Source organism: Macaca mulatta, chromosome 6, assembly GCF_049350105.2.
Source record: "Macaca mulatta isolate MMU2019108-1 chromosome 6, T2T-MMU8v2.0, whole genome shotgun sequence".
Lineage (NCBI taxonomy): Eukaryota > Metazoa > Chordata > Mammalia > Primates > Cercopithecidae > Macaca > Macaca mulatta.
This window is the reverse complement of record NC_133411.1, coordinates 102,855,558-102,982,415: the sequence shown is the minus strand read 5'-3', so window position 1 is coordinate 102,982,415 and position 126,858 is coordinate 102,855,558. Positions and strand designations below refer to the sequence as shown.

Below are 126,858 nucleotides of genomic sequence, written 5' to 3'. Positions count from 1 at the left end.
TGCACTCCAGCCTGGGAGACAGAGCAAGACTCCTTGTTAAAAACAACAACAGCAACAACAACAACAACAACAAAAAGCAAAAACAAAACAAGCATTCACAGAAAAACTTTCACACAAATGTTCACAGCAGCATTATTCACAATAGCCAAAAGTGAAAGTAACCTAAATGTCCATCAGCTAATGAAATCCATGCAATGGGATGTTATTTAATTATAAAAGGAGTGAAGTACTGATACATGCTACGACCTGAATAAAACTCGAAAACATTACACTAAATTAAAGAAGTCAGACAAAAAAGGACACATATTTTATGATTACATTTATATTAAATGTCCAAAATAGCCAAATTTATAGAGATAGAAAGTAGATTAGAGGTTGCCAGGGCATGGGAATAGTAGAGACGAAGTTTCACCATATTGGCTTGGCTGGTCTCGAACTCCTGACCTCAGGTGATCCACCCGCCTCAGACTGGGATTACAGGTATGAGCCACTGCACCCGGCCTCAAGGGAGTATGATACTTTATTCTCTTGTTTAGAAGTTAGTTTTCTTCCCTCCTGTGTTTTAATGCTTAGCTTAGAAGTGACTTATTTGTTCAATAAACAAAGGATGATTTTATGTAGTCTCTCTGCCTCGAATGCTCTTTCCTGACTCTCCCATGGCTTATGTCTTCTTATCTTTCAGGCCTAACAGTCTTTTTCTAGAGAAGCCTTCTCTGATAGCTAAGTATTAATAGATTTCCACTTATCACCTTTATTTTTCCGTCACTGCATTCTGTTAGTGTCCTGCATAGGCAATTATGGTTAATTGCTTCTTTGTTGGATTTGTGTCTCTAATCATAGACTGTAAGCTCGGAGGACAAAGAACATGATTGTTTTGTTCAATGATACATCCCTAGTGCTTAGGACAGTGCTCCATAAATATTATTTGAATGAATGACTAATTGAGAAGGCAGGAAGCTGTGACAGATATCTCAAGCCTTCTCAGGTTACAGGCAGGTTCAGAAGTGGCCTGAAATTGTCTTGTTCTGTAATCCTGTTGAGTCTAGTCCACGGTACTCCAGGCTTAGCTGGTTTAGGGCTTGGCTGTGGTTTAAATCTGTGTTTGCAAATTCATAGTACTTCATAGAAGAAGAAATTTGTCTCTGCCAAAACCAACACTAAATAAGTGCTGTGGTATGATGCTTAGCCTGATTAATCAAGTTTAGGCAGAGAGTGATGAAGAGAACATTTTTCCCAGACAGCAGAGCAGTGGTATTAAAGGTGGTTGATAGGGAGGGTTAAAGAATGAGAATGGAAGGAAAGATTGAGATATAAGTTACAGTTTGAATTCAGGTTGGTTGGCCTAAGACCCTCCTGTTTAGCACTATGTTCACTGTCTGAGAGAAACTGAGGCAAAGTGCCAACCCACACTTTTTAGCAAGAAGATGCTGAGACAGAGTTTGTGGTACAAGATATTTATAAGGAATTAATACCTGTGAATGGAAGCAGGATTCAGCTGTGGGAGAAACTGAACTGAAATGGAGGCTTGGCAAAGTCTTGGCCCACCCAGAGGGGAGCGCTGGGAAGAATACTGTCTTAGCCTATTTTCTGTGGCTGTAACAGAAGAACACCGGCTGGGAAATTTATATAGAAGAGAAGTTTACTCAGCGCATGGTTCTGGAGAATAGGAAGCCCAAGAGCAAGGCACTAGCGCCTGGTGAGCCATCTCATGGCTAAAAGGTGGAAGCTAGAAGCGAACACTCACAATAGAGAGAGGTACCAGAGGCTGGACTCGCTTTATATCAACCCAGTCCCAGGATAGCAACATTGATCCATTCATGCAAGCTCTGCCCTCGTGACCCGATTATCTTGTATTAGGCTCCACCTCCAAACACTGTTGTATTGGGTTTAAGGCATTTACAAGGAATTAATCCTTGTGAATGGAAGCAGGATTCAGCTGTGGGAGAAACTGAACCAAAATGGAGGCTTGGCAAAGCCTTGGCCTACCCAGAGGGGAGCTGTTTCCATCACATGAACTTTTGGGGGATACCTTCAAATCATAGCAAGTATGTGCATCAGAGTTGCCACACATCCTGCAAAATGGCTGGGCCTTTATGACCTCCCAACCCTCATGCCCTCTATTCGGTAGCCATATGCACAAGATATTTGCTCATTGATTATGTGCTAATCGTGCAGGGAAACAACATCCATACTTGCTTCCTAATTTGGGCTCTGAAGGTTAAACTACTTGGGTAACTTTGCAAAAGCCACATGTCGGTGACTTAGATGGTCTCAGACTATTATTATCCTCGCTTCACTGATGAGGAGGTAGGGGTGGGTGGGTAAGTGATGAATGTCACTTAAGGACCTTATAGCTGGCAAATGGCAGAGGCAAGCTTGGGGCAGATCTGTCTGGCTGGCTCTAAGCCCAGATATTTTAACTACATCACTCAGTCTCTCAGATTCTTAAAACAAGGAGTTTGGTTAGATATTTTTTACATTTTCTCCGATTTTTAATGTTGCGTGTGTTATTAGGGCATGTTTCAAGGACCTTAGGTTTATTTTCATGTATTCATTATAAAAGTAAACTTTGCTCAGTTCATCTACATAATGTGAATGCTGTGTATTTATAGAAGAGTTGAACTCATTATTGCCATTCTTGCTCAGAAGTCTGAGTAGCAAGATGCTGGCATTTTCTTTTGAATACCAAACATCTTAGCCATAGGGCAGTGTCTGACCTGCTAAAGTTATATACTTATTAATCTTTTTTCCTCCATAGGACATTTTTAATAAGTTATCAAACTTTTTCATGCATACCATTACAAAAGAGGCCTTTGTGTGGTGAATGATAAGCAGATGATTAAGTAAAGTTTTCCTTCACTGAAACAGCACTTTAAAAGGATGCTTAAAAAACAATATTTAAAAGGATTTACTGTATTTCCTTTCTAAATGTTTGTATAAGAAAGGGTGGCATTTATTTCCACATTCAACAAACATTCTATTTCCACAACAGAATCATAAATGTCAATCAATGGAGCAACAAATATTCTCTCTTCAGTTTCTAGGGTAAGGCACATGACTAGTGAAATGAAAATGAAAGCATGGCAAATAAAGGCAGGTTTCACCTGGAGGATTTACTTCGTGACTATGAAACTCCGGGCTTCTAAGGGATGGGACTTGAAAATTTTCTAATGCCTTCCAGTGGTTTCCAAGGGACATGAAGAATAAATTACCTACCTAGATCCCTCTCCTTCTCTCATCTTCCTCCTCATAAATCACACAAGTCCAGGAGAGTGTAAAGACATTTATATTTCTGTGCACTGAGCAAACCTTTCTTCCCGTAAACAGGAGTTTGTTAAGGAAGTATTCTCCTCTTAAGAAAATTGGAACAACGCAATTTTTTACATTTTTGTAGCTTTCTAAGATTTTTCACAAGGTGGATCGCAAATTTTTAGGTTTCACAGACTGGTAAAATTATCAAAAAATGTCTGACTTTGTATTCTGCCAAATAATGGTATTTGAGAGAGAAAAAGTTATATGTAACATCACTATTATTTATGAAAAAAAAAAAAAAGGTCATGATCATGGTCAAGGGGGTCATTTTACCTAAAAGGTCTTTTAAATAGCCCAAAATTGACTCGGAAAACTCTACTGTCCTAAATTTTCGCCTTCTGCAGAGTTGTAAAAACTTCCTCAAAAACTTTCATAATCACCCTCTAGAGTAGGCAAGGCATATATTGTTCTCATCTTGCCTGTTAAGAAATGTGTGCTAAGAGGTACAAAGTAACTAGTTTAAAATCACAACTATGTTGCGGTGAACCTCAAATTTGAATGGGGCCCTTGGACTCCTATCTTCCTCATTCTGCAGTACTGCCTCCTGGAATGCTATTTCAATTGTTTCCCCGTTTCTCATGCATGTTTAACCTTGATTTGTAGCTGTTCCCACATATTCTTTATTTCCCTGTGAGCTGACTTTAGAATGACGTCTGTATACTTATTTGTATTCTCCCAAACAAAATATTCATGGTAAAAGTATTAGAAAGCAATGTAGAATTTACCGAAAATTATGTAGCAAAGATAAAGGATAGAGCTTATATCATAAACCTGTTGTCAAACCCTGCCAGACACTCATTTATTTAACAAATGTTGATGGAGTTCTCATTGTGCACGGGTGCGGTCCCAGGCCTCAGTGATGGAAGGACAGGGCTCCTGATAACATACAGCTTCTGTTTTGTTTAATTTTAGTGGAGAACAGCAATCTAGATAGCATTGGAGAAAAACTGTCATGAAGAAAATTAAATGGTAACATGGTAAGAGTGGCTGGAAGCAAAGGGTTTTGTAGAAAATGGTTAGGGAGACCCTCCCTGGCAGGGATGTTGGATCTGGGCTCTGAGTCCTGAGAAGATGGGAGGAGGTGGGGCTTCATCAGAGAAATCAGAAAACAGGATGCTGACACTGCCAGGAGGGAGTGCATCCATGCATTTGAAGGCAAAGCAGGCCCAAGTGAGGAAGAGTGAGGGCAGGAGGAATGAGGATGGAGGGTGGAGCAGCATCCAGACCAAGAGGCCTTGTCAGTTATGGTGTCAGTTATGGTGCATTCATATTATGTTTCAAGAGTAAAGGGAAACTGTAGATGAGAGAGGACCTTACCTAATTTAATGCTTTGTTTTAATCACCCTAGGGAGTAAGATAGGCAGCAGAGGAATCAGGTCATCATGGTGGACAATGATGGTGCCATGGCCATTGGTGGTAGCACAGGAAGGAGGACAGCTTGATCTCTGATCTGGCCTCCGGAGGCTACAGGCCCCTCGCACTAGTGTGAGCTCAGGTTCTCATGTAGGTTCTCTTCCTCAGTCCATCAATCCTTATTGGAGAAGCAGATGCCAGGATGGGATTAGATATGCCAGAGATTTATTAGGGGAAAGTGTCTGTGGAGGATAAAGGGGAAGGGGGAGGAGGAAGTGGACAGGGCCTTCAGACTACAATGCAGGCGTGAGTCCTGAGGGGAATGGGAGGGAGACTGGGCAGGGGTCTCAGACTACAGGCAGTTCTGGACGTCTCAGCTGGGTTGATGGGGAGTTCAGGAGGAATGAGTTCCATTGAAAGTGTCTTGCAAGTGGCAGGAATAGGCCTACACTGCTACCTTCACCATACTCAGCCGGTGACAGGCAGCAGACAGCAAAAGTATGACAAGTATGACCTCAGCACGAAAACTGCAGTGCATCCAAAGAAGCTGCAGCTGAGACTGTCAGCCATCTGCCCTTCCCAAGACAGATTCTCAATTATGCACCCAAAAGGGACTAAAAAGAAATAAAAACAAAATGCAATTTTGGATTATGTCACTTTTATTTCTAGTACATTTTGCAAACAATAGCGACCTTTGCTGAGGAATGTTACAGTTTTTCACTCTTCTTTAAAATTGGTTTCCCTTTTATTACCTTAGGTCATTTCACTGATGAGAAATTGGAAGCACAGAGAGGATAGGGGAAATGCCCAAGACTCAAGATATGGTGACAAAATTGGGAACAGAATTCTGCCTCCTAGCTTTCTATACAATTTCACTGCTAGTTTCAAGTATTCATCTGGAAAACATTATAAGAAAACATTTTGGACACAATTTTGGTGTATCCCAGTTCAGTAAAGATAAAGAGGAAATTCATATTCTACTTTCTAAGTGTGCGTATGAGAGAGAGAGAGAGACAGACAGACAGAGGGAGAAAGAGAATAACATTTAACAAAAAACATCATTATTGTCACACTCTATACTAACTAGTAGTCCTAAAAAGATGTTTGTTTTGTGACCCTTTGAGAGAAAATTGTCATGAAGAAAGATGATATTTGCAGTGTACTGTCACTCTTTATTGCTGCCCACAGAATTATGGATATTAATGTGAGTTCAAAGAGCCGAAAATGCACCTCACTTCTGCCTCAAATGTTTACACCAAAGTAAGGCATCATCACAGGGAATTAACCTTTCTTACTTAGAAGAGTCATATGTCTGTAAAAATTGCACACAACAAGTAGCAACAATGCCAAGGACTCTTGCTCGAATCCATGTGTTGCCATGGAAATAGATAACCAAAATGATGCCATGATTTCTTATCTCTAGTAACAATCTTTGCACAAAGGAAACATAAACACAAAGCTACACAAAGAGAATGAGAATATTTGCTTATTAAACGGTGCTGGTTCATAGTAATACCCTATGGGAAACCTGTTGGCCTTATTATTTTATTGAGACCAGTTTATCTTTCCAGCTAATGAAAAATTGGCAAAGAGATACCTCTTTATTATTGATGACCACATTCATAAACAAGGGATGGGTGCAATGCTAAGAAGCCTCATGACACATAACATTACCTCCAGCCACCCATTCTTTGTTTTGAGAATTTTCATGCCCATTAAAAATATTATTTTTGTGGGGCATTATATTAGCAGTACTCATTTATTTTAGCACATTTAGAAGGAAGTCAAAAGGAGAAAGAAAAATATTCCTATCATTCAGTGGTAACCATTGTTATAATTCTGCTATAATTCCTTCTCAGCTACTTGGGAGGCTGAGGCAGAAGAACAGCTTGAACCCGGGAAGCGGAAGTTGCAGTGAGCCGAGATTGTGCCATTGTACTCCAGCCTGGGTGACAGAGCAAGACTCTGTCTCAAAAAAAAAAAAAAAAAAGTTATTGAGGTACATTGAGTCTAATGTAATTTATGAAATGCAAGACATACAATCGATTTGAGGAGGGAAAATTATTTCTGTTCCTTGTATCATGAGGCATTCCGCTAAAAGACACAAGTGGACAAGACTGCTTTGAGCCAGAAGGCAGCCAGCACTAAGCACTCCTTCTCCATCAACATAATGTATTGTAACCACTATTGTTGCTGCTGCCCACATACTGTCTCCTTCTAGAGGACTTCACAAAGGATGGGCCAAGAAATGGCAACTGCTTGTATATTTCAAAATTCTCTTTTCTCCCTTGAGAAAAAGGCCTGTCCATTCCTGTTTTTCAATCTAAAATGAACATACCCAATGGTTTGGTTTGTTTTCAGTGTTTTCCTTTAATAAGTCGATGCTCTTGAGGGCACTTAAGGTTTCCTACTCTCTTTCCGGTCAATCAGACTGAAATATCTAGCGGTGCTTTAATCATGGGTCAGAGTTGTTGTACTTGTGGAGCCAACTCTGGCACTTACTTCTCATTGCTATTTTTAGCTGCAAGGATGTTTTAGTTTGCTGCCTGTACTTCTAGATGAAACCTCGATGTTAGAGAGAATCATGTATCCATGGAAAAAGAATCAGAAGATCATATTTGGGACCAGGTTCAGTATTGTATGGACTGTACCCACACCATGCAAAGTTAGCTGAGAAATTCTAGCTCCTGTTTGTACTTTGCAACTAAGCTGAAATGATTTACTCTTTGTTGGACATGCTAGAAATTGTCCCATAAGGTTTATTTTTCACTCAGCATTCAGCCACCACTGTATTACTAATTCTAAATCATGAGCTGAAGGTTTATTGGTCATTTCATATTTCTCATGTGAGTCATGATCAATAAATGTTGGAACGGAAATAACATCTGTTCTTAAGAGTCCCATAAGTCCTTAACTTCTTAAGAAGTTAATTTCATTATGTAGTTGAATAGCACGTAAGAAACTGTAAATAGAATCTTAAGAAAATATACAAATTCTTAAACCCTCTGATATGTAAAAAGACTACATAAAGTTTTTAAATCTTGAGACAGAACATCCTTTGGACATCAGACCCATTGGCTAATAATTGAACCCAAACTTCTCCAATATTAGCATAACTCTCTTCATTATTTATTAGTCCCTGAGGAGTGCTTCAATTTGGGGCTGCTCACCAGCATTGAGGGACAGAAAGATCTTCAGCTATAGTGATCCTGGCCTCATGTCACTTATCAACCAAAATCCAGGGAAACAGAAGCTTTCACCAGTGACAGCTAACCATTTGGTGTATTTTCTACATGCATTCTGTCTTTCTTCCTTAGTGTCTGGAGCCAGATTTTATGTAAGACTGAAATTCTCCCAGAGGAGAGCATATTTCTCAAAAGCATTGGCAGCTAGTGGTGACCATGTCATTAAGCTCTGGTCAACGCCACACAAACCTAAGTGTTTCATGGGCTTTGGGAAAGGCTGCTTAAAGAATGCTAACTCAGGCCAGGCACAGTGGCTCACACCTGTAATCCCAGCACTTTGGGAGGCCGAGGTGGGTAGATCACAAGGTCAGGAGTTCGAGACCATCCTGGCCAACATGGTGAAATCCTGTCTCTACTAAAAATACAAAAATTAGCCAGGTGTGGTGGTAGACACCTATAATCCCAGCTACTTAGGAGGCTGAGGCAGAAGAATTGCTAGAACCCGGGAGGCAGAGGTTACAGTGAGCTGAGATTGTACCACTGCACTCCAGCCTGGGCAAAAGAGCGAGACTCCATCTCAAAAAAAAAAAAAAAAAAAAAAAAAAAAAAAAAGAATGCTAACTCTAACTCAGTCAGCCAGTCAGCAGGTATTCCTCTGACCCCTTTCAGTTTCCCTTTCTTATGGTCTTAAATGATCTATCATGATTGCAGCTTTAGCAGTCTTCTCGGAACAGGAAGTGACCTTCCAGAAGGATGCCAACAGTAAGATAGAAGGAGAGAGAGACCAAAGATGCAATGGTCCATATCAGCGGTGATGGCTGTGAAACTGCCACACCTGCTGATATGGTTTGGCTCTGTGTCCCCACCCAAATCTCATCTTGAATTGTAATCCTCATAATCCCCATGTGTGAAGGGAGAGATCAGGTGGGAGGTGGTTAGCTCATGGGAGCAGTTTCTTTCATACTCTTCTCATGATACTGAGTGAGTTCTTATAAAATCTGATGGTTTTGTAAGTATTTGACAGTTTTGCCTTCACACACACTCTCTCTCCTGCCGCCATATAAGATGTGCCTGCTTCCCCTTCCACCATGATTGTAAGTTTCCTGAGGCCTCCTCAGCCATGCAGAACTGTGAGTCAATTAAACCTCTCTCCTTTATAAATTATCCAGTCTCGAGTATTTCTTTATAGCAGTGTGAGAATGGACTAATATACCTGCCCTTATATGAGACAGAAAGAAACCTCCAACTTGATTAAATTGCTAGGATTTTATGTTTTCTCACATGGGCAGCTGAACCTAGCTGAAGTGAAACAGCCATCAAAGGGTCAACCTCTGTGGTGTGTGAATTTCCTTTAATGAAAGACAAAACCTTTCTTCTACAAGACAAGAGACTTAAAACGCAGACACATATAGGAGTCTCTTTTAAATCACTTCAAGTACAAAGGACGCTTAACCCCTTTCCTCAGGGCAAATTTTGAGGTGGAAGACTGGGAGCTTGAGGCATCTGTGGGGAGGTTGAAGGAGGGGTAGGAGAAAGAAGAAAGATTCAAAAGAGGAGAGTTAAGAACCGGCTTTGCCTTGCACTTTTTACAAAACAAGGGTACTAATTTACTAGAAATGTTAAGTTTATACTTAGATGGACTCAAACCACATATGGTGACTGAAATCACCTAATTTCTTTGAGGAAGGAGCTTTATTGAATGGCAACATGCTTTATAAACACTGTTTTTTCTTTTTCTTTGAAGAAAGAAGAGCATTTAAAATAATTGCAACGCAATCCCCCCAAAAGTTATGCCAATACATTAAAGCATTTGGGCTTAAAATTTTTCCTAAGTAGTAGCTCTCTTGTTCACTGTCCAAGATAGTAAAATGGTGAATTTTTTTTTTCTTTTTTTTAATGCTGCTCAACTTACAATGGGGTTATGTCTTGATAAATATCATAAGTCAAAAATGTATTTACCTAAAGTACCGAACATCCTAGCTTAACCTAGCATAACTTAATGGTGTTCAGAACTTACATTAGCCTACAGTTGGACAAAATCATCTGGCACAGAGTACACTGTAGAGTACTGGTTATTTACCCTTGCGATATCATGGCTGACTCGGAGCTGCAACTCACTGCTGCTGCCCAGCATCACAAGAAAGAAGATCTTGAAGCATACTGCTAGCCCCAGAAAAGATCAAAATTCAAAATTTTAACTACAGTTTCGACTGAATGTGTATCACTTTTATACCATCACAAAGCCAATAAATTGTAAGTCAATTGAGACACACACACACACACACACACACACACACACACACACACACACACACAAACCGGCTTTGCCTGCATCACCATGAGACTTTTTACCATGAGACTGTCCTCCTATTCCTGATGACTAATTTTGGATTTGGGCATATGATTGTTGCCCTAGAGGCTCTAGAGGACAAGGGAGGAGAGAATTGCAGGAATTTCAGTAGCACTGAACAACTGCCAGAGCCGGCCATCCAGTCATAAGAACAGCAGTAACAGATTGCAGTTCTTCTTACTGCCTGCCTGTCAAATTAACATGCATTGTCATTTAACATGCATTGTCTCTAATGTAATCTTCCTGGAAGCCCTGAAACATATGGGTATTGTCTTTATTTTACAGAAGTGGAAACCGAAGCTCTGAGAGATTTAACATCTTGCCTAATGTCACATGGTTAGTGAGGTACAGAACCCAGTTCAAGTCAGGTAACCCGCTCTACTGGTTTGCCCAGGACTGAGGGATTTCTTCAGATGCAGGACTTCTAGTGCTAAGACCAGGAGAATACCAGGCAAATCAGGATGACTATTCACCCTAGCCTGACTGCAAAGCTCTGTTATATTATCTTTAAGCCAAGAAGCACAGAACTCAGATAGATCTCCCAGGAGGGCAAAGGACTCTTAAGAATATCCTAAGATGCTCAACATTTACCTTTTGCCTGAAAATCTGTTCTCCTCTCTACAGGTGGGCCCTGGAGTTAGCCCTGTAGTACTGCATGTGTGGAGCTAAAGTCTCTGCTCTGTCTTCCCATTCTAAGCCAAGCTCCTGCTGCTGGACCCCCTCAGTTAACACACCTAGAAGATCCTTGTCCTGTGTGGGGAGCAGAGCCTTGTCCTGTGTGGGGAGGAGAGCCTTGTCCTATGTGGGGCAGACCTCTGGTTCCTGTCCAGCTATGCAAACGCTATTCCTTCCAGCTGAAGTAATCTCCAAATCCTCCTCCCTCCTTAAGACACCAGATAGAACTGCTTAAACAATTAGAATAACCTCTACATGCTCCTAGTAAAATCCTTTTTCCTAAGAGTGTTTTTTTTTTTTTTTTTTTGAGACGGAGTCTCGCTCTGTCGCCTAGGCTGGTGTGCAGTGGCGCAATCTCTGCTCACTGTAAGCTCCGCCTCCCGGGTTCACGTCATTCTCCTGCCTCAGCCTCCCGAGTGGCGCCCGCCACCAGGCCTGGCTAATTTTTTTGTATTTTTAGTAGAGACGGGGTTTCACCGTGTTAGCCAGGATGGTCTCTATCTCCTGACCTTGTGATCCGCCCTCCTCGGCCTCCCAAAGTGCTAGGATTACAGGGGTGAGTCATCGCGCCCGGCCTCCTAAGAGTTTTAAAAGCAGTATTATTGATGCCTGCATAAAGATTAAAAGGTACAAACTTCAGATGAATAATGTCCAAGCTCTGTCCCTTTCTTTTTTTAGCTTGTCCTTTAGTAAATGATGACAATGGCATTTTGTAGGTGTTTTGCAATTTGAATATACCCAAATAATCGCCATTTCTGTTGGGAGTTCCCAGACTGAGGTTTCTAGATAGCACTCTGGGGGATAAATGAACCCTACCTAAAGTTGTGTGCCCTGTTGTGTATGTGTGTGCTCTTTTATAGGGCAAGAGTCTGTAGCTTTTACTACATTCTCAGAGCAGTCAGTGATTTAGAGATACTTGAAAATCACTGGTGTAGAATTAACAAAAAATCAACTTGGGAATTTTTTTTTAATAAAAGGTGTCTTTGTCTTATAAAGTGATTCACAGTAGCAACCTGTCCCAGTGTGTTAGCCTGTGATTCAAGCCATGGCCTTGATGTGTCAACGGATTCAGACAGAGCCATAAGAAAGGTGTGGTCAAGGCAGCAATAGGGAAGTGCGGCTCAAAGCTCCAGGGCACTATGCCCTGCCCTGCCATGAGAGAACCAGAGGCTTCAGACTCAGAGAACTAAGAGTTCTGGGGTCCAAAACCCACTGCCAAAAACTTTTCTGATAATTTTGGCCAGTGGCAAAGGTGCTTGGTTTCTTATTTCTGGTGTATATGTATATGTATATGTATGTGCATGTGTGTGTGTGTGTATGTGTGTGTGTGTGTGTGTGTGTGTATGTATGTATGTATGTATATATATAGCTTGGTGTCTAAGAGCCCACACATTGGACCCTGGACCTCAGTTTTAAGTTCATGCCCCAACTCCACATCCTGTAGCCACATGATTTTGGAGAAGTAGCTTGACCTGCTAAGCTGCTGTTCTCTTCCCTGTAACGTGAAGGTGGTACCAGTGCCTACCTCAGAGAATCTTGGTGAGGATGGAATGTGATGATACATGCAAGTTAATTAGCAACACAGTCTGTGCTGCATCAATGTCCCAGGCACTAAAGTGGATGGTGGCCATACATGAGGCTGGAATTTCTGACTTCTAGAAACTTCCTGTCAGGAGGAACCTACTTGGTTGCTTTCCGTCTCTGACTCTTCAGTAGGACCTCACAGGCTGGAGAAGGGTTGAGGGAGGGGCTCCCTTAGGACACTGCCCTACAGAGCATCACTTCCATGCTTAGATGAACATCTTCTAGAGCTGTGGTTGAGGATTTAACATTTGGAGCCTGAGATGTAAACTGTGATGGTTAATACTGAGTGTCAACTTGATTGGATTGAAGGATGCAAAGCATTGATCCTGGGTGTATCTGTGAGGGTGTTGCCAAAGAAGATTAACATTTGAGTCAGTGGGCTGGGAAAAACAGACCCACCCTTAATCTGGGTGAACACCATCTAATCAGCTGCCAGCATGACCAGAATATAAAACAGGTAGAAAAACGTTAAAAGACTAGACTGGCCTGGCCTCCTAGCCTACATCTTTCTCCTGTGCTGGATGCTTCTTGCCCTCGAACATCAGACTCCCAGTTCTTCAGTTTGGGGACTCAGACTGGTTCCTTGCTCCTCAGCTTGCAGGCGGCCTATTGTAGGACCTTGTGATCATATGAGTTAATACTCCTTAATAAACTCTAATATATATTTATCCTATTAGTTCTGGCTCTCAAGAGAACCCTAATACAAGAGCATTTACACTTGCCCTAGTAGAAGTCACTGAGTCTCAGTGGCATGGACCTGTTCTCAGGCCCCCTCTTTCCCAGCAAATGCTTGAAACAAGAACCATTAAATAATAGAACCGCTGATAATCTCCTGATTCCCTACTTACTACCACACTCCTCCACCTGACCCTTCTTAGTCTCCTTGGCCTGCTTGCCTGGGGCCTGGAGTGGTGGAGCAGGTTAAATTCTCCATCACTGTGAGTCTCAGCCATGAACAGCCCACACGATCCTTGTGTGTGTCATTCTCCCTGTTGCCATTGGTACATTAGCAAAGCAATCTGATAGACTGGACTATGTTAGCACACTCTGGGAGACAGCCCTGTGCAGCAGCACAGACAGTGCTGACTGAGTCAATGGGAGAGATGGTTATGGCACAGTAAGGGGAGAGGAGGAAGAGAGCCCTGCCCAGGGACTGCCAAATGCCATCCTGTACAGCTGCTCTTTGACTTACAATAGGATTATATTCTGATAAACTTACTGGATATAGAAAATATTGTAAATCATAAATGCACTTAATACACCAAAGCTGCTGAACATCATAGTTTAGCCTAGTCTACCTTAAATATGCTCAAACAGTTACATTACCCTATGGCTGGGCAAATCATCTAACACAAAGCCTGTTTTATAATAAAGGGCTGAATATCTCATGTAATTTACTGAATATTGTAGTGAAATTGAAAAACAGAATTGAATTGCTGTATGGGTACTCCAACTACAGCTTCTACTGAATGCATATCAGTTCTACACCATCGTAAAGTTCAAAAATCTTAAGTCAAACTATTGACAGTTGGGGGCTGCTTATACTTTAGCCTACTCAGAGCTCACTGAAGGCAATGCTGAGGCCTCCCCAATGCCCAAGTTATTGCTTTTAAGTAATTAAAAGGCAAGAGAATATAACGAACTCATTAGCCTTCTTAGTGACGGGTCCCTCACTTTACCAAGCTTAGGGTGGGAGCAGTAAGAGATGATGGATTCCTTTTCATAATTCAAAAAGAAATATGTATATATATTCAGTTTTTAAAAAGAAACACAAAAGCACTGAGGAAGAGGGGTAATCTGGCACCCCTGGGGACAGGGTGGGCCTAGGCTTTGGATGAGGTGGATCCCCGGCATTATTGTTGGATTTCCCCAGATCTGTGGACTCTGTTTCAGGTTTATCTGCCTGAATAGCTTCCCGTTCCCCACAGTGAATGATTCACTTCCTCTTCTAATCCCCTGCCAAACATTTCAAATCATATCTCCTTTTCTTGGTTAAGTGCCTAAATTGAACTCACTATGATGAAAAAGCAACCCATGAAAAACAGTTTTCATTCTCGTTTATAAGTCACCTGCCATAAGGTTTTTGGGAGAAGCTCGTGGGCATGTCCCAGCTGGACGCTTCTGCTGAAAATCCCTTCTCAACACTGAGGCGCTGTAGTGGGTAAGATTGCACACAGCAGCAGGAGTGAAAGGCCCTGATTCTGATTCACTTTCCCTCAATAACTTAACAAGTCAGGCATTTACCAACAGCTAACACTCCAGAGGGAAACGGACGCATTTGAGACAAAATGATGAGCTTCTGCTGCCATCTGGTGGAGTTCTCACCTTTAATCATGTGAATTAAAGGGTTGCTCGCCAGGAAATACTGTAGAGCAGTGGTGGTTCTGAAAGGGAGGTCCTTGGACTGGCAGAATTGGTATTATCTGGTCACTTACTGCTGATGATATGTTGTTAGTTACTTTATACCTTAGATTCCTTCATTACAAAATAGACATAAGATATCTAACTCATAGGGCTGTGAGGATACCCAACGTCACAATGTAGATAAATGAACAACAATTTAAAAAACAGTTATAGGCATCCAGTATTAAATCTAACAAAAGACGTGCAATTATTTTAAAAAGTATAAAATTTCATTGCAACACATTTGGGAATACCTAAATATTTGCAGGCTCCACCCCAGACCTACAGGATTAAGATATACAGTGTAATGGAAGTCCCAGGTTATTTGTATAGAGAATAAAGTTTGAAGTACTTAACATTTTCTCCAGGGAGATAGGTAGTTACTATATTTTTTTTTTTTTTGTGCCTTTGAATACCCTTAAGTTTTTTCATTTAAAAATGGTGTTATTAAAGACAATCATCACAAGACAGGGTATGGATTGGAGGTTAAGAACACAGAATTTGGGGTCAGATAGAACTTGTTTTGCATCCTGTCCCCATCACTTACTATTGATAATGTGGTGTTACTTAATCTTTCTGGTCCTTAGTTTCCTTAGCTAGAAAATGAACACAAAAATATCTAACTCATAGGGTTGTGAAGACTTAAACAGAAAATATAGGTAGAATAAATAGTAGTATTACAAAATCTAAAGTACCTAGTATTAAATCTAACAAAGGATGTGCAAATACGAAAAAAGTATGAAATTTCATTGAAAGACATTTGAGAATACCTAAATGAAAGGAGAGATGAAACCATGTTCAAGGATAGGAAGAAAACTGTCAATCATCTTCAAATCCATCTATTCTAATGCAATTCAAATTATAACCTCAACCAGGTTTTTACTGCTGAACTTAACAAGCTTATTTCAAAATTTGAATGGAAGAAAAGAGCTAAGAATAGACAATTCTGAAAGAGAAGAAGATAGGGAGGGTCACTCTACCAGATATCAAGACTTACTATAAAACTATAGTAGTTCAGGCAGTGTGCTATTGGCACAGTGATGGATGACTTACCAGTGGAACAGAATGGAGAGTTCAGAAAGAGACCCATACATATCTGGAAATTTGATACATGAAGCAGTGGCATTACAAATCAATAGAAAATGCATGGGCTAACTGATAAGCATTAATTGGTTACCCATAGAGAAAAATTACATGTATTGTGTATTTACATACGTATATATGTGTGCATGTATGTATATATGTGCACATATATATTTAGATCTCTTGTTTATATCATACACAAAGATAAATTGTTACCAGGTTGATAACAGATCTAAACGTCTAAAGCAAAACTAAAAGAATTTTGAGGAAAATGCAGAAGAATTTTTGCATAATCTCAGAGTAAGGAAGAGCTTATTAACAAAATCCAGTAAACCAAAATTATAAAGTAAAATATTTTGATATATTTGATTAGATTAAAACTTATTTATTTCTTTAAACCTGTATTTTTAATATTTGAGGAGTACAAGTGCAGATTTCTCTGTTTTTTTTTTTTTTTTTTTTTTTTTTTTTTTTTTTTTTTTTTTTCAAATTTTAGATTCAGGGGGTATGTGTGCAGGTTTGCTATGTGGATATATTGCGAAATGCTGAGGTTTGGGCTTCTTTGAACCCATCACCCAAATGGTGAACATAGTACCCAGTAAGTAGTTTTTCAACTCTTGCTCTCTTCCCTCCCTCCCCATTTTGGGGTCCCAAGTGTTATTGTTCCCATCTTATGCCCACATGCATGCAATGTTTAGCTGTCACTTATAATTGAGAATATATGATATCTTACTTTCTGTTTCTGTGTTAATTCACTTGGGATAATGTCCTCCTGCTGCTTCCATGTTGCTGCAAATGACATGATTTCACTCCTTTTTAAGGCTGAATGGTATTCCATGGTGTCTAAGTATCTCATATTCTTTATCTAAGCCACCTTTAGTGGGCACCATGACTTTGCTATTGTGAATACTGCTGCCATGAACATACAAGTATAGTTTTAGTAGAACTATTTCTTATAGATACATGGCAATGGAATTCCTGGGTCAAACTGTAGTGCTATTTTTAGTTCTTTGAGGAAACTCAACTGCTCTTCACAGTGGGTGCACAAATTTACATTTCCATCCACAGTGTATAGGTGTTCCCTTTTCTCCGCATCCTCACCAACATGTTATTTTTTGACTTTTTAACAATAGCTATGTGATTGGTGTGAGATGGTATCTCATGTGGTGTTGATTTGCATTTCCCTGATTATTAGTGTTGTCAAGTATTTTTCCATATGCTTGTTGGCTGCTTGCATATCTTTTCTTGAGAAGTACCTGTTCATATCCTACGCCCAATTTTTAATGGATTTGTTCTTGTTGATTTAAGTTAATTATAGATCCTGAATATTAGTCCTTTGTCAGATGTATAGTTTGTAAATATCTTCTCCCATTTCATAGGCTGTCTTGTTACTCTGTTGATAGTTTCTTTTGCTGTGCAGAAAGTATTTGGTTTAATTAGATTTCAATTTTTAATTTTATTACATTTGCTTTTGAGGTCTTAAGCATAAATTCTTTCCCTAGGCCAATGTCCAGAAGAGTTTTTTCCTAGGGGTTCTTGTACTATTTTAACAGTTTGAGGTCTTACATTTAAGCCTTTAATCCATTTTGAGTTAATTTTTGTATATGGTGAGAGGTAGGGGTTCAGTTTTATTCTTCTGCACATGGCTAACCATTTTTCCCAGCAACATTTGTTGAACAGGGTGTCCTTTCTCCATTGTTTATTTTTGTCACCTTTGTTAAAGATCAGTTTTTGTAGATGAGTGGCTCTGTTTCTGGGTTCTCCATTCTGTTATGTGGGTCTATGTGTCTAGTTTTGCAGCAGTACCATGCTGTTTTGGTTACTGTAGTCTTGCAGTACTGTTTGAAGTTGGGTAATGTGATGGCTCCATCTTTGTTCTATTTATTTAGGATTACCTTGGTTATTATGGCTCTTTTTTGGTTCTATATGAATTTTAAGATTGTTTTTCCTAATTCCATAAAAAATAATGTTGGTAATTTGATAAGAATTGTGTTAAATCTGTTAATTGCTTTGGGCAGTATGGACATTTACAGCATGGAATGTTTTCCTATGTTTGTGTCATCTATGATTTCTTTCGTCACTGTTTTGTAGTGCTCTTTGTAGACATCTTTCCTCTCCATGGTTAGATACATTCCTAACCGTGTGTGTGTGTGTGTGTGTGTGTGTGTGTATGTGTGTGTGTGTGTGGCTGTTGTAAATGGGATTATGTTCTTAATTTGGTTCTCAGCTTGAATATTCTGGAATATATAAATGCTACTGATTTTTGTACATTGATTTGGTTCCCTGAAACTTTACTGAAGTTTTCTGCCAGATCTAGGATTCTTTTGTAGGAATTTTTAGGGTTTTCTAGGTGTAGAATCATATTGTCAATTAACATAAATAATTTGACTTTCTCTTTTACTGTTTGGGTGCCTTTTCTTTCTTTCTTTTGCCTGATTGCTCTGGCTAGGACTTCCAGTACTGTATTGAATAGGAGTGGTAAGAGTGGATATCCTTATCTTGTTCTAGCTCTTGAGGGAAATGTTTTCAACTTTGGTTCATTCAGTATGATGTTCATTGTGGGTTTGTTGAAAATGACTGTTGTTATTTTGAGGTATGTTCCTTTGATGCCTACTTTCTTGAGGATTTTTGTCATGAAAGCGTGTTGGATTTTATTGAATGCCTTTTCGTATCAATTAAGTTAATCATAGGGTTATTGTTTTTAATTCTGTTTGTGTGGTGAACCACATTTATTGATTTGCATATTGTATTAGTCTGTTCTTGCACTGCTATGAAGACATACCTGAGATTGGATACTTTATAAAGAAAAGAGGTTTAATTGGCTTACGATTCCACTGGCTGTACAGGAAGCATGATGGCTTCTGGGGAGGCCTCAGGAAACTTACAGTCATGGCAGAAGGTGAAAAAGAAGCAGGCACATCCTACATGGCCGGATCAGGAGGAAGAGAGGGAGGGAGAAGGTGCCACACACTTTTTAACAACCAGATCTTGTCAGAACTCACTCACTATCATGGGAACAGCACCAAACGGATGGTACTAAACTGTTCATGAGAAACATGCCCCCATAATCCAATCACCTCCCACCAGGCCCCACCTCCAATACTGGGGATTACAATTCCACATGAAATTTGGGTGGGGACACAGATCCAAATTATATTACATATGTTGAACCATCCCTGAATCCCAGGAATCAAGCCCACTTGATTGATTGTGGTGAATTATCTTTTTGATGTATTGCTGTATTTAATTTGCTAGTATTTTGTTGAGGATTTTTTGCATCTGTGTTCATCAAGGATACTGGCATCCGTGTGTGTGTGTGTGTGTGTGTGTGTGTGTGTGTGTGTGTGTGTATCCTTGCCAGATTTTCATACCAGGATGATACTTTTTTCATAGAATGAGTTAGGATTTTTTTATTTTTTGGGATAGTTTCAGTAGGATTGGTATTCCTTGATTTTTTGGGGATAGTTTCAGTAGGATTGGTACCAGCTCTTCTTTGTATGTCTGGTAGAATTTGGCTGTGAATTGTCTGATCCAGGGCTATTTTTGGTTGGCAAGTTTCAAAATACTGATTCAATAATATTTCCTTTCCTTTTATTTTATTTTAAAACAGAATCTCACTCTCACTAAGCTAAAGGGAAAAATAAGCTAGAAACTGCTTAGGGCAAACCTGCCTCCCATTCTATTCAAAGTTATCCTTCTGCTCACTGAGATAAATACATATCTGATTTTCTCCTTTGAGAAGGCTAATACTCAAAAGAATGCAATCATTTCTCTCTCACCCAGGCTGGAGTGCAGTGGTATGATCACAGCTCACTGTAGCCTTGAACCTCCTGGCCCAAGCAATTCTCCCACCTCAGCCTCCCAAGTAGCTGGGACTACAGATGTGTGCCACCACACCTGGCTAATTTATAAAAATTTTTAGAGATCTTTCCTGCTTTCTCCTGTGGGCATTTAGTGCTATAAATTTCCCTCTAAAAACTGCTTTGGCTGTGTCCCAGAGATTCTGGTACATTGTGTCTTTGTTCTTATTGGTTTCAAAGAACTTATTTATTTCTGTCTTAATTTTGTTATTTACCGAGTAGTCATTCAGGAGCAGGTTGTTCAGTTTCCATGTGGCTGTGCGGTTTTGAGTGAGTTTCTTAATCCTGAGTTCTAATTTGATTGCACTGTGGTCTGAGAGACTGTTTGTTATGATTTCAGTTCTTTTGCATTTGCTGAGGAGTGTTTTAGAAGAAGTGTGATATGGTGCTGAGAATAATACATATTCTGTTGATTTAGGGTGGAGAGTTCTGTAGATGTCTATTAGGTCCACTTGGTCCAGAGCTGAGTTCAAGTCCTGAATACCCTTGTTCATTTTCTGTCTCATTGATCTGTCTAATATTGACAGTGGGGTGTTAAAGTCTCCCACTATTATTGTGTGGGAGTCTAAGTCTCTTTCTAGGTCTCTAAGAACTTGCTTTATGAATCTGGGTGCTCCTGTATCAGGTGCATATACATTTAGGATAGTTAGCTCTTCATGTTGCATTGATCCCTTTACCATTATGTAATATTCTTTTTTGTCTTTTTCAATCTTTGTTGGTTTAAAATATGTTGTATCAGAGACTAGGATTGCAACCCCTGCTTTTTTGTTGCTTTCCATTTGCTTGGTAAATGTTCCTCCATCCCTTTATTTTAAGCCCATGCGTGTCTTTGCACATGAGATGGGTTTCCTGAATACAGCACACCGATGGGTCTTGACTCTTTATCCAATTTGCCAGTCTGTGTCTTTTAATTGAGGCATTTAGCCCGTTTACATTTAAGGTTAATATTGTTATGTGTGAATTTGATTCTATCATTATGATGGTAGCTGGTTATTTTGCCCATTAGTTGATGCAGCTCTTATCCAAAGACAGGCAATAGTAATGCTGGAAAGAAAGTGGAGAAAAGGAAACCTATGCACACTGTTGGTAGGAGTGTAAATTAGTACAACCACTATGGAGAGCAGTATGGAGGTTTCTAAAAACCTAAAAATAGAACTAGCATATGATTCTGCAGTCCCATTGCCAGGCATATACCTAAAAGAAAAATGAGTGTCAAAGAAATATCTGCATCCATGTTTATTGCAGCACTATTTACAGTAGTCAAGATTTGGAAGTCACCTATGTTTCCACCAACAGACAAATGGATAAAGAAAATATGGTACATAAATACAATGGAGTACTACTCAGCCATGGAAAAGAATGAGATCCTGTCATTTGCAACAACATATATGGAATGGGAAGACTTTATGTTAAGTGAAATAAGCCAGCCAGGCACAGAAAGACGAACTTTGCATGTTCCTACTCATTTATGGGTGCTAAAAATTAAAACAGTTGAAGTCATGAAGATAGAGAGTAGAATGATGGTTACCAGAGGCTGGGAAGTGTAGTATGGAGGTGAGGGAAAGGTAGGTATGCTTACTGGTTAAAAAAATATAGTTAGATAGAATAAGAGTATTGGATAGCACAATAGCATGACCACAGTCAGCAATAATTTAGTGTACACTTAAAAATAACTAAAAGGGAATCTTTCTAACACAAAGAAATGATAAATGCTTGAGGTGATGAATACCCTACTAACCCTGATGTGATGATTATGCACTGTATGCCTGTATCAAAATATCTCCTATACTCCATAAATAAATACACCTACTGTACACTCATAAAAATTAAAAAAATATAAACAGTACTAAAGATAATATGGTGTGGATCTGTGTTCCCACCAAAATCTCATGTCAAAATTGTAATTCCCAATATTAGAGGTGGTGCCAGGTGAGACATGATTGGATCATGGAGGTGGTCCTTCGTAAATGGTATAGCACCATCTCCTGGTGCTGTTCTTGTAATACTGAGTGAGTGAGTTTCCATGAGATCTGGTCATTTAGAAGTGTATAGCACCTCCCCACCTCTCTTCTCCTCCTACTCTGGCCATGTAAGACATGCCTGCTTCCCCTTTGACTTCTGCCATGACTGTAAGTTTCCTGAGGCACCCCCACAGAAGCTGAGCAAAAATCATTATGCTTCCTGTATAGCCTGCAGAATCATGAGTCAATTAAACCTCTTTTCTTTAAAATTACCCAGTCTCAGGTAGTTCTTTATAGCAGTCTGATATAATGGACTAATACTCAAAATTAGTACTGACGAGTAGGGCATTGCTATAAAGATACCTGAAAATGCAGAAGCAATGTTGGAACTGGGTAATGGGTAGAGGTTGGAAGAGTGTGGAGGGCTCAGAAGAAGAAAGGAAGATGAGGGAAAGTTTGGAATGTCTATGAACTCCAAATATCTGAGATAGGTCTCACTTAACTTAGAAAGTTTATTTTTCCAAGGTTAGGATGTGCGCCCATGACACAGCCTCAGAGGGTCCTGACAGCATGTTCCCAAGGTGGTTGGGGCACAGCTTGGTTTTATATATTTTAGGGAGACATGAGACATCAATCAATATATGTAAGATGTACATTGGTTCCATCCAAAAAGGTGGGACAACTTGAGCAGGGAGGGGGCTTCCAGGTCACAGGTAGGTGAGAGAGAAATGATTGCATTCTTTTGAGTATTAGCCTTTCCAAAGGAGAAAATCAGATATGTATTTATCTCAGTGAGCAGAAGGATAACTTTGAATAGAATGGGAGGCAGGTTTGCCCTAAGCGGTTCCCAGCTTGATTCTTCCCTTTAGCTTAGTGATTTTGGGGCACCAATATTTATTTTCCTTTCACATTTCCCACCTTTTCTTTTTTAAAGTCTTTTGGAGAAAGCATTTTAGAAGAAAATGAATCTCTGGTCTCAGGTTTCATCTGATCTCTCATGGTTAGGATGGTTTATTCCTAGACAGGTAGATCCTGAGTTATTAGGAAAGCTCATTTTAGCAGGTTGTGAAGTCTCATATCCTATGAAGAGAAAATAGCGGGATGAAGGGAGAAAAACAATAACAAACGAAAGAACAATCTTGGAAAATCGATATAGACCACATTACTCTGAAGTCTATACATATGTTAAGCACGTATGAAAGTGGATTATGTATATAAATAGGTTGCTATTATTTTCTTCTGAAGTTTAAATTGTCTAGCTTCAGTTTGCAGGGTTTTAAGAAAGCATAGGTTAGTTTTCAGTGATTTCAAATTAGGAAAAGTGAGGGAGAAAAAGGAAAAGAAAGAAGAAAAATTTGAAAACTTTATTTTGGAGACATGTAGCCAGGAAAAATTAAAATTCAGTCCAAACTGTAGAAAATAATAAAAATTGAAAAATATTAGGCAAGACTAGAATCTAACAACAGGTGTTCTGGTGTTTTTGAAACATAATTTTACTCTCTCCAGTTTCCCATTTTTACTAAAGACAAATCATGGTAGGACCAATTTGCTTTATCATACTTGCCCAGGTTATTTGTATAAAGTACAGCAAGAATAATTATTTTTCACATAGGTTTTAAAATTGGCTTTGATGGAACTTTGTTCCAGAGACAGAATTTCAGATAAGACTTTTTAAAAGCCCAGCCCAACCATGGATTTGTACCATCAAATACCTATGAGTTGGGTGAATTACTCTCCTCTTGAGGTCCCAAGATTACTTAGGGTTCCTGGGCCTCTCAGAAAGTGACATTCTTTACCTACCACAGGTCAGAAACCCTGTACAGGGACTGTGTAGACAAAGTATGAGGCCAGTTTTCCCAAGGGGCTTTTATTGGCTCTAAAATTCAAGTTTGATTCTTAAAAGAAAGCACACCATTCCAAAGCTTTGGTAAAATAACCAGTTTCTCCAATTGTGTCCTGTTACAAATAAAAACAGACTCTAATTGCACTTATGGAAATAACTATATAGCCATAAGTTAAGAATATTCACAAATAGTTTTCATATTCTGGAGAAATCAGGTAGAGAGAAGCAAATATATTCTAGATTTTGTTCCCAGAAACAATACTTATTGTTAGAAGCTGTCAATAGCCCAAAAGAAAAGTTTCCTTGACTCTGAAAAACAAAACAAAGGATCAGCACTGTTTTAAGCAAAGCGTCAAAAAGATTACTTCTGTCTTCTTCCAGTTCAACCTATGCAGTTAATTCCTGTTCTGCTTGATATTCATGAACATTTCGGCTCTCCATGAGTCCTAAAAGTTTTTCCTCAATTCTGATGTGACAATCTCCAGAGTTATCAGAAACCTGCCCTCAAGAGCACTTGTTAGAGTTTTATAGCTGATTATAAAACCACCTTCTATAGAGGACCAAAACAAGACAACAGTTGTCCATGGATGCCAAAAAGTTTTAGAGCAGCCATAGTCAAAGACACTATGGACAAGAAAATTTGTTACCTATGTGACACACAATAATTTAACATAATAATTATACACTATTATACACTTAGTGTAGGATAACATACACTAAGTCATATCAGAATTATAGGAGTTTCCTATAATTTTGGAACACATACCAGTAACGTATTTATACAAATACAGCCCAAAGAAAGCCAGACACCATTTCATATTTGACAATGCTTCCTGTATAATTTTTATACCAAATAAGCCAAATATGTCATTTTTGGACTTTAGGGAATTTAATATCTTACCAATTAATTAGGTTAGAAAAAGACATAATTTATTATTTGATTTTTGAATGTTTGTCAAATATCAAAGGTTTAAAACACTTGATATCACAAAATAAAATCACAGATCATTGTCAAATATGTAATTCATTTAACCAAAATGATAACTCAAGGATTTCAATAAAAGGCAAAACCTTTCATTCTTTGAGAGAGGTGACTTATTTTTCTGAACAATAAGCCCTAATGAAACAGCATGAAGCCAATTAAATTTGTTTTACAAAATTTTATAAATAATCTATAGAATTTTAATCTTGATTATAGGATGTAACTTCCATAAGCCTTTTATAACCTTTATTTATTTAATATAACCTTTATTAAATAAAACTTTATTAAGGAGCTGGTTAATGTTTCAAGAAAACCTTGTTAATCTGACATAGGAGCCCATATACTAATCTTTCATCAGTGTGCCTTTGACATTAATGGTTAATTTATAGAGAAACTGAACTTATTTTATCTTTCAAAATTGGCCATTACAATCTCACAATCCCATCTCTTTCATCATTGTCCCTAGGACTTAAGGAGTTGAATAGCTTTAATTTCAGCCCTGTGTCTCAGGAACGCTGTTTATTTTGATTGGCATATTCTACTAGACCTGAAGATGACGCTTTAATTGCTGTCAGCGTTTAAGATTTAGCAGGACTTGGTCTCCTTTTTAGACCCAGGATTTAAAGCCCTGTAACTCAATGTCACAAGGACTTTAAAAGCACATACAGAAAGATACACAGATGTAATAACTTTAATTAAAAAATATTTTCATCTCAATTTTTTTCTAAGCAAACCAAAACTTAATAATAATGGCATAGGACTTATTTTGATAAAATGTAAAATCTGTTAGGCCAGTTGCCAAAAGGCAAAAGAAAAGGCCTTCTGCAGTGCACAGAATATTATGTTGAAAGAAAACATTTCCTTTAGACCTTTAAGAAAACATTGTTAGCATCAGACCACAACAAACAGAACCTGAGGAAAAAAACTTACATGAGCTGAAAATGAGTTGAAGAAGAGTGTTACATATTTCACATCCTTTAAAAGGGGGAGAGAAAACCAAAAAAAGGTGAGATGCAATAAAAGTTGAACTTTGGATTTAAAAAATTAGAATCTCTTATAATTTATTAAGAGTAAATCAACCCCTTAAGAAAACTTCATTGTTCTAACCAATTCTTTAGTGTATAAGTGGTTTTTTTCCCACCAAACCCAATCTCTGGAAATACCATTATAATTACCCTTTAATTATAGGCAACTTGATCATATAAAAGTTTTTGGTTTTTTAAATACTATTATTGGGACTTACACAGACCATTCATCACATGCTTGGACTTTCTGGTTTGCCCTGAACATCCCTCTTTCTTAAACAACCAGTCATTTTATTCTAGGACTAAATTTACCATACAAGATTCTTTCTCATATAAAATTATTTCTGTTTAAGCTTTCTTACCAAAAAATACTCCTTTATTTCTATAACTTCCTTTATGTCTCTCTTATTTCCTGGTTCCTTTTACCTTGTATATTAGTCTGTTTTCACACTGCTGATAAAGACATAGCAGAGACTGGGCAATTTACAAAAGAAAGAGGTTTAATTGGACTTACAGCTCCACCTGTCTGGGGAAGCTTCACAATCATGGCAGAAAGCAAGGAGGAGCAAGTCACATCTTACACGGATGGCAGCAGGCAAAGAGAGAGCTTGTGCAGGAAAGCTCCCCCTTATAATAACCTTCAGATCTTATGAGACTTTCTTACTATCACAAGAACAGCACAGGAAAGACCTGCCCCCACAATTCAATTACCTCCCACCAGGTCCCTCCCACAACACCTGGGAATTCAAGATGAGATTTGGGTGGGGACACAGACAAACCATATTACCTCATTATATACCTAACCTTTAAATAAGCTCTGAATTAGGGCCAGGCATGGTGGCTCACGCCTGTAATCCCAGCACTTTGGGAGGCTGAGGCAGGTGGATCACCTGAGGTCAGGAGTTTGAGACCAGCCTGGCCAACATGGTGAAACTTGTCTTTACTGAAAATACAAAAATTAGCCAGGCATGGCAGTGGGTGCCTGTAATCCCAGCTACTCAGAAGGCTGAGGCAGGAGAATTGCTTGAACCCAGGAGGCGGAGATTGTAGTGAGCTGTGATCATGCCACTGCACTCCAGCCTGGGTGACAGAGCAAGACTCCATCTCAAAAAAAAAAAAAAAAAAAAAAAGCTTTGAATTAGACAAAACTTGTTCACCTTTCTTTTAAAAAGGACATACTTTTTTTTTTTTTTTTTTTTTTTGAAGAATGTTTTCCTACAATATAGTTTTATTGGAAGATACTCAAGAAATGTAATATTTATTATTTAATTTAATATAACTTTAGATTCTAAATTATGCCAAGTTTGTCTACAAGTATTTATCTCATTACATTTACCTAAATGTTTTATTTTAATCACTTACCTAGATTAGTTATGAAAACTATGATAATCATTATTTAAAGTTATAAAACTGCCATTGCCAAATTATAACTGAGACAGTGAAAAAGATCTGACCTAACTGACTCCATCTTGCTTCTAAGCTCCAAGTTGTCCTTGTTCATTCCTGGGTGTAGGCTTAACTAACTTTTGGAACTTAGTTTATGATTTAGCTTTGAAACAGATGATAACAGCCCTTTCCCAAAACAAACCTCTTTCCTGTCTGTGGACTAGACTGCTTACTGCCACAGGTTAGAAGTTATGGTAATTTTACTAAATAATTCAAGATGTAGCTATTTTCATTAAACCAATATCAATGACTTATTTATTAAAAATTACAGAAATAAGACCATTTTGTTTGGGGTTGGGTTTAGAGTTTTGTGACCCCTATGCCAAATTTTGACACCTTATAGGGCTTGGCAGTATTTGTATGAAATTGCTTGATTAATAAATGCAAACAAAAATGTATGCTGGCAATTCTTAAGACATTTCTAGTATTACTTTACCAATAATTTTAAAGCTAGCTTATTTATTAAAGATTTTACTTAAGTCACATAAAGGTGAAAAAACATTTGACTAGTCTTTTTTTTCTGATAAAGGATTTAAATGCTTTTATTTTTCTTTAAGCCAGTTAATTAGAGCTCTTTTATATATTTTTCAGTATTGAACACATAAATACATAGATGTATTAGGCATCCTGATAGAAGTACATCTTATAGACTCATAAGACCTCCTTTTTTTTCCCCTGTCTTAGACTTGCAAACTTTTGATAACCTGTTTCATTGCCCTGGCAGTTGTCAGACAATCTGCATATTGAAGGAAACAACTCTTAGGTGAAAACTCAGAGAGCAAAATTTACCTTTCAAGGTACAGAGAGAAAAAGTCTGGTGGTGCTAGAGGAAGACTAAAGATGGATGCCAAATCAAACATAAAATTATAGCAATCTAGCATAGGATTGTATAAGGAGACCAGTTTTATTTAGGTAGGGACTACCTATTTTTTAACTGGGTCTCTGAGCTCTTGGCAGAGCCCACACTGAATGAATCCTGGGTCTCCGAAAAAGGAGAGTTATTATGAGGCTCATCACGATGCTTTTGCAGTGCACTTAATTTTTTTTCTTTAAACAAAGACATTTCTAAGTGTCTAAACCACACTCTTCCTAAAAACCTAGAGTATCCTCCGTTGTGATAACTATTTTAGTTAAAAATCGGGTAACACAATACAAAAGCAAGCAGTTTAAGAGCTGAGATGAAGTTGTCTGCTTACACTCTTAGGGTTCTATAACAAAAAACAGAGGTTTCTCCCCAAAAGGGAGTCTGATGCCTTCTCCATTTTCTTTAAGGAACCCCAGGCTATTATAAACTATTTTAGCTCCCCCATGCAGCAGAGGGTGCAAGAGAAAGGAGAGACAGCAGAAGTAAATGAAGAAAACAGAATTCAGTCAACTGACAAGAAAAAAACCTTTCACTCAAAAAAAAAAAAAAAAAAAAAAAGAAGCACACACACACACACACACACAAAGTCCTAGGAGAGAAAAAAAACCCCAAAAACATAGCCTCTTAAATACAAACACACATATACATTCACACACACATCTTGGATGTTAGCTTTTAATTAAGAAGACTTTTAACTATTGAGCTCCTTTAAAAAATCGTTTTAAATCTCATTATCATATTTCAGCTAGGGAAAATTGCAGCTATTTCAGAAGTACTGCATATCAAAGTAGAAAGGGCTTGATTTAGGAACCAAACCCAGGCTGTCACGGTGAAAAACAGAAGGCAGAACCTTAGCTATGGAATGGCAGTGTGGAGCAACAGCCATTGCTTTCAGTTTGGCCTGGTTAGCAAAAAGGTGGAATTGTTATGTAAATAAAGCCCCTTAAGTAGTGAAAATAAAAAAACTTTCCTTTTTTCCCTTTTGCTGGCCACTTTTCCCCCGCAACACACCGTGTGTGTGTGTGTGTGTGTGTGTGTGTGTGTGTGTGTGTGTGTATGTGTGTGTGTGAATTTAGTTACTTCAAAGACGTTGTTCCCCACAGTTTGGAACTTTCCTTTGGATATGATCAAGTCAGATAGAGTTGGTCAAACCCAATGGGAAAAAGACAGAAACAATAACAAAAACACTAACAAACAACAACAAAAAAACAATTAAGTGAAACAAACAAATGATTGAACAACTTATACAATTACTTAGCACTCTAATGGTAAGGAGAAATTAAGACCAGCTGGTTGTTAATTTTAATCTAGCCAATACAAACCCCAATTCAGTTACTTACTTAGGGATAGGTCTCAGGCTGAAGACTGCTCTCTACTATTTTCGAAGCAGGAAAAAACTCAAACTCATCTTCTTTGTTGGGAAAAAGCTGAAACTCCATAAAGGAGTTACCTGCCTTCTGTCATCATGGAAGCAGGAAAAGTTGCCTTCCTTGTGTTGGAAGCAAGTAAAACTCCAAAAACAGGAGGTGTACAACAAAATAAACTTTAGATTTAGACTGTATTAGTTCATTCTTACGCTGCTAATAAAGACATACCTGAGACTGGGTAATTTATAAAGGAAAGAGGTTTAATTGACTCACAGTTCAGCAGTCTGTGGAGGACTCACAATCATGGTAGAAGGTAAAGGAAGAGCAAAGGCACATCTTACATGGTGGCAGGCAAGAGCATGTGCATGGGAATGGCCCTTTTTCAAACCATCGGACTTATTCACTGTCATGATAAAAACATGGGAAAAATCTGCCCCCAATGATTAAATTACCTCCCACTGTGTCCCTCCCAGGACACGTGGGGAGTATAGGAGCCAGAATTCAAGAAGAGATTTGGGTGGAGACACAGCTAAACCATATCATTTCACCTCTGGCCCCTCCCAAATCTCATGTCCTCACATTTCAAAACCAATTGTGCCTTCCCCACAGTCCCCCAAAGTCTTAGCTCATTCCAGCATTGACTTGGACTTTTGAATTAAGGCATGTAAAAAATACCCCCCTGAGTAAGAGAGGAAAAAGCAGCTTATTAAAAGGATAGAAATAAAAGACACTCCTTCCTCCTTTTTATACCAAAACAAAATAATTAAGAATAGTTACATCTTATAATCATCCTCTGGTTTTGAAAGATCCACTTAATGTTACCTACTTCAAGAACCTAAAAATATTTAAAATTTTACTTAAAATCAAAGAGGTTTCTGGAAGTCACAGTACCAATAGCTAATGTTTACTGGGTAATTCACATATTCCAGGACATGAGCTCAGTGATTTCAACCCAGGACAAGCAGCATTGGCACTGACGGAGCCTGTTGGAACTGCAGAATCTCGGACCCCACCTCAGACATACTGGATCAATATTTGGATTTTAACAAGATTATTAGTGATTTGTGTACATGTTAAGGTTTGGAAAGCACTGCTTTAAATGGTTTATCTCAAAGTCCACAAAAATTCTATGTTTCTACTTCATATCTTCTTCAAAAATTTGCAAGCATTTTATATCTTCATTAAAAGCAAAGATGCTTCTGGAAGTTGTCAACCTATATAACAGAGAGAGGCTCTCTAAAAGAAAATGATATTTATTCAGAATAGGGTATTGCAATGGGAATACATGTACCATAGTAAACTACGTGACTACTCAAGGAGGTAAAGGCTTTTAAAGGAAAAATGATGAAGATTACATAATTATTTTGAGATAATTATTTTTGTTTACAAGGATCAGTAAAAAGGGTGATGTCTGTCTGAGGTTGGACAGGCTGTTTCTGGGTAGATGTCCTTGCAGAAGTATTTTTGTGTAAGGTGTGTAATATGGTTTGGATTTGTGTCCCTGCTCAAATCTCATGTTGAATTGTAATCTCCAGTGTTGGAGGAGAGGCTTGGTGGGAGGTGATTAGATCATGGGGGTGGATTTTCCCTTTCCTGTTCTCGTGATAGTAAGTTCTCATGAGATCTGGTTGTTTAAAATGTGTAGCACCTCCTCCCGCTCTTTCTTCTGCCTGCTCTGACCTTGGAAGACTTGCCTCCTTTCTCTTCACATTCCACCATAATTGTAAGTTTCCTGAGGCCTCCCCAGTCATGCTTCCTGTACAGCCTAGAGAATCCTGAGCCAATTAAACCTCTTTTCTTTATTAATTACCCAGTCTCAGGTAGTTCTTTATAACAGTGCAAGAATGGACTAATATCCTTTAATGGTCTTTATATAAGATTGCCGTTTTTGCAATCTTTTGTGACAGCTTTTGTTATCATATATCCATGCATGATAACTTTCTCTTCATAGGCTTCCCTGGCTGGATTTGTCAAGGTTTTTTTTTTTTTTTTTTTTTTTTTAATGTAAGCAATTCAATTTTAATTTTGACAACTTTCACAAAGTCATAATATCAACAGGTAGTATTTACTGAATACTAAACGTAGTCCACAAAAACCTTGTGAGTACCACCCCTTGTGGGGTGGTACTACTGTTAACCTCATTTCCATAGATAAGGAAACAAGCTTTCAGAGATTAAGCCATTTGCCATTTGCCTAAGGACACAGCTAGTTAGTAGTAGGGATGAGATTAAGCCTAGGACATTCTATCATTTGGTACAACATTGATGAACCTGGAGGACATTATGTTAAGTGAAATAAACCAGGCACAGAGCGACAAATATTGTATGATCTCACTCATATGTGGAATCTAAAAAATTGAACTTGTAGATTTAGAGACTAAACTAGACTGGGGAAGTGTGTGGATACGGAAAGGGGAGATGTTGATCAAAGGGTACACAATTTCAGACAGACAGGAGCAATAAGTTCTGGTGTCCTATTACACAGTAGAGGGACTACAGTTAATAGCAATGTACTATATATTTCAAAATAGCTGGAAGAGAGGATTTTGTATGTTCTCACCACAAAGAAATGATAAATGTTTGAGGTGATGAATATGATAATTACTCTGGTTTGATCATTACAGAATGTATACTGAGCCATCACATTGCACCCCACATGTTCAATCATTATTTGTCAATTACAAACAAATAAAACTTATTAAAAAAGAAATAAGACCCACCTATGCTGGGCTGGTACCAGACCCTTACCTTCTGTACTGGCAGTCTCTCCTTGTGCTGTGAAGAGCATCGTGGCCAGACCAACTGACTTAAACAACAAACTTAATTGTAAAGAGCAGCTGAGTAAACTGAGACATCTGGAAAAGTGATGATGAAAGGACACCCTCGAAAAGCACAAATACACGTTTAAACATATGAAAGAACATACATTCATGTACAGGTAGATACATTAATCTGTAAAAAGGTAATTTTAAATGTCTTGGAGCTTTATCAAGTGAAGTCTAAGGGATGATATTTGATTTCCTTCTGAAGAATAATTCAATTATTTTGATATTCCCTCCTTTATTAAATATATTGAGGCAAGAATACAAGAATTAGGAATTTGACATGACACAGCAGTGAATGAAGTGAAAAGTGCTGTGGCTTTTACTTATTGCTAACCATTTTTATTGCTGAGAGAACTTACTATAACACCTTAATACAGTGGTTCTTTTTTTTTTTTTTTTGAGACGGAGTCTCGCTCTGTCCCCCAGACTGCAGTGCAGTGGTGTAATATCGGCTCACTGCAAGCTCCGCCTCCCGGGTTCAAGCCATTGTCCTGCCTCAGCCTCCCGAGTAGCTGGGACTACAGGTGCCCGCCACCACGCCCGGCTAGTTTTTTTGTATTATTTTTAGTAGAGATGGAATTTCACCGTGTTAGCCAGGATGGTCTCAGTCTCCTGACCTCGTGATCCACCCGCCTCGGCCTCCCAAAGTGCTGGGATTACAGGCGTGCACCACCGTGCCCAGCCTCATTATACTCTTCTCTTATTTTGTGTACTAATGCTTAATATGTATTAAGGATTAACTGCATAGCTGTAATTCTGAAATCCAAACCTCTTTCCCATTACTCTGTTCTGCCCACCTTGGGGCAGTGGTTGATGCCTGGGCCCCACCCTGCCCTGATGCCTGGCATTAGCTGATGCCTGGACCCCACCCTGCCTTGGGCAGTGTTTTTGTTGCTGCTGTTGTTCTTCAGGTGATTTAAATGTGCTGTCAGGGTTGAGAGCCACGACTTTGTGGGTAACCTGTGTGACTCCATCACAGATTTAAGAAAATTTGTAGCAATGGTAATCCATCAAAGGATGTGTGATGTGTAAAATTCCTTTGTCAGCAGCTCAGAAGAATGGGCTCAGTAGGCAAAAGGCAGAGAAGACTAGAGGAAGGATTATCCCTTTCTCTCTGAGATTGACCCAAAGGAATGGGAGAGTGAACTCCATGTTTGATATTTGAGGGAAAATTTTAAATCTTACCACCAGCAGTAGCTTTGTCTGAGACTTCTAAAAGCTTCTTGAAAATACAGTTGTCACAGCTATGTTAACAGGTGGGGAAATCTTGAAATACTGAATTTTCACAACACAGTAACTAGATTTACTTTAGCAAAAGTAGAGCCCAAACTCTCTCTCTATAGTCCACTGTTTAACAAAGAATTGGTGATGGTAACTTATTAATGTTTTATAAATAATGATTTCTTATTAATGAAATATACATTTTACCTTATGAAATAAGATAGTTATGTTTCTAGGGCTCAACTCACAAAACTCTCATTTGTTTGTTTGGACTTACCACACTCCAGAAGAATTCAGCTATATGCCTCAGAGCAAGTATTTTTATTATTTCTTCTTCTACCCTGGCTAAGAATGAAGTGACTAATCCATTTTTTTTTTTCAGGCTAAGAATGATTTTATACATCTAATTAAAACAGGTAGGCTGAATTGTCTCGTAGGGTAAAAGGGGAAAATGTTACAAGATCAGGAGAAGGCAAAATATGTTGGAAGACATAAAGGCTTTAGAATTAGGCAAAACTGGATTCAAATCTGGCTTTGCACATTATCAGCTGTGTGATCTTGCACAAGTTTAACATCTCTGAGTGCTCATTTTTCTTCTTTGCAATGTGTGGCTGTTGACATCTGCCTAGATCACTTGTCATGAAGCTTAGCAGGCAGTATACAGTATGCAGTCTGTGAAAAGCAGCTATAAGTATATGAAATAAAGTGATGGGGTTGGAGAAGGGGCTTAGACTTTCAATTAAAGGTGGGACAGCTCTACATGAATGTTCCCCTAGAGTTTCATACTCAATGTGTTGGAAACCTAAATGTGTCCTTCTCCTCAGTTTGCTATCTCAGTATGTGGCATCATCACCATTTGACCCCCTAGGTAGTGAGAGACCTTGGAGTCAACCTCAATGTCCCATCTCCTTCCCTCTCCCTATCACAGGGTGTTGTTGGTTCTCTATGTCCCGGGTCTCTTAAAACCACCTCTTCCCCTCTGCCTCTACAGACCAACATAAATCAAGTTTTCATCTCTTTTGCCTGGACAAGTGGCAAGGCAGCACTGAAGGGATACTCCTACCTCTATTCTTTTCTGCCTTTTGCCTACTGAGCCCATTCTTCTGAGCTGCTGACAAAGGAATTTTACACATCACACATCCTTTGATGAACTGCCATTGCTACAAAGCAAAACCTAAATCTCATGCCTGGACATTAAGCAGTCTACGTTTTGGCTTCTATGACTTTTGGCCTAATTTTTGCATCAGCCCCAAATTTCTGTTGTACCATCATCCCAGTGGATTCTAGAATTTAGTCTTACAAAATCATTCCACATTCCTTTAATGAATCCTTTAGCATTTTGTTCACTCCTTTCATGTGCCCTATCCCCGTACCTGCAATTACTTTTCCTCCTTTATTTACTCAAGTCCTGCAAAAGTCAGTTCCATTATGATATTCTCACTGACCTCTTCCTATATATTTCTAGTAAGAATGAATTCCTTTCTCCTGACATACCTCTGCCATATTGTTTAAAAATTGCCATACAGTGCTGGACATGATTATGTGTTCACATGTTTATTATCTACTCTAATCTCAAATTTCTAAGGTCTTGAATATAGGAACCAATTTATTCATCACCCTTATTCCAGACATGATGGAACCCAGATATTATTGAGAATCAAGTGATTATGGTAGATAGTGACCATCCTGAGTATGTTCATGTGTTACATAACGATGTTTTGGTCAACCAAGGACTGCATATAGGAAGGTGGGCTCATAAGATTATAATGGAGCTGAAAAATTCCTAATGCTTAGCCATATTGTAGCCATGATAACAATGTAGCACAGTGCACTACTCATGTGGTGATGCTACTGTACATGCTGCCTTACCAGTAGTATAAATGTATAGCACAAGGGGCTGGGTGGGGTGGCTCACGCCTGTAATCCCAGCACTTTGGGAAGCTGAGCAGGGAAGACTGCTTGAGCACAGGAGTTCGAGTCCAGACTGGGTAATGTAGGGAGAACACGTTTCTACAAAAACTAAATAAAATTAGCCTGGCATGGTGGCACACACCTGTAGTCCTAGCTACTCTGGACGCCAAGGCAGAAGGATTGTTTGAGCCCTGGAAGTTGAGCTGCAGTGAGCCATGATCATGCCACTGCACTCCAGTCTGGGTGACAGAGCAATCCCCCATCTCAAAAAAAAAAAAAAAAAAAGGTACAGCACATACAGTACGTACAGTACAGCACATTATGTACAGTACATAATACTTGATAATGAACTGTGTAACAGGTTTATGTATTTGCTATATTATAGTTTTAATTGTTATTTTAGAGTGTACCCTTTCTAGTTATTAAAAAAAAGTTAACTGTAAAACAGCCCCAGTCAGGTCCTTCAAGAGGTATTCCTGAAGAAGGCATTGCTATCACAGGAGATGACAACTCCATGGGTGTTATTGCCCCTGAAGAGCTTCCAGTGGGACAAGATGTGGTGGTAGAAGACAGTGATATTGATGATCCTGGCCCTGTGTAGGCCTAGGCTAATGTGTGTGTTGGTGTCCTAGTTTTTAACAAAAAAGGTTTTAAAAGGTTAAAAAAAATTAAAATTTAAAAATAGAAAAAAACTTATGATACTATTATAAAGAAAGAAAACATTTTTGTACAGCTGAACAATCCTTTTGCTTTTTAAGCTAAGTGTTATTACAAAAGAACCTTTAGAAACCTTAGTCCTCTTTTACCTCCCTGAATACACACGTAGTTTACTATGGCATGGATATTCCCATATTCCCATTCCAATACCCTATTCTTAAATAAATATCATTTTCTTTTTTTTTTTTTTTTTTTTTTTGAGACGGAGTCTCGCTGTGTCTCCCAGGCTGGAGTGCAGTGGCATGATCTCGGCTCACTGCAAGCTCCGCCTCCCGGGTTCACTCCATTCTCCCGCCTCAGCCTCCCAAGTAGCTGAGACTACAGGCGCCCGCCACCACGCCCGGCTAGTTTTTTGTATTTTTAGTAGAGACGGGGTTTCACCATGTTAGCCAGGATAGTCTCGATCTCCTGACCTCGTGATCCACCCGCCTCGGCCTCCCAAAGTGCTGGGATTACAGGCTTGAGCCACCACGCCCGGCCTCATTTTCTTTTAGAGATCCTCTGTTCCTTACTTAGGTTGACAAACCAAAAGGCGTTTCAATAAATATATGATCCATTATGCATTGATTTCAAAATTTAAACCTTGGAAGGCAATTCTTTTTTTCACATCCTATATCAGCAATGCTTAGAAAACAAACACCATTCTATCTGCCACTTATCATACTTCAGCTGTATTTTCCTTCTTCCTGGTCCTTGAACACAGAGGCCCCTTTCTCCTTCCAGGCCTTTGCATTTGCTGATCCCTCCTCCTGGAATGACTTGTTCTAGCTATGTTTATATTTGGAATATTCTCCATATTTGAGTCTCACCCAAATGCCTCTTTCTCAGAAAGGCTTTCCTTTACCACCTTAAACAAAATCGTCTTCTCCCATAAGTTTATCATGACCCTGTTATTTATTTATTTTTGAGACACTGTTTCACTCTTGTTGCCCAGGCTAGAGTGCAATGGCGTGATCTTGGCTCACTACAACCTCCACCTCCCAGGTTCAAGCGAGTCTCCTGCCTTAGCCTCCCGAGTAGCTGGGATTACAGGCATGTGCCACCACACCTAGATAATTTTGTACTTTTAGTAGAGATCGGGTTTCACCATGTGACCAGGTTGGTCTCAAACTCCTGACCTCAGGTGATCTGCCTGCCTCAGCATCCCAAAATACTGGGATTACAGGTGTGAACCACCGTGCCTGGCCTCATGACCCTGTTTAGTTCCTTTATAATATTTATCCTAATACAGATTCATGTTTATTTGCTGTGTTCCTCCATAGAATGTAAGCTTTACGAGGGCAGGACTCTTATCTGACGCTGCTTCATTCCAGGGCCTGGGACAGTCACCAGCACATAGTAGAAACAGAAAAGTTAGTGAAATGTTAAATTGAAATGTCATTGCAATCACTGCATGGAATTATTGTTGAGATAGCAGTATAAGATTAGCTATGTACACTTGTCATGTCATACCACTGTTTCAGCCATCCTCGACCATCCTTTGCTCTCCCATGGCGTCAGAGTACTCCTTTGAGTATTCTCATATATAGACCAGAGGGACCCTACTCTACTGTGACAGGCAGGATTCTGCTGTTTAGAGTGGGTGAGTCAGGTCTAGTCACCTCTCACAGAGAGAGTTGCCTGCCACTCAAGAGAGTCTGAAGATAAACCCCAAGAGTCCAAAGAGGAGGGCCAGAGGGAGCCGGAAGACCTTAGCTGAGTGGATCCTTTGCTGCAGTTTTTGGTTAAGACACTAGGTGGCAGGTGACTATGCTCTTGGATACACCAGGAGTAATTAGCATGACAGTGCTTGTCAAATGCCGGATAACTTTCCCTGCTGACATTAAATGTACAAAAAATTTAATCATTTGACAGGATGAAAAGAATTATGATAAAGGTGGTAGCTTTAGTTTTGGTCTATGGAGGGTAAGATGTATTCTGAAACTTTATTTTCAGATTCACAAAGGAAATGTACAAAGTGGGAACATTAAAAAACCAATCTAGTAGAAAGATTAATGTCAGCTCCAGGGTATCACCAGGAGAGATATCTTTATATAATAAAACTGAAATCGGTACTTTCACTGCAATAACGGCTTTGTGCCTTTTGGATTAATAATCTAATTTAGTAAATAATTTATTGCATCTTTCTCTTTTCAGCTTGAATCTCCAGAAGGATTTTAAAAATCCTTTCAAATATAAGCAGATCAAAGAATCCATTGTTTCCCTAGTAACCCTCTATGTAGAGTCCTGGGTGAGCCTTTATTTTCTGCCAAGGTCACAGATTCTGGGTAAAATAGTCAATCAGGCAGCACATGCAAAAGCAGATTGTTTAGGTATTTCCTTCTGTTAGGCGAAAAATTAAATGCTCAAGTCACCTGCTATTCAATAAAGAAAATAGGACACAAAATGTGATAGACACAATAAATTCTAATAAAGAAATTTCCTTTCCATTTTGTGGTCTTTAAAGGGTGGCAATAAGGAAAGTAATAGGAGGTAAATTGTCGTAGAGGCACCTAGCAAAGGAAGAGAGTGTGAAAAGAAGAGTAAGGGAAGGAGATGTTGAAGGAGACAGGGAGAGAGACAGTCACACAACAAGGAGACCAAAGGGAAACAAAAGGAGTCACATCAGAGAAAGATAGATCGTAGAGGGGTAGTTGGGAGGTAGGTTCGTAAACCAGAAGAAAAGCAGAAGGAGAACAGAGGGAGACCAAAATCCAGAGAAGGATCAGGGGCAGAGGTTAGTATGTTTTGAGACATTTTCATTGGTGGCTATTTCTCTAGGACTTCTTAATCTTCAAACTTTAGAATAAAATAATCTGTAATTTGAATCTTAAATAATCAGTAAATTATTTGTTGCTCTTTACTCTAACACTTAAGCCTTATAAGCTTTTCTTGAAATAAATGTGAGCGAGCTTCCTTCAGGTTGCAAGAAACACAGAGAGGCTCAGGTTCGTGGAGAGGATTAGGATACGCAGAAAGAATATGCAGGTAAGGAAGGACAACAGGGACACACAGAGCTGGGCTTTTCAGAAAAAGAGGAGTTGGAGGACCTCTTAGGTGATAACATAGTTCTAATCACTAGGTGTCTTGTCACTAGGTTAGCACCAGGGGACTGTTTTTCTTTCTTTGGTTCTTCATTCCCATCACTTCTCTTTCTCTGTGTCTGTGACTTCTACTGTTATCAATGATTTTTTGTCTCTGAATTCAAACTTCCTAATATGAAGGGTCCATACTTGGTCCATCATCATCCATATAATGTGCACTTACTGGGCAGAGCACTTACTTGAGGCTGTGTCAGAGACTGGCTACTCTTGGGTTAGGTGCCCACCATAGTTCAAACAAATCTGATTAAACAAGGAGGACCATGTGGTGCAATGCATATATGAAACCTTTCTATATTAGACTGTGTGTTTGCCAGGAATCTAGAAAGGGAGAGAATAAAACTAAAAGGCATCTTGGTTGGTCTTGGTTGGCAAGAACAATATACTCTACCTCATGCCCATTAAAGGCAAACTGTACCTTTTCTTCTTAGACACAAGGGTTTAATAATGCCCATACAACCGAAGCAAACCACTACCAGTACACTTCCCTCCTGAAAGTTGTCTAGCCACTACCTTCAGAAGAAGTGATATAAAACACCTCAAACTTGCAGTCTGAAATCTACAGAGCTTGAGTTTTTTTGTTTTTGTTTTTTGTTTTATTTTTTATTTTTTGCCTAATGAAGCAATAATACAGGATATTTTGGATAAATGAAAAGGGGAAATGTGGTAATTAAATAAACTCTTTGAGGAAAAGGAGAGAAGGGAAAAAGACTTCCCTCTTGTGAGGAGAAGAATATATGGGCTGTGGGTATACCTGGACCCAATTACTAATTGAAAGAAAATAACTTATCTTCAAATTTGCTGCAGCTTAATTCTGTGCCCCAAATGTTTGGCAACACATCAGAGTTGGTAGTAGGGTGCCTATGGAAGGGGGTGGATTTCCATTCTCTGCAAACATTTTCATATCTGCCATAAGATGACCTGACTTAAAGTTACCAGAGTGTGAGGGACCTGGTACTTAGGCAATGTAGATGTAGTGGCATTCATGATGGCCTGAAGAATGAAGACCCCCAAAGCAACTGAAGGATAGTGGTATTTTCTAAGCACAATTAAGACTTCCAGGATCTTATTAGATTTGAATAGGAATCAGCCCAATATTACATTAGATGAATTTCTAACATTACAGCTTGCTTAGATAGATACATTTATATTCCATTTGATTTAGAGAAAATAAAGAAATGGATATTTTCTAATTCCTGAATTTAGAGACTAGAAATTATACCATCCACACTGATTTCAGCACTGGGGACCAACAGTGAATGAGATCAGTCTGAGGGCAGATTGGAACACTAACCATCAGTTTCCCCTTCTCTTCCACCCCCTAAATTAAGATAGGCCTTGGTCAAATTGTGGTTTTTACATCGTGCATTTGTCTGACATTGTGCATTTTTGTAAACATAACCACACTCCAAAAGTCTCACGAAAGTTGTCTATCAGTGATTGTATTAGTCAGGGTTCTTCAGCGACACAGAATGAGTATATATCCACGCTAAGGAATTGGTTCACGTGATTATGGAGTCTGAGAGATCCGTGGTGAGAAGCTGGGGACCTCCAGTCTGGGTCTGAAGATGTAGGAACCAGAAGAGCCCATGGTGCAGTGTCAGGCTGAAAGCTGGCAGAGTCAAGATCCAGGAAGAGCCAATGTTTCAGTTTGAGTCCAAAGGCAGGCAAAACAACAACAAACAATGTCCCAGGCCAAAGCAGTCAGACAGGAGGAGTCCTCTCATACTAGAGGGAGGGTCAGTGTTTTTGTTCTATTCAGGCCTACATCTGATTGGGCCACCCACACTGGGGCGGGAATGTGCTTTACTCAGTCTACTGATTCAAATGTTAATCTCACCCAGAAACACCCTCACAAACACACCCAGAATAATGTGTGACCAAATACCTGGGCACCCCATGGCCCAGTCAAATTGACATATAAAATTAACCACCTCAGTGATTATTTTCAATTTTCCTCATAGAAAAACAGAGGTAGGACAATGTTTACTGATTTGTCCTGTGGGATCCAGCCCATGTCACCCAACTCAGAGGCCACAGAGAGAAAGAACAAAAGTAGAACCAGGCCATTGCAAATCTTCCCAAAGAAATAAAAGCTGTAGCCCTAGAGACAGGGCAGCTGAGAGGGGAGCCAGTTTTCCCCAGTGCTTGGATGCGTGGGACATGACAGGACTGGTTCTACTTGGCTCTGCTCATATCTGAGGCCGACCCAGGGAACTAGCTGGCCTTTGGGCAGATTTGGGGGTCATGTTCTAACTTGGCTGGAGAGAAATCTATGAAAGAAAGGCAAAAAAAAAAAAAAAAACAGTTATTTTCATGCACTGGGCATGAAAGGAAATTGATGGCAAAGACAGAGCATGTTTTCCTGTAGGCTGAGTGTAAGCTCTCATTAGGCAGAAGAGCCAGAGCTTATTTATAGAGAAGCACTACCATTTTTTTATATATGGGCAGCAAGTCCAGTGAATTCTCATCAAGCAGGTTGTACAAACTCTGATTACAATGAATTTTCATGAAATTAGTCTCTGAGCACAGGACCTTCGGGAGTGTGTAGAGTCATCTTGACCCTGTAGGGAGGTAGAGATAGAGCCTTGCAGACTTCACTACTGCCAGCCCCCTGTAGTGTTGGCCTCTCCCCGTCTCCCCTACTTTTTCCATTTTTCTCTCCCTGTTCTTTTCTCCTTCTATCCCTCCAGATCCTCACTGGGGTGACTCAATGCTGTTGTCAAGCCACAAAACTACCCTGACCCCCACTTTGCCCATCTAGAGGGATGATATTTACTTAACGGGGTTATAATGAGGCCTGAATAAAATAGCATATATGAATGTCCTTGCATAGAGGAGACACAATAATTATTTGGTAGGAAAGAAAGAAGGTGAAAAGAAGGCAGTGGCTCAGTAGATGGAAAAATAAATCACTCAATGGAAAGTTCATCACGGGTAGGATGAGAGGAGGGTGAGTCAGAGCAAACTAATGAAAGAGTGTGATGTTGGAAGGTGCAGGCTGTCTCTGCTGCTGCTGACGTTATTTGAAAGAGATATAAGACTAAATCTCTAGTTAGTGGTAATTAGAGGAGCTCCCTAGGCACTTCATGTAGCTGGAATGGTAGCCTTCATGTCCTGCCTGAAATCAATTCCAGTTTGTATAATTACATCCAGACAGCAGGGTCCCAGCTGCAAGGTTTTACACAAAATATTTTCTCCATTGTACTTTCTATAATTAGTATTTCACATAGGTGAGTGGGGGAAAAGGCCACAGTATCCCACCTGGTATCCTTTTCTTTTTTAGGGCACATAGATGAATTCCTTGACAGACTGCGACATTAGGAAAGCCTTGAGAATGCATGAAAATTAAAAGGTGGTCTGGAAGTATTTTTCATTTTGCTTTCTGATATGGTCTTCCCAACAATGATATATATGAGGTCGTGGATCCTAAAAGTACAGGATGATGCCATCTTGATCATTATCACCTGTTATGGACTAAATTGTTTCCCCCACAAAATTCACATGTTAAAGCCCTAATGCCCAATATGACTGTATTAGGAAATAGAGCCTTTAATGAGGTAATAAGGTTAAATGAGGTCATAGAGGTTGGACCCTAATCCAATAGACCTAGTGTCCATATAAAAAGAGGAAGAGACAACAGAGATCTCTCTCTCCTCACATGCTCAGGGAAAAGGCCATGTGAGGACACAGTGAGAAAATGGCCATCTACAAGTTGGAAAGAGAGCCCTCATTAGAAACTAACCTGCTGGCACCTTCGTCTCAGACTTCCAGCCTCCAGACTGTGAGAAAAAAACCTGTTGGCAGCTGAGGATTCTCAACATGGTGCTGTAGGTTGAGTTCACTGGAGCCTCCACTGTCCAGGGCTTATCTCGAGGTGGGCTGCTGTGATCCATCATGAACACAGAAGAAAGCATCTCACAGCAAGTTCTCTCATATGCTTGGCTACATTTGTTTTTCATAAGCATGGCTGTAGTGACCACAAAGAGCTCTATAGCTTAGTCCATGTTTCCTATTGCTCGTTTTAGTTTCCTATTGTTGCTGAAACAAATTACAACACATTTAGTGGCTCAAACAGCACAAATATATTCTCTTACCATTTTGGAGGCAAAAGCAAAAAATCAGTTTGAGCAAATATCAAGAGGTTGGTGGGGTTGTTCCTTCTGGAGGTTCTGAGGGGAGAATCTGCCTCCTTGCTTTTTTCAGGTTTTAGTGGCTGACTGTGTTCTTTGGCTTGTAGTTACTTCCTCCTTCTCCAAAGCACATAACTCCAGTCTCTGGTTCCATCATAAAGAGTCAGTCTTCTTCTCTAACTCTGACTCCTCTTGTGTCCCTCTCATAAGGACCACTGTGATTGTATTGGGCCTACCTGGCTAATCCAGGACAATCTACTCATCTCAATCTCTTGATCTCATCTGCACAGTTCCTTTTGCCATATTAGACAATATTCACAGGCTCTGGGGGATGAGGACATGGACTTCTTTGGAAGAGGCATGATTCAGCCTACCATACTATTCTTCCCTACACCTCACACTCCTAAGCACAAACCCCTTATAGAGACCACCCCCATATGCAGCTCTCTGCAGGCTCAGTATATCCCTCCTGAGTGGACTGAATATTTTTTCCTTAAACCAGATCTTATGCCACCTTCTCCAGGAAGCTTTCTCTCCCTTCTCCAACTCATTCTGACTTCTCATAGCACTTAAATAAGAATTCCATTATTTGGGTCTAATATGTTATATTGAATTTCAACTCTATTTTGTTTCACATATATATGTCTTTTTTCTCTAACCAAGCTATATGTTTTTTATCTAAGTTCTGCATGTTTGCTCTGTGTTCTTCTTCCTCGTTCCCCTGAAATACTTTCTTTGGCCTCTAGGTGGCCTTCTCCTTTATTCTCCCTATCCATTTCAGGTTCTTTGTCATTACCCAACTGAGTGCCTTAGCCCATCACTGTCTCTGCTTCTTTGCTCCCCATCCCACCCTTAGCGTTAGTTATGGGTCAGGCTCCTGCTCTGGTCCTTTCAAGGTCTTGTTCTGGGAACCTTTCCTGATTCCACTGCCCTCCATGACTGGGGCCCTGTCTTCCCTTCCGGTTGTACTTCCTTGAGGCCTGGAGTTCTGCTGCTGATTCCCAGCTTTCCTAGTGACAAACTCCCAAGTTGTTTCACATAAATTCTCCACATAATGCCTGTTTGATAACAATCTGGGGACCCAGGCCACTGACCACACTTGTGGCTGGTCCTTGTCCATATGTTGGAGCCCTTTTACCTCATCTTGAGCCACTGGAGTTGCCAATGGAGGAATCATGCTTCTATCTACCTAGATAAACATCCAGTTTAGTATCTGAGGCAAATTTCCCAGCCCATTTTATGCCTGCATGTGCATGTCCATTGCCAGCTCCGATCCTCTGCACTTGTTATTCCATGTTTCTGTGAGTAAGCAGACAGGCTTCATGAATGATTCCAAGATACAATGTGAATCTCCTACAGTGCCTAACATAGACCTAGCCAGTGTTCAAATCCAGGGCCAATTGACCAGGGAATTGATTTTACTCTGTAGATTCCATATTTGACACACTCAGGACAAAATATACTTGAGATGCATCTGGAAAAAGAACTGCTTCCTTGGTCTTGGCTTTCTTGAAACATTAAACTTAACTGCAATTTCCATCTGAAATCCATTTTTTGAGAGTTTGCTATATGTAAACACCAGGAATAATAAGAGGAAATAAAAACTTACCACAATCCTCCCATCTTTAAGCAACTCCTAAGTTATTGTAGTACATTGAAAACAAAAACTGAATTTACTATCATATCATAGCCAGCGATAAAATTTGTAGGATTTACCGCAAAATAAAAATGTGAAACCTCTTGTTGAAAAAGCAGATAAAAGGTGACATAAGCAGTACTAAAATTTGAAAATTCTTTTTTTTTCTCTAGGTTATCTTGACTTGGCATGGTATTTTTTAATGTGGTATTTAATATCATTCTAAGTAAAGAAAAAATTAAAATTTAAATTATTAGCATGAATTTTGTCATCCATCTTTATATTGTACAATGCTGGTTTTAAATTCAAATATGACAACATTAAACTCATGAAGAATCATTGAAATTACATAATTGTAGCATTTTGTTTTTGGTAGAACAGTAGAAATGCTCCACAAGGCTAACTCGACTGTTTTTTCTGTTTACATCTTGACATTCACGCATTCTATCAACACTCTACTTTTAGTTTGCTAATGAGTAATGAACTGCAAGCAAAGGAACTATGGGTTGCCCTATCTTTCCCTTTCTTCTATATTATTTTCTGCAGGAGTGGTTGGCTAATATAGGGAAGTAATAAGAGGTGGAAAAAATGATAGAGTTCCGTGCTCATTCATGTTTCTTACAACATCATTGTTTTCTTTAATGCATTCAAAGAAAGTTCTATTTGGAAGGTAAGGCATGACCTCTTGGAATTGCAAGTGCCACTGCTTCCTCAATAGTACATGTAACATGCTTATCTTGTACTATAATTTTGAGTCTTGCTGAACTCTCATGCATTGTGGGTGCACTGGAATTCTATGGTCTTTGGCATTGCAAATGGTTTATGTGAATGGGGCAGTAAGAAATGGGTGACATGCATTGGCTTAGTTCAGCTGCTATAATAAAATGCCATAGACAGTGTGGCTTAAAAACAACAGAAATCTATTTCTCACACTTCTGGAGGCTGGAAGTCCAAGATCAAGGTGTCAGTGTGGTCAAGTTCTGATGCGGGCCTGCTCCTGGGTGGCAAACGGCTGTCTTCCTGGATTCCCACATGGCAGAAAGAGGGCAAGAGAGCTCTCTCTGAGGTCCCTTTAATAAGGCACTAATCCTATTCATGAAGCATTCACTCTCATGACTAATTTCCTAACATCTCCTAACATCATCACACTGAGGGCTAGGATTTCATATATACATTTTACATGCATATCACACGTATCTCTTCTGCTCATTCAGTCCATTGCACACATATTGCATATATCTCTTCTGTTCATGTGCATACTTAATTGTCCCATTGGACTTCACCTACAAAACACATATCAAAGCTAAAATTATTAAGAATTTCAAGATGATGACAACAGAGCATTAAATAAAGTGCGGGGCCCTTCAGAGTGCAAGGCTCAATGATACTGCATAGGTCACACAGCCATGAAACAGGTCCTGATGGCAATACCCTGTAAAAAATTCCATGATCAAGACATGCTTAGGGTTAGAGAACACGTCACCAGATGGAGAGAAGAGAGAAGGACTTTCTACAGGAGGTGACACTGGAGCTGAAGCTTCAAGGATGAGAAAGATTTTGCAAGTGCACAAAGGAGAAGAGCATGTTCATAGGGTGACAGCAGGTGCAAAGGCACAAAGCACACTAAAGCATTGTGTGTTTGGGGAATGACAGCAGTTTGATGGAATTGGATACAGATGGGTATGGGGCAGCAAAAGAAGTTGAGATTTAAGAAATCCTCAAGAAATGTAAGTGCCAAATGAAAGAATTTAAACAATCCAGGAAGCTATGAGATGTCATTGGAACAACAGAAGCAGGAAGGTGACATAAAATAATTTGTTCTCAAAGAGTTTCTTTAATAATTATGTGGAAGAAAGATTTGGAAAAAAAACTATAGTAAGAGAAACCAACTTAAAGTCATTGCTATGCTATAAGAGAGAAGCTAAAACCTAGATTCTTTAGTTTTTTTCTCTTTAAAAAAAGTTAATTGAGAAAGAACCATATTACTGAATGAAATAAAATTTAGCTGAAAAATTAACTAAAGCATAATGCCACATACAGCAATGACAATTGCTATAGCTGGGTTCTCCCTCCACCCCCCACATTTTTTTTTTTTTTTGAGACAAAGTGTAGCTCTGTCACCTAGGCTGGAGTGCAGTGGCGTGATCTTGGCTCACTGCAACCTCTGCCTCCCAGGCTCAAACCGTTGTGCCTCAGCCTCCCAGGCAGCTAGGACCAAAGACGCAGACCACCACACCTGGCCAATCCCTCTGTATTTCTAGCAGAGACAGGGTGAACTCTGCTAGAGATCAGGCTGGTCTTGAACCCCTGACTCCAAATGATCCACCCACGTCGGCCCCCCAAAATGCCGGGACCACAGGCGTGAGCCACTGCACCCGGCCGTAGCTGGGTTCTTATATCAGCTTCTAAGCCATTCCTTCAAAGCAGTGGTCAAACACTTTGACAAATATGGCTAAGAGAAATGTCTATTCTAATTTGCTCTATATTCTATTATTCTCTTGATATTTGGGCTTGCTGATCCTCTTCTGAATTTTCTACTGTTTTTCTCATACACCCACCTGTACTGAACTATTGACTTATTTATTATGACCTACAATACAAACTAAAGTGACCACCCAGTCTTGTTAGATAATTTTTCCAAAGTTCAGTCTTTGGTAAGCACAGAATCCTTATAAACAGTACTGCTTTTCTCCAATGTGCTTTGCTAAATGTCTTCCACCAATGACTTATTTATTACTTCGAGGCTTTTCTGTGTAAAAGAACATAAAATTGCAGGACCCTCTAAATTTATTATACCAAGGAAGAATTTAAGCCCTGGAGACTAAGTCACGTAGCATATTTGCAACTTCTGCTTCTTAGATTATAAATTAGCTCTCTTCCTCATTGTTCTTGTTCTGTAAACAACCAGAGGCCAGACCTATTCGCCTTCCAGTCACTGATCTCTGTTATAGATTAATTGCCTCCTTTATTGTCCTGTACCTAACTCAGACCAGATGACAAAAAAGACCCCATGACTGTTACATCTGTAATGTTGAATGTTAAACATGCCTTCTCGAAAGAAAAAGACCACCTCGACCAATCAGTTCATTGTAACTATACATCAAGCCTTATATAGAAAGATGTTGAAATTCTGTTCAGCTTCCCTAAGCTTTATCTAAAATAACCCCAAACTTCTACACTTCAGAGCACTGATTTCCACTCATCATAATCTGTATTTTTCAGGCAGCCATCCTCAAACTTTGTGCTGGAAAAAACTCTCTTTAAACTAGATTCTGACTCTTTTGGTTATTTAGGCTGACATCTGTTTCATAAGTGCTACTTGCTCTGCTTCTCTTCTCTTTTCCTGTTCTCCGAGAACTGTGGGATTGGTGTCAATGTATGCACCAGTACTTTTAGTAGGGGAAGAGAGGAGCACTTTATGCTTCTGTTTTTCTGTGAAATGGACCTGCCCATACTGAGGGAAAACTGGAAGTTTTCTCACTATGCAGAACAGGGATTGTGCAATATTCATGTAACACTGTAAGCAGTTCTTCTGTTGCCATTGCTAAAGGTTTAACTGTCGAACAATTCTATGCATGCTGCTGGCTATGCTGCTTTATCTTTTTAATTAATTAACTAGTTAATATTTATTAATATTATTTTTAATTGACAAATCATTTTTAAAGCAAGAGCTTAACTCTGCCAGCCAAGAACTATTCTTCCAACATAGTTTAGTTGTTGTGCAGATCTTACTTATTTAACTTTGCAAGGAGATGGAGAATAGGAACCAATTTCCAGTCTCATCCTGACTTCCTCACTGTTGATTTGTCTGTGCCCAAGAACTTTGACTTCCCACTTCTATTTACTTTTCCCCTCTGGTTCGTCCCATCAAATTATTCCCTGATTAAACATAATTTGTCAGAGCAGTGCTTTGCTACGTTTTCCATGTAGTGGCACATTTAGGACATGGTGTCTGTATGGCACACTGGGGTTAAGGGACAAGGCCACTTGCAGGTGGCAGGAGATGCCCTTGGGGGTTCTGGCTGAGTCAGTTCCACCCATCTGCTCCAAGTGTTGAGGGAGTCCTTAGGTGCGTCTTCACCTGCAAACCATTTGCAGCATAACAGCCTGTCCTAGCACATAGATTGGAAAATTCTGTAATAAAGAATCTTTAGCCCTTCCAAGTATCAATGTTAACTAGATCAATGTTTCTTAAATCTTTATATCCTTATGTATCATCTGGGTATCTCACTAAAAATGCATATTCTGATTCAGTAGGTCTGAGATGCTGCATTTCTAACAAGTTCCCAGATGATGCCAGTGTGGTTCACAGACTGCACTTTTTGTAATAAGGAACTAGATGATTCACTAATACAACTTGCTCTGGAAAAATTATAGAAGAATTCAAGTCATAAGAAATTTCCTCACTTTTAAAATTAGTTAGCAGAGCATCAGAAACAGTATAAAATAGGCTGTTTCAATTGTAAGTGCTCTAATACTCTCATTTGACTAAATCTGCCTTGGGTTCAGTTTCATATATCGAATAGCTGAGAAACTTCACAAGTGTTCTTGATTACCCTCTAATGCCTATTTTAAAGTGATTTTAATGGGCAGTTCCTTGTATAAGGAACAGTTGCCTGGAGGGCAGAGAATGCCTGCTAAATTTCTTTTTCTTATAATCAAAGAAAGACCCTTATGAATGAGAGGTGATAGTTGATTATTTAGCAAGGCTTTTGTGCTAGATTGAACATACTGAAAGAAAAACATAATTACATTAAGTTATTATATTCTCCTAGTCCTTGATATAGAGAAGTTATACTATTAAAGGAATCACTCAACTTTAACAAAATATCCTTTCTCCTCAAATTGTAACTAAAACTTTTTGCTCTAGGAATTATTGTTTCTCTGTCAATGAATGCAGATTCAGAGACGATAGGTGATATGTTCCATCTCCAAATGGAAATAAATTTAAAAGCAAGCGTAAAAATGACTTTAAGATAAGTGAAAAGTGTTATTTTAATGTCTTTAAAAGAGGGACAGAGTTCCCAAGATTCAAAACATTTTGAAAATAAAAATGTAAACTTTCCATTTTTAATACACACCAGTTTTTAAAGAAGAGAAAGGATTGACATAATATGATATTGAAAATGAAATATACCTCTATTCATATTCAAATTTTAGAAATTTTGGGAATTTTTGCCAAAATACATGTTTACAAAAGATCCAAGCGTCTTTCTTGAATGTCCTTGAAACGTTTACTGAACATTTGACAATTTACTCTATCAATCTTTGTAATATGAGCATCAGTTGGACCTTTGAACATAAATTGAATAGTGGGGAATGAGTTTGACATTACTTAGAAATCTGTTATCTTCAAAGTAATGTAAATTAAATCATCTTATTTTCTGAATGAAATGTTTTGGGAAGGAAGGGTAGTTGCTGTAGTAAATTTGAAAAGCTGGAAAAGAAAATGTTGTCTAACTTTATAACCTGAGGAAGAAAAAAAGTATGTGGGAAGACAAATGAATAATTCTTGCTGGGCGAGGTAGCTCACGTCTGTAATCCCAGCACTTTGGGAGGCTGAGGTGGGCAGATGACGAGGTCAGGATATCAAGAGCATCCTGGCTAACATGGTGAAACCCCATTTCTACTAAAAATACAAAAAAATTAGCCAGGCGTGGTGGTGGGCGCCTGTAGTCCCAGCTACTCAGGAGGCTGAGGCAGGAGAATGGCTTGAACCTGGGAGGCGGAGCTTGCAGTGAGCCGAGATTGCGCCACTGCACTCCAGCCTGGGTGACAGAGCGAGTCTCCGTCTCAAAATAAATAAATAAAATAAAGTAAAATAAATAATAATAATAAAAATTCTTGAGGCCTAAACATTAATAGTCAATTGAATAAAATATATTGTGAACGTTAACTGCAGAATTCCATTACCAATGTATGGCAGCCTTCTTCCTAAGCAGAACTAAAAAACATAGGTGGAGCTTTTTCTATATGAAATAAATAGTTAACCAATTTCATATCAATCCTTTCTTTGAAGATTGCATAGAGAAATCATGGGACAAAGTGAATGACTATGAATGAGTAGTTTTATAGCCAATAAATTGTAGTATATGGTGTGTTACGTTAGAGAAAAGGGCAGTCAGATTTCATGCTTCAAAGTGTAAATTGATTACTCTCTTGGGGTCTGCTCATAAATCGTTTCTCTGGCCATCTTACTGTAATTTCATCCAATTGGTAAAAAGCAGCTTTAAAAAAAGTGTATTCGAAGAATTAGATTTAGACCACTATAGTTATCAGATAAAAAAGCCCAGTAAACTTATGTTTGTATGGAGAAAATATGAATTTAGGCTGGGCGTGGTAGCTCACACCTGTAATCCCAGCACTTTGGGAGGCGGAAGCAGGCAGATCATGAGGTCAAGAGATCAAGGCCATCCTGGCCAACATGGTGAAACCCCATCTCTACTAAAAATACAAAAATTAGCTGGGCGTGGTGGCGCATGCCTGTAGTCCCAGCGACTCAAGGAGGCTGAGGCAGAAGAATTGCTTGAACCTGGGAGGCGTAGGTTGCAGTGAGCTGAGATTGTGCCATTGCATTCCAGCCTGGCAACAGAGTGAGACTCTATCTCAAAATAAATAAATAAATAAAAATAAAATAAAATATGAATTTAACATGGCTTATAACATCCACATTAATTGCATTGGTTTTGTTTATGAAAAAAATAACACCCTAGAAACTATTTTTCCTTTCGAAGTGACTACAGTTGAGCTAATTACATCCAGGTGATGACTGGATCATGGAACAGAACTCTGTACAGCTAGAGTTCCAGTAAGGAAAAGAAAGCTGAGCTACATGAGCTGTCTCAGCGAGCTGGCACTAGTATAGGCACTTTGCACATATGATCTCATAGAGAGAATTATTTTTAAGAAGGACCACAGTTAATAAAAATAGAAGTTCTCTGAAACAGTTAAGCAGAGCTTCCAGAATATTCCTTATTTAATATCATGCATAATTGGAACAAAAATAAAGAATACTATTGCCTAAATAGTATGAGGAATTTGTTGATCTTCAATGTTTCTCAATCAGCATTTCCTCCTGATTTGAATATAACTAAGCATTTCTTGCAGTTAAAACCTCCTAGAATGTGTCCACAGAGCTGAAATTGACAATAGCTTCACCATTTTTCATGATTAAGTATGTTCAGTATTCTTATTAGTTGCCCGTTTCCTACTGGTCTTTCTGCTTACAAAACAAATAGCTTTTACAAATTAAAGAAACAATCATTTACCTTCTGTGTCCCAACAACCCTCTCATCACAAAGATGATATTCAAAACATTTGCCTACTTAAGTAGCAACCAACCAAAACACCATACCTGTCCTCTCTGTATATTTACCAGCATGACTATCCTGAATTAGTCAGGAAATCATCCATTCTCCCCAACTAACCACCTTCAATCCTAGCGTGTTACTCTTGAATGATGGAGTGCATTATTCTATTGGTGTGTAGGATTTGCAAACTCTAGGCACATGCTATAGAACTTCTGAGCCAGAAGGACAACGGCCTGAGCGGCTGTAATGGGTTGCTCTTTTCTTTCTTTTTTTTTTTTTTGAGACGGAGTCTCGCTCTGTCGCCCAGGCTGGAGTGCAGTGGCCGGATCTCAGCTCACTGCAAGCTCCGCCTCCCGGGTTCACGCCATTCTCCTGCCTCAGCCTCCCGAGTAGCTGGGACTACAGGCGCCCGCCACCTCGCCCGGCTAGTTTTTTGTATTTTTTAGTAGAGACGGGGTTTCACCGTGTTAGCCAGGATAGTCTCGATCTCCTGACCTCGTGATCCACCCGTCTCGGCCTCCCAAAGTGCTGGGATTACAGGCTTGAGCCACCGCGCCCGGCCGGGTTGCTCTTTTCATGACAAAAAAAGTGCTGTACAAATCTTTCTAGCTGATGTGGTGAACTGAAAATGAGGGGTTCTATTTTCTGAATACAAAATTCTATTGCTTAAATAATCAGAGCTATTATAGAAATAAATAAGACTCTGTGTTCAATAATAGCTGAGGTAGTGTGAGGCAGTAGAAAGAGCAGAGGCTTTAAACTTGAATAAATCTAGGTGTGAAGGTGGTTTTCCTACCTCGATGATCTTGAGTATGTTACTTATTTTAATTTATTTCTATATCCTCATCTGTAATACGGAGATAAAAATGCTCCATGTGGTTTATCTGAGGTTAAAATGGGATAACATATATAGAGGGCTTAACAGAATGACTGGCTAACACCTAGTATATGCCTGATAAACAGTAAGATTATGAGTTGTCTTCTCAACTCTTTCTGAATTAATCTGTGGTTAACTCATGGTAGGTATGTAATTTATACTGGAACTTTTACTTTGTATCAGCAGTTCTTTACTTTGGTGTTGGTCGTAGGGTCAAATCTATCACCGATGTGGCTACCTTTGGAAATAGTTGCTTTTATGAATTGCAGTCTTCTGCCAAATGGTTACTAGATTTCCAACTTATTTTGATGAGCTAACTTTCTCATCATATCGTTGCTTCAGCAAGATCTGTCTCTGATTCAGCTAAGCCTCCGGATTCTAACCTACATTGAACTCCCAGGATAGGAAATGTGGCTTCTCTTCTGTCTTGTGACTGTAACTAGTCTTGTTTAATCAAGGCACAATTGAGATCATTTATATAATAGTATCTATCAACCACTAAATTAAAAAGTCATCTGCCAATGTTAAATTATGATATGATATAGCCCATTGAAAAAATTATTTCCCTGTACCTTTAAAACCCCATTTAAATAAAATGAAGTTTTAAACCAAATACAAAAATTTTTTTCTAGCCACAGGGGGAATAAAAGCCATTCACAAGTAGTTACTAACTTTTCACCTTATTGACCCTCAAAGAGCTAGTGGTACCACCACCTAGTAGCAGTGTGACCTTGGGCAAGATAATTAACTTCATAGAGCCTCAGCTTCCTTATCTGTAAAATGGGATAATAAAAGTATCTACTTTATAGGGAGCTGGTGAAAAATAAATGAGCTGGTGAAAAATAAATGAGACAATATATGTAAGTACCTAGAATAGTGCCTGATACATAAAAGTTTTCAGTATATCTTAGCTATTAGTTTTTACTTTTGAAAAGATATTTCATTATTGGTAAGATATTACAATAGTTTTAAAACTGGTTAATAGAAACGCCACCTGTTTCTCCAACTCATGTCTAAGAAAGTTGTTAACAACACAATCCTCTGACAGCAAGATGAGAAAATTTGTCCTTCACGTCTCTATATTTTTTCAAAAACCATTGCTTGGCTATTATTTATATTTTTGAAATATTAAACATCCAAAAGTTTTAAAGTATGTGTGTTTGTTTTTATATGGTTTCTAGTCCTTGGCAGATTTTTATGAGTCGTTGGGTGACTGGGCAACTCTCTCAATGTCCTTCTTTCTGTTAGCTTCTAATGCTTTTGCCAGCAAAAAAAAAAATGCTGGGTGCCGTTAATCATAGATGTGCTCGATTGTGGTAATTCTTTCATTCTAAACACATATTGCTTTTCCTTAGCTCCTCAGCCTACCTCTCAACTTTGCTATGGTATAATATTAAAGCAAAGGTTTTGAGTAGTTTTAGTACAGATGAGATCTGAGGTAGGAGGTGGGCAGGTTGGAAGGAGAGGCAGTCTGTATTCTATGAACAAGTTTAGATATTATTCTGTAGGTTACAGAAGGTTAATTAAGGGCCTTAAGAGTGGAGTAGTCCTTGGCAGATTTTTATGAGTCGTTGGGTGACTGGGCAACTCTCTCAATGTCCTTCTTTCTGTTAGCTTCTAATGCTTTTGCCAGCAAAAAAAAAAATGCTGGGTGCCGTTAATCATAGATGTGCTCGATTGTGGTAATTCTTTCATTCTAAACACATATTGCTTTTCCTTAGCTCCTCAGCCTACCTCTCAACTTTGCTATGGTATAATATTAAAGCAAAGGTTTTGAGTAGTTTTAGTACAGATGAGATCTGAGGTAGGAGGTGGGCAGGTTGGAAGGAGAGGCAGTCTGTATTCTATGAACAAGTTTAGATATTATTCTGTAGGTTACAGAAGGTTAATTAAGGGCCTTAAGAGTGGAGTAATAGGAATTGTTTTGTTGGCAGGTAGGATGGGCTGGAGGCAGTAAAACTGGAGGTGGGGAAATCAACTGGAATAAGCCCACTAAGACATGATACGGGTTTAGTCTGGAGCATTATGAGTGAGAATGGAGAAGGGCTGAAAAAGTTGAGATAATATATAAGATAAACAGTAAATTAGGACATAAAGTCCAATTAGATATAATGGAATCTAGGAGTTTCCTAGTAAAAAAAAAAAAAAATAGTTTCTTCCTCTGTAGCACAACTTACATATTAATATAAATTAATCACAACAGTATGTGCGTATATCTGCTGGTTGTTAATCTGTTGTCTCAGTTCCAAACTCACCTGTGATGCTGGGGCTGGCTCTCTGCAAACCACATTTCAGCTTGGCCTGATGGTGCCATGCTAGACTCTGCCAAAGGGCGCTAGAGGGAGAGCGGAACTCGAGAAAAGGGAAGTGATCGAGTCCTTCCTGTTTGCTTCCTGTTCCTGCAGCATCACCCACGGTGCATTTTCGCCCTGGCAGCCTGCGTTGTTCCAGTTTCCAGTTGTTTTTCTCCCTGCAGAAGCCTCCTTCTCATACACTCACCAGCCAATCAGCCGCCTTCTCCTGGGAAGTTTGAGTTCAGCTTAAAAGGACTCCTACTCTAAACTTCTGGATGCTAATGACCCCAGTTTCTTCCCTGTGTTTCTCCCATCCCTAGAGATGAAGCCTGCACTCACTCTCTCCATATTATGTCCATGTTCCTATTTGCCTTTTCAGTCCTCTAACACCAATTTCCTATATGACGTTTTGTCTGTTAAAATAATGGGAGTGATTTTGTTTTGTTCTCCTGATACAACATCTTTGCCAAATTCTTTCCTACTTTGTTCCACCCAGTTTAGGTGTTGCCCATTGTCATATGTATTTACACAAAACAAATATTAGAGGAGTGAATGAATGAGTGGTTACCATCTAGGGCGGTGGTCCCCACCCCCTGACCACGGACAGATACTGATCCCTGGCCTGTTAGGACCAGGGCCATGCAGCACGAGGTGAGTGGGGAGGGAGCATTACTACCTGAGCTCTGTCTCCTGTCAGATCAGCATTGGCATTAGCTTCTCATAGGAGCACCAGTCCTATTGGGAATGGGGCATACCAAGGATCTAGGTTGTGGACTCACTATGAGAACTTAACTAATGCCTGATCATCCAAGGCGGAACAGTTTCATCTCCAAACCATCTCCTCCCTCCCCTTAAATTGTCTTCCACAAAACTGGTCCCTGATCCCAAAAAGGTTGGAGACTCCTGATCTAGGGGCCATCGGAATTACATACCTATCAAAAATAATGAAGAGAATAAAAATTTGGCCACCCATGGTTAACATTAATAAATCTTGGCATGTATGACAGAAGGAACACCATGGAAGAAAGGGTACTGGACTTGGAGTCAAAAGCCCTTGTTTCTGTCTAACCCCTCTACCACTACCACTTGCTGTTTGGCGTCTTAACTTCTCAGTGCCTTGGTTCTTATTAGTGCATAGCTCACAGGATTTATTGAAAAATCAACAAATAATACAAATGTCTTTTTGATGAGTATATGACATAAATGGATGCACACGGTATCTCCTTTTTCTTTTAGTCTCCCTCTTTATTTTTCTGTTTGATACTTACAGTTCTCATAGTAAATTTGGGCAAAAAGTTGTGTAAAAATAATAATGATACTAACATTTGTGGAATGCTTATGTGCTAGACACCATGCTAAACATTTTACATATATTGAGTCCATTGGTCCTTACCAGAACCTGATAGTGTCAATATTATTATTATCTCCATCGTGTAAAAAGGGAAACTGAGCCAGAACTTTGAAATTGTGCCCATGTTAAGCTTTACTTTGAGGACAGTGGACCTAGAATTTGAACCTATGTGCTTAAACTCCAGACCTTGTCCTGGAAAGTTTCCCAGTTCATTTAATGTCTCAAAATATGTTTATAATAGAAAAAGAATTGAGTGTGTTGAGAAGAGCCCCCTCCTTTGAACAGAAATTATCAAGCAGGTAATTATATTAAAAAGTATCACCAAAAATTCAATTCAAATACAACTCCTAGCATCAACCCCCTCCCAGCCAAAAAAAATACAGTAAAAAGATAAGAATGAGAGAAGAAAATTATCCTATTCTGAAAAGAATAAAATACACTTAAATGCTGTAAATTTAATAAAGAGCTTTTTTAAGGTGGAGCATTCAGAAGGACAGCCATAAAAACCGTTAAAGGTTTGGGCAATATATGCATGAATCATTCTAACAGCGATTTCTCAGGCTCTGTTCATTTCACCCTTACTTTTCTGTCTTTCCCTAACTTGTGATTTTGGGAAGGGTCTATAAAAATTCTAACATAATTTTCTTTTTCCAAATGAAATCACAAATTATGAAATCATGAGTCACAAAATAGGTAAAACAGTATTTTCTATACAAAGTTATGCATTGACATTCATAATCTTTTCTAAACAGCCTATCAATAAGAATATATATTAATATTTTGATGGTTTCTAGTGTGTTAAAATTTGGCATATATTCCGTTGAATGTGTTTTCTGGTTTTTAATTCATTTTTAAAAAATAATTATTTAAACATATTTCAAACACTTGTCATAAATCTTGCTGAGCCCCAGAAACAGCTCTGAGGGAGTGTTACAGTTTGGAAACCGCTAATGAAGGGAAATGCAGGCTTCCAGCCGCTCACTGCTCACTCCATCCCAGTACATAATGAGATGCCATTCTCCCCTTCCTGAGTACATTTATGCTGGCCCACGCTCCTGGCAAGGGAGCAGGCGTCAGGCTCCATCGATCTTAGACACACAGAGAGTCACTTATCCATATGCTCAGGGTGTTTGACGCTGTGTCCCTGCCCAGTCATAAATTAGTCACTTTCAACTAGTGACTGTGAATATGAAGGAGGCATTTTCTGAAATATGGATCTTGTTTGAACAATTAGAGATAGAGAAACTAATAACCATTTTTCCAAATTTATTCTGTAACTAAATGAAATAGCTTCAGTCTGTGGCCTCTATACATACTAATGAAAATATTCTACCTCTTAAACCTGCTCCCAAAGTCTCAATTCTAAAATGAGGAGAGCAGATGTAAATAAACTGAAAAATTTGCCTCTCTTCTTTTTCTTTTCCTTTACTATAAGAAGGTCACTCTGCCTAATTTGTAGACTTACACATTAGAGTCAGAAGAAAACTTAGAAATAAGGCAGGCTGGTGTCTTGCAAGAATTTCCCAAACAGTATTTCTTATGACCTCAGATTGAACATTCTAGTGCAAAGAGTTTCCTAATTCTTCATCCCACCCTTGGAAGACAGGAATTTATTAGAAAGTTCTCTTGTATTGCATGTGCTACAGTTTAGTCAATTATTAGTTGATGAGTATTCACGTTATTTTTAAGCCTTTGCAGTAAACATATTTGTATGTATATATGTAATTCTAACTTTATTTCATTAAAGAAGACTCCTGTAAGTAGAATTGACAAACCAAAGTATATGTGTGCATTTAAGATTTTTTAAAAATAGATAATGCTATATGACTTTTCAAAAAGGTTATGGCAATTCATATCCCAACCATGTATGACGGTGACTATTTTTCCACTGGATTTTATCAAACTTTTGCCTATGCACTGACTGGAAAAATATCCCATTATTATTTTAATTTGCATGCCATGATCACTGCTGAGGTCAAACATCTCTTCATATGTTCGTTTGTTATCTGTGTTTGGTCTTCTGTGATTTCTTTTTCTTTCTGGTTAACTTGTTGGCCTCTTTTTCTTTGGATGGTTATATTATAAATTTGAAAGAATTCTTAGTTAATTAAGGGTTGACCTTTCTACTGTTACCGTTAAAACTTAGTTTCTGTCTTAGCCCTTTAGGCTGCTGTAAAAAATATAAACTGGGTAGCTTATAAACAACATGAATTTATTTCTCACAGTACTAGAGGCTGGGAAATCCAAGACCAAGGCACCAGCAGATTCGGTGTCTGGTGAGGGCCTGCTTTCTCATAGATGGTGCCTTCTCACTGTGTCCTCACATGGAGGAAGGGACAATTGAGCTCCGTTGGGCCTCTTAATAGAAGCACTCATCCCGTTCCTGAGGGCTTCATCTTTATAACTCTCCCAATATCATCACCTTAGGGTCTAGGATTTCAACATGATTTTCGAGGAGACACAAACATTCATATCATAGCAATTTCTAGCTTCTTACTACCTTGCCTTACCTTTTCTGAACAAATTCATTTTTCAGTGATTCTCTTGAGATGTGATACTTTCTCATAAATAAATATCTTACCCTAGTAATTCGTATAAGGCAGGACCTTGCTACTCAAAATGTAATCCATTGACCAACAGAACCAACATCTCCCGAAGTTTATTAGACTGTAGAATTCCAAGCCCTACTCCAGACATGCTAAATCAGAATCTAAAGTTTTACAAGATACCCAGCTAATCTGTAGGCACATTAAAACTTGAGAAACACAATAGTAGAGCATGAAGCGCCCATAACTCCTGCGGCTGACTTCAGTATTTATATTAAGATTACTAAAGTTTTGTAGATCATGGTAATGAAGTTCTCTATTTGGTTTTCATATAAACTGTTGTTAAACTGTTTCTTTAGTTTATTCAAGGACATCTTGTCCCTAAATGCAATATTTTGTCATTATCTTCATTAAATTTCATCACATTTCTTTTAATTTATAATTCTGATTTATGATACGTTTTCTACATTTTCGTGTAGAAGCTCTCATTATCCAGTTTTTGGGGAAATTAATATAAAATTTTTAATAAAGAGGTGTGGTAGGGCCCCAGATTAGTCCCATTATACTCACTTTCCCTTGTCTTATGGACATATTAAATCCAGTTAAGATGAATTTTAAAGACTAGCCTTATGGGAAAAGAGAAGGAAGAAAATATCATGTACAACATTTAACTGAAGATATCTATGTAAGTGGAAGTACTACAGTGACTTTGATCCTGTTTACAAAATAATCACCTATTGACCCCTTGCTCTCACCGGCTGCTTGTATGATAGATCCAGGTGTCAACTTAGGGCTGTGTTGCTGCCCCAAGGCAGCGGTGCCTGGAAATCATTACTGCAATGATGACTAGGCCCATAATATTTCAAAGTTCCTAAATGCAGTAGAAGGCATCTGAGAGCCGAAGACAATTGTTTTTCAAAAGTATACTGAACCTCTGGTCTGGACAAGATGCTGTAAATCTGTTTCTTCCTGTTCCGCTCCATTAACTACAACTAACTGTGAGCCCTTGAAATTACTCAAGAGATGGCTGAAAGAGAACTCTGAAAGGTGGTAAGAACAAGGAAAACTGGTGTGGGATGCTAGTCTGGAGGAATAGCACAGTGGAAGGGCATCTGATGGGCCCTACCCAACACAAGAAGGCAACCTAGAGTTGGTATTTTCTGACCCCCAACCTACAATAGAAGATAGCCCAAGTTGGCTCATGTCTCTCTCACATCAAAAGAGAGTCTCTCTGACGATATCTCTCTGAAACCAGCGTGACACCAGGGCAAGAGGAATAGACCTAGAATCCCTGCTAATAATAGGTGTCTGGGAAGCACTCCCCTTTTCTGCCAGGTGGCCAGGTGGTGACTATTCTCCTGTGTTGAAATATACCAAAGCTAGAGGGAGAAACAGGCAAGAGGGATGCAGCCATAATAATTGGCCAGGCCTCTGGAAGCCTCTTTGGCCACAGGACCCTGCCCAGGAACTCCAGGGCAACACTGGGGCATATTATGTAAGAGGATTATGCCACAATAGGTACCTGGCCTAGGAAGCTCCCCACCTCCAAGTGCCTGAGGCTCCTTCCCCACTGGGACACACAGGAACAGGCAGGTAGAACCAGCAGAAAGGACCCAGCCACACAAATGGTTTGGCCCAGAAAGTCTCTTTGTCCCTGAGACCTAAGTTCTTCTTCCATAGAGAGACAGAAGCAGCCTAGTCTAGGGAAACCCCTTCCACTTTCTTCAAGCAATACGAACAGGAACCAGTGGAAGCCCCAGTGGCACCAGGTAAACCAAGCAAGCCAAATAACAGCCCAAAGCTCTGAAAATTAAACTGCTATTGGAATCATAGCCTTCAAAAGTAGGCCAGGACCTGTGTGCTAAACCTAAATAGGGTAACTGCCTGCTAAAATAGATTTAAATAAGACCTAGCATCTTCTAATAAAATAGACAAAATGTCCAACATACAATTTAGAAACACTGGCTACACCAAGAACTAAAACATCCACAATTTCAGTAGGAAAAGACAATCAACTATGCTAACACTGAGATGAGTCAGATGTTGGAATTATTTGACATGTATTTTAAAGCAACTGTCATGAAAATGTTTCAACAATAAATTGCAAATTCACTTCAAACAAATGAAAAAATAGAAAAATCCCAGTAAAGAAATAAATACGTCAAGATGAAATTTTAATTTTTTTTCCTGAAATAGCCCATAGGAGGACAATAAAAGATAAACAGAGGAAACAAAACCAGGATAAATGAACAGAAAACAAATAATAAAATGGAAGCCCTAAGTGCCCTAAATGTACATTGTCTAAATATACCAATCAATGCTCAACTATATACAGTCCATAAGAAACTCACACCAAATTTAGTGACATAGGCATGTTGAAAATAAAAAAAAGGAAAAGTGGAAAAAGATTATCATGCAAACATTAACAAAGAAGGCAGAATTGGCTATATTTATATCTGATAAATTAGACACCAGAGCCAAGAAAATTGCTAACAACAAAGAGAGACATTACATTATGATAAAGGAATTAGTTCACTAGAAAGTCGTATGTTTACATACCAAGCAACAAAACTTCAAAATACACATGGCAAGAACCAATAGAACTGAACGGAGAAATAGATACACACACAACTATAGTTGAAGACTGCCATACCCTTCTCTCAGCAACTGACAGAATGGCTAGAAAGAAAATCAGCAAGGATATGGAAGATCTGAACAACACAATACACAAACAGGATCTAATGACATATATATAAATGTCAAAATAAATATATATGGCAAAAACTGCAATTACTTTTTAACATAAACGAAGATTCCATCTCAAAACAGTAAACTATGTACCCTTTTCAAGTGAACACAGAACATATACTAAGATAAACTGTATGTTGGACCATAAAACAGACACCAACAAATTTGAAAGAATTAAAACCATACAGAGTATGTTGATAATAGAATCACACTGGAAACCAATAACAGAAAACAGGAAAATTTCTAAAAATAAGGAAACTTAAAAACATGCTTCTAAATATTTCATGGGTCAAAGAGGGAGTCTCAAAGGAAATTAAAAATATGAAAATGAAAATACAACACATCAGAATATGTAGGAACTATCTGAAGTAGTGCTGAGAGGGAAATTTATAGCACTAAATGCTTACATTAAAAACAAGGAAAATTTTCAAATCAATAATTTAAGTTCTTACTTCAAGAAACTAGAAAAGTAAGAGAAAAATGAGCCCCTGATAAGCAGAAGGAAGAAAATAATAAAGATCAGAGTGGAATTAAATAAAATTTAAAGCAGCAAAATGACAAAGAAAATCAATGAAAATAGCTAATTCTTAAAAAATTTAGTAAAATTGATAAACCTCCACCAAGACTAACAAAAATGAAAAGGCAGAAAGTAAAGTTATATCATTACAAATCCTACAAGATAATCATGGAATTCTGTGACCAACTTTATGATCATACATTTAACAGCTTAGAATAAATCAATCAATTTCCTGAAAAACCACAAACTGGGACATGGCTGAAGCTGGAAGCCATTATCCTCAGCAGACTAATGCAGAAAGAGAAAACCAAACCCACATGTTCTCACTTATAAGTGGGAGCTGAGCAATGAGAACACATGGACACAGGAAGGGGAACGACACACACTGGGTGGGGCCTGTTATGGGAGGGCAAAAGGTGGGAAGAGCATTAGGGAAAAGAGCTAAGGCATGCTGTCCTGTACTTGTACCCTGAAACTAAAAAAAAAAGTTGAAAAAAGGTCAGTTAGGGTCACTTACAAGCTATATAACTAGAAAAAACAAAAACAAAAACAACAAAAAAGAAATGCCACAAACAACCAAAATTCAATCTAGATAAAATAGGTAATACATATAGCCCTATAACATTTAAAAAAATCGAATTCATAACAAAAAATATGAAAAAAATCTTAGGTCTATGTCAGGTGTGGTGGCTCACACCTGTAATCCCAGCACTTTGGGAAGCTGAGGCTGGTGGATCACTTGAGGCCAGAAGTTCGAGATCAGCCTGGTCAACATGGTTAAACCCCATCTCTACTAAATACATAAAAATTAACCGGGCGTGCAGATGTATGCTTGTAACCCGTTACTCTGGAGGCTGAGGAACGAGAATCGCTTGAACCCCAAGGAGGAGATTGCAGTGAGCCAAGATTGTGCCACTACACTCCAGCCTGGGTGACAGAGTCTCACTCTGTTACCCAAACAAAGCAAAACAAAACTTTAGATCTAGATGATTTAACTGGAGAATGCTACCAAATACTTAAGGAAAAATTAACTCCAATTTTATAACCACTTCCTCCAGAAAATAGAAGAAGGAACAATTTTCAACTCATTTTATCTGGCTGATATTGCCCTGATACCAAAATCAGACAAAGATAGTAAAAAAAGAAAACAACAAATCAATATCCATTATGAAATTAGACAAAAATTTCCTTAACAAAACACTAGCAAATTAAATCTAAAAATGATTTAAAAGAATTGTACACCATGACCATGTGGGACTTATTCTGGGTATGCAAGTCTGGTTCCTCATTCCCAAATCAATCAGTATAATCAACCATATCAACAAGGTTGATAACACTCAAGAAAAATTGTATGATCATATCAATTAAAGCAGAAAATGTATTTGAAGTCCTGGTGCAGTATCCCTAGCACTTTGGGAGACCGAGGTGGGAGGATCACTTGAGCCCAGGAGTGCAACATCAACCTGGGCAACATAGTGTGACCCCATCACTACAAAAGATTAAAAAATTAGCTGGGTATTGAGGCATGTGCCTGTAGCCCCAAGTACTCAAGGGTCTGAGGTAAGAGGATTGCTTGAGCCCAGAAGATTGAGGCTAAAATGAGCAGTGATCATGCCACTGCACTCCAGCCTGAGTGACAGAGTGAGACTCTGTCTTAAAAACAGACAGACAAACAAACAAACAAAAGTAAAAGAATTTGAAAAAATCCAATGTTCATTCACAATAAAAAATTACAGTTAGTTAGGATAGAGGAGAACTACCTTACTTTGATAGGTAGCATCTACAAAAATCTTACAGCTGACATCGTACTTACGCTTTTCCCCCAAGATCAAGGATGTCCATTCTCATCATTCTTACTCATAGTACTAGAGCTCCTAGCATTGCAATAAGTTGAGAAAAAGAAATAAAATTCTACAGATTGAAAAAGAATAAAACTATTCCTGTTTGCAGAGGATATGGTTGTTTATGTAGAAAACTTAAAGAAATGTACCAAAAAGTCCTTCTAGAATTAATGTGAATTCAGCAGTGACTCCACACAAGATCAACACATACAAATAAATCTCATTTTTATATACTAACAATAACATGTGAAATTGAAATGAAAAAATACAATACCATTGCAATTCCTCCAAAGATTAAAATATTTAAATATACATTTGACAAAATATTTTACAGAATCTATGTCTTGAAAATCACAAAATGCAGATTAAATTTTTGAAAATCTAAATAAATGGAGAGACATACTACATAGCTAGATTAGAAGACCCAATAAAGATTTCAATTCTTTCCAAATCGATCTATAGGTTTAATGCAATTTATTTCACTATTAATTAATTAATTAATTCAATATACAAACCTATTCTATGGTTTATTTGGAATGGCATGGGCAGGGTGATAGACACATGTAACAATGAAGCATAATAGAGAACCCAGAAATAAACCCATACAAATGTGCTGTTTTGTATGGTGCACAGGTACAAAAACAATTCAATGGTGGGAGGGTAGCTGTCTTTTTGACAAATGATCCTGGAGCAATTGAACATCTATAGGCAAAAAGATGAACATAAGCAAGAAAACTTCATGCCTCAAAGAAAAATTAACCAAAAATGGATTGTAAACATAAATGTAAAATGTAAAATTTCAAAACTTCTAGGAAAACACAAAGAAAATTTGAGAATTTAGGGCTAGGCAAAGAGTTCTTAGATTCCATGCAAGCAATACAGTCCATAAAAGGAAAGATTGATATATTGAACTTTATCAAAATAAAAACGATTGCTATGTGAAAGCCCGTGTTGAAAAAAGATAAAAGACGAAAGATGAAAGACAAGCTACGCAATGGAGAAAAGATTAGCAGACCGTATGTTCAATAAATGACTAGTACCTAAGATGCACAAAAAACTATCAAAACCCAACAAAACAAAATGAATCAATCCAATTAGAAAGTGGGCAAATGTGTGATGTTTGGATAACAAATTTGGTATATTTACAATGGAGCACTACGTAGCAATAAAAATGAATCAAATACTGAAGACAAATCATAGAAGATCTCAAAAACATTACAATAATCAAAAGAGGCCAGAAAAAAAGAATATATGATTCCATTTATATGATGTTCTAAAACAGGCAAAAGTCATCCCTCATGATGGAAATCAGAAGAGTGGTTGTTTGAGAAAGCTGGATTGTCTGGGAAGGGGCACAAGGGAACTGTTTAAATTTATGTAAATATTCTCTATCTTGTTTGCAGTGTGGGTTATGTGGTATGCCTTTGTCAGCATTCACCAAACAAACTGTACATTTATGATCTGTGCATGTCATTTTTTTGTTTTTTTTTTTGAGACAGGGTCTTACTCTGCCACCCAGGCTAGAGTGCAATGGCATGATCATGGCTCACTGTAGCCTCAACCTCCTTGGGCTCAAGTCATTCTTCCACTTCAGCCTCCTAAGTGTCTGGGACTATAGGCATGCACAATCACACTTGCTAATTATTTATTTATTTATTTATTTATTTATTTATTTATTTTGTAGAGACGAGGTCCACTATGTTGCTCAGGCTGGTCTCAAACTCCTGAACTCAAGTGATCCTCCTGCCTCAGCCCCCCAAAATGTTGGGATTACAGGTGTGAGCCACCACGTCTGGCTTGTGGATGTCATTTAATGTAAATTATGCCTCAATAACAAAGCATAAAAAATAAAACAAAAAGCAAGAAAAAATTATATTTCAAGGTAACTGAAGATGCCTTAAAGCTCAAATTTCTGTCCTTCTGGAGACAAAAGATGTTAGAAAACCATCTGACCCTCACCCGGTTGAGTCATCAAATCCAGTGCACAATCCAAGGACATAAACCATAAAACGTAAACAATTACCTTATGTGGTAGACTCAGCAACCACACGGTTACTTACATCATGCATTGCTCCTTCTCATCCTTCAGTACCACAGCTTTGTCCTTCTCTCCAATTAGTCATCGAGTAACTTGTTCCTGTCAACACTGGACTCCCTGCCTGGTTTACTTCTATCTTGTCCTGAGCACACTTGTTACTCACTTAACCTTCCTTCCTTTTTTCTTACTGAGTCCCATCAGGTTGTGCATGATGCTGTGTGTCAGACTTCCCAGGACTGCCAACACTTGGTAGACAAACACAGAGCTACCTCCCTCAGCTCTGATAGACTCGTGGCTGTTCTGCTTTTCTCACTTGCCTGAGGAAAGAGAAAGCCTGCCCAAGGTGTAGAAACTAGCACAATCAAGCTTTATTTTTCAACCCAGGGACCCAGGCAAGTCGTATTTTGATGCCCAAGACAGATGTAATTGGGAGGAGGTAGGAGATGGAAGAAAAGACCAGGAGATGCCAAGCCCAATACCAAAGCATCATTAAATTATTTCCTTTAAGAACTCTCTTCAGGATTATAGTTTTGAAGGATATTAAACTAGCCTGACCTATAGCTTTTGCACAAAGTGAAGTGTTACAAAAATAGCACAAGCTGGGACAGGGTGCAGTGGCTCACGCCTGTAATCTCAGCACTTTGGGAGGCAGAGGTGGGCAGATCACCTGAGGTCAGGAGTTCAAGACCAGCCTGACCAACATGGCAAAACCCCGTGCCTACCAAAAATACAAAAATTAGCTGGGTGTGGTGGCGTGCGCCTGTAATCCCAGCTACTCGGGAGGCTGAGGTAGGAGAATTGCTTGAACCCAGGAGGCAGAGGTTGCAGTCAGCAAAGATCGTGCCACTGCACTCCAGCCTGGGAGACAGAGTGAGTCTCCATCTCAAAAAGTAAATAAATAAATAAATAAAAATAGCACAAGTTGTGTCATCGTAGAGAGCCAGGTTCAATTCCTAGTTCTGCAACCTATTGTGTGCATATCTTTTAGGCAAAGTATTTTACCTCTCTGAGTCTTATTTTCTACATCTGTCAATCAGATGAAAGCAACACTTCCCTGACAGGATTGAATTTGATTTAAATGTTTATTATTTGTAAAGCATTTATCCACCATTGCTGGCACATTACATGTGTCCATTCATTCATTCTATTAATTTCATTTGACAATTTATTTATTAAGTCAACATGAGCATATTTAATGACATACATTGAGTGTTTTGTATATGTTAGAAACTGTTTTCAGATGTATCAGTAAAGTCCCAACCCTAATGTAACTTACATTCCATATGGGGAGGCAGGCAATAAGTAAGTGGATAAGCATGCGTTATAATGACAGAGTGATAAGAGCTACAAAGGAAAGTAAAGCATGGTAGGGATATGGAAAGTGGCACAAAGTGCTATTTTTGGTCAAAAACCCCCTCTGGGGAGATCACAATTGAATGGAGACCTGACAGATGTGAGAGAGCAATCTACCGGAAATTTGTGATTCCTTTCCCCTTTGCTTCCTGGAATGATTGTTGATAACAGAAAACTTACCAAGCATGCTGACTCCATTCAATGGTCTGTTCAGTTAACTATGTAACTATGATCATCTTTAGATAAATGGACCTAGATCAGAACAGATGTGTTTCTTTATAACTCAATTCTGCCACAAGCCCCATCAATAACTATGAAATATTTTGAAAATTAATAGTATTGCTATACTAAATAAAATTTTTAACAAAGGATGCCCAGAGAATGTTTGCATGAGGAAGGGTGGAGCAGTTTCTACTGGTCAAAGTGGAGAGGTATTAATGAGCAATCAGACTAAGCCTCTGTGGTGTTTTTTAAAAGCACCAGTGACTAGGCTATTGCTTTATGAGACCCTGTAGCCCTCCTTGCACTGCCTATCTCTGCTGAAGTGAAGAGCCCTGCAAGGCATGGAGCTGGAATAAGGTCCAGATTTGAATATGTTAGAGATGGCTTTGAGCTCAGACTCATTGCAGATGACAGGTCTGGATTCTTGGACCATTCCTCAACGCTTGACATTCAATGTCAGAGGTCAAGAAAATTCCAACAGTCACCAGTATGAAGCTCTGCTGGCTACATCCTGCTCCTCTGAATATATAGTTGTTTTCACCCTGTGTAATATCATCATGCAGAAATGCCCCAAATTCGTAACAGTATTCAAACTTATGAGAGAGCACCAGACACTGCCAATAAAAAGTCAGGGGGATTCACATTGGATTTTTGGTCTGTGACAGCATTCATCTAAAGGGTCAGGTAGGTTTACCCATCCACTTACCCAGGAAATTATTCCATCTATAACTCAAACAAACTTGGGTTTGAGTTGAAGGCCACTCAAACTTGGGCTACCTTACAAAGTTCAGCATTGCATTCATTCAGAAAAAATACAGTGGGTTTTTCCTAAAGTAGTAAAAAGTAATTTAAATCTTTACAGAAGTTGCTTGGAAAAATGCTACAGGGGAGAAACTCGCTATAGGGCACACTCTACATGTTTTAAGCATCCTCTTTACCTTCATTATTTTTTTCATTGTATTCATTACAGAAAGGAATCCCCTCAAATGTCTCTTTTCTCATCCATCCCTTCTTCATCTCTATTTTTCTTGGCTTTTCTCCCTCACTGCCTCTCTCTCCTTAATTTCACCTTTATTATTAATTGCCCTTCTTTGAGTTCTAGGCTATTCTAATGTAAACTAATTTAGCCTTTCCCTAATTCTTTCATTTCAGCCTCTCTTTCCATTACCTTGATGTCTACAACAGTAATCCAGGCCATGGCTCCATGATTACTAAAGAGTATTTCCTTCTTTACCAGCTGACATGGTTGGGGGAAGCTGTGAATATGTAAATGCTATTATTTTTATTGCTGTGGAAACTCATTTTATACATCTTTTTGAGTGCCTGCTTTGCCCAGCATCATGGCATACACGCAGTGGTAAAAAGACAAGTCCTCTTCCTAAGGATATTAAGGATCTTACTGCCATGGTAGGCAGACAGACAGACAAGTTCATAAACTTGTGGTTCTCAACCACAGTGCTGTGAAACATTCACAAGTGAGCAACCGATTTTTAGATCAGGATACAATTTTCTTTGTTGTTCTGTCTGAGGATACAACCTGTCACTATGATATCAGTCAGATGGATTAAACTGAGAAGTTCTTAGACTGGGAAATGTGATTGAGCGCCAGGTGCCACCTTCTCTGTGGGAATGAAACAGGTGAAGCACAGTGTTAAACCATGGCCGAATCAGATGTCTAGTTTACTGACTCACAGGAGAAATGTACTTTGTACACATATAAGAGGGAAGGCAGGCAGTAAACAGTAAAACAATGCTGAGGAGAATGTCATAGCTGTGGGTGCTTTTCTAGGCACCATAAGATATTATACTGGAGCAGTGACTGTGTTGTCACTATGGATACTTGTTTAGTGCTGTGTTGAGACTTTTAGTCCCTTCAAGTGAGACTTTCCTAAATTCTAGTACTTCTAAGTTAGCAGTAAGACAAAAGAAATTGAGAATCACAAACCAGGAAATTGCAGATGGATGTGGAAATTGACAGGGTGTAATGGGGACTCAGAGGAGGGGAGCCTGGAGAGTCTGCTATGTTTGGGATGAGGGAAGCAAAGGGCAACAGGTACAAAGAGAAGTGGCTTATAAGAACGGTGGCATAGGATTGGCATCTGGGTCTTAGAAATATTGCATTCAGTGGGGTTCCCAGTAGACTTTCCTTTTAAAAAATATGTAAATTACTCCTGTTTATTATTCAGCTATCTTCAAGTAGCTGAGCCAGAATTTGAACCCAGGTCAGTTTGACTTTTCATCGTGAATGCTTCCCACTCTGACATGATACTTCTTGACTGTCACACCCATTATACCTTTGTGGCAGAAACAGAGCCATGAGTGGGTCTCTCATTGCATCTGTTTCTTCCAAGGACTGGGACATTAGGAATGTTTTTTGAATGTCTACTTCAGCAGGGGAGAATTCTGTAAAATAAAGTTTGTTTGTATTGGTTTGGTACCTAGAAATGCTCAGAGTTCCTTCCACTCATGATCTTAAAATGTGTCACAGCAGCAGCTGAGGAGGTGGCCGCCACGGTTTTGTGTTCCTGGAGTGGCAGTGTCCAGAGGAGAGTTGGTCTGAGTAGAGTGTAGCTGCTGCCTTGTGCCAGCCCACTCTTCTATTTTCCACTCTGACCCAGCAAAAGGGTCAACAATGTAGTCAACAGAAAAAAGAGTAGGTTAGGAAAATGGTAAGTACAAACAGAATGGAAGTCCCTGTTCACAGCACTGTGCTTCACTGCTGACTTCTCATCTATGCTATTACCTTTCCATACAACTTCCATTGTCCCTTCTGCTTGGTTTTCTCTCACAAGATTCTGCATAGGCATAGATTTAGTTATTATAGCCATTGGTGGAGAGCTGGTCCTTTTAGTTTTCTCTGATAATTCCTTTAAATAACTCCCTTGTCCAACAAGGCAAAGAAAGTAAATATTTCCATGAAAACAAAAGAAATACGCACAGGAAGAAGGAAGCACCTTTATTTCTTAGTAATTGGAGGCAAAATATAATGCCAGAATATTCTTAAACTCCCTCAGTATTAAAGATATAAATCAACTACCCTCATCTTCTGACTCTTTTTTTTTTTTTGAGATGGAGTCTCACTCACTCTGTTGCCCAGGCTGGAATGCAGTGGTGTGATCTCAGCTCACTGCAACATCTGCCTCCTGGGTTCAAGTGATTTTCCTGCCTTAGCCTCCCAAGTAACTGGGATTACAGGCACCCACTGCTACAGCCAGGTAATTTTTGTATTTTTAGTAGAGATAAGGTTTCACCATGGTGGCCAGGCTGGTCTTGAACTCCTGACCTCAAGTGGTCTGCCTGCCTCGGCCTCTCAAAGTGCTAGGATTACAGGAGTGAGCCACTATGCCCAGCCTTCTGACTCTTAATAGCAAACAAATAGATGAAAGACCATCTGTCAACAACGTATGATAGTTTGAGAGTCATGGGGGTTTAAGCAATCCACCGACTTTCTGGTATGGATTAAGTCTCAACCCAGCATCAGACACATGCTTGCTCTTACACACCTAAAAATGCGAAAGGATCTTCACTACCCAGAAAAGAGGTTTTAAGCCTTTGTTCAGTCAAAAAGTACCCTTTTAGATGAAGTTTTAATCCAAAGTCTAAGAAATCTAAACCCCTGAAGCAGATAAAAACAAAGCAGCTCTGATCAGGAAAAAGAAGGCATCCTGCCTCCCCTGCCACCCTCTCCTCCTCCTTGGAACTCTGAAGCTCTGACAAGCAGATTAAAAGGCCCAAATCCTGAGGGGGCTTTAAAATGTTTACATTGTCTGGTTCTGAACTACCCTGTCCCTATCATCCCCTGTCTACATTCCCGACTACAAGCTCTAAATGTCCAGGTGAAGCCTCCTTATGGGTCTTTATATCGCTCCTGGCGGAATGTTCCATAGACACTTACTGAATTAATGGGTGACTGGCTGTAAATGTACTATGGGCATCTATACATGGAAAGAAGAAAAGAGTGGGAAGCCTGCTCTCAAGGGGTCAAAAATTTAGTCAACAGAAAAATAAGAGTAGGTGAGGAAAATGGTTAAGTACAAACAGAATGGAAGTCCCTGTTTACACAAGCAGCAGCCACTCAGAGAACACCTTTATGGAGGAAGTGGCATTTGCACTTTCTCCAAGGATGAATTAGGACTGATTAGGTAGTAAGAAGGCAACTCCTGCTGGTGGAATGCAGTGAAGCTGAGACTTAGTAATAATGCCTTTTTGTGGTCAGGAAAGAGACGGTCTGGCAGGAAGGAAGGACTAGCACTGGGGAGGCATAGGAAATATGCGTGGATAGATATGCTGAGGCGAAGCTGTTGGGGGTGTTATAAATCAGGCAGCAGAGTTGGGTGCGGTTTGATTTGTAATGTGGAACCATCATCTCTTCTTAACTAGGAGAGTGCCATGATGAAAGCGGTAAATTAAGATCCTGAGGAGAGATAAAACATGATTCCAGTCTTAGACTAAGAAAATTAGTCTGGCAGTGTTGTGCTGAGGAAAGAGAGTAGCTAGAAGGCTATTTTAATAATGAATGAGCTCTCTTCTTTTCTGCTGATAAGAAGATGCAGATGCCTACACTCAAATGCAGAAACTCCCATATAATTTGCAGCACCAGCCCTCGTGGCCCTTCTTGTGCAGATGAAAGGAACCCACTGCTGGGCTTAAAACAAGTTGGTGTGTTTGCAAACAAGTACATTTGAAACAAAACAAAGCAAAACGAAACTAAAACGTAAGTAAAGCACTCTCAGTGTTTTACAAACTCAGTGACCATCTTGATGATTCCGTTTCTATGCTCAAAGTTGTGGCGGCTTATTTTATTAATTTCAATTTTTAAGACTTGTATCGTCAGTGTGCTGGTTTCTGTACATGTTTCTTGTCAGCAGAAGGGGTCATGTGTAGTTTGTGTGCATTTTAAAATTGTGAATCTATCTCACCCGTCCTTTAGTTTTAGACTTTAAATGACTTGAGGTATTCTGCTTTGCAACACCCTGCAGTGCCTAGCTCAGTGCTCTGAATATGGTGACTAGTAAGTGAATATAGTGGGTCATGGAACCCTCAGACCTTGTCTTCAGCAGGTCCCCTCCATCTTTGTAGAGATTCCTAGCTTTCTTGCTTTATAACCTGTGGTTCATCCTGTTTGAAGAAGGGAGAGAACCACTTCTGGTTGTTTTCTTCAATTTTGCGTCATCAGTGATAGATTAGCATCACCTTGTCACGTCTTTTCACTAATGTTTTCCCTTCCTGTTTTGCTTTTGGGACTCATCTGTTTCATTGCCATCTTAATTTGGAAAAGAAGGGACTACATTAAAGGAACAATGGAATCAACAAGTCTAATATATGATTCAGACAAATTCCTAAAGTGCTTTTCTCCAAGGCAGAATTTGCACACAGAAATTCACGTTCATTAGGCTAAAGGCAGAGCGTGTCAAGTCAGCTACAGGTTTAATTGAGAGGTCAGAACCTTTTCTCTCTGTCGTTCCCACTGAAGACATCATTAGAGCTACAGTAAAATAAGAGAATGTCACAGAATGTCAGCCTAGTCATAGTGCAAGTGTTCTTTTTCATTAGTGACTCAGCTGGTTGCTATGGAAACCTCACTCTAGTATCAGGGATACTAGGGCTGGTGCTTCTCCGCCTCTATTTTCAGTTAGGATAAATTGTGCTCCCACCTCATGGGCTTCTGCCATGGTATTTATATCTGGGTCACGATAATAAAGCCAGTTGGAAATATGCCTGTTGAAATTCTAGCCAGGCAGAGAGGCTTTCTACTAAAAGGAAGAGAGAATATAGGATTTCTAGGTTGATTTGAGCACCAATTACCCTGTAGGAGAGCAGGTATTCCCTTCTGCCTGGTACATCTCATGGGGAGGTGGCTGTTCCCTCACGGGCTTCTCCTATACTTTCTCTAGCCTGGCAGGCTGGCTTAGGAAAAAATTAGATTGTCTATTTTCAGTGTCCCCTTCCCAGCTTACCCAGGGGACCACTGATTTAAATGCTTACACTGAGTGGGCTCAGTACCACTTCATTTATTCACTCATTCATTTAATTGCAGAATAATTATAGTGGGCCAAGGATCATGTTAAATAGCATGAGTAGTTGTTGATTTGTACCCTAGTCATTCATAGTGTAATTTAGGGATGGGTCCAATAAGTAGGGAAAAAAGGTGTATGAATAAATGCTTATAATACCATGTGATGTATTACTTGTTTTATCTTGTTTTTTATTGGAAAATATTAGTTGTGTGTGTATATATATATATATGAGTACAATGTGATGTTTTGAGACACGTATACCTTGTAGAATGATCAAATCAGGCTAAGTAGCATATTTATCACCTCAAATATTTATTTCTTTGTATTTATCATATCATTTAAAATCCTCTCTATATGATATATATTTTAATTGAGGCATGGTCATGTTTTGAAAGTTCAGAGTAAGGCGAGGCTAATTTTTTTTAGTGCGGGAAAAATTTTATTAATGGCTTCTAAATTTTCCATTACACTTAAAAAGACTTGTCCACTCTGATACTTTATACACACACACACACACACACACACTTCTTTCCTATGTGTTTTTACAGTTTCATTTTTTAAATATTTATTTATTTTGATCTACCTAGAAGTTTGGTTAAAAAAGTAAACTAAGGGCATAGCTTAATTCACTTTTTACTGATTCCACTCTGCCTGGGTGAGCTGATACTTCACAGAATAGGTGACTTTTTTTTTGAGACAGGGTCTCACTCAGTCACCCAGGCTAGAGTGCAGTGGCACAATCACAGCTCACTGCAGCCTCAACCTCAGGCTCAAGTGATCCTCCCACCTCAGCCTCCTGAGTAGCTGAGACTACAGGCACATGCCACCATGCCTGGCTAATTTTTTGTAGTAATAGGATTTCACCACATTGCCCAGGCTGATCTGGAACATCTGAGCTCAAGTGATCTGCCCACCTCGGCCTCCCAAAGTGCTGGGATTACAGGCGTGAGCTACTGAACCCCACTGAATTGGTGACATTTAAGTTGAAGCTTTAACAGATGTGTTATCCAGCGGAATGTCTCAGCAATTCAGAGCTGTGGTTAACATAAAGGACTTCAGTTACAGCAAGGTATTGTCTGGATGAAAGTCTGATTGCACTTTGAATGTGTATTAATCCTCTTTAATGCAAAAGATTTTCTGGTAAGTAGAATGGGATTCTGTTTTAAAAAGGAAAAATATCTGGAAAACAAAATACACTTCAGAAAACTTTCTGGAATCAGAGCCAGCCCAAGTGAAAAAGTAAACTTGAAGATCTTGTTGTCAGTTAACCTTTTTTTCTGGAATTGACATATTGAGAGATGCATCTGTTGTAATTCCAAAGCAAAGGAACAAAAAGATACTGAATATAAGTTCTCTGTGATCCTTACAGTTGGTCTGGCATAAAAGGATTCCTCACTGTACCTATTTCCTATAAAACGAAGGTAATTGGTGACTGTGGGTTAATAAAAGTGGATCTCTTTCCTGCATATCAACCATTGTTCAGAAGTAGAGGCAAAAGCCATTATGTAGCAGTCAGGGTTCTTTATGAAATATTTCCTGAAACAGGACCTCATCATGGAGCCAAAATGATATTTCTAATGGCCTGGGAATGTCCTTTCCTACTGAGCCTGTGTCACCGCATAGCTCGTAACTTAAAGCAGCACCTCCTAAGATGAATGCTTTTCATAGCCTGCTGACAGCCGAGTTTTGCTAACATGGTAAGCAAAAGACAAGGAACACTTGCGTCTTTGTATCTGCAGATCAGATCAGACGCTGAGGTCTGTTTAGGCTCAGAAGACCTCACCAATGTCCTCTGCCAGACCAGGCTTCGTTGGAGGAGGCTCTTTGCAGAACTGTGCTCCTTAAAATCCAATTAGCAATGGAATTCATTAAGTGCAGCAGTGAACATCACCAGTATACCGCAATCTTATATTTTTTAAAATAAAGAATACTTATATTTTTATAGGTAATATATGTAATATGGTACAAAATTCGAAAAGTATCTGTAGATAGACACAATGATAAGTATGTTTCATTCCCACTTCCATGCCCCAGTCAACAGCTCACCTCCTTGGAGAAAACTACCATTGCCAATTTCTTGTGTCTATTTTCAGGGAATCTGAAGCGTGTAGACACACATAAGCACTTATGGAAATAGTGAAATACTATGCAAACTTCATGCACTTTGTTTTTTCACTTAAAATGATTTTGTACATGTGTAGGAGAAGAAAAATATTTTTCCTCCTACTCATCCTGCGTCCATGACTGAGAACCATATGACAAAAGACAGATTAACAAGAGAAAATAATAGAAATGTATTTAACGTAAGCTTCATGTGATATTGGAGATGTCACAAGGAAATGGTGACCCAAAGAATCAGTTAAACCTGACTATTTTTTATGGTAGGTTTGTTGAAGAGTGAATAGTCGTGAAGAACTATAATGGTGCAAAAAGAGTATGATCTAATGGCAATAAACTGGGGTAAACTTAACAGGCCTGTTTGTTCAGATTCTTTTTTTTATTATTATTATACTTCAAGTTCTAGGGTACATGTGCATAATGTGCAGGTTTGTTACATATGTATACTTGTGCCATGTTGGCGTGCTGCACCCATCAACTCGTCAGCACCCATCAACTCGTCATTGACATCAGGTATAACTCCCAATGCAATCCCTTAACCCTCCCCCCTCCCCATAATAGGCCCCAGTGTGTGATGTTCCCCTTCCTGAGTCCAAGTGATCTCATTGTTCAGTTCCCACTTAAGAGTGCGAACATGCGGTGTTTGGTTTTCTGTTCTTGCGATAGTTTGCTGAGAATGATGGTTTCCAGCTGCATCCTTTTTTTTTTTTCTTGCCATCTCTGTGTCTTCAGAGTTAAGGATGTGTCTTTCCTCCAGGTATAGGGAGGGCACCTCTCATTTGAGGGTCTTATAACCTGCTTTGGGAGGTTATAACAGAAAATCCTTCCTAGGTTTTATGACCTTCTTCAGGAGAGAAGGGCAGGAAAAGTTCAGAGAAAACTTCCTGCTTCTGTTGTTTCCTCAAATTCCTTCAGCTTAAAATATTTTGGGGTAGTATATCCTGAATCCTGTCAGACATCCTTCCATATTCCAAGTGATCTGCCTCATTTTATTTTTTTTATAAGCCACATAGTATTCCATTGAATGAAAATATCATAAGCATTTAACCAATCCCATCTTCCTGGAAATTGGAAGCAGTTTCAATGTTTTGCTATCACAAACAACAGTGCAATGAGTGTCCTTGCCCATATGTCATTTCACACCTATGCAAATACATGTATAGTAAAATTTGCAGATGTGCAAGTGCTGAGTAAAACAGTGTGTGTACATGTAATTTTGATAATGTTGCAAAATAATTGCTTATGATTAAGGTTGTATCATTTTGTACTCCCTCCCAATATGTATGACAGCTTTTGTTTCCCCACACCCTTACTATCACAATGTGTTATCAAGTTTTTGCTCGGTACTCAGTTTGAGAGGCAAAGATGTGTATTTCATTGTAGTTTTAACTAGCATTTCCCTTATCAGGGAAATTGAGCATTTTTTTTTCCATATATTAAAGAGGCATTTGTATTGTTTTTTTCTGTGAAATATTCATGTAATTTTCATAATTTATTAGTTTATTAATTTCTTACTGATTTGTCTGTGATATAAGTTGCAAATATTTTTCTCAGTTGTCATTTCTCTTGAGTTTTTACAATATTTTACCCTATGGATTTGTGTGTGTGTGTGTGCGTGAAAAGTTTTATTAATGGCTTCTAAATTTTCCATTATATTTAAAAGGACTTGTCCACTCTGATATTTTATATACATATGTAAAAACATATATATATGTACACACATATATACATATATATGGACATATATATCCTTCTCATGTTTTTATACTTTAATTTTTTTATTATACTTTAAGTTCTGGGTTACATGTACAGAATATGTAGTTTTGTTACATAGGTATACACGTGCCACAGTGGTTTGATGCACCCATCAACCCATCACCTACATTAGGTATTTCTCCTAGTGTTATCCCTCCCCTAGATCCCCATCCCCAACAGGCCCCGGTGTGTGATATTCCCCTTCCTGTGTCCATGTGTTCTCATTGTTCAACTCTCATTATGAGTGAGAACATGTGGTGTTTGGTTTTCTGATCTTGTGATAGTTTGCTGAGAATGAAGGTTTCCAGCTTCATCCATGTCCCTGCAAAGGACATGAACTCATCCTTTTTTATGGCTGCATAGTATTCCATGCTGTTTATGTGCTACCTTTTCTTAATCCAGTCTGTCATTGATGGACATTTGGGTTGGTTCCAAGTCTTTGCTATAATGAATAGTGCTGCAATAAATATACGTGTGCATATGTCTTTATCATAGAATGATTTATAAGCCTTTGGGTATATGCCCAGTAATGGGATTGCTGTGTCAAATGGTATTTCTAGTTCTAGATCCTTGAGGAATCACCACACTGTCTTCCACAGTGGTTGAACTAATTTACACTCCCACCAACAGTGTAAAAGCATTCCTATTACTCCAAAACCTCTCCAGTATCTTTTGTTTCCTGACTTTTTAATGATCGCCATTCTAACTGGCGTGAGATGGTATCGCATTGTGGTTTTGATTTGCATATCTCTAATGACCAGTGATGATGAGCATTTTTTCATATACCTGTTGGCTGCATAAATGTCTTCTTTTGAGAAGTGCCTGCTCATATCCTTTGCCCATTTTTTGATGGGGTTGTTTGTTTTTTTCTTGTCAATTTGTTTAAGTTCTTTGTAGATTCTGGATATTAACCCTTTGTCAAATGGGCTAATTTTTTAAAATAAGCCACATAGTATTCCATTGAATGAAAATATCATACGTATTTAACCAATTCCAGATTACAAAATAATTCTCCCATTCTGTAGGTTGCCTGTTCATGCTGATGATAGTTTATTTTGCTGTGCAGAAGCTTTTTAGTTTAATTAGATCCAATTTGTCAATTTTGGCTTTTGTTGCAATTGTTTTTGGTGTTTTGGACATGAAGTCTTTGCCCATGCCTATGTCCTGAATGTTATTGCCCAGGTTTTCTTCTAGGAATTTTATGGTCCTAGGTCTTACATTTAAGTCTTTGATCCATCTTGAGTTGATTTTTGTATAAAGTGTAAGGAAGGGGTCCGGTTTCAGTTTTCTGCATATGGCTAGCCAGTTTTACCAACACCATTTATTAAATAGGGAATCTTTTCCCCATTGCTTGTGTGTGTCAGGTTTGTGAAAGATCAGATGGTGGTAGATGTGTGGTGTTATTTCTGAGGCCTCTGTACTGTTCCATTGGTCTATATCTCTGTTTTGGTACCAGTACCATGCTGTTTTGGTTACTGCAGGCTTGTAGTGAAGTTTGAAGTCAGGTAGCATGATGCCTCCAGCTTTGTTCTTCTTGCCCAGGATTGTCTTGGCTATGCGGGCTCTTTTTTGGTTCCATATGAAGTTTAAAGTAGTTTTTTTCCAATTCTATGAAGAAAGTGACTAGTAGCTTGATGGGGATAGCATTGAATCTGTAAATTGCTTTGGGCAGTAAGGTCATTTTCACGATATTGATTCTTCCTATCCATGAGCATGGAATGTTCTTCCATTTGTTTGTGTTCTCTCTTATTTCCTTGAGCAGTGGTTTGTAGTTCTCCTTGAAGAGGTCCTTCACATCCCTTGTAAGTTGGATTCCTAGGTATTTTGTTCTCTTTGTAGCAATTGTGAATGGGAGTTCACTCATGATTTGGCTCTCTGTTTGTCTGTTATTGGTGTATAGGAATGCTTGTGATTTTTGCACATTAATTTTGTATCCTGAGACTTTGCTGAAGTTGCTTATCAGCTTAAGGAGATTTTGGGCTGAGACGATGGGGTTTTCTAAATATACAATCATGTCATCTGCAAACAGAGACGATTTGACTTCCTCTCTTCCTATTTGAATACCTTTATTGCTTTCTCTTGCCTAATTGCCTTGGCCAGGACTTCCAATACTATGTTGAATGGGAGTGGTGAGAGAGGGCATCCCTGTCTTGTGCTGGTTTTGAAAGGAAATGTTTTCAGTTTTTACACATTCAGTATGATATTGGTTGTGGGTTTGTCATAAATAGCTCTTATTATGTTGAGATACATTCCACTGATACCTAGTTTGAGAGTTTTTAGCATGAAAGGCTGTTGAATTTTGTTGAAGGCCTCTTCTGCATCTATTGAGATAATCATGTGGTTTTTGTCATTGGTTCTGTTTATGTGATGGATTACATTTATCGATTTGCATATGTTGAAGCAGCCTTGCATACCAGGAATGAAGCCTACTTGATCATGGTGGATCAGCTTTTTGATGTGCTGCTAGATTTGGCTTGCCAGTATTTTATTCAAGATTTTCTCATCGATGTTCAGGGATATTGGCCTAAAATTCTCTTTTTTTGTTGTGTCTCTGCCAAGGTTTGTTATCAGATAATTCTGACCTCATAAAATTCGTTAGGGAGGATTCACTCTATTTCTATTGATCAGAATATTTTTAGAAGGAATGGTATCAGCTCTTCTTTGTACCTCTGGTAGAATTCAGCTGTGAATCCGTCTGGTCCTGGACCTTTTTCGGTTGGTAGGCTATTAATTACTGCCTCAATTTCAGAACCTGTTATTGGTCTATTCAGAGATTCAACTTCTTCCTGGTTTAGTCTTGGGAGGATGTATGTGTCCAGGAATTTATCCATTTCTTCCAGATTTTGTAATTTATTTGCGCAGAGGTGTTTACAGTATTCTCTGATCGTAGTTTGTATTTCTGTAGGATCGGTGGTGATATTCACTTTATCATTTTTCATTGAGTCTATTTGATTCTTCTCTCTTTTCTTGTTAGTCTTGTAGCAGTCTATTTTGTTGATCTTTTCAAAAACCAGCTCCTGGATTCACTGATTTTTTTGAAGGGCTTTTTGTGTCTCTTATCTCCTTCAGTTCTTCTCTGATCTTAATTATTTCTTGTCTTCTGCTAGCTTTGAATTTGTTTGCTCTTGCTTCTCTAGTTCTTTTAATTGTGATGTTAGAGTATCAATTTTAGATCTCTCCTGCTTTCTCTTATGGGCATTCAGTGCTATAAATTTCCCTCTACCACTGCTTTAAATGTGTCCCACAGATTCTGGTACGTTGTATCTTCATTCTCATAGGTTTCAAATAACATCTTTATTTCTGCCTTCATTTCGATATTTACTCAGTAGTCATTCAGGAGCAGGTTGTTCAGTTTCCATGTAGCTGTGCGGTTTTGAGTGAGATTCTTAATCTTGAGTTCTAATTTGATTGAACTGTGGTCTGAGAGGCAGTTTGTTGTGATTTCTGTTCTTTAAATTTGCTGAGGAGTGTTTTACTTCCAATTATGTGGTCAATTTTAGAATAATTGCGATATGGTGCTGAGAAGAATGTATATTCTATTGATTTGGCGTGGAGAGTTCTGTAGTTATCTATTAGGTCCACTTGGTCCAGAGCTGAGTTCAAGTCCTGGATATCCCTGTTAATTTTCTGTCTTGTTGGTCTGTGTAATGTTGACAGTGGGGTGTTAAAGTCTCCCATTATTTTTGTGTGGGAATCTAAGTTTCTTTGTAGGTCTCTAAGAACTTGCTTTATGAATCTGGGTGCTCCTGTATTGGGTGCGTATATGTTTAGGATAGTTAGCTCTTCTTGTTGAATTGATCCCTTTGCCATTATTTAATGGACTTCTTTGTCCCTTTTGATCTTTGTTGGTTTAAAGTCTGTTTTATCAGAGACCAGAATTGCAACCTGTGCTTTTTTTTTTTTTGCTTTCCATTTGCTTGGTAGATCTTTCTCCATCCCTTTATTTTGAGCCCATGTGTGTCTTTGCACGTGAGATGGGTCTCCTGAATACAACACACAGATGGGTCTTGACTATCCAATTTGCCAGTCTGTGTCTCTTATTTGGGGCATTTAGCCCATTTACATTTAAGGTTAATATTGTTATGTGTGAATTTGATCCTGTCATTATGATGCTAGCTGGTTATTTCACCCATTAATTGATGCAGTTTCTTCGTAGTGTTGATGGTCTTTCAATTTGGCATCTTTTTGCAGTGGCTGGTACCGGTCGTTCCTTTCCATGTTTAGTGCTTCCTTCAGGAGCTCTTGTAAGGCAGGCCTGGTGGTGACAAAATCTCTCAGCATTTGCTTGTCTGTAAAGGATTTTATTTTTCCTTCACTTATGAAGCTTAGTTTGGCTGGATATGAAATTCTGAGTTGAAAATTCTTTTAAGAGTGCTGAATATTGGCCCCCACTCTCTTCTGGCTTGTAGGGTTTCTGCAGAGAGATCTGCTGTTAGTCTGATGGGCTTCCCTTTGTGTGTAACCTGACCTTCTCTCTGACTGCCCTTAACATTTTTTTCTTCATTTCAACATTGGTGAATCTGACAATTATGTGTCTTGGGGTTGCTTTTCTCAAGGAGTATCTTAGTGATGTTCTCTGTATTTTCTGAATTTGAATGTTGGCCTGCCTTGCTAGGTTGGGGAAGTTCTCCTGGATAATATCCTGAAGAGTGTTTTCTAACTTGGTTCCATTTCCTCCATCACTATCAGGTACACCAATCAAACATAGATTTGATCTTTTCACATAGTCCCATATTTCTTGGAGGCTTTGTTCATTTCTTTGCACTCTTTTTTCTCTAATCCAGTCTTCTTGCTTAATTTCATTAATTTGATCTTCAGTCACTGATATCCTTTCTTCCGCTTAATCGAATAGACTATTGAAGCTTGTGTATGCTTCATGAAGTTCTCCTACTGTGGTTTTCAGCTCCATCAGGTCATTTCAGCTCTTCTCTACTCTGGTTATTCTATTTAGCCATTTGTCTAACCCTTTTTCAAGATTTTTAGCTTCCTTGAGATGGTTTAGGACATGCTCCTTTAGCTCAGAGAAGTTTGTTATTACGGACCTTCTGAAGACTGCTTCTGTCAACTCATCAAACTCATTCTCTGTCCAGTTTTGTTCCCTTGCTGACAAGGAGTTGTGTTCCTTTGGAGTAGAAGAGGCATTCTGGTTTTTGGAATTTTCAGCCTTTCTGCTCTGGTTTCTCCACATTTTGTGGTTTTATCTACCTTTGGTCTTTGATGTTGGTGACCTACGGAAGAGCTTTTGGTGTGGATGTCCTTTTTGTTGACGTTGATGCTATTCTTTTCTGTTTGTTAGTTTTCCTTCTAACAGACAGGCCCCTCAGTTGAAGGTCTCTTGGAGTTTTCTAGTGGTCCACTCCAGACCCTGTTTGCCTGGGTATCACCAGCAGAGGCTGCAAAACAGGAAATATTTCTGCCTGATCCTTTCTCTGGAAGCTTCATCCCAGAGGGGCACCCCTGTATGAGGTGTCTGTCGGCCCTCACTGGGAGGTGTCTCCCAGTCAGGCTACATGGGGGTCAGGGACCCACTTGAGGAGGCAGTCCGTCCGTTATCGTAGCTCAAACGCTGTGCTGGGAGAACCACTGCTCTGTTCAGAGCTGTCGGGCAAGGGTGTTTAAGTCTGGAGAAGTTGTCTGCTGCCTTTTGTTCATATATGCCCTGCACCCACAGCTGGAATCTAAAGAGGCAGTAGGCCTTGTTAAGCTACAGTGGGCTCTGCCCAGTTCAAGCTTCCCTACAGCTTTGTTTACATTGTGAGGATAGAACCGCCTACTGAAGCCTTAGCAATGGCAGATGCCCGTCCCCTCACCAAACTTCCCCATCCCAGGTCTATCTCAGACTGCTGAGCTATCAGTGAGCAAGGCTCCATGAGTGTGGGACCCGCCAAGCCAGGCACAGGAGGGGATCTTTTGGTCTGCCAATTGTGAAGACCATGGGAAAAGTGCAGTATTTGGGCAAGAGTGCACTGTTCCTCCAGGTACAGTCACTCATGGCTTCCCTTGGCTAGGAGAGGGAAATCCCATGACCCCTTGCACCTCCCGGGTGAGGCAACGCCCTGCCTTGCTTTGGCTTGCCTTCCGTGGGCTGCACCCACTGTCCAACCAGTCCCAGTGAGATGAACCAGGTGCCACAGTTGGAAATGCAGAAATCACCCGTCTTCTGTGTTGATCTCACTGGGAGCTATAGACTGGAGTTGTTCCTATTCGGCCATCTTCAGTTTAATTTTTTTAACATTTATTTATTTTTATCTACCTACAATTTTAGTAAAAGAAATGAAGTAAGGGCCTAGTTTGCTTCACTTTTTGATGACTCCAATTTTGGAATAATCACTTTTCCTCCATTTATTTGAAATGCCTAATTTATCATATGCCAAATGCCAGCATGCCTTTGAGTCTATTTTGGAATTTTGGTCCATGCCATTGACTTGTGCATTCATGTGCTTGTATCACAGAAATTTATCATTTGTACTTGTGCCAGTTAATTAAAACCAGCTGACTTGTAGCTTCAAATCTTTGCCCTGTTGGAGATACTGGAGCTGGCTCCTGTAAGCTAGTAGATTTTCCCTTGCCAGTAGAGAGTGCTGGAAGGTCACCACAGTAAGGATGCTTCTCTTCCTGGTTCCTTGTAATTTTCTTGCAGTGACCGGTAGCATGTGGGTCACCCATCAATGCTCACCTTGGGCTTGCCAAGCCTAGTCCTTGCTTCCTTGCCCTGCTCTGCATACTCTGCTTGACAGCTATGAACGAACTCTGGCCTGGGGAAAACTCAGGGCTAGAGCAGGAACATACTTATACTGAATGTTTGTACTTATCTGATGTTCAAATTTAACTGGGAATCTTTTTTTTTTTTTTTTTTTTTTTTTTTTGTGGCTGAATCTGGCAGCCCTGCCAAAAAGATGCTCTCTTTATTGAGGCACTGAGAAATAAACTAGGGAGAAGAGTACCAGCGTCCTTGAAAATTCTTGGGTTGTTTCCCCTTTGTAGGCAGAATATTGTTATAGGGGGTTTTGATTTGAAATAGGAGTTTTCTGATTTCAGTGAGGACAATGATGTCCAGAGTAGCAGAGGCTGGCAGCAGCACTTAACAGCCAAACAGGAGGCTTGGTGGGGGGTGTGCATCTACCACAAAGGACAGCAGAAAAGTCATGGTAATCAGAATGCGTTTTTCTGCAGGATCCTTGATGGTAGCTAATTGATCACAGTGTCCCTAAGAACAAAATAGATGGGCAATTTACTAGAGTATTGGTTGATCCATATCACATTATAAAGTCTCTAGCTATGGTTGTCAAAAATCTGATTGAGTTACCACAGTGGAGAATCATAGCCTCCACTGTCAATTCACAAACCCCAAATCCTTTTTGATTAAAAAGGGGTCTGATTCTTGTTGCCTCATTGAGAATTGAAAGTACCTAAATGTAAATCTTTCTCCAAGCTTTTCTTAGAGGACCTACGGTGATTTTGTACTGGAGGAAAAAAAATACCCAGATCTTTGAGGGAATTACTTGGATACTCACTCTGAATTGTCTACTTTCTGGTGACTTAAAATGCCACTGTGGCCTGTCTGTCAAAGTGAGAGCTTATGATTGCAGGTAATAGATGGAGTCTTAGCTCAAGTCTGGCTCAAGTTGGCTCAAAGACTTACATTGTGTTTATTTGCCCAGCTTTTGAATGTAGATTGGAATAGACATACTTTGTTATTGGCAGAATTCCCATATTGGATCTCAGACCTTGGAACTTTCTTCCACTTCCTACCAAGATTGTGAACCAAAAGCAATACTGCACCGCACCCCCCAAATAGTTGAGATTAATGCCACCATTAAAGACTTGAAAGAAGTAAGGATAGTAGTCTATCACGACCCCATTTGACTCACCTGTTTGTCCTGAGTCAAAGGATCTCAGAGAATGACTGTGGACTATCACAACCTTAATCAGGGAGTGACTCCAATTGTAGTTTAAGATGGTTAATTTTATATGTCAACTAGTCCGAGTTAAAAGTTGACAAGGCAGCTGGTGAAACATTGCTTCTGTGTGTGTCTGTGAGGGTGTTTCCAGAAACTAGCATTTGAATCAATAGAATGAGTAAAGAAGATCGTCCACACCAGTGTTAGTGAACATCATCCAATCTGTTGAGGGCCAAATAGAACAAAAAGGCAGAAGAAGGGTGAGTTCTTTCTCTCCTTGAGCTGGGACATCTGTCTCCTGCCCTTGGACTGGTCCTTGGACCTTCAGAGTCAAGGACTTATACAAGTGGCACCCTCCTTCCTTCTGGTTCTTATGCTTTCAGCCTTGAACTGCGAATTATACGTTACACTTGTCCTCAGGCCTTTCAGATTCATACTGAATTGCATCACTGGCTTTCCTGGTTCTCCAGCTTGCATATGACATATTATGGGACTTTTTGGGACCCATAATTAAATCTCATGAGCCAATTTCCTTAACCACCTGAATACTCAGGTGCTATCCCAAGTATAATATTTTTACTGCATAAAGCATCTCTAGTACTTGTTTTCCAGCCTTAACATGGAAAGTATATTTTCCTCCATATCAATTTGCAAGAATCACCCAAAGCAGTTTGCATTAACCTGGTGTGGTATGGTTCACATTCAGAGCCTTGCTTTAGGGCTATGTCAGTTTTCCTGCTCTCTGCAATACTACAGTCTGGAGACCTTGATCATTTTCGCATTTCAGAAACCATCACATTAGTTCACTATTTTGATGACACTATGCTAATTGAATATGATACACAACAAATAGCATTCACTTAGGAAGACATGTGAGAACTATAGAGTGGAAAAAAAGGTGCAATACTTGATGTGCCTTTTGGTATTTTGGAGGCATATGCTGGATTTGAGTGTGCTTCTTTGATCCATATAGAGTCACATAAAGAACCTTATGATTCACCAGATCCAATGATACTTGAAGTGTATGTGACAAATAGAGATACTGTACGGATCTTCTGGCAGGCATTAATGGGAAAGTCATAGTGAATACCTGTAGGATTTTGGAGAAATTTTTTTTTTGTAGATAACTATTTCCATTTTGAGAAACAACTTCTGTCTTTATACTAAGTTTAGAAAAGAGATACAATCTCTAACCATGGGACGTCAGGTAACTATGCGTTCTGAGCTTTCCATTATGAACTGGGTGTTTCTTGACACACCTAGCTATAAGGTTGACTGGGTAAGAAGCAATATATAATCAAGTGGAAATAAAATATAAAAGACAAAACTTGGGCAGAGCCAATAAGTAAACCGAGCAGGTGACTCAGAACCCTTTAACCCGAGTTAGTGTTGCATCATCTCTCTCTCAAGTTATGACTTTGGCCTTCTAGGATGTTCCAAACCACCACCTATCTGAAGAAGAAAAATAAATCTAACTTATGGATGGGTCTGCACATTATGTTGACACTATCCAATAGTGGACAGCTATAATACTATAGTCACAGTCAGAGGTAACCCTACAGGATTATAATAAAGGAAATCAGTTTTCCTTTATTATAATTAATAATTATAATTATTTATTATAAGAAATAAAATTACAGGATTATAATAAAGGAAATCTGCCCAGTGGGCAGAACTTTAAGCAGTACATTTAATTATTTACTTTTCCAGTACTAAGAGATGGCTAGAAATAAAAAATTAATGTATTCACAGGCAATGGCTAACTGCTTGAATAACAGTCAGTGACTTCGAAGGAACAAGGTTGAGACATTGGTGACAAATAAGTCTAGGGAAGAGATGTGGTTAAACTAAAGATAGTGAGTGGGCACAGATGGTGAAGGTATTTGTATGCCATGTAAATAGTTATCAAAGGGCATTCACTTCAAAGGAAGTCTTAATCTTAACAATCAAGTGAAGAAAAATGACACACTCCATGCATATCAGTCAGCCTCATTCCTTGGCCATTTCAGTTCCTGCTTAATGGGCCTATGAAATAAGTGGTCATGGTGATATGGATAGAGGCTATGCTGGGCTTAACAATATAGACTTCTTACTAAGGCTGACCTGTCTAACATTACTAATGAATGCTTAATCTGTCAACAGCAGAGACCAACACAGCCCTGATATGGCATCATTACCTGGAGAAACTGGCAAATCACTTGGTGGCACATTGATTAGACCTCTTCCAGCATGGAGAGGCAGAGATTTATTTCTATTGGAAATGAAACAATTCAGTATATGGATTTGCCTTCCTTGCACATAATGATTCTGGCAGCCCGGCCATCTGTAAACTCACAGAAAGAATGCCTCTGTCAAAGCATTCCCCATATCATTGCTTCATTTCATATCTAGGAAAGTCCAGCAATGAGGCCATGTCCATAGGACTAACATGCCCATCATGTGGAAATGCAGATTCTTATTAAAAGTTTGCTTGTTTTGCTGAATACTTATGAGATTCTTGCTTCCAACCAAAATGGAGTAACAGTGATTGGATTTATCCTCTTACATGAAATAATTAAGAGACCAGATAAAATATATAAAACAAAGGTTTTCTAGACATTGGACATCAGACAACAAAAGACAGTGATCTTTGAGAGATGAGAAAGAAAGAAAGTCAGCTCTACAGTTGCCCCAGCTTACTTCCTAGAGACAATTTCCAAGGTGTATTTTCTTGGAGAATTGACCTCTTTGTCATTAGATAATACCCCGTTTTGTCATTAATACTCTTAATTGTTCTGAAGTCTGTTTTCTTTTAAATTAATATAGCAATTCCTAGTTAATTTTGTTTAGTGTTAGTACAATATATCTCTCTTCATAACTTTACTTTTAGTCTGTGTCTTTATATTTAAAGTGAGTTTCTTGTGGACAATATAGTTGTGTTTTTTTTTTTATCCACTCCTAAACTCTCTGTTTTTTCATTGCTGTACTTAAATTCACATTTAAGGTGATTATTGATATGTTGGGTTAATATCTACCATGTTTTTAACTCTTTTCTATTCATTGCACTTATTTTTTTTGAATCTCCTTTTATCTTTTGTGGTTTTGATTAGAATTTTTATTATTATTCAATTTTTATCTCTCAGCTTATCAATTATACTTCTTTTTTTGGTTAATGTTTTATTGGTTTCCTTAAAATTATAATATAAATTTACAACTCATTTAATCCAGTTTCACATAACACTATACCACTTCACAGGTAGTCCAGGAACTGAATTTGTTCACAGATAACATGATCATCTATGTAAAAAATCCCAAAGAGTCATCATCAACAAGTTATTCTAGTCCTTCTAGAACCAATAAGTGGTTATAACAATGTGGCTGGATGCAAGGTTAATATATAAATGTAATTACTTTTCTTTATACCAGCAATGAACAATTGGAATTTGAAATTAAAAACACAATAACATTTACATTAGCATAAAATGAAATATGTATAAATGTAGCAAAATATGTACAGGATCCATATGCCTACAACTAAAAAATAATAGAAAACAACAAAGAATATTTAAATAAATGGAGAGCTAGTCCATGTTCATGGATTGGAAGACCTAATATTGTCAAGATATCAATTTTTTCCCCTTTGCTCTACAGACTCAATGCAATCACAATAAAATCTCAGCAGGTTGTTTTCAGTTATTGACACATTAATTCTAAAGTTTATATGGAAAGGCAAATACCCAGAACAGCCAACACAACATTGAAGAAGAAGCAAATGGAGGACTGACATTACCTCACTTCAAGACTCACTGTAAAGCTACAGTGACCAAGAGAGTATGGTATTGGGTACTGGCAAAATAATAGACAGATAGATCAATAGAACAGAATAGAGAGCCCAGAAACAGATTCATACAAATATAACCAACTGATCCTGACATAGGAGCAAAGGTAATTTAATAGAGAAAGAATAATCTTTTCAACAAGTGGTATTGAAACAACTGGATGTCCAAATGCAAACAAACAAAAACAAATTTAAATGGGTCATAGGCATACATACAAAATTAAAACCATTAAACTTCTAGAAGATAATGTAGGGGAAATTCTGGGTGATTTTGGGTTTGTCAATAAATTTTTACATACACCAAGAGCACAGACTATGAAAAAAAAATTGATTAGTTGGACTTATTAAAATTAAAATTTCTGTTCTGTAAAATACATTTTTATTTATTTATTTATTATTATAATTTAAGTTCTGAGGTACGTGTGCAGAATGTGCAGGTTTGTTACATAGGTATACATGTGCCATGGTGATTTGCTGCACCCATCAACCCGTCATCTAGGTTTAAGCCCCACATGTATTAGGTATTTCTCCTAATGCTATTCCTCTCATAGTTCCCCACCCCCGATAGGCCCCAGTGGGTGATGTTCCCTTCCCTGTGTCCACGTGTTCCCATTGTTCAGCTCCCACTTATGAGTGAGAACATGTGGTGCTTGGTTTTCTGTTCCTGTGTTAGTTTGCTGAGAATGGTGGTTTCCAGCTTCATTCATGTCCTTGCAAAGGACATGAACTCATCCTTTTTTATGGCTGCGTAGTATTTCATGCTGTATATGTGCCACATTTTCTTTATCCAGTCTATGAATGTTGGGCATTTGGGTTGGTTCCATGTTTTTGTTGTAAATAGTGCTGCAATAAACATACATATGCATGTGTCTTTATAGTACAATGATTGTTAATCCTTTGGGTATATATCCAGTAATGGCATTGCTGGGTCAAATATTATTTCTGGTTTTAGATTCTTGAGGAATCGCCACATTGTCTTCCACAATGGTTGAACTAATTTACACTCCCACCAACAGTGTAAAAGTGTTCCTATTTCTCCGCATCCTCTCCAGCATCTGTTTCCTGACTTTTTAATGATTGTCATTCTAACTGGTGTGAGATGGCATCTCATCGTGGTTTTGATTTGCAATATTTTAATTACCCGTGATAATCAGCTTTTTTTCATATGTTTGTTGGAAAAGACACTGTTAATTGAATGGAATGACAAGCCATAGACTAGTTGTAAAACATATATCTTATAAATAACTTGTATCTAAAATATATAAATAACTCTTAATAAGAAAACAAAACAGAACAAAAGTTTAAATGGGCAAAATATAAGAACAGATATCTCATGAAAGAAAATACACAGATCTTTGGTGCCTTATGGCAAATAATCATATGAAAAGATGTTCAACATCATTTGTCATTAAAAGTTTGCAATTAAAACAGCCATTAGATACCACTACACATCCATTAGAATAGCTAAAATAAAAAAACCGACAATACCAAATTCTGGTGAGGAGGTGGAACTATATGAACTCTCATTCATTGCTAGTGGAATGCAAAATGGTAAAGCCACTTTGGAAGGCAGTTTGATAGTTTCTTACAAAACTGTTTTTTCTTAACACATGATCCAGCAGTTGCACTGCTAGGTATTTAGCCAATTGAATTTAAAAGCTGTTTATACAAAAACATGCACATGAATCTTCATAGCCGCTTTACTAATAATTGCCAAAAACTGAAAGCAACCAAGATGTCCTTCCATAGATAGGCAGATAAACTCTGGTATATGCATACAAGGGAATATTATTCAGCATTATAATTCAGAAAAGAGATATCAAGCTCTAAAACAATGTGGAGAAAGCTTAAATAATATTGCTAATTGAAAGAAATCAGTCTGAAATGGCTATATACTATGTAATTTCAATTATGTGACATTCTGGAAAAGGAAAAAACTATACAAACAGTAAAAACTCACTGGTTGCCAGAGGTTTAGGGGAAGAGACAGGAATGAATAGGTGAAATACAGTGGATATTTGGGGCAGGGAAACTGTTCTGTGTAATACTATAATGGTGAATACATGACTTGATGTGTTTGTCAAAACCTGTAGAGTTTTACAACATAAAGAACAAACCGTCATGTGTGCAAATTAAAAACATCATTTAGGAGGTCAGGGGATTGATTCTAGAAAAGAAATGGCTGTTTCTAGGACTGGGGAAGACAATATGCAATATGAGCCTGAGGAGCCTAGCAACTTGTAGTGTCAAAAATAAAGAAGTGCTCAAAAATTTTTTTTTAAAAATCAACAAACACTTTGATATATGTTTAAAGGACGCAAGAGTCAATTGAAAGAACTCTCAGTAGCCAAAGCTGGAAGAATTTGAGCAAAAAATAAAATAGTATTGGGTTATAATCTAAAATATAAAATCGATATTCATGTGACCATAATGATATACATAAATGATTTCATAAATTAATTAATGAGAGAGGAGACAAGTCTCTCATACGAAAGAATTTCAAGTACATTATGTAGATATTCCACTCTACAGGGAAGGAAACACGACTCTACACTCCTTAGGGATGTTCCGTGCATTGTGACTTCTTGCCAAAGAGCACATGGGAAAGGGGGAAAAAGAGTAACCTCACAGTGGACAAACCTGACAAAAACTGCTTCAGCCAGGAGATCAAGGTCAACATCATCAGTGATCAATCTTGTTGATAGTATATACAATGAAAATGGCACTTTACTTCTGTAATTTTTCTCCCCCAAACCCATACCTCTATAGCTTACATGAGAAAAATATCAGGCAGTTTCCAATAGAGGAGCATCCTACATCATAGTTGACCAATATCCTCATAACTGCCAAGGTCATCAGAAACAACAAAAGTCTGAGAAACTACCAGAGCTTAGAGGAACTTGTGGAAACCTGAGAACTACAAGTTATGTGGTATCCTGGATGAGATCCAGAAACAGAAGAAGAACATTAAGTAAAAACTAAAGCAATCTAAATAAACTATGAATTTTAGTTAATAGTAGTGTATCAACATTGGTTTGCTCATTTTAACAAACGTACTATCCTAAAGTGAGATGTTAATAGTAGAGAAACTGTATATATGGGGATATGTGAAAGCTTTCTGTACTATTTGCTTATTTTTTCTGTGAATCTAAAACTGCTCTAAAAATAGTCATTAATAAAAAGTTACTGCAATAATAAAAATAAAGGTAAAATAAATACAGTTTCAGACATACAAAATCTGAAAGGATTCATAAACAGCAGAAATGTGCGACAAGAAAAGAAATGTTTTAAAGAGTCCTTTAGGCAGAAGGAGAATGGTAACAGGTGGAGATAGGGATTATATAAAGAAACGAAAAGCAATACGACCAGTAACTACATGGGCTGATCTTTTCCTTATGATTTAAATATTTTAAAAGTATAATTAACTGTTTAAAACAAAAAAATAGAAACAACACATTGTGGAGCTTATATGTATAAACAGATTTGTAGCCAACAATAGCATAACACTAGGAGGGGAGAAATGGGAATATACTATTTTAAGATTCTTATACTATACATATTTGAAGATAAAGATGTATAGTATAAATACTAAAACAGCCATTAAACAAAGCTATGTTTAATAAGCCAACAAAGAAGAAAAAATAAAATCATGTAAATAATTAATTCATGATAAGGCAGAAAAAAATAAACTAAGGACAGACTGGCCAAATAGAAAACAAGGTGGTAGACTTAAACCCAACCATCTCAGTAGTCACATTAAGTGTAAATACACCAATTAAAGGCAGAAATTGCAGGATTAGGTTTAAAAAGGAAGATCAAATTATGTGCTGTCTATGAGAAATCGATTCTTTTAGATTAACTTATTGTTTATTTACTATTGATACAGGGAAAATCACTTTTTTTATTATTATTATTTTTTATTATACTTTAAGTTCTAGGGTACATGTGGATAACGTGCAGGTTTGTTACATATGTATACCTGTGCCATGTTGCTCTGCTGCACCCATCAACTCGTCAGCACCCATCAACTCGTCATTTACATCAGGTATAACTCCCAGTGCAATCCCTCCCCCCTCCCCCCTCCCTGTGATAGGCCCCGGTGTGTGATGTTCCCCTTCCCGAGTCCAAGTGATCTCATTGTTCAGCTCCCACCTATGAGTGAGAACATGCGGTGTTTGGTTTTCTGTTCTTGTGATAGTTTGCTGAGAATGATGGTTTCCAGCTGCATCCATGTCCCTACAAAGGACACAAACTCATCCTTTTTTATGGCTGCATAGTATTCCATGGTGTATATGTGTCACATTTTCTTAATCCAGTCTGTCACTGATGGACATTTGGGTTGATTCCAAGTCTTTGTTATTGTGAATAGTGCCGCAATAAACATATGTGTGCATGTGTCTTTAGAGCAGCATGATTTATAATCCTTTGGGTATATACCCAGCTACAGCCATCTGATCTTTGACAAACCTGAGAAAAACAAGAAATGGGGAAAGGATTCCCTATTTAATAAATGGTGCTGGGAAAATTGGCTAGCCATAAGTAGAAAGCTGAAACTGGATCCTTTCCTTACTCCTTATATGAAAATTAATTCAAGATGGATTAGAGACTTAAATGTTAGACCTAATACCATAAAAACCCTAGAAGAAAACCTAGGTAATACCATTCAGGACATAGGCATGGGCAAGGACTTCATGTCTCAAACACCAAAAGCAATGGCAACAAAAGCCAAAATTGACAAATGGGATCTAATTAAACTAAAGAGCTTCTGCACAGCAAAAGAAACTACCATCAGAGTGAACAGGCAACCTACAGAATGGGAGAAAATTTTTGCAATCTACTCATCTGACAAAGGGCTAATATCCAGAACCTACAAAGAACTCAAACAAATTTACAAGAAAAAAATAAACAACCCCATCGAAAAGTGGGCAAAGGATATGAACAGACATTTCTCAAAAGAAGACATTCATACAGCCAACAGACACGGGAAAATCACTTTTAATATAAGTGGTTTAGGGGAGGAGACAGGGATGAAGAGGTGAAACACAGGGAATTTTTAGGGCAGTGCAACCGTTCTGTATGATACTATTATGGCAGATACATGACATGACATGTTTGTCAAAACCTATAGAACTTTACAAGACAGAGCAAAAACAAAAGGATGAAAAGTGATGGTTAAAAGTAAAAGGATGGAAATGTGATGACATAGAAACATGAATCAAAAGGAAGTTTGAATGGCTATATTAATATCAAATTTCACAAAAACCAAAATTGTTTAGAATAAAAATTGTCACTTCACAAAAGAATAAAATGTCAATTAAGAAGATACGCAATTGTAAACATTTATACACCTAATAACAGAATAAAAGCTGCCACTTCAAACAATTGGCATGATATAAAGGTTGCATTGTCCATTAGAACAGGCTCTAAGTGTGTTGTTCCAAGACTTTGGCTCTTAAGTTTTTCTGTTATTCCTCAACGACTCACTATATCCCTGAACTTTGAGCACTATGAGTCAGTTCTGCTGAATCTTAAAACATAGTGATATTTTGACATTTGCTGTGATTGTCTTCATACATACTTTTATGAGAAAATACAAATAAGAGAGAACAGAGTCTGGATTTGTTTTAACTGCAAATGTTAGTCATTGATTTAGCAAGATCATTATAATGAAAGTTCTGTGGCCTATTTCCTATAAAATTCAGAGTGATATGCTGCTACCAGAGTGACCAAATATGAAGTGCTTCCTCTTTGGGTGACATGACAGCAGCAGAGTACCTTTCTGAGTCATTTGATATTGATTTTTGATCTTCACTTCCTGAGATTTTTTTAAACACCAAACCTCAAATTAGAGTAACTTGATATTTCTATATCTTATGATGTGATACAGAGACAGTATCCAAAAGCTCATTTCACTTCTGACAAGAAGATCATGTAGCTGAGGGAGAGGTGTGTGTATAGGGGTCTTATGTATGACTGAAGAGGCAGTGTTTCAATGTTACATTTTCTGTTTTTTTTTTTTAATTTAAAAAAAACAAATGTTGCAAAACTAAGGTTGAGGTTAGTCCAGGACCATTTTTAAAATACTTGAACATCTCCTAATTTGCACATTAATCCCGACTATATTATCAATTCAGAAATTAAAGAGATGTTCCAAAGTTTAATAACATGTTCCAATGCTTTTAGGTAATTGGTAATTTACTTTGCTAGCCTGGTGTTTGCTGTTTTTAATCTACATGCTTTTCAATGATCTCCAAAGCAAGTTGATTTCCAAAAGCTTTCCAAACATTATCTTTTCTAACAGATAAATATGAGAAAAGTAAAATTCTTTTACTTTCAGATAGGCATGATATAAGGATTATATCCACATATCGCTATGTAGTTTCATATCTCTATCAATTACTATTCACCCACCTCCTTTCCTAGATGCTTCAAATTAACTGGTAATTGTATTCCTTTAAAGAGCCCATCCCTAGAACTTGACACTGCTCTTCATAACCTATGTGGAGGTTTGAAACGAAGCTACTCACCGGAAGGCTTGAAGGACACCAGGTGACCTGGTTTGTCTAACAATTTTTCTTTCGCTGGCTGTTAAACCAGTGTTTGCCTTGTGTGTAGATTACATGCTCTGACTGGGGTTTTCAGAAGGGTGGGAGAGAAAACAGATAGAGCCTGCCTACTAGAGAGGTGGAGAAGAATGAGGCCAAGTGAAAGAGAGGGCTGGAAACATGAAAGCTACTGCAGGGAGATACTTTAGGGGAAGAGTTGACAGGATCAATATGGATATAAAGGACGCTTTTGCTACATGATATACAATATAATTTCCTCCTCCCTTCAAAAACATTAGCAAATATAAAAATTAGGTATCTACAGTTTTGATGGGGAAAATGTGCTGAGACTGGTCTTGGGAAGAAAGAAGCATGGCCCAAGTGACAATCAGATTACTCCTGGAAGCAGTTCTTCTAAAACAAAGGAAGAGAAAGTTATCCCCCCTTTGTTTTTCTGCCGGTTCAAAGATGGCAGAGTCTATAGTAACATGGAGAACAGTGAAATGAGATGAGGTAACCTCTTTGGAGAGGAAATGATGAGTCAGTTGCCATGGGAGTTGAAAAGATAAGACTTTTTTTCTCTTCCTGTGTTGCTCACAGAAGTATAGTAACTGAAGTGTTTTAATAAAAAGTTCTCATCTCAAGGCCATCAATGGCTCATCATACACATATGTGACTCCATCAGTACAAATTAGATGGCTTTTTGAAATCATAGCACGACTGAAGGGGAACAGAGAGTACTTGGAAAGCTTAAATGGGAGCAGGAGGGATAGTCTATTCTTCAACTTGAGCAAAATGTGTTCAGACATTTTAATAAAATCTACTGAAAAGAGGCAGACTGGTTTTATATCTTTTGGTTAAAGAATCCAGTTCAAATAGAGTTGTGAGTAAGCGTAGCTTTTGGGTGAAGGATGGTAACTGAGTTGGGTGAAGAGGATATGGGACAGAGCTCAGCAAGGGTGGGCTTCAGTCTGGTGTGAAGCAAACAAGGCAGTAGGTAGTCAGGGAACTTCAAATATTCCAGGCACTGTATTGAAAGCTTCTCTTCTTTAGAAACAGGCTCCATATTTTAGTCATATTTGTATTTCTCCAAGACCATACATATATTAAGTGCTTAATTTGAGCACTGGGTAGATTCAAATTATATGAGAATTAGAGTTCTAGGTGCTCATCTCATAGGAGAAGATAGCTTGGCTTAATAACTTTTATCAATGAGAATGAGATCAGAAGTTCCCATGCCAGCCTCATATCTGATTTAAATCACATATTATATTCTTATTTGCTTCCTTCTTTCTATAAAAAATGTTTATACTGTTACAAATATCCCCCCATCAAAATGTCAGACCGTTACCTACCCAATTATTTGGGAGGGGAGCGTTTCTCGTGGTATTATCCCAAATTATGATTAGAATTTCATATCTGTCATGATGCACAGATTTAATAGAACAGTTCAAAAAAGATTTACTTGAGAAATGTGATGAATATAGAGAAAGAAAAATGTATCATCACTCCTAAATCCTTGGATTTTCTTCAAATGCCATACCTGTACCGTACTGTTTTCTACTTCTGTAATTACCTCTCATTCCTTATTTCTATTTGCCCATTAATCCTCTGCAGACCAACCTGCATCACCATCACTCCAGTAAAACTTTTCTTGTCAAAGACATCATTGATCTCCATGTTGCCAAATACAATAGACATGTCTACAACTTCATCTATTCAACATCTCACTGCCTTTGGATACTGTTGTTCCACTGTCCTCCTCCTCCTTTTGAGATGGAGTTTTGTTCTTGTCACCCAGGCTGGATTGCAGTGGTGCAATCTCAGCTCACTGCAACCTCCACCTCTCAGGTTCAACTGATTCTCCTGCTTCAGCCTCCTGAGTAGCTGGGATTACAGGTGCCCACCACCATGGCCTGGCCAATTTTTAAATATTTTGTAGAGACAGGGTCTCACTATGTTGCCCAGGCTGGCCTCAAACTCCTAGGCTCAAGTGATCCTCCTGCCTTGGCCTCCCAAAATGCTGGGATTACAGGCATGAGCCACCACCCTCTGACAGAGAAGGTGATTCTTGATTTTTTTTATAAGTTATTTCCTTTACACCCTGATTGTGAAATAATTTCAGACCTTGTTTATACCCTTACTGATGCTAAATTTCAACAAGATGCGCCTATATATGAGTGTTTGTTTCTCATTCATCAAGATAAGCCCTCAGTAGACCCTTTAAATCTGCAGTCAGGCCTCCCAGTTGTTTGAAATATCCTTGTATTATTTCTTTGATAATTTATTTTCTATCATTTTTTTTCTGGAACTTCCATTAGTCAGTTGTTGGAACAGTTGGAAATATCCTTTGGTTTTCAACCTCCATTTCTAACTTTGTTATTTTGAGATGGGCGGTCTTGCTTTGTTGCCTAGGCTGGACTCAAACTCCTGGGTTCAAGCAGTTCTCTTGCCTCAGGCTCCCAAGTGGCTGGGATTATAGGTGCATGCCACTACGCTTGCTCTAACTTTTATTTTTAAGTATTTTCTATCTCTTTGACTTTTTGTCCTACTTTCTGAGTACAGTTCACATTGAATTTTCCTTTTGTTGAATTTTTTATTTTGAAGTCACATTTTAATATTCAAGACATCTTTCTTAGGCTTTGAGGGTTCCTTTGTTCAGTGCAAACTTTTCTTGTGTTATGAGGCAATATTTTCTTAAATCTCTCTGTGGATGTGAAATAAAGTTTAATGAAGTTTCTTTTCTATTCCATATGTTAAATTTTCTCTTCCTCCAGTGTCATCTTTACCTGTTAATTTATCTTGATCTCTTTCTTTCTTGTAGGAGGCTTTCCTAAAAAGAAAATCTAGTGATCTTAAATTGTCTAACTTTAGGAATGAGGCACTAAAAAGTTAATTGAAAGCTGTTAGTACATGTGTAGGCCTTGCCAACTCACAGATTTTACATTAAAGTGCTGCTTAGGAAGGTAGACATTATTTATTCAAGGCAATCTCTAGAAACTGGAGAGGTAGGTCTCAATTTCTATGGAGGATTTTTCTTTTGTGTCAGAAATTCAAAATGTGGGCGTGAGTGTGGTGGTATACCAACAGTTCTGTACGTTCCCTTCCAATCAATCCCCCTGTTTCCAGCCCAAGTCTTGCTTCTATTCTTTCACCCGTGGCATGTTCTGGACTGCGCCAGGACTGCACAGGACAGAATGGGTCTCTCCTTAAGCCTGCCACCCCTATGTGTTCTGTGAGCTGTGGCCTCATCTGTCGCACTCAATCACTCTTCCATCTGCTTTCCATCCTCCAGATATCATTGACATGAAGCCATTATGATGGCTTGTCTCCTGATATCTTTGTTGTTGTGGTTTAGGTCTTTAAAAAAATTATTTGCAGTGGGGTGCAGTGACTCATGCCTGTAGTCCATTACTTTGGGAGGCTGAGGCTGGCATATCACTTGAGCTCAGGAATTCCAGATCTGCCTGGGCAACATGGCAAAGCCCCATCTGTATAAAAAGTACAAAAATTAGCTAGGCATGGTCTTGCATGCCTGTAGTCCCAGCTACTAGGGAGGCTGAGGTGGGAGGATCACTTAAGCCCGGGAAGGTCAATGTTACAGTGAGCCAGGATTGTGCCACTGTACTCCAGTCTGGGAGAGAGAATAAGAGCCATTCTCAAAAGAAAATTTAAAAAAAATGGCTATTTTTTGCTACAGTCTTGATATAGAAAGGGGAGAAATGTATGTGCTCATCATTCCACCATTCTGAACCGGTCCCTCTCCCTTCCTTTGGCTTCTCAAAGAAGCCATTCCTCCAGTTTTTCTCCTCCTAGGCTGACTCTTTTGTGGGCTCCGACTTCTGCATTGATAGCTCAATATTTGAGTTTCTCTGTTCTCTGTACTCTCTTCCTGGGCAATCTTCTTCACTATATTGTTTTAAAGCGTTTGTGGACATGCTAACAGGTCTCTACTGTGCATCACCCTGACCTTACTTGTGGACTCCAGACTCTTTATCCAATTGCCTACTTGAAATTTCCACTTCAATGTTTCATAGATATTTCAATTATTGGTTTCCAGTATCACCCTGTCCAATATAGTGCCCATATTCAGGCTTCTCTAGCTCAGTAAAGGACTCTTTACCTCTGCAGGGCCTTTTTACATCCTGTTTTCCTCTTCCAAGAATACTGTTTTCTTCTCTATTTGCATGGCTTCTCATCCTTCCCATGGTTCCACCTCCATCTCCATTTACAAGCCTCCTCCCCAGAGAAGCCTTCCTAAGGCTACTCCCTTCCTCCCTCCCTCCCTCCCACATGTTAGTCTGTCTCTTGACACTCTGTTATTAACCCTCATAGAACTTTTCAAATTTGAAATTATTATGTTTATTTCTTTTTATCTTTCTTATTAGATAGTGAGGTCCACTGCAGGTAGGAACCGTTTGGTCATATCTACCAGCTTTTCCAATGCTAACATGGTGCTGGACACATAGGAGGAACTCACCAAATATATATAGAATGGGTGTATTCTTCCATTCTCATGCTGTTGAAAAGATACCCAAGACTGGGTAATTTAGAAATAAAAGAGGTTTAATTGACTCACAGTTCCATATGGCTGGGAAGGCCTCAGGAAACTTATAATCATGGCAGAAGGCACCTCTTCACAGTGTGGCAAAAGACAGAATGAGTGCCCAGCAAAGGGGAAGCCCCTTATAAAACCATTATATCTCGTGAGAACAAGAACAGGATGGGAGAACTGCCCCCATGATTCAGTTATCTCCATCTGGTCCCTCCCATGACACGTGGGGGTTATGGGAACTATAATTCAAGATGAGATTTGAGTGGGGACATAACCAAACCATATAAATGGGCCAAAATAAGTAAATACTGAAATCTCAAAAAGCTTATTTATAATCACCTGAAACTTGCCTTAAACAGGTCTCAAAAATACTGTAACAACTCATCTTATTGCTTATTTAATTTTTTAAACTGGAAACCTAAACACGGCTCAATTAAAACTAACAATTTTTATCTTTCAATTATACTTCAATAAAACTGGCAAACAAACAAAAACAAACCAAAAGAAAACAACAACCAAAAACCTATGATTATAATGCTTATGAACACAACTTAGACCAGAAAACAATATGAATACCTTTTAACTGGCATTTACCACTTCCTGAAGGACTCCTAACCGTCTATAGGCTTACAGCTCCAACTAAATTTTCTCTTAGTTTCTTCCTTTTATCCTTACTTCACCCAACTTAATGAAATTAACATGGTTTGTTTGATAAGGAACACAAATACTCAGCTTAAAATGAATTATGAATCAGGACACCACCTGAGAACACAGGAATAATAAAGAGGCAAGACTTTCCTGCAAACCCCAGACAGCTCTCTGTTATTTTCACTCCTTTAAACCTGCCAAATAAATGTCACCAAATAGATCAGATAGATTGAGAAGATCTCACTGTCAGGAGGAGTCGTAGTCACCAGGTTTATGTCAATTGTCCTGCTACAGATTCTTGGCTTAATTCCCAATACCCACTTCTTCAGGGAAGAAACAGGGACAAAAACTGGATTATGCAGAGAACTACGACTTGAGAATTGACAGGCAGAATAAGATACTATTTATAACTGTGGATGTGATATTTTGTGTGGTCTAGTCACCACCACAAGAGCCTTCATTATCTCTTGGTACTAGAAATAATCACTTGTGCCAACCTTACAAATGCTATTAGCTAATGTCTTACATGCTATAATTTTGGGTTTTAATGAAAATAATTCTTAGAAATTATCATAATACCCTATTTCTGATGTAGTAGTAAGAGCTATTTCTGTGTAGTAATCAGAGTTTGTCTTATCATATCCAAGGGAAAGCAACTGCTTGGGGTGGGCATCTATTCTTGTCCCCCACCATCTTGTGAGCCACTTGAAGCCTTTTCAGTATCCTCCTGAAGGCTGCTCCATCCCTTGGGGATATTGCTTACAGGAAATCATACTTACCTTATAAGGCCTTCTTCTGGTCCTAGGGGAGGTGTAAATGCAAGTAGGAGGGGCCCAGCGGAAGAGGGGCCAATGGTTGCCTGGAGAGGTGACTATGACATAGCCACAGGTGGAGAGGAAGTTGTGCTAATTAACTGGATCTGATTCTCTGAGTCCCTTGATCTAAGCCCAGGATGATGCTGTCTCCCTCAATGTGCTTTGGCTAAGCTTAAAAATGCTTCATTATGAATAAGGCTGAATGAGTTTGAGCTCTGAAGTCAGACCACCTAGATTTGAATACTAGCTCTGCCAATTCCTAGCTGTATGACTTTAACAAGTCATTTAGCCTTTCTGAATGTTAATATTCTCATCTGAAAATGTGCATAAACTTGGAATCTCTGTCCAAGAGACTTAATTGTGTTTGTGACAATGAAGTGAAAAACTCTTAAAACTGTGGCAACATACAATGAATACTAAATAAATATTATTAGTTGCTATGGACATTATGGCTATCTTCCCATCATTCATCCCCTTTTCTCTTGGAAATGACCCCATTCTTGTTTGGGTTTGCATCCCTACCCCTAGAAGGTCTTTGTAACTTTGAATGCAGCTCTACATACTCTTGGCTCAAAATACCTCTGGTTCTAATAATGGGGGCCCTGGCTCAGGCCTAGCTTAATCAGCATAGTCCCACCTCATGGCCATGGATAATTGACTCTAGAATGGGTCTGCGATCAAATTTGGTGTGATGAAATTTAAGGTGATTGTTTGGGACTTCTGGGAAAGAAGTGCGCTTGCTTTTCTGAGAGGTTTCAGAAGGACAGTGGCATTATTATTGTTGCTATTACTATTACATTATTAATTGTGTATGACTATTCCAGGTTTTCTTAAGGATACTGACGTTAGCTTTTATCACCTATGAGCCTGCTGTAGAGGGAGGAGTCAGAATAGCTCACAAAATAGACAAGGATTTACTGAACTTCTTCATGAGCAGAGGGAAGGGATGAGTCCAGAATCTCCACAGGACACCCCACAGATTAGGACCTTTGAGATCAGAGTGTGAAAGGAAAAAAAATCTTGGGACCCCAAACTCACTATGCTAACAGAAAACATTAAGCTTGGGAACTAAGTCATGCAAAAGCTGCCTTCCTTTTGTTCCTAAACAGATAGCTGGAGTGATAGAAGGCCACACATCTCCCCAGGTGGCCTCCCTCACAAGTTAGTCACAAGGAAATTCCTTGTTGGCCCCCTAAAATGCAATTCTGTTGAATCTCACCTTGACAATGTAAATGTGTAGCTTATCTTCACAGGTATGGAACGAAGATAGACTAGAAATCATCCCTCCACCTACCCTGAGATAAATGTATATTTAACTTCTTCCTGTACTCTGTGCTTACTTTATCCTACGTAAAATGCAGATCTACTGAGCACCAGATGAATGCATAATTGGCTGCTTCTCTTCCTGTTCCTTTCACAGGTAACATGTGGACTCAGTGAGTGCTAAAACAACCCCACAAGAATGTGACCACTTGCCTCATTACCTACCCCTGCCATTCCCACCCCCATTTTCCTTTTCTCCTCCTGCCACTCTTTGCCCTTTAAATAATGAAATCCTCAAAACCCTCTTTGGAAAAAGCACAGGCCACAGATCCTACTGTTGCTTGTGTCTCTTTTTCCTGGGTGTGTCCTCAACGGTGGCAAAATAAACCTCTAAGTTGATTGAGATCTGTCTCAGACACTTTGGCAACCTGGGGTCCAGCGTTGCCTCTCCAGAGCCTTTCTGAAAATGCTTCACGAATTTTTAATGGCAATAGGGCAGCAAGTTATGTGACTGAAAGGGTTCAGAACATGTTACCCTCAAATATGCCACTTTGGTATACTGACGATTTTGAGCTAAAGGAAATTGATAATGAACCAATGAAGGAAAAGCTCTTTACTTCCCCATCAACTACCTAAAAGATAGTATAAGTTTCCCCTTTTGTAAAGGAGATTTATATTTATAAAGAAAACTTTTATTAGTAAAGGTACTGTACCAGGAAGAGAACTACTTAGAGAAAAGTTTATCACCTGAGATACTTTTATCTACATTTCAAGGCAACTTTTATTCACCATACCTTTCCTCCCTCTACCTTCCCATAATTTATCTGCACCTTCCATCCTGCTCTCCAAATCCCCAAACCCCTATTCCTTCCTGTAGCTCAGAATGATATGTAAGTCTCAGTCATCTGGCTGCTTCCTGGAGTCTCATGTATTTGTGGGACTGCCATGCATACACACATAATTAAAATTATTTTTCTCCTGTTAATTTGTCTTATGTTAATTTAAGTCTTGGAACAGCCACAGAACCTAGAAGGGTAGAAGAAAAAATCTCTTGAGAACACTGCAGTTGTGAAATCTGTTATTTAAAACCCGGTTATGAGGTACTAGTGCAGGCATCACCAACCGATGGCATGTGTGCCAATTACCAGACAGAACAGTTTTCATTGTCAGGGGGATCAATTGCCACCCCACTCTCCCTTACGCCCACACTCTGGACCAAAGTTCCCTCTGGAAAGAACTATCACTAGACAGTAAAAACAGCAGCTGACCAATGTCTCCAGCCTCATGGTGGCAATCAGGTTTATCCACCTTTAGAAGACAACCTCAGCATGCCAATTTTCAAAGATTTCCAACCTTTGCAGCACACTGCAGTAAAGCTAACTCACATTTACAGTTTTATTTGTTGTTGTTTGGTTTCCTATGACGCTTATATTTTTCTTTAACTTAAGTGGTAACTAGGTCTAACATTTATACTTGATTAGCCAGAAGCACCAGATTACAATGCATTGACAAAAGTAAAGACCTCTAAAAGTATTTAATGTATAGATAATATTTAAGTAAGGAGAGAGAGAGAGAATATAATCAAGCCTGATTCAAAACAGCCTTTTGGAAAACACTTCATGAATTTTTAACTGCAAGAGGGCAGGAATTGGATTTTATGACTCAACTGAAGGATGGTTCCTCGTAACCCACTGTTTTCATTTAAAATGTACAAAAAGAACATTGCCTACGAAATCATCAGTATCACTGGCTGTAACACCTTGAGTTTCCCTTAGAGACTTGGTTCTGGCATATAGATCTATAAGAAGCCTCAGATACAGGGAAAGAACCATCATGAGAGCCAGTAGAGAGCAACCCCTCCATCTCCACCCCAACTTTGCCAAAGAGAGAGCTTTGCCCCAGATCTGGTTTCTAAGTACTATATGTAATCCAGTTCAAACAGAAAAATCCTGGCTCATGTATTGCAGCTGCCATTATGATCTGACAAAGCATCAGTGAAATGACCAGTTCTCTAAGCAATGTACACACCCGTGATCCATGTCACAGAATAGACCTGCCCTCAAGGAGTTTACAGCCTAAAACGTGACCATGTGGCATTACATCCATGTAGAAAAACAGAACACACGAAGAACCAAGGAAGCAAGATAAGGAGGGAAGATGAATCACTCTTCAGTAACCAATATCATTCCCACTTCTATCTTGTAGCCTCAGAGACAACAGAGCTAGGCAAGAACACTTCACAAGGTTAATGCCCAGAAGGAGGCCTGAGCCCTACTTGAGCTCTACCTTTTATAGCAAGAATCAATATTAACCAACATGTGGGCTTAACACATTGTGTTTGAAAAGTAAGATTCTCCCTAAGCTTCTGTCTGCCTGTGGTGGTGGTAAATACATCTTTGGTCTCATTTTTGGGGACCACCTCTACTTCCCTAGTATTAAATTGCAGTCTCAACTGACTGGTAGAATACAGGGACAGGGTGCCCTAGTTTTGGGTTCCCCTTGCTCATGCTCTCTGAGAAACAGGCAGCTTGAGCATAGGAACCGTTTCCAAGGTTAGGAGATGCTTCAGGGCCAATATCCCACTGCCTGGGCCATAACACATGGCCGTCCCCATATGGGATATGTGGGTGTCCCGGAGTGCCAAGCGTGAGCATGGTGCTGGTCTCTACTCCCTGCTGGATGGCCGAGGCCCTGACCCCTTCAGCCTCCAGGAAGTGTTAAGGCCCCTCTACTCCTCAAATTGACCCAAGTTTGCTTTATTCAAACTTTGAAGTTCCTTCTGCTTTCAGATACTTCACTGTCATTGTTTTCATGAACTTATGCCTTGAAAACAAAAGTGGAAACCAGTTTTACCTGCTGGGTACCTGGCAGCTTCTGCTTTTAGTCTCAAAACTCAAGAGTCTATTAGGCATGGGAACACATGGCTTAGCGGCCTTTTCAGAGGAAGGGAAGTGTATGCACAGTATGAGAATGAAATGCAAATCACATTCTCAGTACATTGTCCTGTCACACCTTTGTCTGTGTGGCCCAAGAAATTCAATGATCTATCCCTGCTCCCTGTACTAGGTTTAAATCCACAGAAAGGCAAGACAAAAGAAATCCATGTCTTCTTGCGGAGATCCCCAGCTGTCCTCACATGTATACTCTGTTTTCTTCCTTGTAGAACTGCTGATTTAGCTGGACATGGGGGTACTGGTAATAGAGACTACATTTCCCAGCTGCTAAATGTGCAGCTAAATGTGGCATTCATTGCAGCCAAGTTTTGGCCAATGGGAGGTTAAGTGGAAATGTATGTAAATTCTATGTATGTTAAGTATCCTCAAGAAGGGACACATCCTTCTTTGTCCTTCCTTTTCCCTGCGGGCTGGAATGCTGTTACAGTGCCCAAGGCTCGAACAGCCACCCAGGGCCATGCAGTGGACGTTGCATGTTGAGTGTGGAAGAGCAGAAGGACTGATGTAGTGCTGGCCGTGACCACCTCACAGAGCTTCACAATCAACCCTGCACTGCCTGCCTGCCTGCAGACTTCTTCCACCTGAGAGAAATTAGCTCTTATCTTTAAAATAAACATTGTTATGAGCGATCCCAGCTGATATTCCTCAAGTGACTGAGGAGCCTCCCGGCATGGAAGTCATCCTAAGCAAAGAGAGAGTGGGACACACAAGCTTAGTGGGGTCACTGGGGCGAGTGGAGTGAGTCAGAGGATACTGAACATGTAACACTTAGCTTATTTCCAAAACCTGACTTTCTTGGTTTCATATAACAATAAGAGAAGAGTCTGAAAGAGTCATTACGTTTCTTAAGATACTTGGTGAGACTGGGAACACCTTCCACACAGCTTGGGGTCCTGCATAGCATCCCTATGGGGAGCAAGAGGAGGGAGTGTTGTTGGTGGCAGTGGCTGTAGGACCAGTCAGCATCAGTGCCATGTGTGGGCACACCAGGCAGCACCTCCTCCTGGCACCATTAACTCTCACAGGTGAGGAAAGCTTTCAAGGCAGCAGGAGGCTGAGCCAATGGATGGAGGTTTTCCAGTAGCACTGGGAGCACTGGAGGCGGCATAGCTGCCCTTTGACCAACAACCTGGGCAGCAGAAGTCAGTCCTCTTCAGCAGCAGGCACCTGCAGAGGTGAGGAGGAGCCAGGAGAAATGGTGGATGCTGAATGAATGCTGGAATAACTTATTATTTTGAAACATGTTACATGTTCAGTATCCTCAGACTCACCCCACTCGCCCCAGTGACCACACTAAGCTTGGGTGCCTGACTCTCTCTTTGCTTAGGATGACTTCCATGCTGGGAGGTTCCTCAGCCACTTGAGGAATATCAGCTGGGATCGCTCATAACTATGTTTATTTTAAAGATAAGAGCTAATTTCTCTCGGGTGGAAGAAGTCTGCCGGCAGGCAGGCAGTGCAGGGCTGATTGCAAAGCTCTGTGAGGACCCTCCAGAAATACTTGCAAATGGAATGAAAAGTTTTGCAAAACGTTTGAGGTCCTACGATGGTTAGCAGGGGTCAGCACTAGATAAAGTTTATTATCATTAACATAACCCCTTTTCACCCTGAGGTTCAGGAGGCCCAGGAAAAGCATAGGCTACATTTTCTTAAAGTCTGTTTACAGATGGCTATTGTTTATTTCACTGTGCAACATTCATTTTACCAATATACAGACTTGACATAGGCTACAACCTCCTAAAGCTCTTGTAAATTGGATAAGAGATTTGCTTAGAAGAAACAAACAATATCTTATGTATAGACTGTGTAGGAGGTAATAAGTAGGTGATGGTTCTGACATGGGATTCTACTATAAGTGGGAAAAAAACACTCCAAGGACACACAATCTTCTACATTGTAAAAGTAACAAAAATGGAGAGTGGGTGGCTAACCAAGAAAGCAAATGTGTTTATTTCAAAGAGGCACTTGATAATAAAGGTACCAATCTGATTTGAGAATTAAGGTCTTGAATCCTCCCTTCTGAAGAAACATTAAATAAACAGAAGTTTGACCTTTCTCTAGTCTTCTTTTTTTTTTTTTTTTTTGAGATGGAGTCTCGCTCTGTTGCCCAGGCTAGAGTGCAGTGGCGTGATCCCGGCTCACTGTAAGCTCTGCCTCCCTGGTTCATACCATTCTCCTGCCTCAGCCTCCTGAGTAGCTGGGACTACAGGTGCCCACCACCACGCCCAGCTAACTTTTTGTATTTTTAGTAGAGACAGGGTTTCACCGTGTTAACCAGGATGGTCTTGATCTCCTGACCTCGGGATCGGCCCACCTCGGCCTCCCACAGTGCTGGGATTACAGGCTTGAGCCACCGCGCCCTGCCTAGTCATCTTACATAGCAGTGAAGAGCTGCACAAATCCATTCATTCATACGTTCATTACATCAAATATTACTTGGTCATCTGCTGTATTCTAGGAATTATGTGCCATATGAAAGCAGAGAAAATTCAAAGACGAGAAAAATATAATTCTTATCCTTGAAGAACTCAAGGTCTATTGAGTGAGGAGAGAGAAAGAGCAAGAGACAAATAAATGAATCATTGCAATATCATGTGATAAATGAATCTAAGTGACAATATGGGAACAAGAGTCACAAGTCTTATGGGGAACATGTGACATGTGGGGATATATGATCTTTGAGTTTGATCATGAACAAAAGAGAAGACTTCATTAAAGACACACAAGTCAGGTAGGGCATTGCATACTAGGCCTCGAGAAACTGTGGAGAACATTACTTTGGGAACATGAGAAAGAGTTTGGTGTGGCTGGGGCAATGGGAGAATGACTGGGGACCGGGTAAGGTGAGGCCAGAAGGACAGCCTGCAGAGCATTGTGTGCCATGCTGAGGAATTGGACTCATGCTTTTACTGGTGGTGACTCTTTGAAGGGTTTTAAGCAGAAGAGTGAGATGATCAAATTGGCTTAGTTTGACAGGTGTTCAACACTTACTGCATTCCTATTTGGTGTTGAGCACTGTTCTAGGGATTGAAAGAAGAGCACACCTCAGGGAACTCACAGTCCATGGGAGAGGCAAACATAAACATGCTGGGGTAGTGGTCTATACAAGATGTTGGGCTTAGCTCAGCCTGGAAGATTCAGAAGAGGTTCCAGGAGGCCCTAAACTGAGTCTTGAAGGATTCATGTAACTAATTTGTGTTTTCTACTGCAATCGGATTTCATGGAATTTTAATAGAGCTCCTGGTACCTAGTAAACATTATAGAAGTAGCTATCAAATTAAGTATACTTTAAAAACAAGAGTGAAGCCAACTTTCTCCATTTGGTGTCTGGAATGGTGCCTGTACATAGTAGGTGGATTTTGTCATGCACAGTAGGTGGAGTATGTTATAGCAATGAAATGATGACAAAGAACTATGAATTTCAGTATTTAGGAAGGCGTAACTAGACAGTTAGACATGTATTCAGTAAAAGAGATTCGAGACGGGGAAAAGCCAGGATCCAACATGTCAACATGTTTTCCTTCTGGGTTATGCAGGGAGCGCACACACACACACACACACACACACACGGGTACACACACAGACATACACACACAGGTACACACACACACAGAAGCACAAACACACAGACACACACACTGACACAAACACACACACACTGACACACAGACACACACTCATACACACACACATACATACACACAGAGTCAGGTCTGGTTGAGGTGAAGCGTTCTGTTTGGACATTATGAGTCGAGGATCCTGTGGGGCATCTGAATGTGTGTGTTCAGAACACTGTTGGAAATACAAATCTGAACTGAAGAAGGGCACAGAGGACATTACAGGAAGATGGCAGACGGAGCACATTCTCCATTCTCTCCCTCCCACCCTTGGAAATAGCAGAAGCAAATACAAAGTAAAATAAATCCAAATCAGTATTGGGAAACAGAATGGGAGACGTTTAAGGACTAGAAATAATGAGAAATCTCTGAAAGATAAAAGATACACTGGATTTAAGAAAATCACAGCGGGCCTAAAACTCAGGCAAAAAGGGGAATGGTTTTGAGGGAGTCTCAAGTACAAAACCTGCAGGTATGAAGACCAGGAGGGGATCTTGGACATCAGGGTGATTGGTTGAGGATATTATGGGAGTAGCCAAGTGGTTGGACAACTTTTTTTCAAAAAAGGATTTAAGTACAAAAATATTCATATAACACAGTGAGACAGGATGCAAATAAATAGTTTTTTAAAAAGAGAAAGAGAAAATAAGGATTAGAAAGTAACGCCAGGTGCAGTGGCTCATGCCTGTAATTCTAGTACTTTGGAAGGCCAAGGCGGGTACGTCACCTGAGGTCTGGAGTTCCAGACCAGCCTGGCAAACATGGCGAAACCCCATTCCTTCTAAAAATACAAAAATTAGCAGAGCATGATCACGAGCACCTGTAGTCCCAACTACTTGGGAGGCTGAGGCAGGAGAATCCCTTGAACCCAGGAGATGAAGGCTGAGCTGAGATTGTGCCACTGCACTCCAGCCTGGACAACAGAGTGAGACCCCATCTCGAAAAAAAAGAAAAAGTAAGACTAAGCTAGGTGTGGAGTATATTAAAAAATCATACCATGAAATTCTATGCATTTGCTAGATAGAGGTGGTCACATATTTTGCGACAAACTTTCAATTAAAAGGAAAAGGGAAACAATTACATAACTGACAGCATCCAAAGAGTTAAAGACAAAATTAACTGCTTGCAATTTGATTTACACAAGCCTAGTCTGGAATTCTGTTCACGTTCAGAGCAGCCATGGGGTTAGATATGGTGGACAAAATGAAACACCAGGTACAGCATATCTGCTTGGTGCCAGCCTCCATACCTGTTTTCTAGTTTAATATTCATGACAACTTGGTCCTGTTTTGGTCCCAAACCAGTGGGCTTTACATTGTCTTTTACTTCTTTTAAGAGAAAGATGATTCTATATATTTCATTCTCTGCCAAGTACTCATCCATGCAAAATGAAGGTTGACCCTCTGTGTATCAATAATCTGTGAAGAAATCTTCCAGAAGATTTGAATCAAAGGACGTTATCTAAAATTATTGATACTCACAGCCATTCTTTTTTTTTTTTTTTTTGACAGAGTTTCGCTCTGTCACCCAGGCTGGAGGGCTGTGGTGCGATCTTGGCTCACTACATCCTCTGCCTCCCGGGTTTAAGCAATTCTCTGCCTTAGCCTCCTGCCTCCTGAGTAGCTGGGCAGGCACCCACCACGCCTGGCTAATTTTTAAAAAAATATTTTTTAGTAGAAATGGGGTTTCATCATCTTGGCCAGGCTGATCTTGAACTCCTGACCTCGTGATCCACCTGTCTCGGTCTCCCAAAGTGCTGGGATTACAGGCATGAGCCACCGCACCTGGCCCCTCACAGCCATTGTTTTAAGACTACAATAAACTCTTTTGATGTCTGCTATTGAGCAGGGTTCAATATCACTCCTTCTCGTGAAAGGTTGGTCAGCCCCAAACAAAGTCTGCTAGGGTCACCAGGAATCCCATGTCTAAACCTTTGCAATCATTATAACCGCTTGGCCATGGGATGCTGTCCACAGGTGTTCTGTGAGGATATACAGCTTATAGGGAAGAGTCAGTGTTATTGTAAATGGGTCCAACCCTTGAGTCAATTCATCTGAAAGCTCAAATGTACATTTTAGGGTACATTTATTCAAAGCTGATCAACAATTGTGTGTACACTGAAGTAGGAAGGTGTGCAAACACGAGTCTCTCACCCTCCCAGATATCCCATAATCTAATTGATATGCTAATGTATTTCTTTTCTTTTTGGCTAGCTAATGTGTTCTTTGCAAATATGAATCCCAGTGATATAATATCTGTAAAGGAGGAAGAAGGAAGGGTATGAGGTTCAAATTGATGTTAATCTATAATTAAATACTAGCTAAAATGTGTATAGATGACTAGAATTACATATGGTCATCCTGGTGTTAATCTTCACTACTATGTGCTTTTCCTCCCAAATTTAGATGTAAAACACTTCAGAGATAAATACTTCATCTTCTCATCAGAGTGTGACATTTAAGAATGTGGGCTCTGCCAACAGACTACCTGATTTGAATCCTGGCTTCACCATTTTTTAGCTGTGTGCCCGTGGGCAAGGTGATTAACTTCTCTATGTTTCAGTTTCTTTGTTGGTAGAATGGGAATAATATTTGCTTTACCTTGTAAGTGTTGTTCAGTTTCAATGACCTAATATTCACAGAGGGCTGAACACAGTCTCTGTAATGTGATAAGCATGTTAATAAAGACAAGCCGCCATTATTCTTGTAGCACAACCCTATAGAACTTGTTATTATAACAATGGTAGGTGGCCAGTGTGAATGAATGGGGGAGTGAATGAATAGGGGAAAGAGTGAAAAGGAATCACCTCCAATCCTATAGTATTTTAGTAGCTGATTGAGCACACCCACCTGACCCTCTAAACTTGGTTTTCCCCAAAGGTGTTTTCCTGCTCATTGATGGAGCATAATGAGCACAGACACATTTCACACTGTCAACTTGCCTTAGCATCCTCCAGCCTTCTGACACAACTCATCTCCAGCTACAATGAGTGCCAGCTCCATTTATGTATCCTCCTTCCCAAATCTCCTCCATATCTGAAATCACAGTCAGAGTGTTTATGTAAGTCTCCATGGCAACAATCCATTCTCTGGTCTCCACGGTGACACTTGCAAACACTTATAACCTCTCAAATTCATTTTGTTTATTTGAAACGTCTACTGATTTGATTTATCAGCCTAAGCCATGCATAACAACACAAATCTACTTCTTTCCAAGCATAAAAAGGAAAGAGATAGGAGAGAAAATGAAGTGAAATAATATTTAGGTCATGTCTTATATAGGAAACCAAAGCCAGCATTTGTATTTCATTCCTCAAATATGTAAGGAACATGTAATTAGTACTTAAACATATATACAAATTGTCTTTTAACAGTAGAAAAATGAGATTCTTAGTTAAAAAAAAAAAAAAGATGTTTAAAACAAACATTACTGAGTTAGTAATCAGAAGATCTGAAATCTAGACCTAATTTTAAGAAATCCAATCATTCCAAGACTGAAGATTTTCTTGGCATATGAGACTATAACTGCTAAAACCAGAACAGACATGGGGAAATCGAGATGATTGCTCACCCTAGTGTGCACACTGGAGACAGTCAGCTGATACCTCCGTCCTCATCTTTGTCGTGTCATTGAGGGGTTAAAGAAAATCATTGCTGTGGTTCCTTTCAGATCTAATGTTTTGGGAGTCTAAAAAGTAGAGCTGGGCATTTTCCCCCGGAGCATCCTAGTTCACTGTGAGAATAGTGTGTCATATTTCCCAAATACAAATGCATGTTAGAAGTAGAAGTGCATTTCTTTTAGAGCTGAGTCAAATAACTTGTCAAGTCATGAACTCTAACCAACTGACTTAATTTACACATTCTTCTTCATTGTGCCCCAGCGTTTTCATCAAATAAGGACATTTTTTTGAAGCAGGGAGAGGGAGTTAAGAGTGAATTAATTGCATTTCTTCTTCAAAAACATTGTGTCATTTAGGGCACATCATCCTGCCATTGCAAAACAACCATTAAGAAACTGACATGTAGACTTCCTCGCCTTCCTAATTCTGCATGATAAATGAGAATGGATGTCAAAAGATGCATCGACATGCTTCTTTGTTCCACAGCAATTAAAAAACCAACATGCCAAAACAAAACCATAAGAAATTATTCCAAACAAGCCTCATTTTTAAAATTTTCACTTAACTGGAAAGTTTACCCTGTTATTCAGGAGTGTGGGAGATCAGCTGGGCTGAGCAGAGATGTTTTGAACAGAGCAATGTATTGGTTTTTCCATTTCAGTTCACAGCATTTGTATGTCCCTTGAAACAATTTCCACTTGAAGAAAAATAATTGCTTTTGTAGAAAGAATATGCACATGATTATTTTTGCCCTCTGAAATGCATGGCCACCATCTAAGGAGATGCTTTATTCTTCATAGATAATTCTTCTGCAACTTGGTGACTCTGAGGCAAAATCATTATTGATATTCTTGGGTATGTATTGCTGGCTTATCTACTTGTCTGTCCATCTGTCGTTATCTAGCTAGCTAGCTATTTATCTTTATAGAAATTCTTTAAAAAGCATTGTGGCACACTAAACTTAAAAATATTATTTATAAAACAATAAATATATAGAAAAAGACTAAAGAAAAAAACCTTAAATAAAGGATATTTCCTAGAAATCTTTTGGACTTATCTATCTTTATTTTTTCCAATTATATTTTCCCTAAAACTTTTAGAAACTTAAATTTTATTTATTTTCTTTGTTATAAAGTTAATCCATTTTCTTATTCTTTTCTGTAGCAGAATGAAATCTTCTGTCACCTTCAGTCTCCTCATTATTGCCCTAGAAGGGAAGGGATGTCTTTTGGAACAAGCATACTTTGCAATTGTATTATAAATGATCAATATTAGCAAAAAAAGAGGTTTGTTTATCTTATAGGTGTTGCATGCTGAAGAATTTAAGGATTCATCTTTGTTTGTTGGACTAGAGGTGGGTACAGGTCTTAATCACAAGGAGAAGCACTGATGCCCTCAGGAAAGGACAGAGAGACAGAGAGTGGCAAAGGGGAAAAGAGCTTTTCAGTGTACATTCCTGGTGAATTCTTTCTAACCTAAAGGGAACCTCCAAAGGAATAATAAAAAAAAAATTTTGAACCATCCTCTAAATTCCATGCATGCTTTTGATCCCGTATGAATAAATTTGTGCTTATTCTTGCAAGGGATTATGGCTTCCAAAATAGGGGGAGGGAGATTTAGTGAACTGCAGTAGAGGAACGGGCCATGCCAAGGGAAGCAAGCCAACATCACTCTACTGCTCCAGGAAAAAATTATGTTCAGATCAAGACTGAGCTATTGGGCCACTTGGTGTATCCTCTTAAGAGAGAAAAACCAAAGTGGGCAGAGGCGATCAAGCACTGAAATTTGTGTCTAGGGCTGTAAGGTGAGTGGTGTAGGGCTATAAGGTGAGAGAATAGATTGTGTCTCAGTAGAAATCTAGAAGAATGCTTTAATAGGAGAGCTTATCAGTGGTTCCACCTAAGATTTCCTACAGAAGATGTTGGAGGAATGGGGACTTTGGACTCTTGTTTTGATCCAATACAGAATTTAAAGAAGGGTGAATTGGTCTCAGGGCAGGGAAAGTGTACGAGTGGAGCACTTGTACCTGTTGCCAGAGTCTCTCCAGGAGCAGGGAGGAAGGGGAAGAAATGCTCTGGTTTTTCCCTGTCTCTTGCTCTCTGGTACCCAATCCATTCACTAAATCTTGCTGCAAGGCAGAAGGCAAGGGAGCCTGGGAAACATCATTTCCTAAAATGCAGAGTGGATCTGAAAAGGGCAGGAGTGAGTCTAGGAGAAAACAGAAATATTACCGGCACTGAGGCTGAAATAAATTAGGGGTTGCTTTTTCTCTCACAGAAAAGAAGTCTGGAAGTAAGATATCGGACATGAATACTGTGGCTCCAAGATAGCACCAGAAAGTCAAACCTTTCTCTCTTTCTATTTTACCATTCACAGTGTGTAGCTGCCATTGTCAAGATCACTTTATGGTCTCCAGATGACTACTGTTGTGCCATTTATCACACTCACCTTTCAAGCAGGAAACAGGCTAGAGGGACAGGACAAAAAGAGTTTTCCATACGCATTCTTCTTTATTGTTCTCCAATATTTTCATCCCCAGGACTACCAACTTATGTCTAATTAGCTATTCCTGTTGATAAACTCAGCTTAAAAGTGTTATTTTTCAGCTGGGCACATTGTCCTGGGTTTTTCATTTTTGAAACATTCCCATCCTTCTTCTGCGTTTAAGAAAAGAGAAGATTGGATATTGGGCAAACCACAGGCAATCTCTACCACAGAAAAAGAGAAAGATTGACATTTAAGGAATAGCACTGGCTGGGCACAGTGGCTCATATCTGTAATTCCAGCACTGTAATTCCAGATCAGGGTGGGCAGGTCACCTAAGACCAGAAGTTTGAGACCAGCTGGGAAACATGGCAAGATGCTGTCCCTACTAAAAATACAAAAATTAACTGGGCATGGTGGTGCACACCTGAAATCCCAGCTACTTGGGAGGCTGAGGCATGAGAATTGCTTGAACCCAGGAGGCGGAGGTTGCACTGAGCCGAGATTGTGCCATTGCACTCCAGCCTCGGCCTGGGCAATAGAGTGAGATGCTGTCTCAAACAAACAAACAAACAAACAAGAGGAAATAGCACAAATAGAATAGAGTGGCTGGGGAGCATCTCAGACACAGGCATAACTCTCATGATACAGTAGGATCCAAGGCAGGGGGTGCTGTGTTAGGGGTGGGGGTTATAATTTTATATAGCTCTATTTAAATTTGAGTAGAAACTTGCAGAAATGATTAAATTTTGAGTATAGTTTTGGTCAACTACAAGTAAGACTGGGTTCTCTCTCTAGTAATAGATATTTCCAGATATTTGGATACATAAAAGAAATATCATTCATTCATTCATTCACTTATCAGAAATAATAAGCAAATACTTGGGCAGGCACTGTGGTAGGTGCTGGGTAAAAGGGTGAGTAGACAGAGTTATGCCTGCCCTCCTCAAGCTTACACTCATTTTCGCAGGTTCCTTAACCTCTGGTCCAGCACTCATAAATGAATAACCTGTGAACTTAATTTGTTTGTCCTATGTAATGTTAACTAGTGCAGTATGAAAAAAATATTTAAACTAACCGATAGCAATTATGGATTGAATTGTGCCCCTAAAAATACGCGTTGAAGTCCTTAGCCCCCAATACCTCAGAACGTGACATTATTTAGAAATAGCGTTGGCGCAGGTGTAGTTATTAAGATGAGGTCATACTGGAGCACAGAGGGCTTTTCATCCAATGTGAGTGGTGTTCTTGTAAACGGAAGAGAAGAGGCACTGACACCTACACATACAACAGAAAAGTATTTTGTGACTGCCAAGGCACAGATTGGACTCATGAAGCTGCAAGCCAAGAAATGGCAAGGATTGGTGACCACTGCCAGAAGCTAGAAGGCAAGAAAGGATTCTACCCAGAGTCCTAGAGAAAGTGTGGTCCTGCTGACATCTTGATCTGGGGCTTCTAGCCTCTAGAACGGCAAGAGAATAAATGTCTGTTATTTTTAGCTGCCCAGTTTGTGGTACTTTGTTATGGCAACACTAGGAAACAAATAAGCTAAGATTTTTCCAAAACAGAATCAGGACTTTTTATCTAAAAATTCAGACTTTCATTTTCTCTTGGAACAGAGCAGATCTGGCAAGACTGGCAATGAGGGTGGAGCTAAGTAACTACCATCTTCTCCAGAGGTAGCATTTGACTGGCTTACTTTTCTGTGGTTCTTATAGGAATTTGTATTTATACCCAGCTGCGTTTTGCTACACTGTCTGCTTCTAGCCACAGTCTTACTTAATGCACCTGACCAGTGACTTCTGTGTTGTCAGAGGGTAACTAATTTACCCAAATCTCAGTGGAGATTTCCCTGCCCATCCTAGTCAAGGGTATCACCCCTGCACTCTTTTCCCTGCTTTGTATTTCCCCATGGAACCCATCTATCTGTCTGTCTATTTATTTTAACCTCTATGCTTTTCATTGTCTTCTCCTCCTGCTAGAATATAAACTCCCCGAGGACAAATATGTGTCTGTTCTGTTCACTGTGGTGGCCCCAGTGCCTACAGCAGTGGCTACTCATGAATACAGAAGCTATAGGATGCAAAAACTGGAATAAATTTCAGAAATCCACTAATGCAACCCCCACTAACCAGGCTGGCGGAGGGAACAAGACTTGACAAAGGTCATACAACCAATTAGCAGCTGAATGAGTGATAATCAGGATCCAAATGAGTGATAAGCAGATTTTCTGTCCCCAAGTCCCATGATTGTTCTGTGGTTTCAGGCTGCCTCTCTGCTCATGTAGTCATAGTGCTTGGATCTTAAGTACAGAAATATCAAGATGATAGTAGAGAAATGATAGCCATTATGTATTCTGTCTAATTACTCATCTGCTAAATGTTTTCAGAACAAAACTGAAAAAAATATGCGTTTGTGTTCCTAATATCTGAAAAGGTGACAGATTTACTTCCTCTTCCATGATTATTCATACTAAAGACTTAATTACTGATATTAATACTAAAGGTTTAATTGTTATGGTTTAGTAAATACTTTAACTTCAGCTTTGGAAAGGAACATGGCTGATACCTTGATAGTCATATTTTGTGTTTCTTGTTAATGAGGTAGTAATAAAAGACTACATTCCACCCACAAGATTTGAATTATGATGCTAGAAAATGTTTTTTCATTAGTTAACTCAACCAATTTTTATAGGAAAGATCTGTCTAGTTGTTAAAAAGAGAATACCAAGTCACAAAGAGACCACTATCTGTCAGTCATTCATTTATTTGACAAAACGTAATGAGGTTCTACGACGTGCCATATGTCTCCCATCTTAAGCCCTACTACCCTTCTAGAACTGATGTCTTACAGCCATGTTTTCTGAAGTGGTCTACTGATTGAGGGTGGGAGGCATTTTCAAAACATACAAGTTTATAAGCTCCACCCTAGACCTACAGAATCACAATCTCAGGGAAAGAATCAGAAATTGTATGTCTACCAAGCATGCAAGTTCATTTTTATTAGGCATGCATTGGTAACAGTTTTAGTGGGAGAAATTGACATTAAACAAGTTTATACCAATACATATGCAATTTCTAAAATAGGTACTATGGAAGACTGTATACCATGATTGGTCATCGACTGTTTAATATATATTTATTGAGCACCTCATGTATATCAAACACTGCTCTAGTGCTAGAGATACAGCAGCAAACAAAACAGATTAAAATTTCTGCACTCACAGAACTTTCATTGTAGAGAGGAAAACAGATGATAGACACATACTCAAATGGGATAGTTGCATATGGTTTTCAATGCCATTTCCTTTTGAGAAGGCTTTCTGTGCCAGGTAACCAGGCTAAGAGGAAAAGAAAAACAAGGGCAAGAGATTGGAGGTGAAGGTCTTAGTTTCCCTGCTACTCTGGGGACCAAGCTTCAGAGGATGAGAGAGAAGCACTCAGATAAATCTAGGGTGATTTTGGAACCGAAGTCTTGATTTGTCTTGCTCTAGGTCATTCTGGAAAGATTGCATGCTTCTCAGAGAAGCCCCAAGGCTAGTGTTGAGCCACTATCTCCAACAGAGCAATTAGGAGTAGAGTAAAATTGGCTAAGAAAGGAGCTTGAAAGATAGCATAAAATGTCCTTTCTATTCCACTGATTCTCCAAGGCTTTCCCCTGGAGTGTTGGTATCTAGAAGTTCCTGCATGTCTGGGAGAGGAGGGGTTAGGGGAAGGGTGGTGGCATGCGAAATAGCTGAGAGTACTTGCTGGTGAAATATAACACAATATGCTATCATCATATTATATTTTCAAACCTTGTGGATAGAATAGAATCTTTGTGACTGCGTGCGGTGGCTCATGCCTGTAATCCCAGCACTTTGGGAGGCCGAGGCAGGTGGATCATGAGGTCAAGAGATCGAGACCTTTCTGGCCAACATGGTGAAACCCATCTCTACTAAAAATACAAAAACTAGCTGGGCGTGGTGGCGCACATCTGTAGTCCCATCTACTCAGGAAGCTGAGCCAGGAGAATCTCTTGAACCCAGGAGGCAGAGGTTGCGGTGAGCTGAGATCACACCACTGCACTCCAGCCTGGTGACAGAGCGAGATTCCATCTAAAAAAAAAAAAAAAGAATATAGTCTTTGTTTGTGTGTGTGTGTGTTTTGTTTTGTTTTGTTGTTTTACTAACTCATGAAGGAGAAACACAAAGGCTATGGGAGGAGCAATGTGACAGTGGCTGGGAGCCACAGTGTGCACTACCCAAGCCAGGAGGGGATTAGAATCAGAGTGAGGAGACAGGAACAGTTTTAGGCTGGAAGAGACTTGCAAAAAATTATGAATGTTGTCAAAGATACACATAAATTAAATAGTATAATAAACCCCACATATACATCACTCATATTCTAGATTTTTCTGCATCTTGTTTTTTCCATAATCCACCCTTTTTTGGATAGAATATTTAATATCAAGTCTCAGACATAATGTCATTTTATTCATACAAACATCAGCGTGCTCGTCAAAAAATACAGGCAATTTTAACCATTACCACAGTGCTGTTATCACATCTTAAACAATTAAAAATTGTTTCAAGAATTACCTAATATACAGTCCATATTAAATGTCTCTGATTGTTTCAGATTGCATTTCTGCAGTTGGTTCATTTGAATGGGGATTTAATCCACATACTGCATTTGGTTATTATGTCTTTTAAGTGTCTTTTAATCTAGAGTAGTCCCCTTGTATCATCAAGAGTAGGAATTTAAGAACAAAACAAGATCAGTGGGAAAAAATAAACCGTCATCCTATTTTGCTCACCTGAGCTTCAGCGTATTCTCACCCTGCTACAACAATAAGAAACATTAATAATTGTGAGGAATATCATCAAACTGGAAGGATGCTTTAGGAAATTTTCCTGGGTGAATTGCATTTACTGAAAAGCAGCTAGAATCTACTGGAGCAAAGGCTCTTATTCAGGAAATGTTTTTATGCACTATTTCCAAAGGTCATTGGATGAACGTGCCCCTCAATTTCTCAGTTGCCTTCCTATAAATCCTGCAAGACTCATCAGCAGCACCTACTCTGACTCACAGACTATTACAGCTTATTGAGAAATAACTTGGACTTCCCAGAAGACTAATTTACGTCAGCAAGCAAAAGGATAATCACAACCATAAATCTTAAATCTATCCCTGTACACAGCTGGGTTAAAAAAAAATTCAATAGTATATTGTGACTTTCAACCAAAAGAGGACTTTTATTTTTTATTTTTAAAAAAATAATCCACAACATTATAAAAGTCCTCCAACTTTATTGCTGTTTCTTTCCTGCTACTGTATAGGATAATACCATGTAAATTACAGCTGAAGGACCAAAGTTCGTTGTTAGCATCTCTTTGTTCTGGTTTAGAGGTTGTTGGGAAACCAGAGAAGAAATATTTTAAAGAAAAACAACAGAAGTTAGACAACGGTACAAATACATACAGAGAAATTTCTCACATGAAAAAGCATTATCAGTCTTGATTTGTGTAAATTCCCAGTTTTAGAAATTGAATTTATTCCTTCTTATTGATTTATTGGTTAATTGCCACAAAAGTGCCTCTGGGAATGATTCCTAAAAGTGATGATTAAAATGATCTCCTGAAATGCAGACTGTTCTCATAGCCACCCCAGCTTATTCTCCTCCATGCTCATGTTATATTTCTTTGGCCAAAGATGGATTATTTATAGCAGAAGCGCCAGAGCTCAAAGCATCCTGCTTACCTTTTGTTGTCAAGGTAACAACTTAGATTGTTCCCCTTTGGTTGAAAGGTCAGATTTGTGGTGGTATGAGTCATAGAACTCAGGGGGGTTTTAAAAATTGAGATAGCACTTTTTCAAAGACAAATTAAAAATCAGAGCCTTATGCGTTTCCAGACCATTTAAAATTGGATTTGAACCACTAGATAGTTTACAATAATTACCCCTGACACCTCCGTGGTTGTGCTGCAGGGAAGCATGGATAAGTCACTTCACTGGTTGCAAAGACCTATTCCTCAGATTGTAGCCCTCTTGGCTATTTACTGGGTCTGTTCTTTGCTGATCATAATTGCTGTTTCTCTTTTGCACGAGGTGTGTGTGACAGAGATTATTTAAAGTATTTTATCTTTAAATTACAGATTTAGAAACTTCAAAATTACAATGGAGAATATTTTGGGATTCACTTTGAAAGAAAATTTTACACCTATGACAATGATATCACTTACCTGTGGCCTGACTATTTTAAGCATATGTATTAACTGTTTAAATCTCTCTTAAAACAACCATCTGAAATAGAAAATGTTATTATTCTAAATTCCTCTTTACAAGCAAGGAAGCGAGACATAGATTGGATAAGCAACTTACTTCAGGTCACATGATTGGGAAGTAGTAGCAAAGGAAGGATTTTCTCCCCTCCATTTAGTTAATAAGTCTGCACCCTTAACTACTCTGCCATGGTTTCACTTTACAAACTTGTGACTCTAATTAAGACGCAGGAAGAAACAAAGATGGCATTATTCTCAGGAGGGATGGAAGGGGACCTGTGCCTTCCTGAGACCCTCCAACTCCCACAATACCCCCTCCCTGTTGTAGCCCCTCTCTAACCCCATGGCTACCCTGTACTAGCCAATAAGACCTTCTATGGGCCTTTAAGAGAATTTTTCTTTACAAGCTGAATTCTCCCAATCACATATCTGGGGTAAGAAAGGAATTGAACAAAATTCCAGAAATTCACTTTATGAACTCCCCAAAATTCAACTATGTGTCTCAAAGTTTAAAGTGTGGTGAATTCAGTATGCTTTAAGTTGCAGGCATGGTGACTGCAATCCACTCCAATTATAATTGCAGCTACAATTTATTAAACACATATGAAGTACTAGGTACTCTGAATGAATTATCTTTCATCTTTTCCACATCTCTGGGAGAGGCAGCCAATCCAATTGTGAAGGAACTGAGGATCAGAGAAACAAGGATGTTGCCTGAGTCACACGCTGGGAAGGGATAGAGTCAGGATTAGAATTTGGGTCTGCCTTGCTCCAAACTCTGTTCTCCTTTTGCAGCATCATTTTCTCATTTAAAACACAAAACAAAACACAGCAAAAAAAACTCGCCAAGTGTGGTGACTCACTTCTGTAATCTCAGCACTTTGGGTGGCCAAGATGGGAGGATCCCTTAAGGCTCAGAGTTCAAGACCAGTCTGGGCAACTTAGCAAGACCCTGTCTCTACACAACATAAATAATAATAATAATAATAATAATAATAATAATAATAATAAGTCAGGGATATAACTAGTTTAGTGGCACAATCCAATGTTGTTCAAAGAGAACTCTAGAAACAAAGTTTTGAGAATTTAGATGTGTTAGGGCTTTGTGAAATGAATTGGCACCTTCTACTGACTGTAAACAATGATCATGAAAGAGAGTGGATTAAAAAAATGTTGATACAAACCAGATTTACAATAAGTGCTAGTATTTCTTTGCTATGTGTTAATGGCTTTTCATAATTACTGGAAAGCCTACCCCATTCTTGACAATAAACTTTGCATCAGAGGCTTACGAAGACAGGCCCAGGAGGACAGAGCACCCTGGGTAATTTTCAGAGTTATTTAGGTGAGGAAAATAGTCATAGACCCATCCTTTCTCCCTAAAGTCAAAAGTAACCCCTGATTTCTGCATCTCCCAGCTCTAATGTTCAGAAAGGGCTCAACAACATTAAGGAGTTTCATTCAGCGAACACTGTTTTTCTGGTGCTCTCCAAAGACCTACACAAAGTGGGTTCACTCCTATTTATAAAAGTTTGTTGAGATCCTGGGAACATCTGACTCGTATGTATTCGAGATCCGTTTAACCACAGGTAAGATTCGACTGGATGCACTAGTGTCGTACATCAAATTAAAAATGGTTACAAAGTGATGACTTACTACACAGATTTGGATGAAGCTCAGGGTAAGTCGCTTTGGCCCCTCAAGCATGGCCTCTATGATTACTTAAGAGCCTGATGTAACACAGGGTAGAGTGAATATTTAGTTTGGGTGCCCCTCTTCTCCCATCCTCTTCTCCCCGACGTGAATGCAGCTGACTCCTTCTCATCCCCAGGCCTCAGCTCGGATTTCCCTGCCGAGGGTGCTGGCTTGAGCGTTCAGGCCAATACAGGAGTGTTTTGTCATCCTCTCCCAGAGCTCTGGTTTTTCATCCCTTCCACCCTCACCCAACCCTCATCATAATTTGCAATTATGTATTTATTTGTGTGTTTATTTGTTTATGGTGTGCCTATTCAATAGTTTGTACACTTTAGTGAGGGCAGAGGCCATATCTGCTCTTCAATAGCAACCTTGAGGAGTTTGGCTCCTGGACAAAACCTGTGTGTGATTTTCCAGGCCTCACATGGAAGCCGCCCTCCCCACACCAGGCTTGGTGTATGGGCCTGAGCATTGCAGCCTCTGAGGGAATTGCAGTCAAGGCCTCAGGCCCCCTGGCCGGCCTTGGCCTTAGACGTATCTGCATTCCTAGCCCAGGAAGCCTCTATGTGGAGGTCTCTTTACTGAGGTCCTTCAGTAGAGACCTTCTCAGGTGCCATTGCTGAGACCTTCTCATAGGGGGAGGAGAAGCCTCGAAGTCACTTTTCTCCACTCTGACTCAGTATTTTCCCACTGAGTTGGTGCTTCCTCCAACTTCTGCTTGCTAATACTCTCATAGTAAGGCATTAAAGGTTTGACTGTTACTTTCATTTGAGCTTAATTGTCTTAATCAGCTGCTCTGATACTTGGTGCCTCAGTTTAGCTCTTTAAAACCTTTGTAGGTGCTCAATAAATATTATGCAAAAGATTGAACAAATGAACCAATAATCTCTTCAGGAATTCTGCTAAGTACTTTAGTCATTCCATGAACATTTTTGAAATACCTACTACGTGCCTGGCACTGTTCTAGGTTCTTGGGATCTATACAAAGATTCCTGCCATCAAAGAGCTTGTGTTATGTGTAGCCTTTCATTATCCCACTTAATTCTCACAGAAATCCTGGAGGGGAAAAATGGAAAACTAGAAAGGTTCGTAATTTGCTTAAGATCATAAAACTTGTAGGTAGCAGAAATGAAATTGGAAAAATCTCTTCTTTCTCTTGTGCCATGGCTTTGTCATCCCAAACCACCAGGGCAGAGTTTAGCTTCTTTTCTGATCCCAGGGGTCTAGAATCTTCAGGCACTCCAAGGTCAGGGAAATCCTGGCCTATCACTTCCCAGGCACTCAGAAGGCTGTTAGGAGGAGCCTGAGGAAACCCCTAAGGTGCCCTGTTGATGAAGCCCTGTGGATGTAGCTTCCACCCAGCTGGTGGCAGTAGGACTGACAAGGCCTGTGCACTCAAAACCCTTCTGCTCTTACTTCTTCAGGAGCAGCCTCAACTGGGTCCTCTTAGCCTAAGATCTCTGAAAGAGGTCCCTTCAGGATCAGTGCACGGAAGCCAGGCGTAGAAACTGGAGGCAAAAGAACTGAGAGCCAGCAGTGATTCTATGCTTTTCCTTTGTCAGCAGAGTTCTAAAAAAGGCCCTTCTCTCTGGGCTAAAGACTCAGCAGTGACAGAATAGGATTTAATAATATTCCTTTTCCTTAGATTTTATTTATTATTATTATTATTTTTGAGACGGAGTCCCACTCTGTCGCCCAGGCTGGAGTGCAGTGGTGGGATCTCGGCTCACTGCAACCTCCAACTCCCAGGTTCAAGTGATTCTCCTGCGTCAGCTTCCCAAGTAGCTGGGATTACGGGCGCCCACCACCATGCCTGGCTAAAGTTCTACTACTTTTATTGCTCATGACTCTATGTCTAAAAACTTTGGGAAATGATGCTCAAAATTTTTATTTATTCTTTGAGATTGGGTGATTTCATGGCCAATACAACCTTGAAAATGAGGCATGGTTTTATTTTTTAACATTTTGAAGTTTGGCAGCTTTTTAGAAAGCTAAGCACATGGTATCCATTTGATCCAGCAATTCAACTCCTTTACACTTACCCAAGAGAAATGTAAACATGTGTCCACACAAAGACTTATATTGAAATGTTCATAGCAGAGACATTATAGTCAAAAACTGGAAACAAACCAATGGTCAATCAACTGGTGAATACATAAACAAAATGTGATCTACCCACAATGGTCACACTGATAGCCGACTATTAAAAAATAACAAAATACTCATATGAGCAACAACGTGAATGAACCTCAAAAACACACTAGATGAAAAGGCTACATATTGTGTTATTCCATTTATATGAAATTTCTAGAAATGGCAAAACAACAGATACAGAAAGCACATCAGTTGTTGCCTGGATTTGAGGTGGGAGCAGAAATCAACAGCAAATGGCAAGAAGGAATTTTGGAGATGATGAGACTTTGGGAACAGTGGACTGTGGTGACTGTTACACAACTGTGTGTACTTTTACCAAATCTTGTCAAACAGTACATTCCAAGTGGGTGACTTTTATGGTTATATTATACCTCAATAAATCTATTAGAAGGGGGAAGAGGAACAAGTTGTTTAGGCAGTGGTCTGTTTTTAAGATGAACAAAAAACACGTTAGGTTAAAGAAAAACAAGTCTTCTAAGCACAAACTATTTCCTTGGGATATGACTGCAAATTTAAAATCTGCTCATGAGGAAATTAATATTTGCTCAAACACAGTGATCAGCTGACATTTCAAGCTGGTTCCTGTGTGGGTGGAAATTTGCAAGCACATCCATGTAACCTCTTGGAATTCTCTGGAGAACTTTTTTTTGACAGGATCACAGGATAAACTGCCATCGTGTATGGGAAATGAGAAAAGATACAAAATCTGTGCTGAACTGGATGTGC

General features: G+C 39.1%; 1 long non-coding RNA gene across 1 annotated transcript; it reads right to left on the bottom strand.

Annotated features, from left to right (window-relative positions):
* Window positions 1–5,306: 5,306 nt before the first annotated feature.
* LOC106998863 (uncharacterized) lies at window positions 5,307–55,448 on the bottom strand. Its single transcript, XR_013418186.1, has 4 exons — window positions 55,259–55,448; window positions 25,522–25,566; window positions 22,685–22,846; window positions 5,307–6,630 (listed from the first exon to the last, which is right to left on the bottom strand). It is a non-coding gene; the product is annotated as an uncharacterized LOC106998863 (long non-coding RNA).
* Between the last annotated feature and the right edge of the window lie 71,410 nt (window positions 55,449–126,858).